Here is a 144,179-nt window from a genome sequence, read left to right as displayed (position 1 = left end):
TTGTATGTCTAGGTATATGTAGGTCTCTGGTGGCCTGAATTGGTTCCCAATCAGAGGCAGCTGTTTATCGTTGTCTCTGATTGGGGATCCTATTTAGGTTGCCATTTTCCATTTTGGTTTTGTGGGTTGTTATTCTATGTTTAATTGCCTGTTTTGCACTAGACATATTGCTTCACGGTTCGTTTTGTAAGTTTGTTAAGTATTCTTCGTTCATTAAAAGAGTTATGTAATCTTATCACGCTGCTCCTTACGACGACCTTGACACTCTGTTCCGAACGTATTAGACAACCAGTTCTTATAGCCTTTAGCCGTACCCTTATCCTACTCCTCCTCTGTTCCTTTGGTGATGTAGAGGTTAATCCAGGCCCTGCAGTGCCTAGCTCCACTCCCATTCCCCAGACGCTCTCATTTGTTGACTTCTGTAACCGTAAAGCCTTGGTTTCATGCATGTTAACATTTGTTTTATTCACTGTGTCTGAATCCTGTCTTAGGAAGGTCACCAAAACCCCTGAAATTTCCATCCCTAACTATAACATTTTCCGACAAGATAGAACTGCCAAAGGGGGTGGAGTTGCAATCTACTGCAGAGATAGCCTGCAGAGTTCTGTCATACTATCCATGTCTGTGCCCAAAGAATTTGAGCTTCTACTTTTAAAAATCCACCTTTCCAGAAACATGTCTCTCACCGTTTCTGCATGCTATAGACCACCTTCTGGCTTCCTATTTCGCAACAAAGCATCCTTCCCTCATGCTGCCAAACATACTCTCGTAAAACCGACTATCCTACCGATCCTTGACTTCGCCGATGTCATTTAGAAAATAGCCTCTAACACTCTACTCAGCAAATTGAATGCAGTCTATCACAGTGCCATCCGTTTTGTCACCAAAGCCCCTTATACTACCCACCACTGCGACCTGTCAGCTCTTGTTGGCTGGCCCTCGCTTCAAAGCCAAACCCACTGGCTCCAGGTCATCTTTAAGTCTTTGCTAGGTAAAGCCCCGCCTTATCTCAGTTCACTGGTCACCATAGCATCACCCACCCGTAGCACACGCTCCAGCAGGTATATTTCACTGGTCACCCCCAAAGCCAATTCCTCCTTTGGCCACCTTTCCTTCCAGTTCTCTGCTGCCAATGACTGGAACAAATTGCAAAAATCCCTGCAGCTGGAGACTCATATCTCCCTCTCTAACTTTATACAGCAGCTGTCAGAGCAGGTCTCAGATCACTTCACCTATACATAGCCCATCTGTAAATAGCCCATCCAATCTACCTCATCCCCACACTGTTGTTTATTTTTTTGCTCCTTTGCACCCCAGTATCTCTACTTGCACATTCATCTTCTGCACATCTATCACTCCAGTGTTTAATTGCTAAATGGTAATTAATTTGCCGCTATGGCCTATTTATTATCTTACCTCATTTGCACACACTGTACAGTATATATACTTTTCTATTTTGTTGTTGACTGTATGTTTGTTTATTCCATGTGTAACTCTGTGTTGTTGTTTGTGTCGCACTGCTTTGCTTTATCTTGGCCAGGTCGCAGTTGTAAATTAAAACTTGTTTTCAACTGGCCTACCTGGTTAAATAAAGGTGAAACGAAAACATTTAAAAAAAATACTCTGCAGCAGAGGTAACTCTGGGTCTTCCTTTCCTATGGCGGTCCTCATGAGAGACAGTTTCATCATCATGGACTGTCATTTCTCCCTGCTTATTTTAGCTGTTCTTCCAATAATATGGTCTTGGTCTTTTACCAAATAGGGCTATCTTCTGTATACCACCCCTACCTTGTCACAACACAACTGATTGGCTCAAACCCATTAAGATGAATGAAATTCAACAAATTAACTTTTAACAAGGCACACCTGTTAATTGAAATGCATTCCAGGTGACTACATCATGAAGCTGGTTGAGAGAATGCCAAGAGTCTGCAAAGCTGCCCTTTTTTGGTTACTACATGATTCCATATATGTTTATTTCATAGTTTTGATGTCTTCACTATTATTCTACAATGCAGACAATAGTTAAAATAAAGAAAAACCCTTGAATAAGTAGGTCTGTCCAAACTTTTGACTCGTACTGTACACCAGGCCTAACTGTCTCCTTCTCATATAATGATCACAAGGGCCATGTTCATATTTAGATCAAAACAGAATGGTCCATAGTGGTTGGTTGCTGTTGTTTACCCTGATGAAGACAGCTTGTCTGTCGAAACGTTGGAAATAAATATTTTTGCATCTGAGCTCCGAGAGTGTGCGGCTCTCCTTTATTTTTTTAAGTGTTCCATTCTGCTGGCCAGCACCTCGCCTAAATAGGTGTGCGTTTCTTTCGCCTCTAGATGGTTGTTGTTGTTTATCATGTTGACATATTTATAATTTCCACAACTCATCAATACCAGCAGAGTGTGTGTCAGGGATGCATCGATAATAATAAAGTGTTAATAATAGGATAACATCTCTGTCATTAGTGTACACTGCTTCACGTGCAGGTTGTCAGAGTTGGCATCCCGAATGGCGCCCTATTTCCTACAGTGCACTACTTTTGACCAAATGCTCCTTGTCAAAAGTAGTGCAGTATATAGAGAATTGGGTGCCAATTGGGACACAGAGAGTCCACCTTGTCAGTGACAGTGGTACCATCCACTCTCTGAATTGCGGACCCAATGGCACCCTAAATGTTCACTCCCTGTACTTGCTTCTCCTCTCCAGCGTCTGTCCTCACAGAAGCTCAAATTGAAAATCATTGAACAAAATAATGAGGATTTCTATCAGCCTAATCGAGGTGTAGATTACATCTCACATTCCAGTGTTCAAACTTGCAAACAAGATTGGATGGGATTTCTATTAAATCTGGATTCGCATGGCATCGGCGACCATATGCCTCCACATTTCTTGTGTAGTGTTTTCACTTTGAACAAAAACAAAGGGGTTTAGCCCTGAGTCACCTTGGGCTGGCCTTCTGGGCTGTGTGTGTCTTGCACTAATCCCGCCTACTCAAATGACCCTGCTGCCCTGGAGCTGGAGAGAAAGTGAAAGTCACTGGCAACCTAGTATTACAGACACAAGAAAAACAAAAAGAGCATACAGATGAAACAAACAAGCATCATTCTCTGTTGTTGGATATGAAACAACTCGACCCCAAAAGAGAAAAAGACTGCTGATGACCAATCCATAAACTGGATAAACATTGGAATATATATATACTAAAATATACTAAAAATATAAATACAACATGACACAATTTCAAATATTTTACTGAGTTACAGTTCATATAAGGAAATCTGTAAATTTTAATTAATTAATTTAGGCCCCAATCTATGGATTTCACGACTGGGAATACAGATATGCATCTGTTGGTCACAGATACCTTAAAACTTCTTGTCAATATGGGGGCGCTGTTTCCACTTTGTAAGAAATCGTGCCCAAATTAAACTGCCTCGTACTCTATTCTAGATCGTACAATATGCATATTATTATTACTATTGGATAGAAAACACTCTCAAGTTTCTAAAACTGTTTGAATTATATCTGTGAGTAAAACGGAACTCATTTTGCAGCAAACTTCCAGATAGGAAGTGAAAAATCTGAAAACGATGCTCTGTTCCAGGGCCTGCCTATTGAATTGCCTTATATTTATGGATTTGCATGCACTGCATACGCCTTCCACTAGATGTCAACAGGCAGTGGAAGGTGGAATGGGGTGTCTAGCTTGATCTGAGGTCGAACAAGAGCTCTTGGAATGACGTGTCCAGAATTTCCTTTCTCTACCTAGGCGCGGGAAGAACCTCCATGTTGTCTTATGATAAGCGTTCGGTATACACGGCTAATATCTCCGGCTATGATTTTATTTGATACATATTAGAAAAACATCATAAAGTAGGTTTTTTCAACCGAGTTTCATCAGTTTATTCAACGTTTAATGGGACTTTTGGAGTTTTCCGTTCTCTGCGTCGAGAGAAATTGGGAACGTTATCAACATTGGCTAGCCTTGTGGAGCGAATTCGACAGGAGAGAAGGACATTCTAAAACCAAACAACGATTTATTCTGGACAAAGGACTCCTTGTACAAGATTTTGATGGAAGCTCAGCAAAGGTAAGAACAATTTATGATGTTATTTCGTATTTCTGTGGAAAATGTTGAGTCCTATTATTCGCCCTTTTTGCGGGCGCTGTCTCGCTATAACGTAAGCTGTTTGTTATGGTAAAGTTATTTTTAAAAATCTAACACGGCGGTTGCATTAAGAACTAGTGTATCTTTCATTTGCTGTCCAACATGTATTTTTTAGTAAAGTTTATGATGAGTTCTTTGGTCAGATTAGGTTAGTGTCCAAAATATCTCCGGACAATTTGGTGAATCGATGCTACATATTCACAATGTATAACCACGGTTTGCAGCTCTAAATATGCACATTTTCGAACAAAACATAAGTGTATTGTATAACCTGATGTTATAAGACTGTCATCTGATGAAGTTGGTCAAGGTTAGTGATTAATTTTATATCTTTTGCTGGTTTTTGCGATCGCTACCTTTTGCTGCTAATAAATGCATTTGTGTGTTTGGCTATTGTGGTAAGCTAATATAATGCTATATTGTGTTTTCGCTGTAAAACACTTTAAAACACTTTCCCCCCTCTGATAACCAGGTGGTGAATCGCATCTCTGCATGTCTGGCAGACATATCAGTGTGGATGACGGATCACCACCTCAAGCTGAACCTCGGCAAGACGGAGCTGCTCTTCCTCCCGGGGAAGGACTGCCCGTTCCATGATCTCGCCATCACGGTTGACAACTCCATTGTGTCCTCCTCCCAGAGTGCTAAGAACCTTGGCGTGATCCTGGACAACACCCTGTCGTTCTCAACTAACATCAAGGCGGTGACCCGTTCCTGTAGGTTCATGCTCTACAACATTCGCAGAGTACGACCCTGCCTCACGCAGGAAGCGGCGCAGGTCCTAATCCAGGCACTTGTCATCTCCCGTCTGGATTACTGCAACTCGCTGTTGGCTGGGCTCCCTGCCTGTGCCATTAAACCCCTACAACTCATCCAGAACGCCGCAGCCCGTCTGGTGTTCAACTTTCCCAAGTTCTCTCACGTCACCCCGCTCCTCCGCTCTCTCCACTGGCTTCCAGTTGAAGCTCGCATCCGCTACAAGACCATGGTGCTTGCCTACGGAGCTGTGAGGGGAACGGCACCTCCGTACCTTCAGGCTCTGATCAGGCCCTACACCCAAACAAGGGCACTGCGTTCATCCACCTCTGGCCTGCTCGCCTCCCTACCTCTGAGGAAGTACAGTTCCCGCTCAGCCCAGTCAAAACTGTTCGCTGCTCTGGCACGCCAATGGTGGAACAAACTCCCTCACGACGCCAGGTCAGCGGAGTCAATCACCACCTTCCGGAGACACCTGAAACCCCACCTCTTTAACTTCTCACGAGTCAGCAACCCTGATCCGGTAGCACCCCCCAACTCACCCCACTGATTAGCACAGCTAGCATAGCGTCACAAGTAACTTGTAGCATCTAAATATCATTAAATCACAAGTCCAAGACACCAGATGAAAGATACAGGTCTTGTGAATAAAGCCACCATTTCAGATTTTTAAAATGTTTTACAGGGAAGACAGAATATGTAAATCTATTAGCTAACCACGTTAGCGGAGGACACGATATTTTTACCAGGCAGATTCGGCTAGGCGCCCACGTCCAGTTCACATGCACAACAGATATGATATAAAATCGTAAATTGGGTCTTACTATGGCTGATCTTTCATCAGAATGTTGATCAAAGTGTCCTTTGTCAAGATGAGTCGTTGGTTCCGTTCAGAAATGTTCCTTTCCCACTCCATTTAGCACAGGTACCGGTCGAGTGGCACGAATTTCTCAAACGTAAATACAATCCGACAACGGTACACCGAAAAACTCCCGGAAAAATTCAAATAATCTGATTAAACTATATTGAAAAAACATACATTACGATGATATGGTCACATGTATCAAACAAAATTCGACACGGAGATAGTTTGCATACATAACGCCAGCAAAACAGTACACCAACGCAGCTCAAATTGGAAAATTAAGATGTCCGGAAGTTGTCGGTCACGCCAAAGAAATGGGTCCTATTTCACGTCAGTCCCAGATAAACAAAGAATTTCTCCTCTGACGTCATCTTGACAACCAGAGGAAGGCGAATGTGGTGTGTTTCTGGTCATAGGGGGCACGACCATATATAGGCAGAGCTTTGAAGCCAGCATAACACATCTTGATTTTATGTTCTTGGTCATGGAAAGTGCTGTTGAATGACTTCTGTATCACTCAGAGACAAAATTGAAACGGATTTAGAAACTAGGGATTGTTTTCTTTCCAATGGTATGATTCATATGCATATAGTAAGAGCAATAATTGAATAAGAGGCAGTTTAATCTGTAGAGCAAATTATGCTAATGCGAAAATATTACCCCCTGTATTCTCAAGAGGTTCTCTTTAAGGAATACCTAGGATAGGATAAAGTAAGCCTTCTAACCCCCCCCCCTTAAAAGAGTTAGATGCACTATTGTAAAGTGGTTGTTCCACTGGATATCATAAGGTGAATGCACCAATTTGTAAGTCGCTCTGGATAAGAGCGTCTGCTAAATGACTTAAATGTAAATGTAAATGTAAAAAAATCGGAAATATTGGCTGGATTCACAAGATGTTTATCTTTCATTTGCTGTACACCATGTATTTTTCATAAATGTTTTATGATGAGTATTTAGGTATTTCACGTTGCTCTCTGTAATTATTCTGGCTGCTTTTGTGATATTTTTGATGGTAGCTGCAATGTAAAACTATGATTTATACCTCAAATATGCAAATTTTCGAACAAAACATAAATTTGTTGTATAACATGTTATTATAAGACTGTCATCAAGTTGTTTCTTGGTTAGTGACTAATTATATCTCTATTTGGTCGGTTTTGTGATAGCTACCTATGCGGTAGAAAAATTGTGAAAATATGCGGTTGAGTCTTTTGCTATTGTGGTTAGCTAATAGAAATACATATTGTGTTTGCTGTAAAACATTTTAAAAATCGGAAATGATGGCTGGATTCACAAGATGTTTATCTTTCATTTGCTGTATTGGACTTGTGATTTCATGAAAATTATATTATATGATATCCCTGTCGCGTTAGGCTAGGCTATGCTAGTCAGCTTTTTTGATGAGGAGGATCCCGGATCCGGGAGAGAGAAGCGGTAGAGGTAAAAAAAAAAAAGTAGGGGCATGGATCAGAAAACCAGTCAGTATCTGGTGTAACCACCATTTGCTTCCTGCAGCGCAACACATCTCCTTCACATAGAGTTGATCAGGCTGTTGATTGTGGCCTGTGGAATGTTGTCCCACTCCTCCTCCTCAGAAATGTTTTGGTTGTGCAAACCCACAGTTTCATCAGCTGTCCGGGTGGCTGGTCTCAGACAATACCACAGGTGAAGAAGCCAGATGTGGAGGTCCTGGGCGTGGTTGCACATGGTCTGTGGTTGTGAGGCCAGTTGGACGTACTGCCAAATTATCAAAAATGACGTTGGAGGCTGCTTATGATAGAGAAATTAACATTTAATTGTCTGGTGGACAGCTCTGGTGGACATTCCTGCAATAAGCATGCCAATTGTACACTCCCTCAAAACTTGAGACATCTGTGGAATTGTGCTGTGTGACAAAACTGCACATTTTAGACAGCATTATATTGTTTCCAGCACAAGGTGCACCTGTGTAATGATATCCCTTTGCGCATACTGCAGTTATTAATTACACTTAGGATAGTGTATCAATTCATCCAGTCACTACAAAGATACACGTGACCTTCCTAACTCAGTTGCCGGGAAGGAAGGAAACCGCTCAGTGATTTCACCATGAGACCAATTTTTCTGTATTCAGGGTAGCCCAATTGAGTCCAGGATCTCATTCCCAATGGAGATTTTAAAACAGTTACAGAGTTTAGTGGCTGTGATAGGAGATAACTGACGATGGATCAACAATATTGTAGTTACTCCACAGTACTAACAAATGACGAAGTGAAAAGAAGGACAAATATTGCAAAACATGCATTCTGTTTGCAAAAAGGCAGTAAAGTAACACTACAAAAAAAAACAGCAAAGAAATACTATTTTTGTACTGAAATCAAAGCGTTATGTTTGGGGCAGATCCAAACAAGTCACCTCCTCATATTTTCAAGCATGGGGGTGGCTGCGTGTTATGGGTATGCTTGTCATCGCCAAGGACTAGGAAGTTTTTGGGGATAAAAAGAAACAGAATAGTGCTAAGCACGGTCAAAATCCTAGAGGAAAACTTGGTTTCAGTCTGCTTTCCAACAGACAGTGGAAGACAAATTCTCCTTTCAACAGTGTCACGGTTGTTGTCATGGACGGACCAAGGCGCAGCGTGTGTAGAGTTCCACATCTTTATTACGGTGAAACTTCAAACAAAAAAACAATAAACCAACAGCGAAAGCGTGACATCAGTGGTGCAACAAGCACAAACACAATATCCCACAAAGCAGGTGGGAGAAAGGGCTTCCTAAATATGATCCCCAATTATAGGCAACAATTACCAGCTGCCTCTAATTGGGAACCATACAACCCAGCCACATAGAAAATCAATGACTAGAACACCCCCCTAGTCACGCTCTGACCTAAACACCATAGAGAACCGAGGGCTCTCTATGGTCAGGGCGTGACAAGCAGGATGATTATCCAAAACACAAGACCAAATATACACTGGAGTTGCTTACCAAGATGACATTGAATGTTCTTCAGTGGCCTAGTTCCAGTTTTGACTTAAATTGACTTGAAAATATTTGGCAAGACATGAAAATGGCTGTCTAGCAATGATCAACAACCAATGTATTGTATAATCCAGGTCTGCAAAGCTCGTATAGACTTACCCAGACAAACTCACAGCTGTTATCGCTGCCAAAGGGGATTCTAACATGTATTGACTCAGAGGGTTGATTACTTATCTAATCAAGACATAGTGTTTTATTTTCCACTTTGATATTAGAGTATTTCGTTGACAAAAAATGACAATTACATTCATTTTAATTTGAAACAAAATGTGGAAAAAGTCAAGGGGAGTGAATACTTTCTGAATATATTTATTTAACCAGGTAAATTGACTGAGAACACATTCTCATTTACTGCAACGACCTGGGGAATAGTTACAGGGGAAAGAATGAACCAATTGGAATTTGGGGATGGATTAGGTAGCCATAATGGTATGGGAATTTATATAGGACACCAGGGTTAACACCCCTACTCTTACAATAAGCACCATGGGAGCTTTAATGACCAGAGAGAGTCAGGACACTTGTTTAATGTCCCTCCAGAAGACAACACCCTACACAGGGCAATGTCCTCAATCACTGCCCTGAGACATTGGGATATATTTTTTTAGATCAGAGGAAAGAATGCATCCTATTGGCCTTCCAACACCACCTCTAGCAGCTTCTGGTCTCCCATCCAGGGACCAACGAGGACCAACCCTGCTAAGCTTCAGAGGCAAGCCAGCAGTGGGATGCAGGGTGGTATGCAGGGTGGTATGCTGCTGGCCCAAAAGATAGTATGAATTTGATAGTGCATACTTGATGTGGAAACATGGAGACCATAACATTCTTTGGCTAGAATATTGGTATTGGTGGAGCCAGAGAGCATTTTTCAAAGGGTAATGATTCTCCCATGTACCATATATCCACCATATATACAGCAAAATGTATTGTACACTGTACAGCTAAAATATACCATATATAAACATATCCCAAAGAACTGTCTGATGTGTCACCAGGAAGGGAATTAGCTCAGATAGTAAACAGCATTCGGGTGTGGTGGGGAATTATTATGTAAGCTTCCCAGTGTTAACATAATTGAAACATCCCTTGATTTTCTCCGTTTTTATTTTCATTCCTGTCAGCTGGGGTTGTTTGGTGGATTAGTTTGCATGCCAACACACACTCAAGTATGCACGCACACAGACACACACAGCAACTGTTTCCTTAATAGGGGATGCTTTTCAGCTAATGAGGAGGGAGAGAGAGAGAGGAGTGTTGCTTATAGCTGAAAGTAATACTGAAATTGACCAAAGTGCAAAACCCAGTCTGGCCAGTCAGGTGTCTGGGTAAGGCTATCAACACAAAGAAATGTGCAGCTGATAAATTTCATAGTGCCAGACTCTGACAGACTGACAGGGCTTTTAAATTGACCCCAGGGACGGACTGGGACCATAAATCGGCCCAGGCACTTGTATCTCACTGGCCGATTTGTTTCCTCAAGCCCAGACACAGACACACAAGGCCCAGGCACAGGTTAAGAAGCCACACAGACCTGTTTTTTTTTACTCAAAGACCCCATGATTAGCCAAATAATTATCCTTTTGCACAGAAAAAACACATTTTAGATAGGCCCACTGGGCTAAAGATGGCCCAGCCCATCTGGCAGAATTACCCTATGACCAGTCCATCCCTACTTTACCATTTAGATAGGACTGCAGCAAGCGGGTAGCTGAAGCTTTGCAGTCAAATGTTCAGTCAAATTTCAGGTTAAGAAGGCACATTCGTGCCAAGCTATGTAAATTGTCTGCTCCTGCCTGCCAGTGTCTGTCTGCTTGCAACTGCTTGCAAGTGATTGTGGGCTAATTCAAAAATGACGATATATAAAGGCAGTACAATCTTCAATGGAGACAGATCTGTTCTGTAACAAACAGTGAACAGCCCATTAGATGTTTTAAAATGTTTTACACATAATCGATAATGTTTACAAGAACATTTTGGGCGTAGTGCTCTGGCTCGGTTGTGCTCAGTGGAAATAATGAAATAAAGAATTATGATAGGAATAGGAACTGATACAGTATAGAATATAGGCCGACAGAATGGTTCCCCAAATATCCAGCTTCCTGTGAGTTAAGAATGTTTTCCTTGTTCTCTCCCCTGGGCTTCTGATCGGTCCATAGGGAGAACAGTATCTCTTCAGTTACATTCAGAGTGCTATGTTTTACAGTCAATACTTCATCTAGACATGAAACATTACATTACTCACAATGCCCGCTATCGTCCATGCCACAAATAGACCTTAGCTACAAAATGGCCCCCGTTTTCTCATTCTGAAAGTCATTCAACATATGGCTAGTTGCTTTAGCATCTATTCAGGTAGAGGAGCCAATCTGTTCCATATCCCACAACATAGGAGGTCTCAAGTGTGGAGACCAGTGATTATGGCTGAGAATCCAGATTCCATAACGTTGCCTGGTTCCAGACCGATGATTGATGGCTGTGATTCTAGATTCTATACAACATTCTAGAGCTATCCCTGGTTCCAGACCAGTGATTGAACAATCCCTGGTTGGTTCCATGCCCGCCATTGTCTCAGATCCACGCTGGCCCTGGGATAGAAGGTATCTAGGGAGTCTGAGCTGGCTAGCGACTAAAATCACCAATCCAATTACAATACTACCAACCTCCCTGCTTCCTTCATCCCCAATCTTGTTGTAATTAAGGTGTTTTGTCATCACAAGCCAAGCACAGGTGGTCTGGTCTGAAACGAAGGCACAGGACTGTCAGATTTATTCTTTCAATTCCAAGTTATTGTATGTTCATATACCAGCAATTACTGTAGCTGGATTGTTTTTACATCTGTGGGAAGGAAAATAATAGTTTTTCAATTATAAAAAAAGAAAACACAAGCTCATCATGACTGGACACTTTAATAAATGAAACAACTTACTTTAATAATGTTTACATATTTTGCATTACTCATCTCATATGTATATAATGTATTCTATTCAATTCTACTGTATCTTAGTCTATACCACTCTGATATTGCTCGTCCATATATTTATATATTCTTAATTCCATTCCTGTCACGCTCTGAACTTAGTTCCTTTTTTATGTCTCTATTTTTGTTTGGTCAGGGCGTGAGCTGGGGTGGGCATTCTGTCTGGTGTTCTATGTTGTCTATTTCTTTGTGTTTGGCCGTGTGTGGTTCTCAATCAGAGACAGCTGTCTATCGTTGTCACTGATTGAGAACCATACTTAGGTAGCCTGTTCCCACCTGTGTTTGTGGGTAGTTGTTTTCTGTGTTGTGTGTTTTCACCACACATAACTGTTTCGTTTGTTCGTTCGTGCTCTTTGTTATTTTGTTCAGTGTTCAGTTGATTTATTAAAATACATATTATGGACACTTACCACGCTGCGTATTGGTCCGATCCTTCCTCCTCATCTTCCCAGGACGAGAATCGTTACAATTCCTTTACTTAGATTTGTGTGTATTGGGTATATGTTGTGAAATTGTTAAATATTACTTGTTAGATATTACTGCACTGTCGGAGCGAGAAACACAAGCATTTTGCTACACCTGCAATAACATCTGCTAATAACGTGTACGTGGCCAATCACATTTTATTTTATTTTTGACATGCTTTGGACCAGCTCGGCTTTGGGAAGATGGTGAGGATCGTGATTGATTGACAGGAGGTTTCAGGTCAGGTTGAGAACTCCAGTATCTAAGTGCCAGGTTGGCATTAACCCTGCAGGATCTAAGTGTGCGTCTGAAATGGCACCCTATTCCCTTTTGATCAGGATCTTATGGGCCAATTGGCAGCCCTGCTTAGACAGCTAGACCAGGGGCAGGGCCAGGTGTGGGCTTGATACACCATTGACAGCCTTGCGCCGTCTAATTTGAGATTTGGCTAGCTTGCTAGGCGTAGTAATCTCTGCGAATCGAGGATCGGTAGGATAGTCAGTTTTACGAGGGTATGTTTGGCAACGTGAGTGAAGGAGGCTTTGTTACGAAATAGGAAGCCGATTCTAGAGTTAACACAGTGTCCAAAGAAGGGCAGGATGTATACAGAATGGTGTTGTCTGCATAGAGGTGGATTAAGGAATCACCCGCAGCAAGAGCGACATGATTGATATATACAGAGAAAAGAGTCAGCCCGAGAATTGAACCATGTGGTACCCCCATAGAGACTGCCAGAGATCCGGACAACAGGCCCTCCGATTTGACACACTGAACTCTGTCTGAGAAGAAGTTGGTGAACCAGGTGAGGCAGTCATTTTAGAAACCAAGGCTGTTGAGTCTGCCGATAAGAATACGGTGATTGACAGAGTCGAAAGCCTTGGCCAGGTCGATGAAGATGGCTGTACAGTACTGTCTTTTATCGATGGCGGTTATGATATCGTTTAGTACCTTGAGTGTGGCTGAGGTGCACCCGTGACCAGCTCAGAAACCGGATTGCACAGTGGAGAAGGTACGGTGGGATTCGAAATGGTCGGCGATCTGTTTGTTAACTTGGCTTACGAAGACTTTGGAAAGGCAGGGCTGGATGAATATAGGTCTGTAACAGTTTGGGTCTAGAGTTTCACCCCCTTCGAAGAGGGGAATGGCCGCGGCAGCTTTCCAATCTTTAGGAATCTCGGACGATACGGAAGAGAGATTGAACAGACTAGAAATAGGGGTTGCAACAATTGCGGCGGATCATTTTAGAAAGAGAGGGTCCAGATTGTCTAGCCCAGCTGATTTGTACGGGTCCAATTTTTGCAGCTCTTTCAGAACATCTGCTATCTGGATTTGGGTGAAGGAGAAGCTGGGGAGGCTTGGGCAAGTAGCTGCAGGGGGTGCGGAGCTGTTGGCCAGGGTTGGGGTAACCAGGAGGAAAGCATGGCCAGCCGTAGAGAAATGCTTATTGAAATTCTCGATTATCGTGGATTTATAGGTGGTGACAGTGTTTCCTAGCCTCAGTGCATTGGGAGGAGGTGCTCTTATTCACCATGGACTTTACAGTGTCCCAGAACTTTTTGGAGTTAGAGCTGCAGGATGCAAATTTATTTGAAAAAGCTAGCCTTTGCTTTTCTAACTGCCAGTGTGTATTGGTTCCTGACTTCCCTGAAAAGATGCATATCGCAGTGACTATTCAATGCTAGTGCAGTACGCCACAGGATGTTTTTGTGCTTGTTGAGGGCAGTCAGGTCTGGAGTGAACCAAGGGCTATATCTGTTCTTAGTTCTACATTTTGTGAATGGGGCATGCTTATTTAAGATGGTGAGGAAATTACTTTTAACCTGTTTGGGATAGGGGGCAGCATTTTCACTTTTGGATGAATTGGTGCCCATAGTGAACTGCCTCCTACTCTGTCCCAGAAGATAATATATGCATATTATTACTATTGGATAGAAAACACTCTGAAGTTTCTAAAACTGTTTGAATTGTGTCTGTGAGTATAACAGAACTCATATGGCAGGCAAACTTCCAAACAGGAAGTGAGAATTCTGAGAAGGGTCGATGTGAAAGTCATCGCCTATTCAATTCCCTGTAATATATGGATCTGTTTGCACTTCCTACGCCTTCCACTAGATGTCAATAGTCAGTAGAACGTGGAATGAAGCCTCTAGTGTGATGTGGGGCCGGATGGGAGCTATTTGAGTCAGTGGTCTGGCAGAATGCTAGTTCCTGGTCATGCGCGCTAGTCATGGAATGGCCATGTGTACCATTACTTATACAGACATGAAGAAATGCTCCGGTTGGAACGTTATTGAATATATATGATAACAACATCCTGAAGATTGATTCTCTACTAAGTTTGACCAGTTTATTCGACTTGTAATATAACTTTTTGAAGTTTTCGTCCGACGTTTGCCTGCATCTGCGCCAGCGTTTGGACACGTGTACCACACATGCTAGCAAAAGTTGCTAATTGGACATAAGTAATGGACATTATCGAACAAAACAACGATTTATTGTGGAACTAGGATTCCTGGCATTGCATTCTGATGAAGATAATCAAAGGTAAGGGAATATTTATGATGTAATTTCGTATTTCTGTTGACTCCAACATGGCGGAGAAATTTTGTTAAATCTGAGCGCCGTCTCAGATTATTGCATGGTGTGCTTTTTACTAAAGTTTTTTTAAAATCTGACAGACCGGTTGCATTAAAGAATAACCAGGCATCCTCTACTGACGGAATGAGGTCAATATCCTCCCAGGATACCCAGACCAGGTCGATTAGAAAGGCCTGTTCGCAGAAGTGTTTTAGGGAGCGTTTGACAGTGATGAGGGGTGGTCATTTGACCGCGGACCCATTACGGATGCAGGCAATAAGCCAGTGATCGCTGAGATCCTGATTGAAAACAGCAGAGGTGTATTTGGAGGGCAAGTTGGTCAGGATAATATCTATGAGGGTGCCCATGTTTACGTTAGAGAGAGAGAGAAACAGAGATAGATCATGAACGACGGCATTCAAACACGTAAATACATTAATTTCTTACTCCCAACGAGCGGTGGTTAGTGTGCAAAGTAAATGGTTACTGTGAGCGTAGTTTCCAAATGTACGATAAGTGTCTCTTTCCCTTTGTCTGTCTCTGCCTCTCTCCCCTCTAACGATATGTTGTAACAAGCCTTCATATCTTGTCAGTCCACTAGGGACTTTTGTCTCATGTAAGTGTGTATGTGTATTCTGTGTTATTATTTAGTTATTTAGTAAATAAATGATTAAACCAATTTGCGTAGTACTGAATAATCAGCAAGGCTGGGGTTCTTGCGAAACCAAGAAGGTTACGACTGTTCAGAATGAGACTGATATGAGGCAATGATTAATAAGTGACTGTTATGAATACTTTAACTTATAAATCTTCTAGAGTTTAATTCGGGAGATAAGTCGTTAAACAACTTCTTCTGTGGTGCCCCAAATTCCTATTGAGTTAATTGTTACATGATTAATTTAATCAGGTAACAATTAAACATTGTTATTTATTTTTTCCACTAACTGTCATCAGATTAATGAAAGTCAAGTCACAAGACACCAGTACCAAAAGTCTGTCTCACTGTTGTTAATGAAAATAAATATTGCCTTTTTTAACCAGTCTTAATAGGGATGTATTGAACTTTAACAAACTACTTTAATTGCTGTTGAACTTTAACTACGGTTATAAATTGATGACAAATCATCCACTCTCAATAAAGATGACACTATTTTGTGCTTAGACTTGTTTAGGTGCAGTGCTAGCCTCATACAAACTTTACATTGTCTTGAATAATGGCTAAACGCTGTGGGAAACTGGAGTCAATCATAGAAAATGTACTGAATGTTCAGCGTTTGTATTTCTTGATAAGAACAACAAAATCAGTCAGTGATTTCACACTTTTTTGAATCCAACCAAACAAAGATCATTATCAAATCAGACATAGGGATGCTCAAATACAGGTGGAATTCAAAGCTTAAAACGAGCATGACATTTAAATATCATCTTGTTCAGGAGGCCAAGTATTAAAGTATAAAACCAGACAAAACAACTCATTTACAGCATGAGGACACAGCCAGAGACATGCATGAAAGGTACAGTATCTAACTGTTGAGTTGGTTATGTGGATCAAAAAGTCAAATCGCCTATGGCAAGCCAGATATATGAGGGACAGTTGGGACAATCCATGTTAATCCTGTATGATCTGAAGTGCTTATGCTCCCACGATGGCAGACAGACAGACCAGACAGTAGCCAGCCTAGAGAGAGTTTTGGAAGGGTGAAGTGGAGCTAAGTTACTTTTCAGGGAAAAAGATGTTCATGTGGTGTTTCCATGGGTCGAAAGAGAGTGGTGTGTGTGTGTTTGTGCATGTGTGTGTAAGCATGTGTGTCTGTGTGTGAGAAATGGCGTGGAGAGGGTCAGCTGGCCAGCCGATGGGGGCTTTTGCATAGCTGTGCCATTGGTTAAGGACCCGACCTGTCCTGCTGTCTCTCCAGCCTCCCCCAAAATCCTAGCCTCCCCATTGGTTGAGGACATGGTCCTGTTCTCCTCTCCCCGTAAACCCCAGCCTCCCCCTTCACAGAATGAGCCTACCTATTGGTTAAGGACACACTCCCCCCAGCTTCCCCCATCTCCCCCAGCCTGATTGGTTAAGGACAGGTCTTGTCTCAGCCTCCCGGTAGTCCTCTGTGCTGTTTCAGCAGTGCTGCAAGGTTGAATATTCCAAAAGCACGGTGTACATTCCAAATTGCACCCTATATAGCACAATACAGGGAATAGGGTGCCATTTGGGACGCACAAATGATCTTTTCTGCGGGAAAGATCACAAATGATCTTTCCCGCAGCTTCCTTTCATTACCACCATCATAGCCCCTCTCAGTTCAGACTTGATTATACATTTCAGGCAAAAAGGATAAACAAGACAAAATTCTGAGGAATATATTAACACAATCACCTACAGCAATGTCCTGGTACTGATACAGAACTCCACTTAATACAGAAAAAGTTATTTCTAAAAATAGGAATTTCTAACAACATTTCTGTGAAAATTTCTGTTAAGAAAATAATTTTATTACCTTGTCATTGTCAGGTTGATTTGATTCAAAGTATGTTTTTCTAGATGTCACATACGTTAACAGGAAACAAACTGCATAGAATGTCAATGGCCATTTAATATTCACGATATGTTGGGCCACAATAAGTAAGATCAATAAGTTTAATTGTATTCATCATATTTTAATCCTTATACATCAATGTAATCAAGTTTGTATTCGAAGATCTAGAAAGCCCCAGTCATCATATCACAGTCTCTTTTTGTTCTTCCCGTGTTTTCTCTCCAAAAACAACATGACAACAGACACAATGGTCTTGTGGCATTCATTCGCACTCTGTTGTTCATAAATGTAGCTAATTTAGTTCTAGTCCACTGTTGTTTCCCTGCAACCCAAATGTGCAGTCTAATTGGTAGTCTGCCAAACAAAACTAGGAGCATAATGATACAACACTTACTGATGAGGCAGCACTCCATGCTGCTTTGAGAAACACTAAAGGTACGTCTCAACTGGCATCCTATTCCCTTTATAGTGCATTCATTTTGACCAGGGCCCATAGGGACCAGGTCCATCGGGTATTGGGTGCTATTTTGGACGAAGCCTAAGACACTATTGATCAGTTAGCCTGGTCTCATGTGGGCTATATGTCTCTCACTTATCTAACACTAAATCACTTATTATTATGCCTCCTAGGACCAAGACCGCCCATCATTTTGATCTACATTGAACCAGACCAGTATCTACTTATCTAGAATAGACCAGAGTAGACGCTGCATAGACTACACTGTACTCCCAGAAAACCAAAAATTGGTTTTCTGAACATTACCAGAACAATTAATTAGCTTGCCCCAAAAAGTATTTGTAAGACAGCACAACTGGACAGTTGTGCTAAGGATTATACAATGTTTGTTTACAACATGTGCCTGATGTTGCAAAAGAAGGTTCCCAGAACAAAAGTTTTTACATTACCTGGAAACTTAAGAACCTTAGGGGGATGTTATGTGGTGTTGCACATTTTAGTTAATGTTAGGATATATATATTTTTTATGAAAAACATGATTTGACTCTGTTTGGGATGTTATCATCCTAATGTTAGATAAAACCCTGACTAGAATTTAATGGGAATGTTTCCTGTTCGCTGTTTTCACACACATCAGATTACGCTACTGTGGGCTATGTAATTTAATTCATTTGATTGTAATATGCATTTTATAAGCCTACATTGTGTTTATAGGAAAAGGGAAGATATGAATGAGCAGCCAACTGAGAGAAAATAAATCATCCTACCAGCCTTTACGTAAGGCAATTTCAACCCACAACTCCCTGCAGAACTTTGATATTTTTACATCAAAAAGAATTGCAAAACAGAGATTGCGCAATAGCTGGCCTTTAGCCATGGACTGGGCTGGTTGGAGGTAAGGTTGTGCAGGTGTTGTAGGTGCTTCATCACTGTTGTTGTAGCAGGTGGAGGCCGGGAGTGATACGGAGGGGGACGAGAGGCGAGAGAGACAGAAAGGGTGGGGGGGTAAGAGGTAGAGTGGGGTCAGAGAGAGATAGGGAGGAGTGGGGAGCGAGACAGATGAAGAGAGTGTGAGAGGGAGAGAGCGCACACAGGTGTATGAAGTGGTGCAGATTCCCTTCTCAGAACTGTATAATATCCATTGAAGCTTTTCATATGAAACTAAATATTCATACCTTTGAATGTTGTTCTATAAATGATCACAGTGTCTTTGTGTTTGGTTGAGGAGAAGATGAGGGGCTGGCAGTATAGCTAAATCAGGTTTTTTCTTGCCCTAGTTTGTTGTACTTGGTACATGTGCCAATGTGACCTTCCTGGTCCCATCCCTCAAGTCAGTGAGTCAACACAGGAAGGAGTAATGGATGGATAGTTCATTTATTTCTGAGCTGCAATCATGGGAAACACAGTATGGATGAATGATGAGTAGTCGACGGGATATAAATAGCACTCCGAAAGCAATTCTCCATAGATCTGCTGTATAATATACTAACAAAAGAACAATTGAAATGTCTATCAAAGTCATTGTGATCGTATAGTGGATTAAACAACTTCTAATAATTCTTAATTCACTATAACACAAATATATTGTTTCCATGTGTCTCATATTCACAACATCAGAATAAACTATCATCCATTTTAGTACTCAAAATATATCAAATGAACCTGAAATTACTCAACATCACCCTCTTGTGGCGAAGAAATATAACACACCTAGAATGTAACATATTTTCCTAAGCTAACAAAACCATGCTAATACGCTGCTAGCTGGTGCTTCGAAATTTACAAAACATATACATCTGTCATAAATTACCTGCAATCATGGAACACACAGTATGGATGAATGATGAGTAGTTGACGGGATATAAATAACACTACTAAAGAAGATGCATTTCCAAGTTAGCTACCAACTTCAGAGGGAACTTCAGCTAGCATAAAACACAAATGGCAAACACATTCGGCAAATAACAATGAGTAGGGTGACCAGACGTCCCCGTTTTCCGGGGACAGTCCCCGTATTTAGTGGCGTGTCCCCGGCTGGAGCTGTCCCCGGAAATGTCCCCGTTTTTAACTGTGCGTTAAAAACAGACTGCAACGTGAAATAATATTTTACGTGGCAAGAAAGACCGGGCATCAGAGTCTACCGGTTGACGTCTCAATCTTGTTGTGCTTGTTTTGTCCAGCAGAGGGGGCCGCTCACTATTTCAGCTTCATTCACTCTTCTACTTCTGACTACTTGCTCGCGCTAGTTTTAGAGAAAACTGCTGTGGAAAACTCAGCCAGAAGCTAGCAAGTGTCAAATGAATCCATAACATCACCACAAACGTCTTTTCAAGCCAGGTAAGTTCAAGCCAGGTAAGTTACACTCGTTTGAGATACTAGCTAATGATGTTCTTTCACAACTTATTTTATAGTTAAATGCTCTGCGTTATATGGTTTTAAATAGGTTATGCTAGCTAACATTAGCTATGTCGACTAAGGTATCTAGCTAGGTTAGCCAGCTACTGTCATGGTAGCTAGGTTAAAAAACATTCACATGTAAACATGCAGTGGACGGGCTATTTTGAAAATATGATTATAATAAATGAATGCACAATTATGAGAATATTTATTTGTAGATTACAATTTTAATGGTTTGGCATTATAAGTAGTGTGAAAATATATTTTGAAATTTTCATGGATAACATTAGCATAAGGTTTTCTGTTAGAGAGTGGAGAGGAAGGAGAGGAGGAAGACTGAATAGGAAGAAGAGTGAGATAGGAGGAAAGGTAAAGATATGATTACAGAGCCTGCCAATTTATTATTCCAAACAATGTTTGAGATAAAATACAAAATGAGGCAAGCAATGGGAATTTGTTAACCAAAGTATTTGATCTAATAGTGTACTATTTATTATTAAAGATTGGAGAAGAAGGAAAAATTAAGGGAGTAAAAAGAGTGAAGCGAGGAGTGTGGAAGAGTGAGGTGGAAAGATTAGGAAGACGATTGTAGGAGAAGAAAAAGTTGAGTAAGAAGAGTGACACAAGGAGAGTGAAGAAGAGCAGACAGAGGAGGTACAATGGCTCTTTCCAAGAAACAGAAATGCCATTTTAATGACAACATGATGAGAGAATTTCCATTTATACGCTCAGGTCAAGACGATAGAATGGTTAACTGCACCCTTTGTAATTCCGCTTTTTCAAATGGCAGCGGGGGAAGAACGGCAGTGGTAGAACATCAACAGACAAAAAAGCATAAAGCCTCTGATTGCCCGTGTTGGTATGCCTTCTGTCACCACATTCTTCAAGAAGGTAGAGCCTTCCCAAGAAGAATATGGTTTAGCTGTGCAGGAGGGTGTCTTTGCATACCACACTATGCGACACAATCATAGTTACAGATCTATGGACTGCACAGCATAACTGACACGAAAGCTTTATGAGCCGAAGTTTACATGTGCTAGGACAAAATGTGATGCTACAGTGAGTAATGTGTTAGCACCATGGGCAACTACTTTGGTAACACAGGACCTAGACCAGGTTGAATTTGTGTCCCTGGCCATTGAGCCGTCCAATCATGGACATGTAAAGCTGCTGCCAATAGTAGTCAGATATATGGTGGCAACACATCTGTGGAAACAAAACTGCTTGATTTTGTTGAATTGAAAGGAGAAACAGCTGAGGTCCTGGTGGTCATCCAAAAATGTAACCTGCAAAACAAAGTCGTGGCATTCTCTGCCGACAACACAAATACCAACTTTGGAGGACTGAATAGGCTGGGGAGGGTCAATGTCCACACCAAAGTTAAAAATGCTCTGCAGCGGGAGGTGATTGGCTTAGGTTGTCCTGCCCACATCATTCATAACACGGCCAGAACAGCTTTGGATATGATTCCCCTTGATGTTGAGTACCTGCTCACAAAGATATTTTCATATTTTCACCGTCAGAGTAGAAAGGCTGACGAGCTTTTGTGAGTTTGTTGGCCAGGAGTACCATAACATTTTAGGACACAGCAATGTTCGCTGGCTGTCCATGCTCCCTGCTCTAGAACGAGTGCTGAAAAGGTATGTGCCATTGAAATCCTTTTTTCTTTCTGAAGACAAATGCCCTGTTGTCCTGCGAACAATGTTCGAAGATCCACTGACTGAACTTTGGCTGGACTTTGTCCATGGAAACTTAATTCAGTGACACGATCAAGATGCTTGAAGACCAGGACCGCTGTGCTGTGGAGTCAGCTGCTATTCTGAGAAACATTGAGGCAGAATTGATTGCAAGACGTGATGACAACTTCATTCCAGTTTTGGTCAGAGGACTTCTGAGAGAGCTAGAGGGAAATGGTGCAATGTCTAAAGAGAGCTTTCTCAAAACATCCCAATCATTCTTCACTACGGCTGCGAACTACTTGCAGGCATTGGGAAAGCACACAGATAATCTAAAAGATTTACATGGTCTCCTTTTATAAAGGCAACCTCAGCGTGAAGAGATCCAGAAGGTAGCAGCCACACTGCAGGAAAAATGCCCCCATGTGACCATCAATGAGGATGCATTGTTTGACGAGGTTACTGGCCTGCAAGAGTTCCTAAAGGGCGGGATCGCTTGAAGAATGGAAAACATCGGAGCACGGTGGTTACCCACTTCAAAGAGAACGACATCCCACACACTAACCTTGCTAGATTAGCGTCTATTGTCATGTGCTTACCTGGAAGTAATATACCAGTCGAGAGAGTGTTCTCCCAAATGAATGATATATGGACAGCAGCAAGAAATCGGTTCACTGTTCCTGCCATCAAGGCCATGCTTATTGTGAAGACAAACTTCAACCTCCCCTGCCAGGAGTTCATGGAGAAGCTGGCCAAAGACAGAGCAATCCTGAATAAGATACATTCTTCTGAGAAATATACAGATTAGGTTGGTATAAGTGGTAACTACATAATAAAATCTCATCACCGTCTTATTTCTTTATTATGTTGTTAAGTATAGGCTATTGTCTGTTTTTTCAATTTTTCTCATGTTCTCTAAAGCTCTTATTCTACCCAGACTACCAGGACCACTGAATGGCTGTTCAGATCGGACAGTTCTGTCTTGTCTGTAGTGTTTCTGTAATATAGTTGTTTTCTCTATCACAGGGTGCCCGTTAGACTAAATACATGAAACCAGAATGGTCCCCCTTTTTTTATTTCATAGATAATAACATTGGATATTTTAATGATATATTGACCGCCGAACTGGAAATGTCCCCAGGTTTAAATTTCAGAAATCTGGTCACCTTAATAAAGAGTGGCTTATTTGACGCCAAACCAACAACATTAGTTACTAATAACATAAAATGCTAATGTACAATGTAAAAGGTGGACTTCATGATGTAACGTCAACTTTATACACTTCTATCCCGAGTCCATTCCATTTTCAACTCACCCACAGCAACTCTCCATAAGATCTGCTGTGGATTACCCAGAATCCCATACCTTTATCGCTGAGTGTATTAGACAATGTAAACACACTAATCCACCAGGAGGTGGCATAATACCCATTTTAGGCAGGAATTTAACTTAATTAAATTCAAGCTGTCAGTTTGAACAAAAACAAAGGCAGCAACATGCATACTGAGTGGCATTTGCCAAGTACAACAAGTTTAAACTCCACGTGTATATTGTACTCCTTAATAAACTAAGAAAACTACTCTGTCTAATGGGGCTATGGTGACCCTTCTGTATTTCAAGTTCACAAATGCAAATTAGGGATTTGCTATGGATTTACAATGGTATGATTTAAAATTTCAGTAGGACTTTATTTTACGGCACAGAACTAAATCAGGAAAGTACTGCGATATTAACCTGATAAAATGGTAATTACACAGTAATAATCCAACCTCGTCTCATGAAACTGACAGTTTATGAAATAAAAATGTTGTTTCTGGAACTAGAATGGTTAGTTTGTGTTCTACTTACACCCTGCGTTGTTTGGCATTCTAAGGTCCATTGTGTGTTACTTATCCACCTCATTTTTGAACGCTCGAAAACTATGGACGCAACTTCCTCTAGCTCGGGCATTATCATAATTCATATACTCGCCACTAGAAATCCCTGCATTAGTACGTTTCTGTTAGCCGATACATCGGAAAAAATATACAATTTTAATGGCCTTCTAATATGTCTGAACCTTTTAGACAAAACTGGCAAGAGAAACCCCATAACTGATACAATTTTTTTTTGCCCAATCAGGCAGACTAGATGCAGTTATTTCTCAACGAAAGCCCAGACTACAAAAGCTTGTTGTACACTTACTTTCACCTATTTTCTTTAGCCTACTAATAGCCTACTGGACGAGAGAAACACACTTGCTCTTGCTTGCTGAATGTAAAATAAGCTGCCGCATTCGGAACGGGCGTGGAGTTGGAAAGGAGAAGCCACTATTTTCCTACTGTTGGCCAATCTTAACACTGAGCTATATACATCCTGACAAAATACAACAGTGGCATGCTAATGTACCTTTCTGGACATTCTAAACAGTCGAGAATAAACCCAAACTGATCCAAATGGTTGCATAATCAGGCCTAGGCTGTAGCCCTATGCAGTTATTTCAGCATGAAACAAAAAGAGTTTGAACGGTAATTCAAATTAGCCCATGTCACTGCGGTTTACAGCCTAGGGACAATAATTGTGTACTCACTTGTTAACAGTAAAAAAGTCCTCATTGCACTGTGTTGTAGCCCAGATATAATTTTCTTGTCTAAAAACGTAAGCCTAATCATTTGTGGAGCTTTGCGTGCCTGGGGGCCACAGACTGGAGGAAAGCACTACAGATCTGCCATTTCATAATCGTTTGACTAGTAAATATTTAGCCTATAGCCCTAATATGTTACTAATGAATGGCCTAATATCTAGCTCTGGCCTCTCCAACTCTCTTCCTGGAGAACTACCCTCCCGCAGGTTTTCAATCCAACCCCAGTTGTAACTAACCTGATTCAGCTGATCAACCAGCTAATTATTAGAATCAGGTGCACTAGATAGAACTGTAGACCGCCAGGAGCCGTGGAACACGGTTGCCTATCTCTGGACTATAGGCTACGCAAGCCTCTCCGCAATAGGCCATTCCTCTTCTTGTGAAATCCCAGTAGATGCTATAGGACATATTTTTATACTAGGCCTAATAGCCTATTCAGGGGAAAGAAGCAAGTTTGGTCTGTATGCTGATAAGCTGTAGATAGAATATATCAAGTCATAAGTGTTCATAAAAGAGAGAATTGTTCATAAGAAGGCCCTGAGATCAAATTCAATATTCAGACCACTAGGGGTCAATGTTTTTAGACAGGATATCCAGTAAGCCTCCCTTTGTAGTCGTAGGATCTCGATGTAACCTCCTCTCCTTGGTAGAGCAACATGCTCGATGCCTGTGTATTTGAGGGAGGAGATGGGATGGTTAGCTTCAACAAAGTGAGCTGCTACTGGATAGTCCATGTTCTTACAACTGATTGAGCTGCGGTGTTCAGCTATGCGTTGTTTTAATTGTCTTTTCGTTTGTCCTACGTAGGCTTTCCCACATGAACAGGTGATGAGATAGATTACTCCATTGGTCTTGCATGAGATGATACCCCAAACAGGGATCTTTCGACCTGTATGTGGGTGTCTGAAGAAGGATGTTTTTATAGTGATATTACACTGTGCACATGAGCCACATTTGTAGTTTAGATTTGGAATGAGTGTCTGAGTGAGCTCAGGGGGCATGTCTGATAAATTGCTGAATATAAAACAGGCTTACAGCATAGAAAATGCATGTCGGGGAATGTTGAGGAGATAAAGTGCATTGGTGTGACATGTTATAGTAACATTGTTGCACTGATGCATTGCAAATAGTTGCAGGACAGACAGAGAGATGAGCACAGTGAAAAAGAAGACCAAAAGGAATTTTCAACCATCAAAAAACGAAAATAACTTGCAAACCGCTTGAGCAACGAGGGAATGACATGCTGTAGGCTAATAGATGTCCGGGCTAAATGGCGTTTGTTGTTGAATTTAACTAGGCTACGAGTTACTATATTATTTTTCATTAAGCCTACATTGAAGTATTATTTGCAGTTGTCGCTATGTCAATGAACGCACCCTGAAAGCACTGAATGGTCTGAACCAGTAGGCCTATCTATGCATTAGAGACCTCATGAATGGTCTTGTGCTAACACCTTATTACAGTTTTTTCTGAATGCTTAAACACTAACAGTGATTCTTGAAGCACTATCTCTGAAACCATTAACACTTGTAGCCAATGCATTTACCAAGTGTGCCAAACTGAATGCATGTTCTCTGCTTTACACTCAGTTAGTAATTTTACAACACACTTTTTGCAAAACTGTAAACACAACTCACTGCTTTACACTCAGTTTGCAATTTAGTAACACACTTCTAGCAAAACTGCAAACATTGGTATCTACATTGCTACACTATTTTGACAATTGCCTTTCCACATTGACACGTGAAAACACTTTTAGATAATGAGTTCACTTACAAATCAGAGCTTGAGCAGAGCTTAGGCCACAGGTAAACATTTGGTTTGGACAATAATGGAGGCCAATATTGGACGAAGAGTAAGAGGGGTGAGAACTAGAGGAGGACGAGGAGGACGTGGAGGTAAAGAAATAATGGTAGGTGTAGGAAGTGGAGGAGGAGGAGGAGAAGGAAGAGGTGATATTTCGAAATGAGAACCGGTAAGTAACTGTGAGTGATGTAGTCTTACTGAAACATTAATATGTACTGTACTTTCATAATGAGAAGGATCTATCACTAAAACCATTCAAATGTTTTTACAGAACTGCAAAAAAAACAGTATCTGGTTGTGGTGGTGGCAACATAGCAATGTGTGTGGCTGTTAGTCAAAACGGTGTCCTTCACCATCATACAATCCTAGGCCCATATAACACTGCACACATTATCACATTTCTGGACACCTCCACAACAGACTAATCCCTAATGACCAGGGGCCAGAGCAGCGCAGGTACGTTATCATCTGGGACGATGTTAGTTTCCACCGAGCTGCTGTGGTCCGCAATTGGTTCACAGGTCACCCACTTTTCATCGCACGCAATCTCCCCCCATACTCTCCGTTCTTGAATCCTGTTGAAGAATTCTTCTCTGCATGGCGTCAGAAGGTGTATGATCGCCAGCCCCACCAATGCATACCCCTTCTACAGGCATTGGAGGAGGCTTGTGGAGACATGGATCAGGGGCCAGGCTCGGATACGGCACTCCAGGCACGCTGCTTAGCTCAAGACAACATCGCATGTGATGTGGATGAAGTCCTACGGTCAGACCAACAAAGTAGCCACATTTTTTTCTGTTCTTTTTTTTCTATCACAAATGTTTTTGTTTTCTTCTACTGCGCTTTTGTTTGGGAGTGTTAGAACTTTTTTTAGAACTTTTCCCCCTTATTTGTATTGATAGTGTGTTATGTTTGGAATACACATCCCTACTTTACACATTTGGATACCTGTGTGTATATGTGTTTTCTACATCTATGACAAAACTTTATTTCAAACTGCTATGCCCTGCACACAGAAAAAGCAAAAGCCACAAGTGTTTTTCATGTATACTATCTGTGCGTAGTTGGTGCTTCGTGTGCTTATTCAAATTATGGTTTGTGTGTACTGTTTTGATGCGAAACTATTTTTTTTTTTAAAGAGTTTGAAGAGTTTTGCAAGAATTGTTTGCTTTGCAAGAGATGTATAATGTTTCTCTGGTTTGGTGTAAGGTTTTGTGGTTAGTTTGTAGAGTTTTGCAAAAATAGCAGTGTCACATCTGCTCCTACTACGCCCTCTGGTGTCCATCCGATGTCTTCTTGACCTGCAGTTCTCCCCCTGTACTCTCTCTCCCCCTCTCTGTGATTGTGTGGTTGGAGACAGGTGTGCTGGAGTCAGAGCAGATCCCTACCAGCTGCAAATCGTTCCATAAATCAAGACCTCTACATATACTCATTCCTGCCACTTCCACTCTGCCAGATTGTAATCTCTGCTCAGTCAGTTGTTATCCTAGCCTTTTGTTAGTTCTCAAGATCCTATTGCTCTGCTGTGCCTGTTTCCCTGCCTTACACTGTTTTGCCCTCTCGTTGCAGTTACCGCTCTGGCTCCTGTCTCACCCAACCACCTTGCTCTGGACTTCTCACCACCACCACCACCTTGGATTCCCCTCAGGTTCTGTTCACCCTGTTCAACTCAGTCAACTCCAACCTCACTCTACACTTGTTTTTTTCTGCAACTCACCTGAGCTACCCCGGTTCTGCACTCCATATCTCTCTGTGCACAATAAACATTTTGGTTAATTCGTCCCTGCTTCCGCATCTGAGTCCGCTCTTGGGTTCCCCTGTGTTCGCTCCGTGCAACAGAGTGCCTAAGCAATCAGAAATCGGCAATCAGAAACTGTAATAGGCCGTGTGGAGTATGATGCATTGATCAGTTGCTTGACATGTGTAGGACTGTGAAATGATAACTTTCCTCTAGTGTGGATGCTCACCAACTTTTATAGTTAAGTAGAGTATAGGTTATTGTTATAGGCTTGGTGGATGGCTCTTAACTCTGATACACAACTAACATGATCACAACAGAACTAGCCTACAAGTAGGTCTAGCTAACATTAGTGAATTTGAATGATATATAAATACACTCCTTTACTTTACTTAGTCTATAAATTTACTCCTTCAAATAATTAACTCTGGCAAGTTTGCCAAGGTCATGGCTAGCACGAATCCAGCTTTTGTCAAATTAACGGCAGATCTGACGTTTCGTAGCAGGTCAGGAGAACAGTAGGTTATGAAATATAACAGCAGGTTAGGAGAATAATGTTAGGAAAAGATTAAGGGTTAGCTGAAATGCAAAGAAATCACATTTTTCCCTTAATTTGACTAAATCTGGATCCCTTCTAGCCATGACCGTTTGCTACTGGCGTGCTACAATAGGGAAGGTAAGTGGAATTCAAATTTATCACTTCTGTTTGGATGTGCCCATAGCAACATTAAAAAAAAATATATAAAACATCACAATACGGAGCAGATCGTTCGATTTGCCTGCAGTGGGGCAAGGAGACCTTCAACTCCACCAAAACCATTGACAACTGCGTGCCGTTTTCAAGGGATTGTTAAATTAATGTTAACTATTTGGTCGTAATATCATCATCTCTTGAAGAGCATAGTCAGAAATTCAAGTTTCCGATTATTCCAGGCAAACCAATTGTGCACATTTCGTTCTATCATCAGAGTTATACAGGAAGTAAATCATGATCAATTGATCATGTAATTTCAGATAGCCTCACGATATCTCTCAATAATGGCCACCATTAAATTGGATATTTGAGTGATAAAACATAAAACCGAACTATACCTGACAAGTATGAGTGGTTTATGTTCATTTCCCATCGTTTGTGGGCTCTGCCTGTCAAGCAGCAGAAAGGCTCATTTGCCGAGGTAGTGTTACCTTTTATGTTTACTTTGCAAGCTACCGGTATAAAACTTTGTACAATTGGCTAAACATAGTGGAAAGTAGACGTAATGTACTTTTTTCTCCAACATAAGCCTACCTAGAGAGGTTAGCTAACAATCCCTTTTCAACAGTGTTTAATCACGATTGCTGCTGACAGACATGATAGGCTACATTGATTGATGGACCACATCAAATTGACCATCTAACGTTAGCTAATAACAGATCACATCAATAGGGCTAGTTAACAAGCTAACTTTTAGGGGATAAACTAGATGGCTAAATCCAAATATTGTTTGATTTGCTTGCCATCTATTTTGATAATGACTGTAGTCCGACTGGCAACTTTACCAGGACATTCCGATGTCAAGCTCTTTCCAAAAGCCTAATCTCTGATGAAGCAAGCTAAATTACATGTTGTTTGCTTAGCTAGCTGGCTACATGCCAAATAGATAGGCTACCCTCACATATCTGAAAATACATGATCAATTGATGTTTACTGATCATGAAAAGCATTCAGTTACTTGCTGTATAACGCTAAATGTGGAATAATCGGAAATGTGTAGTTCTCTCTATGCTCTTTAGGAGGTGATGATATTAAAACCAAATAGTTATTTAACAATCCCTTAGAAACAGCACGTAGTTGTCAATGGTTTTAGCGGAGTTGGGGATCTCCTTGCCTCCCCAGCAGCCAAATTGAACACTCTGCACTGTATTGTAATGTTTTATTGATAACGACCTATTGCACCTCCACATCTGACATGGCTCTCTAAACCTGATGTAATATTAATTGTGTTCTGGGCCTAGCTGCCTTGTTGGCTGGCTGCCTCTGTGCCAGTATCAAAGAAGAAGATAACTATCTTCAGGTCACAGCCATAGACCTAGTCTGTGGCCCAAAAGGCACCATATTCCCTTCATAGTGAACTACTTTTGACCAGGGCCCTTAGAGCTTTGGTCAAAAGTAGTTCACTATGTAGGGAATAGGGTGCCATTTGGGATGCGGTCCTAACCAGCCAAATGGCTTGAATAATTAATTGACCAATCGGAATCAAGTTTATACATCGGAGCGTGTCCAAAAACGGTGAGACTTTTTAGAGTGACTTGGCTAAATTGTGACATACTGAATTAGGATAGTCAACTACAGTGTAAGCGTATATCTAGCTTTACCGGTATCACTTATAATGATGATATGGGCTGTCAAACTTAGACAACTTGTTATTGTGAGAGTCAGACTGACACAATACACTGAAATACAGCAATACAACTTAATCTAGCAAGATTTACTGCCAGGCTTACTTAAAACCTCTAACGAGTCACAAACCCGGATCCGGGATCCCCCCATCAAAAAAGCAGACTAGCATAGCCTAGCCTAAAGCTACAGGGATATCATATAATAAAATGTTCATGAAATCACAAGTCCAAGACACCAAATGAAAGATACAGATCTTGTGAATCCAGCCATCATTTCCGATTTTTTAAATGTTTTACAGGGAAGACACAATATGTATTTCTATTAGCTAACCACCATAGCAAAAGACACAACTTTTTTTTCCCACCATTTTTTTCCTGCATAGGTAGCCATCACTAATTTGACCAAATAAAGATATAAATAGTCACTAACCAAGAAATAACTTCATCAGATGACAGTCTGATAACATATTTATTGTATAGCATATGTTTTGTTAGAAACATTTGCATATTTAAGGTATAAATCACAGTTCTACATTGCAGCTGCAATCTGAAATAGCGCTGAAGCAGCCAGAATAATTACAGAGACCAACGTCAAATACCTAAATACTCATCATAAAACTTTTCTGAAAAATACACAGCGTACAGCAAATGAAAGCCCAACATCTTGTGAATCCAACCAATATTTCAGATTTTTTAAGTGTTTTACAGCGAAAACACAATATAGCATTATATTAGCTTACCACAATAGCCAGAAACACAAGCAATTTACCAGCAGCAAAGGTTAGCGATCGTAACAATCCAGCAAAAGATATATAATTTTTGACTAACCTTGATATACTTCATCAGATGACAGTCCTGTAACATCATATTACACAATGCATATAGGTTTTGTTCGAAAATGTGCATATTTAGCAGCACAAATCGTGGTTATACAATGTGATTAGTAACAACATTTCAGGCAATCTGGCCGGCGCCATCTTGGAGAGGCACCTAATCTAATCAATAAATAATCATAAACTTGACTAAAAAATACAGGTTGGACAGCAAATGAAAGATATATTAGTTCTTAATGCAACCGCTGTGTTAGATTTTTAAATTAACGTTACTGCGACATACAGGGTGCGTTATAGCGAGACCCCACCGAAATGAATGGAGGAATAATAATTTAAAATTTTTCCACAACAACGAATTAACATCATAAATAGTTCTTACTTTTTGATGAACTTCCATCAGAATCTTGGGCAAGTTGTCCTTTGTCCAAAAGAATCGTTGCTCGGTTGTAGATTGTCGCCTTCAACTTTGGAATTAGCTGTAAACATTAGCCATGTGGCGAAGACGTGCCCAACTCACTATTGCCCAGCACAAAGAAAATTTCGAAAATCGCAATATACTCACATAAACTGAAATAACTCGGTTTAAAATAACTACGTTATGATGTTTCTAACACCTATATCGAATAAAATCAGAGCCGGATATATCTAAGGGCTATAACGGGAGCTTTCTAGAACGCCATTCCTGAGGTCTGCCTTGCGTCATGGCGAACGAAGGAAAGAGAGGACATCACGTTCCGAGCCTATTTATAAGGCCTCAGATCTGCCTAGCAACTCCATTCCAATTCTCACTATTTGCTGACATCCAGGGGAAGGCGTATGCAGTGCATCTCAACCAATAGAAGAAGGGCAAATTAATAAACCGACCTCAGAACAGCCTGCATGATTTCAGACTTCTCACTTCCTCACAGGAAAATTGCTCCAACTCGAGTTCTGTTTAACTCACAGATATAATTCAAACGGGTTTAGAAACTAGAGAGTTTTCTATCCAATAGTAATAATAATATGCATATTGTACGAGCTAGAATAGAGTACGAGGCAGTTTAATTTGGGCACGATTTTTTACAAAGTGAAAACAGCGCCCCCCTATTGAGAAAAGGTTTTAACTCTGGTTGGGACTGGTGTATCTCCTAAACAAGATTTTGGGTCACATGTGCATGAACCCTTTGTTTCAAACAGGTTCGTGTTTCTGCAGAGTGGTAAAGCTTTAAAGCCGCTGGTGGAGATACCTTTGTCTGAAACTGGTTAGTGTGTTAGTACAAGGTGTGGAGATGGATTGCATGGAAGTTCCTTTGTGTAACGTGGAACTCAAGTCTGATCTTATTTCTGGATCCGTTGTTGTTGGAGTGTAACCTAGCCTACCGGTGAAGGGGGTCTCATTAATTTTTGGAATTGATTTGGCTGGACAGAAGGTCTTGCCAAATCCTGTCGTTTGTAAAAGAGCCCAGATAGAGGAACGTGATGGGTTATCAGAAAAGTACCATGGGATGAGAGACTGGGATGAAGGGTCCCTCGTGCTGTTTTGCAGTGCACAAGGTTGTTCAGGAATCTCTCGGTTTTAGTCCGAATTAACTTGTGTTGGTATACAGAACATAGCCCTATTTGGTAAACGACCAAGTCCATATTATGGCAAGAACAGCTCAAATAAGCAAAGAGAAACGACAGTCCATCATGACTTTAAGACATGAAGGTCAGTCAATCTGAACATTTTAAGAACTTTGAAAGTTGTTTCAAGTGCTATGCTGGAACTGTCTCTCATAAGGACCACCACAGGAAAGGAAGACACAGAGTTACCTCTGTAGCAGAGGATAAGTTCATCAGTGTTAACTTCTCTAGGATAGGGGGCAGCATTTTCACTTTTGGATGAATTTCGTGCCCATAGTGAACTGCCTCCTACTCCCACAGTCCCACATGCTAATATATGCATATTATTACTATTGGATAGAAAACACTCTGAAGTTTCTAAAACTTTTGAATGATGTCTGTGAGTATAACAGAACTCATATGGCAGGCAAAAACCTGAGAAAAAATCCAAACAGGAAGTGAAGATTCTGAGAGTGGTCGTTGTTAAAGTCATCGCCTATTCAATTCCCTGTAATATATGGATCTGTTTGCACTTTTATTTGTGATCCTTTTTGAAATCAGACATGTTGGCTTTTGCAACAGCTAATGGGGATCCTAATAAAATACCAAAATACCAAATAAAACATATTTGGTAATGCTGCACATAGAAGTTCCCTGTCTTCACCTATTTACCCAAGTATACTTAATTTGTGGAGATGGAGATTATTGTGTGTCTGATGTATGTTATATGCACAGACCAGACCACAGACTTCTAGGCACAGCATAGACTCCTCATATGATGCTACTAATGTATAGAATAAGCCAGATAGCGCATCTTTCTGCTGTCATATCACTTAAAGACCACTTGATGTCATGCTTGATCCCAGTCTTGGCTGGGGAGTGTTTCTGATTAAATCCACTAGATGGAAGTGATGATCCATACTCGGGCTCCTGCTGATGCTGTTTCTTCTGTAAAGCGATTCAAAAAGTTACAGGTAAGTTCCAGAAGGCTCAATATAATCATATCAGTAACAAAGTGAATATCTACATTTACAGGTGATTATCTTCAGGCATCCCTGTCTGATTAGCTGCTTGTGATCTGATAATTATTATCTACATGACACAATATACAGTATTTAATTTTTTTACATTAATTTATTTATCCTTTATTTAACTAGGCAAGTCAGTTAAGAACAAATTCTTATTTACAATGATGGCCTACCCTGGCCAAACCTGGAAGACGCTGGGCCAGTTGTGCGCCGCCCTATAGAACTCTCAACCACGGCCGGATGTGATACAGCCTGGATTCAAACCAGGGACTGTAGTGATGCCTCTTGCACTGAGATGCAGTGCCTTACACCACTGCACCAAGTATATACTGTATATATAAAATATATACCATTAGGCAGATGCTTTTATCCAAAGCGACTTAGTCATGCGTGCATGCATTTTCCATTTGAAAAGGTGCAGCGCTCGCTCACCATTTTAAACATATTTTATTTAACTATTAAAAGCTTGATGTTTCAGAACCATTGGGGTTAACTAACTTGCTGGACTGCTGTGGAGGTGGTAGAGATAAAAAAGACACGTAGATTTGAGTCCTCCATTAAAATGAGGGGTTTAGATGAAATGATTCCTGAAGCAAAAGTCTGTCAGGGGAAAGCCCAATGCCCCACTATAAATTAGGCTAGGGAGGTAAGTGGGTGACACAATCCCCCTGCCATTCACTGTCCATGCTCTTGGAGGTTCGGATAATGAGGGATGCTCTGCTGCACGGCCCCCTCTAGCGAGAGCAGGTCAATGTGTCATTAATCTGGGAATGCTGTGTGTTCCTAAGTCTTAAGTCTGTAGGCTGGCTAATAGAACATTTTTGGGAATGCTGTGTATTCTAGCAATAGGTCATTAGGAATTTTAGGGAATGCTGTGTGCTCTAGCAATAGGTTATTAGGAATTTTAGGGAATGCTGTGTGCTCTAGCAATAGGTTATTAGCAACATTTTGAGAATCCTCCCAGTGGGCGGTGTGTTCTAGCTATAAGCTATTAGGACTTTGGGAACAATTGACTCTTTTTACAAATGACTTGCTGCTAAACAGTACATTTCTATGAACACATTCTCTCTCAAAATGATTCTAGATACTTTTCTACTATTGCACACAATAATTTGCTTCGTCGTTGGGTTTCTTGACACAACACCCCGTGTGTTCTTTTTCTCTGAGACTGTCATATACAACAATATTATGACCGTACTGTTGAAATAATCACATAAGATATCTACAGAGCTTTAGTACCTTAACACATGAACACACTGCTGCCTAATTCAACCTAATCTGTAATTAACTAGGACTCTTCTTGTGTCTCTTCATGATTATATTTTCCTGAATGACCCAAGGGTCTTAGTTTATCGATGTCATTGGCTGGACCCTCAATGGGGGGTGAAAATGGAGTTAGTAATTGAGGTCCGTCCTTTGTGCGGGGTTCATTTCATTAGAAAGTAAATTTCATGACAATAGAGATGCAAATAGCTCCTTTAGATGTTAGACAATAGAGACCTGTATGAGGCTAATGGATCATTTAGACTCTGAATACCATTACTAATTAGTCCGCACAAATATTTGGTCTGCCAATTACACCAAGGCTTACACCAAGGGATCAGGAATTGGAAAAGGGTACTTTGAGCATAACTCATTGCTGGATATAAGTAGATCTTAAAAAACGGTATATTCTCAGTTTATCAGTATTCTCAGTATATCAGAGAAAGCTAGATTGATCACTAGTGCATAAGTAGTACCTATACTAATAAATTCGATAGCGATTGGGTCTGTATAGAGTCAGAGTTTTAGGTCTCCGAGTTTTGTCGGCGTATTGTGGAGCAGATGCCTAAACCACATGGGGATATAGAGAGAGACAAAAAGAGAGAGTGGCTTTAATGTCTTAGTGAGTCCAAGGCTTTGCTCAATGAGGCTGACAAATTATTTACCAACTCAACAGCAGCTAGAACAACTTACTGGTTAGAACAACTGGCTATATCAACTCAAACTGGCTTCTTTTTGCTGCAAATTGCCTCATATCCCCAAAATGTCAAGTCCCAGGACCTGCAAAGAAGATTCAGTCACTAAAACAACTCCAATGGTCTTGACATGAGTGCAGCAAATCCCTATGAATAATATCTGAAATAACAATTTGTTTTAGCTCATGGTTATTTAATTATGTGCTTAATGTTTAGCAAGTAAGTATATAACAGATAGTGTATAATGACTATGTATGTATGTATCAAAAAGTTTTAAATTAGTCAACCTTTGGCTCCACTTGTCCCATGCTATCCGCAGTGTAATACATTAGTTGGACAAGGTCTGTTAGCCTGCACATACTGTATGCCCTTCCACTTAACCAGGTAGTGTGTGGGCCCATAAGGCCGACATGATTTATGTTATTATTCTCCAGGCCAGGGGGACTAAAACATTTACCACAAAGTGGTTCAACACAGTCCAGTGTGCCTCAGTGAAGAGCTGCCTGTCATTGTCTGTGTAGACTAAAGCACATTCATTATGAGGAGCAGTCCTCTCTCATTATTTATAGACACACTAAACCAAGGGCCCCCAAACAATATAGAATAGATTCCTTTATGCAGACAAGTACCTCAAACTTCTACGACCACCGTGTGTCCCTCCGTCCCCCCTCTTCTTTTCAGATGCCTACACATAAAGTAATGAAATATGTGGAGAGAAAACAAAGAATATCCTCAACTTTCCCTTTTCTCCCTTGTGTGAAAACAGGCCCGTTTTGAAGCCTTTATTTGTGCAAAGCCTCTCATTAACTCTGCTCATGCTGTCTTCCCCAGCTTGCCATTGGTTTAAGTACCACGTTCCACAGCTTGCCATTGGCTTAAGTACGCAGTTGTGTAAAAAAGATACCAATTAGTCTCTCATCAGGTCCAATCAGAGGAGACAAAGCCTGTGTAAAGATAACTTGAGGGGAGGCACAACCCAGTGTAATCACTTAAAAACCATAAGGCATATTCAGAGCAGCTCGCTGCTGCGGGTCCATTCACTAACCCTCCTACTCCTTACTGGACCCCTTTGGACCTCAATCTCAGGGCCAGGTTTTGTTGTGCTGGGAAGATGGGACCACCAGGAGTCTCAGAAGGGGAGCTATTCACCACTTACTTGTTTACAGCACATAAAACCACTCAGGAGGACCCAGACAATCCCTTATTGTCCCCTCACTCAATGCTTCCTTAAACTTAGGCACCAACGAGCCCCAAGAGCTAGCTTACACATGTTTCTGGTAGACTAATTTTACGTTTAAAGGGGGTGGTTTTCGCCTCATTAGAAACAAGATTTGCACTGTCCTGTAATTATGTGGCGGCGGCAATGATGTCTTTTTTTTATCGTCCATCAATGCAGCAGGTTTTTTGGGGCATTTAATTTAGAGCTCACTGCTGGCCACAAAATATCTTAAATGCATTAATTAGTGGCTAAGCAGAGTAACCCCTTTTCCTCCATGGCTTCGCCTCTCTCTCTCTGCTCCCACTGTTTGGAACAAGGTTGGACAGACTGCAGTGCTAATAAAATTACATCAATAATGTATTTATTCCAGCACAGTATTCATTCTTATTCATTCTCTGCCATTAGCTGCCGAGTGATGGAGCAGTCTAAGGCACTGCGTCGCAGTGCAAGAGACGTTGTCACTACAATCCCTAGTTTGAATCCAGGCTGTATCACATCCGGCCGTGATTGGGAGTCCCATCGGGCGGTGCACAATTGGCCCAGCGTCGTCCGGGTTTGGCCTGGGTAGGCCGTCGTTGTAAATAAGACTGTGTATTTAACTGACTTGCCGAGTTAAATGAAATAAATAAATTAGGCATTCATTTAATTATGTAGGATAATGGGGGTGAGGAGCAGGGTATGAGGAAGGGAGGCACTGGTTCACTTTAACATTTTTGTCAGTGGGCAGTTTTAAACAATGATAGAGACTGGAGGAGAGTTATAATTAGGAACAAGGGGCACTTCAGCAAATATGTGAAATAATTTAAGGCTGGCCCTCGTACGTGCTTCGATTTATTACTTCCAGATGGGATTTGTTAGAAATATTCCTGCCAACTTTTTGCACTTCTCTTCATCTAAGCTTGTCAACTTCTTTGTGATTCCCCCCCTTCTCTCAATTTCTGCCTGAAGACATACCCAAATCTAACTGTCTGTAGCTCAGGCCCAGAAGCAAGGATATGCATATTCTTGGTATCATTTGAAAGGGAAACACTTTGAAATTTGTGGAAATGTGAATTGAATGTAGGAGAATATAACACCATAGATCTAGTAGAAGAAAATACAACGAAATAAACATAAGTTTTCTGTTTTTTATTGTTGTTGCATCATCTTAACTGAACAAGAACAGCCAAACATTCAGATATGATGCTGGGGATAATTTCGATGCAGAACAGAAGAGGGCAACAGTATTTGAAAAACGTTTCAGGAAGATATCTTCAGGAACGAGTGAGCTACATGACATTGAGCATGTAGTCACCCAGGTGTCCCACACAAGTTGCCCAAATAGGTACGGTGATACATTTTGAAGTAAATGACTATATACAAAATACTAAAATGCTATTCTAACACACACCCCAACAACAACAAAAAAGACCAAAAAAATATGACATTTTGAAAATGTTTTAAATAACAAGGGTAACTATTTATATATACAGTGGGGAGAACAAGTATTTGATACACTGACGATTTTGCAGGTTTTCCTACTTACAAAGCATGTAGAGGTCTGTAATTTTTATCATAGGTACACTTCAACTGTGAGAGAAGGAATCTAAAACAAAAATCCAGAAAATCACATTGTATGATTTTTAAGTAATTAATTTGCATTTTATTGCATGACATAAGTATTTGATACATCAGAAAAGCAGAACTTAATATTTGGTACAGAAACCTTAGTTTGTAATTACAGAGATCATACGTTTCCTGTAGTTCTTGACCAGGTTTGCACACACTGCAGCAGGGATTTTGGCCCACTCCTCCATACAGACCTTCTCCAGATCCTTCAGGTTTCGGGGCTGTCGCTGGGCAATACGGACTTTCGGCTCCCTCCAAAGATTTTCTATTGGGTTCAGGTCTGGAGACTGGCTAGGCCACTCCAGGACCTTGAGATGCTTCTTACGGAGCCACTCCTTAGTTGCCCTGGCTGTGTGTTTCGGGTCGTTGTCATGCTGGAAGACCCAGCCACGACCCATCTTCAATGCTCTTACTGAGGGAAGGAGGTTGTTGGTCAAGATCTCGCGATACATGGCCCCGTCCATCCTCCCCTCAATACGGTGCAGTCGTCCTGTCCCCTTTGCAGAAAAGCATCCCCAAAGAATGATGTTTCCACCTCCATGCTTCACGGTTGGGATGGTGTTCTTGGGGTTGTACTCATCCTTCTATTCCTCCAAACACGGCGAGTGGAGTTTAGAGCAAAAAGCTCTATTTTTGTCTCATCAGACCACATGACCTTCTCCCATTCCTCCTCTGGATCATCCAGATGGTCATTGGCAAACTTCAGACGGGCCTGGACATGCGCTGGCTTGAGCAGGGGGACCTTGCGTGCGCTGCAGGATTTTAATCCATGACGGCGTAGTGTGTTACTAATGGTTTTCTTTGAGACTGTGGTCCCAGCTCTCTTCAGGTCATTGACCAGGTCCTGCCGTGTAGTTCTGGGCTGATCCCTCACATTCCTCATGATCATTGATGCCCCACGAGGTGAGATCTTGCATGGAGCCCCAGACCGAGGGTGATTGACCGTCATCTTGAACTTCTTCCATTTTCTAATAATTGTGCCAACAGTTGTTGCCTTCTCTCCAAGCTGCTTGCCTATTGTCCTGTAGCCCATCCCAGCCTTGTACAGGTCTACAATTTTATCCCTGATGTCCTTACACAGCTCTCTGGTCTTGGCCATTGTGGAGAGGTTGGAGTCTGTTTGATTGAGTGTGTGGACAGGTGTCTTTTATACAGGTAACGAGTTCAAACAGGTGCAGTTAATACAGGTAATGAGTGGAGAACAGGAGGGCTTCTTAAAGAAAAACTAACAGGTCTGTGAGAGCCGGAATTCTTACTGGTTGGTAGGTGATCAAATACTTATGTCATGCAATAAAATGCAAATTAATTACTTAAAAATCATACAATGTGATTTTCTGGATTTTTGTTTTAGATTCCGTCTCTCACAGTTGAAGTGTACCTATGATAAAAATGACAGACCTCTACATGCTTTGTAAGTAGGAAAACCTGCAAAATCGTCAGTGTATCAAATACTTGTTCTCCCCACTGTATGTATATATATATATATATATAGGTACTGTAAATTGGACAGTTCAGTTAGATTAAAAATAATGTACGCTGTCTGCCAATATCAGATATGTCTATGTCCTGGGACATTTTCATGTTACGGTTGAGGGCGGTGCAGTTGCCGTACTAGTCACTACTGTTCTGTCGATGTGGATAGGGGGCTGCCCCCTTTGCTGTTTCCTGAAGTCCACGATCATCTCCTTTGTTTTGTTGATGTTGAGTGAGAGATTGTTTTCCTGACACCACACTCCGAGTGCCCTCACCTCCTCCCTGTAGGCTGTCTTGTCCTTGTTGGTAATCACGCCAACTACTTGATGATTGAGATGGAGGCATGCATCCACACAGTCATGGGTGAACAGGGGGCTGAGCACGCACCCTAATAGGGCCCCAGTGTTGAGGATCAGCGAAGTGGAGATGTTTCCTACCTTCACCACCTGGGGGCAGCCCATCAGAAAGTCCAGGAGCCAGTTGCACAGGGCCCAGGGCCTCAAGCTTAATGATGAGCTTGGAGGGTACTATGTTGTTGAATGCTGAGCTGTAGTCAATGAACAGCATTCTTACATAGGTATTCCTCTTGTCCAGATGGGATAGGGCAGTGTGCAGTGTGATGGCAATTGCATCGTCTGTGGACCTGTTGGGGCGGTAAGCAAACTGAAGTGGGTCTAGAGTGGCAGGTAAGGTGGAGGTGATATGATCCTTGACTAGTCTCTCAAAGCACTTCAAAATGACAGAAGTGAGTGCTACGGGGCGATAGTCAGTCAGTTCAGTTATCTTTGCCTTCTTGGGTACAGGAACAATGGTGGCAATCTTGACGCATGTGGGGACAACAGACTGGGATAGGGAGCGATTGAATATGTCCGTAAACACACCCGCGAGCTGTTCTGTGCATGCTCTGAGGACGCGGCTACGGATGCTGTCTGGGCCAGCAGCCTTGTGAGAGTTAACACGTTTAAATGAGTTACTCACGTTGGCCACGGAGATGGAGAGGGGGGCCAGCAGTCCTTGTCCTTGGTAGTGGACCGCGTCGGTGGCACTGTATTATCCTCACAACAGGCTAAGAAGGTGTTTAGTTTGTCTGGAAGCAAGACGTCGGTTATATCTATACTGACGTTTCTCTTGTTTGATTGACTTGTGGAGGGAATAACTACACTGTTTATTTTCGGCCATATTCCCAGACATCTTTCCATGGTTAAATGCGGTGGTTCGCGCTTTCAGTTTTGCGCGATTGTCACCATCTATCCACTGTTTCTGGTTAGGGTAGGTTTTAATAGTCACAGTGGGTACAACATCTCCAATGCACTTCCTTATAAACTCACTCACCGAGTCAGAGTACAAATTGATGTTATTCTCGGAGGGTTCCCAAAACATTTCCCAGTCCGCGTGATCAAAACAATGTTGAAGCGTGGATTCCGATTGGTCAGACCAGCATTGAATGGTTCTAGTCACAGGTACATCCTTTTTGAGTTTCTGCCTGTAGGACGGTAGGAGCAAAATGGAGTCGTGGTAGGATTTGCCGAAGGGAGGGCGGGTAGGGCCTTGTATGCATCGCGGAAGTTAGAGTAGCAGTGGTCCAGTGTCTTTCCCGCGCAAGTGCTGCAGTCAATGTGCTGAAAGAATTTAAGGAGACTTGTTCTCAAATTTGCTTTGTTAGAATCCCCAGCTACAATAAATGCAGCCTCAGCATATATGGTTTCCAGTTTACATAGAGTTCAGTGAAGTTCCTTGAGAGCCGTTGAGGTATTTGCTTGGGGGGTGTATACATGGCTGTGGCTATAATCGAAGAGAATTCTCTTGGGAGATAATGTGGAATTCTAGATCAGGTGAAAGAAGGACTTGAGTTCCTGGAAGTTGTTATGATTACACCATGAGTTGTTAATCTTGAAGCATACATCCACACCCTTCTTACCAGAGAGATGTTTGTCGGGACACCGATCCCGTAGAGATTAAGAATGATGGAGGCCACTGTGCTCTTCGGGACCTTCAATACTGCAGAAATGTTTTGGTACACTTCTCCAGATCTGTGCCTCGACACAGTCCTTTCTCGGAGCTCTATGGACAATTCCTTCGACCTCATGGCATGGTTTTTGCTCTGACATGCACTGTCAACTGTGGGACCTTAATAAGACAGGTGTGTGCCTTTCCAAATCATGTCCAATCAATTGCATTTACTACAGGTGGACTCCAATCAAGTTGTAGAAACATCAAGGATGATCAAAGGAAACAGGATGCACGTGAGCTCAATTTTGAGCCTCACAGCAAAGGGTCTGAATATTTATGTAAATGAGGTATTTGTTTTTTATTTTTAATACATTTGCAAAAATCTCCATACCTGTTTTCACTTTTTCATTATGGGGTATTGTGTGCAGATTGATAAGGAAAAATGTGTATTTAATTTTAGAATAAGGCTGTAAAGTAACAAAATGTGGAAAAATTTACGGGGTCAGAATACTTTCTGAATGAACTGTATGTATATGTGACTCGGTCTTCTGTAGCAACATTTGAAGTTCAGTTTTTTACATTGGATAAAAGTAGTGACTCAGAACTTCCGGTTTGGAGCGTGCAGTCGCAATTCCGCCTCGCTCCACAGGTAGTTTTACCATTTTCATTCATTTTCATTACAGTACAACGGTTTGATTTGTTTGATCTTAGCTAGCTACATAGCCGTCTTTGTATCAAAGATAATTGTGTAGTTATTGAGGTTATTGAGGTTCGCTAGCCAGCTATTTTCGTCCGAACGTAACAACGTAGTCAACACTGCTAGCTAGCCAGCTAGCCACCGAATAGCAGCACAGCAGCATAGCAGCACTGGAGAAACGATTACATTACAACGGAACGACTTGATTAGTGTAGTGTTAGCTGGCTACACAGTTCTCTTTGCTATCTTTGTATCTAAGATAATCGTGTAGCTTAGAGTTGGTTAGAGTAATTATTCGGTTAACTAGCCAGCTATTTTCGTAACGTAACGTAGTCAACACTGCTAGCTAGCCAGCTAGCCACCGAATAGCAGCATAGCAGCTCTGGAGAAACGATTACATTACAACGGAACGACTTGATTAGTGTAGTGTTAGCTGGCTACATAGTTGTCTTTGCTATCTTTGTATCTAAGATAATTGTGTAGCTTAGAGTTGGTTAGAGTAATTATTCGGTTAACTAGCCAGCTATTTTCGTCCACCGCGCTGCGCTGCCGTCTCCTACCTAGTCAACACTGCTAGCTAACACTGCTAGTTAGCCAACTTCTACCGAATAGCAGCACTGTAGAAACTCACACTACAACTTACATTACAACGGAACGACTTGATTAGCGTAGTGTTAGCTAGCTACATAGTTGTCTTTGCTGTCTTTGTATCCAAGATAATTGTGTAGTTTTTGAGTAATTGTCGAGGTTACCTAGCCAGCTACACGTTCAAACAAAGTCAACAACGCAGCCACTGCTAGCCAGCCTACTTCACCGCCAGCAGTACTATATCATTTTAGTCAATAAGATTTTATTTTATTTTTGCAACGTAAGCTTAACTTCCTGAACATTCGAGACGTGTAGTCCACTTGTCATTCTAATCTCCTTTGCATTAGCGTAGCCTCTTCTGTAGCCTGTCAACTATGTGTCTGTCTATCCCTCTTCTCTCCTCTCTGCACAGACCATACAAACGCTTCACACCGCGTGGCCGCCGCCATTCTAACCTGGTGGTTCCAGCGCGCACGACCCACGTGGAGTTCCAGGTCTCCGGCAGCCTCTGGAACTGCCGATCTGCGGCCAACAAGGCAGAGTTCATCTCAGCCTATGCGTCCCTCCAGTCCCTCGACTTCTTGGCACTGACGGAAACATGGATTACCACTGACAACACTGCTACTCCTACTGCTCTCGCCTCGTCTGCCCACGTGTTCTCGCACACCCCGAGAGCTTCTGGTCAGCGGGGCGGTGGCACTGGGATCCTCATCTCTCCCAAGTGGACATTCTCTCTTTCTCCCCTGACCCATCTGTCTATCGCCTCCTTTGAATTCCATGCTGTCACAGTTACCAGCCCTTTCAAGCTTAACATCCTTATCATTTATCGCCCTCCAGGTTCCCTTGGAGAGTTCATCAATGAGCTTGACGCCCTGATAAGTTCCTTTCCTGAGGATGGCTCACCTCTCACAGTTCTGGGTGACTTTAACCTCCCCACGTCTACCTTTGACTCATTCCTTTCTGCCTCCTTCTTTCCACTCCTCTCCTCTTTTGACCTCACCCTCTCACCTTCCCCCCCTACTCACAAGGCAGGCAATACGCTTGACCTCATCTTTACTAGATGCTGTTCTTCCACTAATCTCACTGCAACTCCCCTCCAAGTCTCCGACCACTACCTTGTATCCTTTTCCCTCTCGCTCTCATCTAACACTTCCCACACTGCCCCTACTCGGATGGTATCGCGCCGTCCCAACCTTCGCTCTCTCTCCCCCGCTACTCTCTCCTCTTCCATCCTATCATCTCTTCCCTCTGCTCAAACCTTCTCCAACCTATCTCCTGATTCTGCCTCCTCAACCCTCCTCTCCTCCCTTTCTGCATCCTTTGACTCTCTATGTCCCCTATCCTCCAGGCCGGCTCGGTCCTCCCCTCCTGCTCCGTGGCTCGACGACTCACTGCGAGCTCACAGAACAGGGCTCCGGGCAGCCGAGCGGAAATGGAGGAAAACTCGCCTCCCTGCGGACCTGGCATCCTTTCACTCCCTCCTCTCTACTTTCTCCTCTTCTGTCTCTGCTGCTAAAGCCACTTTCTACCACTCTAAATTCCAAGCATCTGCCTCTAACCCTAGGAAGCTCTTTGCCACCTTCTCCTCCCTCCTGAATCCTCCTCCCCCTCCTCCCCCCTCCTCCCTCTCTGCGGATGACTTCGTCAACCATTTTGAAAAGAAGGTCGACGACATCCGATCCTCGTTTGCTAAGTCAAACGACACCGCTGGTTCTGCTCACACTGCCCTACCCTGTGCTTTGACCTCTTTCTCCCCTCTCTCTCCAGATGAAATCTCGCGTCTTCTGACGGCCGGCCGCCCAACAACCTGCCCGCTTGACCCTATCCCCTCCTCTCTTCTCCAGACCATTTCCGGAGACCTTCTCCCTTACCTCACCTCGCTCATCAACTCATCCTTGACCGCTGGCTACGTCCCTTCCGTCTTCAAGAGAGCGAGAGTTGCACCCCTTCTGAAAAAACCTACACTCGATCCCTCCGATGTCAACAACTACAGACCAGTATCCCTTCTTTCTTTTCTCTCCAAAACTCTTGAACGTGCCGTCCTTGGCCAGCTCTCCCGCTATCTCTCTCAGAATGACCTTCTTGATCCAAATCAGTCAGGTTTCAAGACTAGTCATTCAACTGAGACTGCTCTTCTCTGTGTCACGGAGGCGCTCCGCACTGCTAAAGCTAACTCTCTCTCCTCTGCTCTCATCCTTCTAGACCTATCGGCTGCCTTTGATACTGTGAACCATCAGATCCTCCTCTCCACCCTCTCCGAGTTGGGCATCTCCGGCGCGGCCCACGCTTGGATTGCGTCCTACCTGACAGGTCGCTCCTACCAGGTGGCGTGGCGAGAATCTGTCTCCGCACCACGTGCTCTCACCACTGGTGTCCCCCAGGGCTCTGTTCTAGGCCCTCTCCTATTCTCGCTATACACCAAGTCACTTGGCTCTGTCATATCCTCACATGGCCTCTCCTATCATTGCTATGCAGACGACACACAATTAATCTTCTCCTTTCCCCCCTCTGATAACCAGGTGGCGAATCGCATCTCTGCATGTCTGGCAGACATATCAGTGTGGATGACGGATCACCACCTCAAGCTGAACCTCGGCAAGACGGAGCTTCTCTTCCTCCCGGGGAAGGACTGCCCGTTCCATGATCTCGCCATCACGGTTGACAACTCCATTGTGTCCTCCTCCCAGAGCGCTAAGAACCTTGGCGTGATCCTGGACAACACCCTGTCGTTCTCAACTCACATCAAGGCGGTGACCCGTTCCTGTAGGTTCATGCTCTACAACATTCGCAGAGTACGACCCTGCCTCACACAGGAAGCGGCGCAGGTCCTAATCCAGGCACTTGTCATCTCCCGTCTGGATTACTGCAACTCGCTGTTGGCTGGGCTCCCTGCCTGTGCCATTAAACCCCTACAACTCATCCAGAACGCCGCAGCCCGTCTGGTGTTCAACCTTCCCAAGTTCTCTCACGTCACCCCGCTCCTCCGCTCTCTCCACTGGCTTCCAGTTGAAGCTCGCATCCGCTACAAGACCATGGTGCTTGCCTACGGAGCTGTGAGGGGAACGGCACCTCCGTACCTTCAGGCTCTGATCAGGCCCTACACCCAAACAAGGGCACTGCGTTCATCCACCTCTGGCCTGCTCGCCTCCCTACCTCTGAGGAAGTACAGTTCCCGCTCAGCCCAGTCAAAACTGTTCGCTGCTCTGGCACCCCAATGGTGGAACAAACTCCCTCACGATGCCAGGTCAGCGGAGTCAATCACCACCTTCCGGAGACACCTGAAACCCCACCTCTTTAAGGAATACCTAGGATAGGATAAAGTATTCCTCCTACCCCCCCCCCCTCCCCCTTAAATGAGTTAGATGCACTATTGTAAAGTGGTTGTTCCACTGGATATCATAAGGTGAATGCACCAATTTGTAAGTCGCTCTGGATAAGAGCGTCTGCTAAATGACTTAAATGTAAATGTAAATGGTATATCATACACTGCATTTGAGGAAACAATGGGAAAGTAATTCTGCTTTGAAAGTTGATCAACTTGTAAACTCGCTTTTGAGAAACCGTCTTTCAATGTTTTGGTACAACTATTGGAGAGCCCCTCTTTGTCTACACCCATTCAATATTGTTCAAGCACTCTTAAGCCTTAGCCCCACCCATCTATTTAATGGTTAATCCAACCGTTCTGTTCTAACTTGCCAGCTACTTCCAGACATCTAAGAGAGAGAGAGAACAGCACATCGAGCGAGTAATGGTCAATCTGTGGTTTCGCGTTCAGAGCGCACACTGGACGCTCTGCCCAATAAGTAGGGTTGATTTGAAAGCTCTGACCTCACATCTACAGTCAAGCACCCAAGCTAACTGGCTAACATTGGCTAGCTACTTCCAGACACATAATGAGAGAACACCCCACTCTGACCATTTTACTCGCCCTAGCAGAGCTGGATAGGCTTTTTTCATGTTATCCAGAGCGTTGGTGACTGTAACTGTGCTGCTGGCAACAACTGAATTACGCTTTGTTGCCGACGTTTACTGACACCAGACATATTCAACTCGTGTTGAGCTTTCAAAAATGCATCAGTTATTTGGCACTCTGGCACACTAAGACGAGAGTCTTTTGTTAAATCACAACTCATGACGTTACTACACTGCATGAATCTGCAGGTAGCTAACCAACCAGGTTATATGGCTATAACTAGTCAAGCAAATGTGTCTGAGATACGAAGAATAAGATCATACACAACATTAGCTAGCGACCCAGCCAGCTAACGATAGCCAGCAAACAGTACACTTGAAATGAAACCACTATCAAAATTAGAAACGTGTAATATCTGAAAATCTTACCAGTATACATCATGGTTGAACGCGTCTCCTGTCTGATGCCATGCATGGTTACCTTAGTTTGACGATGTAATCCAGACTGGTGTTTTCTCCATCTCCTCCTTAGCTATCAAACTAGATTTCAAAACTCGGTCCTCCAGAAAGTGGAGAGCATACACATAACGTTAGCTAGCTAACAGTACACTTTAAAACTTGACATTAGGTTTATGCAGTTTTACTACCCGCAAAAAAAATCTAAGCCACGTTCGACACGATTACCTAAACATACTGACCAGCTCCAATAGACAGACACATGCTATATGGTAGACCAATCCAAACTTATCTCTCGGCATGTCCAGCCCACTCATTATCTCAGCCAATCATGGCTAGCAGGAAGATTGCTCACTTTTTCTGTGGCTAAACCAACTAGGCTCGTAATTTAACAATTTTATTCTTATTTACAGATGGCATACAAGTTTGATATGAAGGCACATGAACGTTCACGTGTTTGAGAAGGAATTTCTGCCAAAAAACACGTTTTGATAAAACACTTTTTTACGTTCAAACAGCTCTCCTGTGAAGTCGGGATTTGCGACATACGCCTAGTTTCCTGAATCGGGTCACATATAGGTACTGTAATGTTAGCTATGTCTAGACATGTTTATAACAACATTTGTCTCCTGGATATCAAAGCATTATCTAATTTAGCTGGCATAAAATGTGATTCACATTTTGAAACAGTACATTTATGTTTTCCAATTTGGCTATACATTTGGGTGAGGTTTTTTTTCTCGTCTGAGTAGCTTCGTTTAACTGCCAAAAATAAAATGAAACCAACACAATGTCAAATACAGGTAGTCTAGTCGAATAATTAACATCCAATTACAATAACCGTTACTCTCTCACGGGATAAACCTTCACTCTTGCGCAGACATTTAGAAACGAAACATGACAATTTGAAAAATAAGCCACGGGAGTTTTTGAGCGAGAATAAAGACAACTTTCGAGTAGTAAGACGTATAAAAGCAACAGATACCATTAATAAGAAGGGGCTAGAAGCATGTTATAGGGTGAGCTACCATATGGCTGGGACAATTCTAGGGGAAAAGGCCCAAAAAACTATGCAGACATCTTCATCAAACAACACTGTTTCACGACGCATCAGTGACATGGCAGGAGATGTTTTGAAACAATTACTGCTTCGCATACAAGCCAGTGAATTAAATGCGTTACAGCTTAATGAGTCAGCAGATGTGGCTGGCCTGGCACAACTCCTGGTATATGTCCGTATGTTTATGGGGTTCAATTAAGGAAGACATCCTCTTCTGCAAACCAGTGGAAACCAGGACAACATGAGAGGATATTTTTAAAGTACTGGATAGCTTTGTGACATCAAATGGACTTTGGTGGTCAAGATGTGTTGGTATCTGTACTGATGGCGCAAAAGCCATGACAGGGAGACATAGTGGAGTGGCAACGCGTGTGCAAGCAGTTGCTCCCGACGCCACTTGGGTACACTGCAGCATCCACGGTGAGGCTCTTGCTGCCAAGGGAATGCCTGACAGCTTGAAAGACATTGTGGCCACTACAGTGAAAATGGTTAACTTTGTTAAAGCAAGGCCCCTGAACTCTTGTGTATTTTCTGCATTATGCAATGATATGGGCAGCAACCATGTAACACTTTTACAACATACATAAGTGCGCTGGTTATCAAGGGGCAAAGTATTGACACGTTTCTTTTAATTGAGAGACGAGCTTAAAGTTTTCTTTACTGACCATATTTTTCACTTGTTTGTCCACTTGCATGATGACGAGTTTCTCACACGGCTGGCCTGTCTGGGTGATGTTTTTTCTCTCCTGAATGTAGGATTACAGGGACTCTCCGCAACTATATTCAATGTGCGGGACAAAATTGAGGCTATGATTAAGAAGTTGGATCTCTTTTCTGTCTGCATTAGAAAGGACAACACACAGGTCTTTCCATCATTGTATGATTTTTTTGTGTGCAAATGAACTCAAGCTTACAGACAATGTCAAATCTGAAATAGCGACGCACCTGAGTGAGCTGGGTGCGCATCTACGCAGGTACTGTCCCAAAATGGACGACACAAACAACTGGATTCGTTATCCCTTTCTTGCCCTGCCTCCAGTCCACTTACCGATATCTGAACAAGAGAGCCTCATCGAAATTGCAACAAGAAGTTCTGTGAAAATGTAATTTAATCAGAAGCCACTTCCAGATTTCTGTATAGGAAAATGTGGATAGGGCTGCGCTCTGAGTTTCTTGCCTTGGCAAATAGCGCTGTTGAGACACTGATGCCCTTTGCAACTACGTACCTATGTGAGAGTGGATTCTCAGCCCTCACTAGCATGAAAACTAAATACAGGCACAGACTGTGGCCGAGGCCCTTGCAGAGCAAGGGGAAACACTACTTCTAGGTTTCAGAGCAAGTGACGTAACTGATTGAAATGCTATTAGAGCGTACCCGCTAACTAGCTAGCCATTTCAAATCCGTTACATTTGGAAATTGATTTAAGACTGAGACTCTCTCCAATACAACCCAACATTGCAGAGTTATGTGCATCCCTTCAAGCACACCATTCTCATTAACCTGTGGTGAGTTATTCACAATTTTTGATGAACAAATAAGGTTTTATATGAAAGATGGCTAAATAAAGAGCAAAATTATTGATTATTATTATATTATTATTTGTACCCTGGTCCTATAAGAGCTCTTTGTCACGTCCCACGAGCCGGGTTCTGACAAAAACTCACACTCATGCTTGTGTTTAATAAATCTATCGCAGGTTTACAATGATGGCAAAAACAACATTTGAGAGTGCGATGCCCCTGCTGCCCACAGGGGGTACGCAGCGGGAGGTTGAACGTTTGAAGGGGTACGGACTATAAAAAGTTTTGGAACCACTCCTCTAGGGCAATTCAGAAAGCTGATTGAGGACCTTATTACTGATGAATGTGTTTGTTTTTTATGACCTAGTTTTTCTTTCTGCTTGAATTTTGTATTTATATTTTGATGTGTGTATTTTCTGTAATTTATGATTCACTAATAAAATAAAATGTAAATAAATTAAATAAATAAATACAAAATAGATATCACACTGGATGAAACCTGATCGTCTAAATAAGGCAACATTTCTTTTAAATACAAGTTTTTTAAAGGACTGGTTACATTGTAAAAACATCGCGAAACAGAATCGTTGTTTACATTGTGAAATAAATGCAGACACATACCAGGCTACAATGTATAATTTATCTAAGGATACAATGTAATTCAGTTGCTTTCTGTGAAGTACAAGCAAGCTGCAACCGTTCATATAATACCTCAGTGGCCGCAACTCGGCTGTGTCTAGGATTCAACCAATAAGAAAGCGCCCTGTTGGCTCAACAGGCATTCCCGTCATCCTCTCTGTTTCAATGCTACGTAAGCAGTGATACCAAAACATGGCGGTCTCCATAGGAAGGTGTCTGGCTGCTGATGCTTGTTTATTAATATTAACTTTAACATTTCACCACAGTAATGCCGATAATATCGTTGCCGGTGCATCGACTGAAGAAGCTCCACACCGTCGATTTGAATACAAGTACAGTTTCAAGGGACCACACCTGTCTCAAACCGACGGGATTATTCCTTTTTGGGTGCACAGTGGAAGTAAGTTTCAGTTTGACTGGCTAGGCAGTTGCTTACCGTTATCAATTATCATAACCTATAAATAGGTATAGCGGAAAATCAGCTGCGATAGCTATTTTGCCACTCTAGCCAGCGATTGTAGCTATTTTGCATGTAGGGGATACATTTGACACGTTTGTTGTAGCTATCCGGCTACTGCCTGCTGTAGAGAACTTCTGTAGGGGGATCCGTTCATTGTTGTGTAGAGAAGTTCTCGACTGTGCAGACTTGGCTTGCTACAGTTTCTAAACAGTGGCCTGATATCAAACTCGTTTCAACATGCCATGGCCGTTAAATAGCCAGCAGCTTTAGAATACTGTAGAGAAGCAGGAGAAGCGAAAGGTACATGCACCGTCAGGCAATATGCGACTCTTATCCAGAGTGACTTACAGTTTAGTGAATTCATCTTAAGATGGATAGCTAGGTGGGACAACCACATCACAGGCTTAGTAACTACACTTTCCCTCCATAAACTAGTTCTCAGTAAAGTCAGAGCTAGAAAGGGGGGAGGGGTATTTTAAAATACTCTTTGAAGAGGTAGGGTTTCAGGCGCTTGCCTGCCAGCTGGCTAAATCACCCGACCCCAAAGTATACCATCTGTATACCTGCCAGCCTACATTTCTTTGTAGTTGACACTTAATAGTTCAGTTGGTTCCTTTCAACGATACTGAGTTTTACAAACAAAGTAACATGGATGACTTGCACACAGAGATCAATCTGGAATGTTAACATTCCTCTGGTTAGTTTTGGATTTCTCCTCGCAACACACAACCACCCACATGCTACAGCAAGCAGGTTTCACACAATACCTAATATTTGAGAGCGCTTTTTGAAGTTGACGAGCGTTTAATTTCTTTCCTATTGAAGTGGCCTGCTTGTCCCCTAGTCTGGCATGGTTTTGTGTAATGTAACGGGTTAACAAATCAGTGTCTCTTAAAACTGCGCAAAGGTCCAGCTGATGACGCACCCAGATTTGAGTCCATTTTACATTGGTGCCCTTTTCTTATCAGTATAGGCTGTAGTGAGATGGCATGTGGCTCTACACATGTACAATTGTCATTTAGAATTTGGTCACACCAAAATAGGTGTAGGCAAAGGTCCACTCTCCACTCCACTCTCTGAGGTCATTAAAGATCCCATGGCACTTATCGTAAGAGTAGGGGTGTTAACCCCGGTGTCCTGGCTAAATTCCCAATCTGGCCCTCAACCATCACGGTCACCTAATAATCCCCAGTTTACAATTGGCTCATTCATCCCCCTCCTCTCCCCTGTAACTATTCCCCAGGTCGTTGCTGCAAATGAGAATGTGTTCTCAGTCAACTTACCTGGTAAAATAACGGTAAAATAAATAAAAAAATAAAATATGCCAAAGCCTGGTTGCACTAGGCTAGTTGCTATTACCCATATTTCTCCTTTCCAAGGCCATATCTGTCTTGCTTAGACAATAAAGCCTAACAAGAGCGAGGTAATTTGGATATAGCATGATCTTGTGTCTAGCCATAAGCCTGACAAGCATGGCTTAACATTGCACTGTTAATAATACTAGACCTATTATAATGTCTCTCTGTCCTTTACATAGGAAGTTTTCAGATATATTACTGTTACTGACAGAGGGCCTTGGACATAATCCCAGGAGCACACGTATTAAGGTGTACATGGGCTGAACACACATTTATGTTCCTAACCTCAAGCTTTGTAAGAAAATTAACCTCCTGGTCAATTGTTTGCCCTGGGCCAATAAGCTACTGTTTCTCCATATGTAGTTACACTATACAGTTAAACAAGTACTTCTGGATCTTCACAGAGTGAGTTTTCACAGTTTCTGTACAGTTTAAATTCAGGAACATTTTGAATGCATGAGAAGCTACATTTTGTTAGAGTTAGGATTTGCCAGTATGAATTAATTGAACATTAACTAGAATGTACCCCTCCCAACCCTTTAAACTATCAACCTTGTATTCCAGATGCCATCCCCAGTGCCGACCAGGTCCGTATCACCCCCTCTCTCAGGAGTCAGAAGGGCTCAGTCTGGACCAAAAACACGGTCAACTTTGACCACTGGGAGGCTGAGGTGACCTTTCGTGTATCTGGACGGGGGAGGATGGGAGCCGACGGCCTGGTAAGAACTGAATAACACCTCCTTCCTATGGCTTCTATTCACTTTGACTCTAGACCAGGGATGGGCAACTGATGGGGGTCGGGGACCACAACAAAAACTAAACTCATGAGAGGCCACAGTGGCTCGTGGGTCTGCGTACCCACATCCTTACCCCACCTTGCGAGCAAAACATTTAGCGGCCTCCCTCGTGACAGCGAAGAGAGAAAAACACTTGAGAAAGTTTTTGGAATATTTCTTTTTAATTTCCTGCAAATCTACACTTTGCCATGGGGTGGAGAGAAGATTTAGCAGTTTTACAGATAATTTCCTGCAATTCTACACATTTTTCAATAGGGTGGAGGCACATGTTTGCAGTTTTTAATATGGTAACTGATGATCAATGTGCCCCACACCGGTCGGTAGTTCGATCATGCTTACTACGAGTTTACATAGCTGGCCACTAGACCAACTTACCAATCTAAATGTTTTTTGCTGACATGGGCTAATTAAGTGACTGCTGATGCACAATGAAATGCACCTTGTGTATTCGATGATTCTAACGTTCAACAGTAAATTGAGAGTCAGTGCCCATCTCTGCTTTAGACCTTTTCACACTACATGCTGGAGCTGATCAAGCTGTACTTTACAGGCCTGGTTACGCATCCACCGTAGTTGCTGGAACAATGCTAGAAGGGACAATGTGAAAAGAGCCAGTTAAATATCAGGGCCGGCACTAGGGCTGGACAGTAATTGCGTAAATGACATTTATGGATGTAGACCATCATGAAAATTAAATAACTGTTCTAAATGTTTTAATAATAAATACACTGCTCAAAAAAATAAAGGGAACACTTAAACAACACAATGTAACTCCAAGTCAGTCACACTTCTGTGAAATCAAACTGTCCACTTAGGAAGCAACACTGATTGACAATAAATTTCACATGCTGTTGTGCAAATGGAATAGACAACAGGTGGAAATTATAGGCAATTAGCAAGACACCCCCAATAAAGGAGTGGTTCTGCAGGTGGTGACCACAGACCACTTCTCAGTTCCTATGCTTCCTGGCTGATGTTTTGGTCACTTTTGAATGCTGGTGGTGCTTTCACTCTAGTGGTAGCATGAGACGGAGTCTACAACCCACACAAGTGGCTCAGGTAGTGCAGCTCATCTAGGATGGCACATCAATGCGAGCTGTGGGAAGAAGGTTTGCTGTGTCTGTCAGCGTGGTGTCCAGAGCATGGAGGCGCTACCAGGAGACAGGCCAGTACATCAGGAGATGTGGAGAAGGCCGTAGGAGGGCAACAACCCAGCAGCAGGACCGCTACCTCCGCCTTTGTGCAAGGAGGAGCACTGCCAGAGCCCTGCAAAATGACCTCCAGCAGGCCACAAATGTGCATGTGTCTGCTCAAACGGTCAGAAACAGACTCCATGAGGGTGGTATGAGGGCCCGACGTCCATAGGTGGGGGTTGTGCTTACAGCCCAACACCGTGCAGGACGTTTGGCATTTGCCAGAGAACACCAAGATTGGCAAATTCGCCACTGGCGCCCTGTGCTCTTCACAGATGAAAGCAGGTTCACACTGAGCACATGTGACAGACGTGACAGAGTCTGGAGACGCCGTGGAGAACATTCTGCTGCCTGCAACATCCTCCAGCATGACCGGTTTGGCGGTGGGTCAGTCATGGTGTGGGGTGGCATTTCTTTGGGGGGCCGCACAGCCCTCCATGTGCTCGCCAGAGGTAGCCTGACTGCCATTAGGTACCGAGATGAGATCCTCAGACCCCTTGTGAGACCATATGCTGGTCCTGTGTGAGACCAGGTTGGCCCTGGGTTCCTCCTAATGCAAGACAATGCTAGACCTCATGTGGCTGGAGTGTGTCAGCAGTTCCTGCAAGAGGAAGGCATTGATGCTATGGACTGGCCCGCCCGTTCCCCAGACCTGAATCCAATTGAGCACATCTGGGACATCATGTCTCGCTCCATCCACCAACGCCACGTTGCACCACAGACTGTCCAGGAGTTGGCGGATGTTTTAGTCCAGGTCTGGGAGGAGATCCCTCAGGAGACCATCCGCCACCTCATCAGGAGCATGCACAGGTGTTGTAGGGAGGTCATACAGGCACGTGGAGGCCACACACACTACTGAGCCTCATTTTGACTTGTTTTAAGGACATTACATCAAAGTTGGATCAGCCTGTAGTGTGGTTTTCCACTTTAATTTTGAGTGTGACTCCAAATCCAGACCTCCATGGGTTGATAAATTTGATTTCCATTGATAATTTTTGTGTGATTTTGTTGTCAGCACATTCAACTATGTAAAGAAAAAAATATTTAATAAGAATATTTCATTCATTCAGATCTAGGATGTGTTATTTTAGTGTTCCCCTTTATTTTTTTGAGCAGTGTATATCAACTTAATTTAAGTCGATAAACTTTACCCAAAAGCAGTAAAGTAAACGTAAGCCTGGTTAATTAAACAGCCTCTCTTAGGAAAGAGGAGACTACTAGCCAGTTTTAGAATTATGTTTTGTGGAACAAACAGCTGACTGAAGACGGGACAGCCAGGTATTCAAAAATACGAGACTTGCAGTTGAGTGGTCTGGTTTCAAATATAGTGGTATGGTTTCTACCCTCTGCCACAGTTAATTATTTCTAGACTGATAAAGGATGGTGTGAAAAGGTTATTTCTGTCCGTTGAGACATAGGCCTATATTATGGTGGCTGTTGTGCTAGTGGAGGATGTGGAGTTGTGCTAGTAGAGGATGTGGAGTTGTGCTGACCTACGGGCTCAGACTTCAGGTTAATAACCGTGTTTATCTCTGTCGGCCCTGTTCCTGTGTGGCTCAGTTGGTGAGAGTGTGGCGCTAGTAACTCCAAGGTCGTGGGTTCGATTCCTACATTATGCTTTGACTGTACTTTACATCGTACTGTATCTATTGTCCCCATGTTTATCCGTCTGACCCTTTGCTGCTCTACTGTTCCATATAGTTATTTAGACAGTTAAACAAGTATTTTTGGACCTTCCAGTCTCTCCGTGTCTTAATTTCTGTCTGTCCCTCTAACAGGCGATATGGTTCACCACTGCACAAGGCCTAGATGGTCCTGTCTATGGAGCCGCTGACAACTGGATCGGCATCGGTGTCTTCTTCGATTCCTTTGACAACGATGGGAAGGTTTGGTGGCCATATTAATTATATATTCATAAAATACAAAATATACTGCATTCATTGACTTAATCATAGGTAAAGTCAAGTGTATATAATATACCTTTTAATATTCAATTACTACAATGCAAATTATAGGAATAATAGATTGATACTATACACACTCGGAAACAAAAACTGTTTTCATACTTTCAAGTGGTATGCCTAGGTCTGATGAGGACGTATGCTGGGATTGGATAAAGTAAACCCAAATGACCTTCAAAACATAGATTAGGTATATTAATGTTTAACTGTTTGTTTTAGAAAAATAACCCTGCTGTGCTGGTGGTGGGAAACAATGGCAAACTTGTTTATGATCACCCAAAGTAAGTCAACATTTCCTTGCCTCACTGACATCACAAAAGGAAAATGTAAACAATTTAAATATATATATATTTTTTTACAGTATATTTGTGGTTGGAGATTATAGTCCTGTCTCTTCCTAATCTCCCTTGACAGTGAAAGCTTTAAATCACTTCTCTGTGACAGTTGATCTAGGCCCATGTCTTAGAGTTCACACTGTTTTCTGTTTTGTCACTGCTGAAAATGCAGTTTACAATAATAGGCGTAAAATACATTTGAAATGTTTTCCTTAATTTCTCAATTCTCCAAACCATTTACTTTTGGAAATGTTATTTGTTTGACCACACTGTATATGGAGCATTTTATCCTCTGCACTTGCTTTTCGTGCTGCTATCATGCATGTGTATTTCATACTTTATATGGATCGACGTTGGCCTTCGTTCTTTTGTCTTATTGTCGATGCTTGTGGGGATCAATTAATTTATCTTGAAATATACTGTATGAAGTACTACTACTATAATAATATAGTGTTCAGTTTTAGTGTCTAAACAGGATGTTTTTTTTGCAGTGATGGCACGACTCAAGCCCTGGGAACATGCTTAAGAGACTTTCGTAACAAACCCTATCCTGTCAGAGCCAAAATAACATACTACAAGAAGACACTAACGGTAGGCCAATATTCAATCAACGTTCTCAAATAATCACTCTCCCTTGTACTCATCGATACCACTGTCTATACTCTGATCTCTGCCCTTTTACTCTGTTTTTCTCCACATCAACAGAGACATGGATGCTGAACAGTTTTGCATTATGCACAAAAAAAATTGCCTAGTCTTTTTATATTGGGAATTTATTTCAATTGATTGCCTTAATTGACGTGCTATCGTCTGTCCCCTCAGGTGCTGATTAACAATGGTTTCACGCCAGATAAGGATGACTATGAGTTCTGTACCAAGGTGGACAACATGATCATTCCTCAGGAGGGCTACTTTGGCATCTCAGCTGCCACGGGTGGTCTAGCAGGTGGTACTTGGTAACAATTTACTTATTAAGGCCTGCAGGTGTAATGCATTATGTGGTTGTAATGCATTATTAAACTTGCCAAAAGCAAGTTTGTCTGTCATTCCTGTCTAATTAGATTTGACTCTTCTGTAAACATTGATTTAACAGCTTAATGTCACGTTAGGATTATTATTGTCAGGCTAAATGTCAGCTAAACCTAGGTTATGGAAAAGTGACAAGGAATTTTTATAAAGTTCATTTACTGCATTTCTTCACTATTAAAAAAAATGTCATGCAATTTAAAGAACAGCCAAACAAAAGCATAAATTGGCTCCAGCCTTTATCACCTTGGTTTGTATAGTTTCATGTCAAGACAAACGGCATCTACAGCCATCTTTTGAGAGAAGTTTTGCTGTTCACTGCAGAGCTGTGTCGATGTCCTTTTCATAGTCCTCAAGCCACCCAGCCGGGAAAACATCCTTCCTCCCTGTTCAGGGGTTGGTGTTGAACTTGGATATGGCGACTGCCATACCCAATTGACGCCCTTGCTTAACGTTACATCATGATACTTCATGTTTAATGCATTTTTTCCCCCGTCTTCCAGATGACCATGATGTCCTGTCCTTCTTGACGTTCAGACTAACAGAACCTGGCCAAGAACTGGTAACTAGATTTTCTTAGTTATACCTCTCAGAGCTGGTAACTCGTTTTATTTTCTACCACTCCCAGTCCTTAGTTATACCAATCTCCAGTAATATTTAATTGGAAGAAGATCTGAGTGAAATTGTGTGGGTATTTCAATAGGGGTATGATAAAGCGTGATGTAAGTAAGGGGCCTCAGTCTCTACGGTGCGGGTTCAGAGTGGTTGTTTTCTGTCCCATTGAAGCCTGCACCTGAAGCAGAGATCCCCAAGGAGGAGCAGGACAAGTACCAGGAGGAATTTGAGGACTTTCAGCAGGAGCTGGACAAAAAGAAAGAGGACTATCAGAAGGAGCATCCGGAAGTCCAGAGAGAACCCAGTTAGTTCCACTAAATAAAATGTTCTGCTTTTTTTTTTTTATACTTTTTATATTTAGACTAATATACTTTATTATTTAATATTGATGTTATTATTCAATAGTTTGGTCAATTAAATGTAACTAAAGAGAGACACACACTATATAAGCTCCCCGTAATTTATTGGTTAAAACACCACATTTTCGGCATCAGTGCCTCCTTCAGGGTGAAGAACACACTGATGCCGAAATGTGGTTTACCCAATAAATTACTGGGAGCATATATATATATATATATATATATATATAGATACACACACAGTTGAAGTCGGAAGTTTACATGCACCTTAGCTAAATGCATTTAAACTCAGTTTCACAATTCCTGACATTTAATCCTAGTAAAAATTCCCTGTCTTAGGTCAGTTAGGATCACCACTTTATTTTAAGAATGTGAAATGTCAATAATAGTACAGAGTGATTTATTTCAGCTTTAGTTTTTTTCATCACATTCCCAGTGGGTCAGAAGTTTACATACTCAATTCATATTTGGTAGCATTGCCTTTAAATTGTTTAATTTGGGTCAAACGTTTCGGGTAGCCTTCCACAAGCTTCCCACAATAAGTTGGGTGAATTTTGGCCCATTCCTCCTTACAGAGCTGGTGTAACTGAGTCAGGTTTGTAGGCCTCCTTGCTCGCAAAAGCTTTTTCAGTTCTGCCCACAAATGTTCTATAGGATTGAAGTCAGGGCTTTGTGATGGCCAATCCAATACCTTTGTTGTCTTTGTTGTCCTTAAGCCATTTTGCCACAACTTTGGAAGTTTGCTTGGGAACATTGTCCATTTGGAAGACCCATTTGCGACCAAGCTTTAACTTCCTGACTGATTTCTTGAGATGTTGCTTCAATATATACACATAGTTTTCTTCCCTCATGATGCCATCTGTTTTGTGAAGTGCACCAGTCCCTCCTGCAGCAAAGCACCCCCACAACATGATGCTGCCAACCCGTACTTCACGGTTGAGATGGTGTCTTCGGCTTGCAAGCATCCCCCCCTTCCTCTGTTTGTCATTATGGACAAACAGTTCTATTTTTGTTTCATCAGACCAGACTATCTTTGTCCCCATGTGCAGTTGCAAACCGTAGTCTGCCTTTTTTATGGCGGTTTTGGAGCAGTGGCTTCTTCCTTGCTGAACTGCCTTTCAGGTTATGTCGATATAGGACTCATTTTACTGTGGATATAGATACGTTTGTACCGGTTTCCTCCAGCATCTTCACAAGGTCCTTTACTGTTGTTTTGGGATTGATTTGCACTTTTCGCACTAAAGTACGTTCATCTCTAGGAGACAGAACGTGTCTCCTTCCTGAGCGGAAAGACGGCTGCGTGGACCCATGGTGTTTGTACTTGCATACTATTGTTTGTACAGATGAACGTGGTACCTTCAGGCGCTTTGAAACTGCTCCCAAGGATGAACCAGACTTGTGGAGGTCTACAATTATTTTTCTGAGGTCTTGGCTGATTTCTTTTGATTTTCCAATTATGCCAAGCAAAGAGGCACTGAGTTTTAAGGTAGGCCTTGAAATACATCCACAGGTACACCTCCAATTGACTCAAATTATGTCAATTTGCCTATCAGAAGCTTCTACAGCCATGACATCATTTTCTGGAATTTCCCGACCTGTTTAAAGGCACGGTCAATTTAGTGTATGTAAACTTCTGACCCACTGGATTTGTGATACCATGAATTATAAGTGAAATAATCTGTCTGTAAACAATTGTTGGAAAAATTACTTGTGTCATGCACAAAGTAGATGTCTTAACTGACTTGCCAAAACTTTAGTTTGTTAACAAGAAATGTGTGGAGTGGTTGAAAACGATTAATGACTCCGACCTAGGTGTATGTAAACTTCCGACTTCAACTGCGTGTGTGTGACTCTATGGCCTATAGTTTACGCAGTTGGTCAGCACAATTTAAATATCAATAACAGAAAACAAATTAAGTCTAATGCAGGTTATTGGCTACTTTGTACATACTAGATGCTACCAATGGATGCTATGCTGTCTAGATGCTAGAACTTGATGCAACAGGTGTGTCCTGTTCTGTGTTAAGTCGAGGACATGTACGAGAGTGTCAACGACAGGGATATCCGCCAGGTGTTTGAGGGTCAGAGCCAGATCCACCTGGAGATCAAACAGCTTCACCGTCAGATGGCCATGATCCTCGACGAACAGAACCGCTATGTTTCTGTGGTTACAGACGAGATATCCAAACGCCAAGGGGAGTTGGTGGGACAGGTAGGAAGTTTAAGTGTACACGTACACTCGCGCGCACAAACATTTACATTACGCACACAATTACAACTACCTACTGCTCTGATTGAGGCCTTGCATCAAGGAGGGAAGGTTTCATTCATTAATACCACTGCAGACTATGCCACTAACCTCAGATGTTTACTCTGTTTTGTTGACCTCAATATAGCCATTAACTTTGCTAGACTTGAACTGAAATAGGTGCTGGTAATAATGTTGTGTGCCGGTCCTGTTTATTTAGGTGCAGGTACTCTGCAGGAAATACTATTGTGCTAATTTTCTATAAAAGGTGCAGGAACTCAAGCAGTAAAAATCTTGAGGTGCTGGTACTCTGCTCCAGTTAGCTCCTGCCCAAGTCAAGCACGGGCCATGGACATACAGTGCCTTCAGAAACTATTCATAACCCTCGACTTCTTCCAAATTTTGTTACAAAGTGGGATTAAAAATTATTTTCTGTTAACGATCTACACAAAATACTCTAATGTAAAAGTGGAGGGAAAATTCTAGCATTTAAAATAATGTATACACGAATAAAATAATAAACACGAATATATGTTTTTTGATTATATAAGTATTGAACCCCTGAGTCAATACATGTTAGAATCACTTTTGACAGTGATTACATGTGACTCTCTTTGGGTAAGTATCTAAGCGCTTTACACACCTGGATTGTACAACATTTAGTTGTTGATCATCGCAACCATTTTCAGGTCTTAGATTTTCAAGCAGATTTAAGGCAAAACTAATTCAGGAACATGCACTGTCTTGTTGGTAAGCAACTCCTGTACAAGGTGTTCCTCTAGGATTTTACCTGTTCTTAGATCATGATGCAGCCACCACTAAGCTTGAAAATATGGAGAGTGATACTCAGTAATGTGTTGTATTGGATGTGCCCCAAAGAAAGCACTTTGTATTCAGGAAAAAAAAAGTGCTACTCATTTTCTGCATTTTTTGCAGTATTACTTTAGTGCCTTGTGCAGATAGTCTGGGTAGCCATTTGAAGAGGAGTCTTATGGCTTGGGGGTAGAAGCTGTTTAGAAGCCTCTTGGACCTAGACTTTGTCGTGACTTGGTGTATTGATACGCCATCCAAAGTGTAATTAACTTCTTCACCATGCCCAAAGGGAAATATATATATATATACAGTATATCACAAAAGTGAGTACACCCCTCACATTTTTGTAAATATTTGAGTATATCTTTTCATGTGACAACACTGAAAAAATGACACTTTGCTACAATGTAAAGTAGTGAGTGTACAGCTTGTATAACAGTGTAAATTTGCTGTGCCCTCAAAATAACTCAACACACAGCCATTAATGTCTAAACCGCTGGCAACAAAAGTGAGTACACCCCTAAGTGAAAATGTCCAAATTGGGCCCAAAGTGTCAATATTTTGTGTGGCCACCATCATTTTCCAGCACTGCCTTAACCCTCTTGGGCATGGAGTTCACCAGAGCTTCACAGGTTGCCACTGGAGTCCTCTTCCACTCCTCCATGACGACATCACGGAGCTGGTGGATGTTAGAGACCTTGCACTCCTCCACCTTCTGTTTGAGGATGCCCCACAGATGCTCAATAGGGTTTAGGTCTGGAGACATGCTTGGCCAGTCCATCACCTTTACCCTCAGCTTCTTTAGCAAGGCAGTGGTTGTCTTGGAGGTGTGTTTGGGGTCGTTATCATGTTGGAATACTACCCTGCGGCCCAGTCTCCGAAGGAAGGGGATCATGCTCTGCTTCAGTATGTCACAGTACATGTTGGCATTCATGGTTCCCTCAATGAACTGTAGCTCTCCAGTGCTGGCAACACTCATGCAGCCCCAGACCATGACACTCCCACCACCATGCTTGACTGTAGGCAAGACACACTTGTCTTTGTACTCCTCACCTGGTTGCCGCCACACACGCTTGACACCATCTGAACCAAAATAAGTTTATCTTGGTCTCATCAGACCACAGGACATGGTTCCAGTAATCCATGTCCTTAGTCTGCTTGTCTTCAGCAAACTGTTTGCGGGCTTTCTTGTGCATCATCTTTAGAAGAGGCTTCCTCCTGGGACGACAGACATGCAGACCAATTTGATGCAGTGTACGGCGTATGGTCTGAGCACTGACAGGCTGACCCCCACCCCTTCAACCTCTGCAGCAATGCTGGCAGCACTCATACGTCTATTTCCCAAAGACAACCTCTGGATATGACGCTGAGCACGTGCACTCAACTTCTTTGGTCGACCATGGCGAGGCCTGTTCTGAGTGGAACCTGTCCAGTTAAACCGCTGTATGGTTTGTCCTCTGGGTTTTGCCTGCCATATCAGTTCTGTTATACTCACAGACATACTTTTAACAGTTTTAGAAACTTTAGTGTTTTCTATCCAAATCTACCAATTATATGCATATCCTAGCTTCTGGGCCTGAGTAACAGGCAGTTTACTTTGGGCACGCTTTTCATCCGGATGTGAAAATACTGCCCCCTACCCAAGAGGTTAAGCACATTTTTACTCCTGAACTTATTTAGGCTAAGGGTCAAAATAGGGTTGTTTTCTAAGATGGCGCTGCAGTAGAACGTGTATCGGTCTTTGTCTTTGGTCTTTTCCTGTGTAAATAGCCAGTCTTCTTCGTATACATCTTAATCTCACTTTCTATCTACAAACTAAATATACTTTCCTGCAACCCGCCTCACCCAATGTGGTACGGATTTTGGATTTTTCTTCCTTATAACTGGAACTTCCATCAGGAGCTAGCCAGCTACTAGTCTTTGTTAACCACGGCTAGCGGTCCTCGCCTTTTTTCCCCGTCATCAGCTAGCCTTAGCTCGGACAACACCTGCCAATCTGCACAGCGCGATATCAACCCAGAGCATATCGGACTGCTTCTCTCTACCATATCACCGGATTCCTGCCGCTCTGGATCATTACTCCGGATCATCGCAGTTAGCTAGCTGCAAACGAGTGGCTACTGTTAGCTAACACTTCTGTCCCAAAGCATGCACCAGCTGGTCTTGAGCTAGCCTCGAGCTAGGCCCATATACCAGCTAATTCTAGGGCTACTATACCTTCTTTGCCAATTGGCCTGGACCCTTTATTGTCGACACAGAGCCCCGCCGATCCATCATGAATGGACTGCCGACGTGATCGCCCGATGTGGTCTCAACCGGCTATTCTGTTATGATGTTGCCGTAGAACCAGCTACTAGCCCCGGCCCACTAGCTTTTCTGAACGCTGTGTCCCCTGCTCGCCTAGCGTAATAGTGACTACCGAACAGCACCATGACTCGCCTATTGCTGCTCTTTTGACCCTATGTGCACTCGGCTACACAGCTGATGCCCCCTGGACTGTTTCAATAACACGGTACCTCATTTTGTTTACCTGTCGGTCCCAGCCCAGAATTCACTCCAGGTCATCTATAAGTGTCTGCTAGGTTTAAGCCCCGCCTTATCTCAGCTCACTGGTCACCATAGCAGCACCCACCAGTAGAACGCTCTCCAGCAGGTATATTTGCCTTGTCATCCCCAAAGCCAACACCCCTTTTTAGCTGCCTTCCTGTTCTCTGCTGCCAATGACTAGAACGAATTGCAAAAATCACTGAAGCTGGAGACTCATATCTCCCTCACTAACTTTAAGCATCAGCTGTCAGAGCAGCTTACCGATCATTGCACCTGTACATAACCCATCTGTAAATAGCCCATCCAACTACCTCATCCCCATATTGTTATTTATTTTTTTGCTCCCTTGCACCCCGGTATCTCTACTTGCACGTTCATCTTCTGCACATCTATCACTCCAGTGTTTAGTTGCTAAATTGTAATTATTTCGCCACTATAGCATGTTTATTGCCTTACCTCCCTAATCTTATATTTGCACACACTGTATAGGTCGCAGTTGTAAATGAGAACTTGTTCTCAACTGGCCTACCTGGTTAAATAAAGGTCAAAAAATGTTTCCTGACCTTTTGTGCCATGGGTTTAGGTAAGAAGCTAACGAGCTTCAGACTATATAATCTCACTTTCAATCATATGCTGCTTCCACATTTTAGCATTTCCTTTTTTATTCATTTGTAAAAACATAATTCTACTTTGACATTATGGGGTGGTGGGTATGTTTGGTCACTGGCCTACACACCTCAATTTAATTAATTGATACATTTTAATACATTTTAAAACAAAATGTGAAAAGTCAAGGGGTATGAATACTCTCTGAATGCACTGTATGTATGCCAGTTTTATTACTAAAAAGTAAAGATGCCTTTACTCAAACATCTTTCAGTAATTTATCCTTAGGTATAAAACATTAATTAATTTAATTTATCTTTAGGCTCCTAGTCAAGAAATGGGTGCAGTGGTCGCAACACAACAGGAGATACTGAGAAACCTGAACGAGTTGAAGTAAGTGCAGTAGCAATAACCATTGTTTTGTTTTCTTTCTCTGTATTTGTTTATCACCTTCAATGTGGCAGAAATGTTTTGGTACCTTTCCCCAGATCTGTGCCTCGACACAATCCTGTCTCGGAACTCTAGGACAATTCCTTTGACCTCGTTGCTTGGTTTTTGCTCTGTAGTGCACTGTCAAATGTGGGACCTTATATAGACTGGTGTGTGAATTTACCACAGACTCCAATCAAGGTGTATAAACATCAAGGATCATCAATGGAAACAGGATGCGTCTGAGCTCGATTTCGAGTCTCATAACAATGGGTCTGAATACATATGTAAAAAAAAAAATTTTTTTTTTTTATTTGTAATAAATTAGCAATTTTCTACGAACCTGTTTTCATTGTTTTCACATTATCGGGCATTGTGTGTAGATTGAGGGGGGGAAATTATGTAATCCATTTTAGAATAAGGCTGTAACGTAACAAATTGTGGAAAAGGTCAAGGGATCTGAATACTTTCTGAATGCACCCCTGGACTTTTTCCACATTTTGTTGTGTAAAAGGTGTAATTAAAATGGATTTAATTGTAATCTACACAACATACTGTGGAAGAGCATTTTTTTGGGGGGGTTAATGAAACATAAGACACTAATATATCTTAATTAGATAAGTATTCACTACGGTTTAATATTTCCCTGGTATTTTACAAATTCTCCATCCCAAGAACAATCTATTTTCTTCCGGGTAACCGGGTATTTCTCGCCCCCAAAAAACGTGAAATACATTCTGAAGCATATAAAATCACCGGACAGAAGCATGTGCTATTCTAAGGTGAATTATACATAAAATTTTAATGTTCTTATTGCATTCATTATTCTCCAAATGTATAGTAATTCTAAAGCAATTAATAACAAAGTCGTATGTCATCTGTAATTCTAAATAATTGTTAAATTACGAGCCTAGTCGGTTTAGCCACGAAAAAAGTCAGCAACCTTCCCACTAGCCATGATTGGCTAAGATAATGAGTGGGCTGGACATGCCGAGATGAGTTTGGATTGGTCTGCCAAGTAGCTGCTTCTGTCTATAACATGAGCTGGTCAGTATGTGTAGAAAGGATTACCTAACACAGCTTTTTTTTAAAGATATCACGTAGTAGAACTGCATAAGTGTTGCTCTCCACTTTCTGGAGGACCGAGTTTTGAAATCAGTGGAATTAGAGTATGATAGCTAAGGAGATGGAGAAAATGCTGGCGTGTTGATTGCAAATATGCAGAGGGAGATGTATAAAACACCTGTCTCCGAATTACATCTTCGAACTAACATGCTGACCAGACCGCCTGTCGCGTGCTTTGCAAAAAAAAAAAAAAGTAAATATACATGTTATTCAATTATTACACTGCTCGCGAGCGTCTGCGTTGCCAGGGACTAAAATAGAAGTCGGTTCTATTTGTGACGCTGATCGCGGTTCAAGTCCTGCCTCTCCCATCTCCTCATTGGTTTATAGAAGCAGATACCCAAGTGCCATCTCCTCATTGGTTATACCCACGTGGGTGGTTGAAAGATGAACTGAGTTCGGTCGGTCGTCGTGGTAACTGAGATGCCAATCGCCATATAAAGTCCAAAGAAGAAAAAGCCTGGAAGGAGAGATGACTAGAAACGATTCGTTTGACCGTTTTATGTGTGGATTAATTGTCGGAGTAGAGGACCTTGTGCATTTCAGGTAAAATAACAACTCAACGTTTATATCCCAGACAAATTAGCGAGCAACAGCAAGCTAGCTAAATAGGACAAATTAGCTAGCAACTGCAAGCTAGCTAGCTAAATTACCATAAATGTTTAAGGCTTTTCGACCAGTCCCTAATACAATTAGTTAAGTCTGTTTTGGTATTTTAACCTGCGTATCGGGATCGCGCTTGGTGTTGGGGGACAAAATCTATTTGCGCAAAACCGTTACGGTGTTGAGGGAAACCAACCATGGCAGAGAGGGAGAAGTGTCCATCCATATATACGGTTAAGATATTCTAGCGAGATACATGTTTCTAATTATGCCAGTCGTTTTCATTTCAGGTTAAAGTGTACTGTTAGCTAGATACCTAACGTTAGCTGGCTGACTAGTTAACGTTACGTGTATGATCTGTGTGGTAATATTATTTGAATCTCAGCCACTTGCATTGCTAGTTATAGCCTAATGTTAGCTAGCTAACATTAAACCTGGTTGGTTCGCTACCTGCAGATTCATGCAGGGTAGTAACGTTATGAGTTGGGATTATGGCTCATTGTTTAGCTATCTACATGTCTAAACAAAATAATCCACTATGCAAGTAACCATTTCAATAGAATGTTAATGATGTCACTGCGACAACTGTCTAGACGTATCTGGTAAATTCCCTCTGGCTATCTACTCTGATTTCGGAGGATTACGTAACAGCCTAACCAGCTCTGCTAGGCCAAGTAAAATGGTCAGTGAGCTTTTCTCAAATTTGTCTGAAGTAGCTGGCAAGCTAGTCATCCTTAGCTTGGGTGCTTGACTGCTGTTGTGCGGTCAGAACACTCAAAAATCAACCCTACTCCTAGGCCAGAGCGTCCAGTGTGCGCTCTGAACTCCCTGCATTTACGAACGGACAATCTGACAAGGTTCTGAGTTTACGAATGCCCAGAGCACACATTAAATTTACGAGCACACCCGTAGTATAAACCAGCCTTTAGTCTTGAAATCTTTGGTTGTTTAGTACATGGGCTCAAATGTGAATCCTTAGAGATGGGTGGGGCTAAAGCTTAAGAGGGTGTGAACAATGCTGAATGGGTGCTGACAAAGAAGATATCTCCCATAGGTGTACCAAAATATTCAAGAGCCATTTTCTCAAAAGTGAGGTTACAAGGTTATTAACTTTCAAAGCAAAATTACTTCCCCGTTGTTCCTCAACTATAGTATATGATATACCATTTTCTAGCTTTGAGTACACAATTTCAAATTGAATCGAGCTGGTCGGTCACAAATAGTATTTTCACAAAATAAGATGTTGGTAAAATCATAGGCTAGCCTACATCGTATCCAAATATAGCCACCGCATAAAATAAATAAAGTGAGCCATCTGGCTACACAAACTTGGTGTTGATGGGGAGTGCGAAGAAACAGACAACCAGTAGTAGTTGAGGGGAGCTGCGCAGCACAGTGGAGAAAGATTGCGAGTCACTTTCGCAAGTTAGGGGTCCGTGATGATAAGCTACAGGGGTAGGCTACGTAAAGGAAGAGTTTGGTAAATAACTCCAGATAAAATTGGACTGCAGTACACTGGAATGTCTGGCATATATGGTAGATGTTGTGTGTAGCACAATGCTGTTTGCATTGGCATGGCAGGAGAATCCGTCACTTGCAGCCATTTCTGCTTGAATTTCTTGTCAGCTTCAGGTAAGACTGCATAGTTCTAAGACGTTTTGCTACTAAAGCGCCCATGCTCTTGCTGAAGCCCCTTCTCTGTACTTACCTCCCAAGTGTTTGGAGTGTAGGCCAGCCTGCATGTTGGATCAATCAACTTGTCAAACTGCCTGTAGTCTAAATTTTATTTTGCGCTTGCAGATTTAGCATTCTGCCTTGTGGCATTACTTTTAGTGAAGCTCTACTACACAGTCAACATTTTTTTTTAAATTAATAAAAGTAGGTTGGCCTACTTAACCTGTAGCTCAAAAGCTGGAGCCAATTTTATTACCATAGACCTACTAATTGCATTTCAAGGTCATGTGTACAGTTTAAGCACAAACAATATAGTAAATACGATGGGCTCTTACAACAGTGCGCACACTCAGCCACACTGAGCGTTGGATCATTGATCATGCAGGTAGTAGAGTAGAGAAGGCCATGAGAAAGCAGATTTAGACATTGCATATAAATTAAGTTCCATTTCATGTCATGTGGTTTATATAAATAAATTTACTGGTTTCTCAGTTATTTATCCCGGGAAACCGGAGTTGGTTTGGCCAGACAATCTCTAAATCTCAGTAATCCGGTTCCCACTTTAAACCCTATTATTCACCCCCCTGAGTAAATGCATGTTAACACCTTTTGCAGCATTTACAGCTGTGAGTTTTTTGGGGTAAGTCTCTAAGAGCTTTGAACACCTGGATTGTGCAATATTTGCCTATTCTTTAAAAAATGATTTCAAGCTGTATCAAGTTGGTTGTTGATCATTGCTAGACTGCCATTTTCATGTCTTGCCATAGATTTTCAATCAGATTTAAGTCTGAATTAACTATATCTAGACCATTTAGGAACATTCAATGTCGTCTTGATAAGCAACTCCAGTGTAGATTTGGACTTGTGTTTTAGGTTATTGTCCTGCCGAAAAGTGAATTAATCTCCCACTGTCTGTTGAAAAGCAGACTGAATCAGGTTTCCCTCTAGGATTTTGCCTGTGCTTAGCTCCATTCTGTTTTATTTTTTTTACCCTGAATAAACTCTATACAGTCCTTGCTGATGACGAGCAAACCCATATGATGCAGCCACCACCATGCTTCAAAATAAGAAGTGGTACTCAGTCATGTGTTGTGTTGGATTTGGCCCAAACATAACACTTTGTATTCAGGACAAAAAGTACATTTCTTTGTCACATTTTGTGCAGTACTACTTTATTGTTGTTGCAAACAGGATGCATGTTTTTGAATATTTTATTCGGTAAAGGTTTCCTTTTTACTCATTTAGGTTAGTATTGTTGAGTAACTACAATGTTGTTGATCCATGCATAGTTTTCACATATCACAGCCATTAATTGTTGTAACTGTTTTAAATTCACAGTTGCCCTCATGGTGAAATCCCTGAGTGGTTCCCTTCCTCGGTCAGTTGACAATCTTTTTAGTGACTGAGTGTGTTGGTACACCATCCAAAGCCTAATTAATCACTTTAACATGCTCAAACAGATATTCATTGTCTGCTTTTGTTTATTTTCACCCATCTACCAATCGGTGCCCTTCTTTTCAAAGCATTGGGAAACCTCCCAGGTTTTTTTTTTGTTGTTTGAATCTGTGCTTGATATTCACTACTTGACTGAGGGACCTTACAATTATCTGAATGTGTTTGGTACAATCATACAGCAGTCATTCAAAAATCATGTTAACCACTAATATTGCACACACTGAGTCCATACAACTTATGTGATCTGCTAAGCAAATTTCTACTCCTGAACTTATTTAGGCTTGCCATAAAAGCGTTTGAATATGTATTGACTCAATATATTTCATTTTTTCATTTTTAATTAATTAAAACACCCCCCCCCCCCAAAAAAAAATAGACTTAGACATTATAGGGTATTTTGTGTGAATCAGTGAACACTTAGCTCCATACTCTACATTTGGGAGTGTTACTGCTTACTTGAAACTGTCCCTATTCTTTAGCTACCTCTGTTATTTGGAGGGGTACATCCTTTTTACGCAATTTAAGATGATTATAAAGCCAAAAAGACTGACAAATGAAAGCAATTGGAAGGCTATAAGTATCAAGCTCTCGAGGGAACTGCAACATCAAAAAAGCAATCAGAAGGAGCCCGTGTTTTATATCTGTGTATGACGGATGTATTTAAAAGACTGACGTCTAATACTTTGAGGACAAATGGTGCTAAGATGTGGCCTTTTCTTGCAGCCATCCCAGGGCCACATGGCACAGAGCTGAGGGACAGTCATACAGTATAAGACGTTTGTATAAACAAAATCTAATTTGTTTCTCAAAATTACAAACGAAGGAAAATCTCCCTTGAGAAAGTAAGTGAACATTTATTAAACCATGCATGTAATCTTTATCTCATCCAAGTGACCCATTTATGAAAAAGCCCTTCTCAGATCAGAGAACATAATTTAACAGACTACAGTAAGACAAAGTCATATTATTGTCTATAGAAAGGGGTCACAAATTTAAAGAGGTTATATTCAGGTAGATTATGATCTAAAACAGCTCAATCACCTGTTACTGCATTATAGATTATAGGCCAGATGTGCATCTATACTATATTTGTAAACATTTATGTCAATCAGTTTCTGTAGCATAATTTATCACGATGAGCCCTTACAAGTATTTTCACGTCCGGATGAAAAGTGTGCCCAAAGTAAAATGCCTGCTACTCAGGCCCAGAAGCTAGGATATGCATATAAATAGTAGATTTGGATAGAAAACACTCTGAAGTTTCTAAAACTGTTAGAATAATGTCTGTGAGTATAACAGAACTGATTTGGCAGGCAGTTTTTCTATGGGAGACCTGATTTATTAGGGCCCAGATTGCAGTTCCTATGGCTTCCACTAGATATCAAGTCTTTAGAAATTGTTTGATGTTTTTCTTTTGAGAAATGAAGAAGTAGGGCTGTTCTTTGTAGGTGTCACTCTGAAGGGCTTTAGTTGCGTGTGAACTGGAGCGCGCTTCATGTTTTTATCTGGTATTAGAAACAGTTTATTCAGTCTTAAATTGTGTTGTTTATTTACATTTTAGGATACCTGAGGTTGGATTAGGAACGTTGTTTGAAATGTTTGGACCAAGTTTACAGGTAACTTATTAGATACTTTGTAGTCATGTTGGAATCGGTGTATTTCTGAATCAAACGTGCCAAATAAATGGACATTTTGGGGATATAAAGAAGGAATTTATCAAACAAAACAACCATTCATTGTGTCGCTGAGACATTTGAGATTGCAAAAATAAGGCATTTATTATATGGCTATTTCTGACTTTTGTGTCGCACCTGCCTGGTTGAAATATGTTTTTCATGTGTTTGTATGCGGGGCGCTGTCCTCAGATAATTGCATGGTTTGCTTTCGCTGTAAAGCCTTTTTGAAATCTGACAGCGGCTGGATTAACAAGAAGTTAAGCTTTATTTTGATGTATTACACTTATATTTTTGAAGGTTGAATATTGATATTTCTGTAGTTTGTATTTGGCGCGCTACAATTTCACTGGATGTTGTCAAATCAATCCCGTTAAGCGCGAATCCCGTTAAGGGATACATAAGAGGTTATAAGCCAGATGTGCATCTATACTGTATTTGGAAACATTTATGTCAATCAAATTATGCTACAGAGACTAAGTAAAAATCCTATATCCCCTGATTCAATCAAGCAATTATTGTCACGTTTATGTATTACCACATTATAGTTTATAAGCCAGATATTTATTTTAGACAAAACTGTCTGGACACCCCTTAAAAATGAGTGGATTCGGCTATTTCTGCCCTGCTAGACCTGCCCCGGTCAACTAAGGGCTATTATTGTGAAGTGGTACTGTCTAGGAGCCACAACGGCTCAGCCACGAAGTGGTAGGCCATACAAGCTCATAAAACAGGACCGCAGAGTTCTGTAGGGTGTAACAACAATCGTTTTTCTCAGTATGGAAAATTTTGATTGCACATTTACAGATGCCACAGACTAATTACAACTATTATTGTTTCAATAGACAATGCCAAATTATGCATTAACCTTTAACAAGCTTAATTCCTAACCAGCAAACTGACAAATCCCACTTGAGAGATTCCAAGTCAAACTTGCCCTGGGCAAAAATGTATAGTTGTAGTATTATTTATAAATAGTTTACAGAAATGTTTCTGTTTTTAAACTTTCTAGGTTGCATGTGATGGATACTTAAGTATTTCTGATTAAGATACTGTATGTCTGGGTTAAAAATATGGAGTGATTCCATATGAAACCAGGACAAAAAAATACCATGATTTGGAGGGTTTTTCACAAAATTTAAACCATTTGTCATTTGGAGGATATACATCCATGCATGCATTTGAAGTTGGAAGTTTACATTAACTAGTTTTAATGACTCCAACTAAAGTGTTTCAACCACTCCACAAATTTCTTGTTAACAAACTATAGTTTGGGCAAGTCGTTTAGGACATCTACTTTGTGCATGACACAAGTCATTTTTCCAACAATTGTTTCCAGATTATTTCACTTATAAATCACTGTATCACAATTCCAGTGGGTCAGAAGTTTACATACGCTAAGTTGACTGTGCCTTTTAAACAGCTTGGAAAATTCCAGAAAATTAGGTCATGGCTTTAGAAGCTTCTGATAGGCAAATTGACATCGTTTGAGTCAATTGGAGGTGTACCTGTGGATGTATTTCAAGGCCTACCTTCAAACCCAGTGCCTCTTTGCTTGACATCATGGGAAAATCAAAAGAAATCAGCCAAGACTTCAGAAAATAAATTGTAGACCACAAGTCTGGTTCATCCTTGGGAGCAATTTCCAAACGCCTGAAGGTACCACGTTCATCTGTACAAACAATAGAACTCAAGTATAAACACCATGGGACCACGCAGCCGTCATACCGCTCAGGAAGGAGACGCGTTCTGTCTCCTAGAGTTGAACGTACTTTGGTGCGAAAAGTGCAAATCAATCCCAGAACAACAGCAAAGGACCTTGTGAAGATTCTAGAGGAAACCGGTACAAAAGTATCTATATCCATAGTAAAACAAGTCCTATATCGACATAACCTGAAAAGCCGCTCAGCAAGGAAGAGGCCACTGCTCTAAAACCACCATAAAAAAGCCAGACTACAGTTTGCAACTGCACATGGGGACAAAGATCGTACTTTTTGGAGAAATGCTTTCTGGTCTGATGAAACAAAAATAGAACCGTTTGGCCATAATGACCATCGTTATGTTAGGAGGAAAAGGGGGGAGGAGTGCAAGCCGAAGAACACCATCCTAACCGTGAAGCATGGAGGTGGCAGCATCATGTTGTGGGGTGCTTTGCTGCAGGAGGGACTGGTGCACTTCACAAAATAGATGGAATATGATGTGGATATATTGAAGCAACATCTCAAGACATCAGTCTGGAAGTTAAAGCTTGGTCGCAAATGGGTCTTTCAAATGGACAATGACCGCAAGCATACTTCCAAAGTTGTGGCAAAATGGCTTAAGGACAACAAAGTCAAGGTATTGGAGTGGCCAGCACAAAGCCCTGACCTCAATCCAATAGAATGTGTGGGCAGAACTGAAAAAGCGTGTGCGAGCAAGGAGGCCTACAAACCTGACTCAGTTACACCAGCTCTGTCAGGAGGAATTGGCCAAAATTCACCCAACTTATTGTGTGAAGCTTGTGAAAGGCTACCTGAAACGTTTGACCCAAGTTAAACAATTTAAAGGCAATGCTACCAAATACTAATTGAGTGTATGTAAACTTCTGACCCACTGGGAATGTGATGAAAGAAATGAAAGCGGAAATATATCATTCTCTGTACTATTATTCTGACAATTCACATTCTTAAAATAAAGTGGTGATCCTAACTGACCTAAAACGGGGAATTTTTACTGGGATTAAATGTCAGTAATTGTGAAACTGAGTTTAAATGTATTTGGCTAAGGTGTATGTAAACTTCCGACTTCAACTGTACATCATACATGCATACACTACCGTTAAAAATGTTGGGGTCCTTGTTTTTGACACTGTCCATTTTGAAATAACATCAAATTGATCGGAACTACAGTGTAGACATTATTAATGTTGTAAATTACTATTGTAGCTGTATTTCTGATAAATTTGATGTTATTTTAAATGGACCAAAAAATTGCTTTTCTTTCAAAAACCAGGACATTTTCTAAGTGACCCCAAACGTTTGAGCCGGTTGTGTACATGCACACACTACATGACCAAATGGGCATTTATATGGAGTTGGTCCCCCCTTTTCTGCTATAACAGCCTCCACTCTTCTGGGAAGGCTTTCCACTACATGTTGGAACATTGCTGTTGGGTCTTGCTTCCATTCAGCCGCAAGCATTAGTGAGGTCAGGCACTGCCAATGTTTGTCCATAGAGATTGCATGGCTGTGTGCTCGGTTTTATACACCTGTCAGCAACAGGTGTGACTGAAATAGCCGAATCCACTAATTTGAAGGGGTGTCACCATACTTTTGTGTGTTTGGCAGTTGTATCTAAAAGCAGAATTGAGAATTGTTTTTTGTTTTTTTAAGTTGGCATATTTGACATTTTTGTCTTACTCAGGCCTAATTTTTTGACTCCATAATGTTTCATCTGTAGGTGCTACAAAGCAGCAATTATTGTCATGACGCTTTACCGCTTGTACTGTAATATGAGTATTTTGATTTCAAGAGAAACATTTTTACTTTTGAATACTGACAAATCAACATGAATATTGAAAAAACACCATTTTGGATTTGTAATTTTTTTTCTGTACAGTCGTGGCCAAAAGTTGAGAGAAATATTAATTTCCAAAGTCTGCCTCATGATAGCAATTTGCATATACTCTAGAATGTTATGAAGAGTGCAATAAATTGCAATTCATCTGATCTAAGTCCCTCTTTGCCATGCAAATTAACTGAATCCCCAAAAAACATTTCCACTGCTTTTCAGCCCTGCCACAAAAGGACCAGCCGACATGTCAGTGATTCTCTCTCTAACACAGGTGTGAGTGTTGACGAGGACAAGGCTGGAGATCGCTCTGTCATGCTGATTGAGTACAAATAAGACTGGAAGCTTCAAAAGGAAGGTGGTGCTTAGAATCATTGTTCTTCCTCTGTCAGCCATGGTTACCTGCAAGGAAACACGTGCCATCATCATTGCTTTGCACAAAAAGGGCTTCACAGGCAAGGATATTGCTGCCAGTAAGATTGCACCTAAATCAACCATTTATCGGATCATCAAGAACTTCAAGGAGAGCGGTTCAATTGTTGTGAAGAAGGCTTCAGGGCGCCCAAGAAAGTCCAGCAAGCGCCAGGACCGTCTCCTAAAGTTGATTCAGCTGCGAGATCGGGGCACCACCAGTACAGAGCTTGCTCAGGAATGGCAGCAGGCAGGTATGAGTGCATCTGCACGCACAGTGAGGTGAAGACTTTTGGAGGATGGCCTGTTGTCAAGAAGGGCAGCAAAGAAGCCACTTCTCTCCAGGAAAAACATCAGGGACAGACTGATATTCTGCAAAAGGTACAGGGATTGGACTGCTGAGGACTGGGGTAAAGTCACTTTCTCTGATGAATCCCCTTTATGATTGTTTGGGGCATCTGGAAAAAAGCTTGTCCGGAGAAGACAAGGTGAGCGCTACCATCAGTCCTGTGTCATGCCAACAGTAAAGCATCCTGAGACCAGTCATGTGTGGGGTTGCTTCTCAGCCAAGGGAGTGGGCTCACTCACAATTTTGCCTAAGAACACATCCATGAATAAAGAATAGTACCAACACATCCTCCGAGAGCAACTTCTCCCAACCATCCAGGAACAGTTTGGTGACGAACAACGTCTTTTCCAGCATGATGGAACACCTTTCCATAAGGCAAAAGTGATAACTAAGTGGCTCGGGGAACGAAACATCAATATTTTGGGTTCGTGGCCAAGAAACTCCCCAGGCCTAAATCTCATTGAGAACTTGTGGTCAGTCCTCAAGAGGCGGGTGGACAAAAACCCCACAAATTCTGACAAACTCCAAGCATTGATTATGCAAGAATTGGCTGCCATCAGTCAGGATGTGGCCCAGAAGTTAATTGACAGCATGCCAGGGCGGATTGCAGAGGTCTTGGAAAAAGGGTCAACACTGCAAATATTGAGTCTCTGCATCAACTTCATGTAATTGTCAATGAAATACTTGTTACTATGGAATACTGAAGTATAATTACATCTGACAAATATCTAAAGACACTGAGGCAGCAGACTTTGAAAATTAATATTTGTGTCATGCTCAACTTTTGGCCACGACTGTATATTGTTGAACATAATATACTGTACAAGCATATAAAAGTTCCTGAGTGGAATCTCTGTTAATTTAAGAGTTTTCGACCATTTTGAATCCAAATTGGATCATATCTGCTGGTGATTTGCAGGATGTGCAATGATACAAGTAAAATGAGGGCTGTAGTTTGTTACATTTGCCTTCTATGCTAATTTCTCTGTATAAAATCGTCTAACTTTAAACTAGCAGAGATCCCACTCTCGAACTGTGACTTGCCCATTAGAATATATTATGTTCAACAATATATGGAAACATTTGACAAATCAATTTTTTTTATACAGTCGTGGCCAAAAGTTTTGAATGACACACATTCATTTTCACAGTTTGCTGCTTCAGTGTCTTTAGATATTTTGGGCAGATGTTACAATTCTTCAAAAGAACCATTCTATATATTCAATTTTGTGAAAATCTCCTAAATCAGTCTTTTTTGACCTGGTTTTGTATGGAATCACTCCATGGGATTAATTTAGCAATCATGCCCTTTTTTATTGGATGGTAGATTTTGTATCAAAACTTTAAGGATAAATTGCCCTTTGTTAGCTAAATAGAAGATCCGAAAGATGAATTTGGACAATTCCCTGTAATATTAAGATTATAAATTGTTCATTACAGTACATTTGCAGTCATTTCTTAGCTCTGGAGGGGACTTTTGGCTGGTCTTAATAAAACAAACTGCAGGAAGCCCACACTATCATTTAAAATAATTTCCGGGTTGCCTAGTGTGACACCGATTTGTGCCACTGCCTTCAGAGCTCATATGCCGGTATTGGCGATGGTTAGAATCCAGACCTCTTGCCCTTCTATCTCTCCTACCAACTTTCCTGTCACCCTCTCGCTGTCTAAAATAGTTTGTTAAATCTGTACAGATGTCTCATTTGTGAGTGAGCAAGGATGTATGAAATAGGTCTGTGTGTGCTGTACATTAATCGGGAATGTGTGTTGTCACCTGCTGGCCCAGCGTCTCTGCCTCATCTTCCTATTTTTAACCCGGGTAAGTGGTCTGGGCATTGTTCCCGGACAACGGTCCAATATCTTTGTCATGTCATCATGGATAAACCTGTCTTTCTGTCTGGGTCACACATTCACGTCTTCACACACTATCATAATGTAGGGAAAAACCAAACATTTCTTACATTATAGGAAAGATTGAATCATTTCCAAGCTTTCATTTAATCATGGCAGAATATATTTTTTTTGACTCAATACACATACTTCATTTGGGATAATATACGTATACAAAGATATAAAAATATTCAATTATCTTCATTCTGTATCAAACTGGAATCCTATCGATTCCATTTCTGGTTTAATGTTGTCACATACTTCAGATGTTATTTTACCCTGGGCTATGGTTTTCTTCGCTACCCTTTCTGGTGTGCTGATGTGAGATGAGATGTAGAAAATGGCTAAATCTTTTTTTTATTTTTTTTATTCTATGCAATCTTCTACTGCAGCATCAGCTGTGTTCAACAGATATACCTGACACTGTTTTTTTTTCTCCTCAGAAACTCTTTCCATGAGTCTCTGAAGCAGATCGGCGCCACTCAGCACCAAGCCAACCCAGTGAGCATGGGGACATATGAGACGGTGCAACACTTCAGCGAAATCCAGGAACATCTACACGTGGTCAAGAGGAACATCGAACACCTTATCACACGCAATGGGGTCTGTTTAATAACTTATCTTACAGTAAACCACTGTAAAAACCACATCAACAGTCTCAACAAATGAATTTGGAAAGAGCATTGGATTTGTGTTTTTATTCTTTGTTTTGTAATGCATGTAGAGCCCCAGTGAAAATCAGGGAGAGAAATGCCCTGACCCTCCTAAAATGCCTTCCTGTCTGGGTACTACTCACTTCTTGGTCTTTGTGGTCATCCAATCAGTCCTGTTCTTCAGCTACATCATGTACAAGTAAGAATGAGATCTCGTTTTCACTTTATTAGCTTTGATAATTCAAAAGTGTAGTTGAATTTTTGTTTCTCACAATTCACTCTCCTCAATTTATTTTCTTGTTTCTTCTCCCCCTACAGAAGTCAACAAGAAGCAGCAGCAAAGAAATTCTTTTGAGGAAACATTATCATCGATATCATGATATGTAAATGAGGGACTGTTCATTTAGCTGTTTTTGAAGTTGTAAATTATTGTACTTAAATTAGATTTTGTTTGAGAAGTTTCTTTTTTTAAATGTCTTAGTTTGAATTTGATCTGATATTTTTAACATGGTATGTGAATGAATGCGCGTGTGGGAAATGTTAAGATTCCAAATATGTAATATGTTCTATACAGTATTTTGCCAAGTCATTGGATGATATTTGATCTTTCAAATGTTTTTTTGACAGGTGCCCACCCCTAGAAGACAAACAAAACCACTATCTGCCAATTCACATAGTTTGGAAAACTGAATTTAATAAATGCGCAATTTTGTATTAATGCTGAACTATGTTGAATTAAACCCAGTGGTTGTTTTCTTGAGTGGTTGTAACATGCCAAAAGTCTGACTTTGCCTTTCTTCTCGAGCAATTTACATAAACAAAAAATAAACTGACATTTTGCAGCTTTTCTCTTTCTTGTCATCTTGTTTACATATTGGTGCTCATCTATTAAAAAGCAGCCGAATAGCACCATTTTTACCTGAAAGTTTAGTCTTGGTAGCATGGTCAGAGATCTGTTTTGGCTGTCTTATCACTTGCGAAATGTGACATTGAGTTACAAGGTGCAAGATGGCACAAACACATCTGGGACCAGGTTATCATCCTGGCTCTTTTGATCAGGATCTCTGAGACATTAGCTAAATGCTTGACTTAGTGCTTAGTCTGGTCAAGGATTGGTCTGAGAAAGGGACTACAGATTGGTCTGAGAAAGGGACTACAGTGTGAGGCACGGTAGGCTGGTGTCCAGCTATAATACTCTGACAGGACAGATAACATGCTGGACATGTGCTCGACCTTAGTTATAAGAGTACAACACTTGTATGTCGTCTAGGTATTGGATATTGGGGCCCTTATTATTTATCCAGGAAGTCCAATTGATGTCAGAATACAAGGGATGTCTTTTAAAAGGGAGACTTGGAAATGTCATTGATTTTCGCTTGGATCTGAGACCAGGGGTTTGTCACGAAGCAGGGTCAATGATTCCACTCGCTAACTTATTCAAAAAAAAAAGTGACTTTAAATTTACATGGTGTAATTGACTCGACGACCAATATCTCTAATTACTGTTGTAATGCACTCCTGAAAGCAAATGTTGTCCTTCAGCTGTAACGATACCACTTGGCAATGTATCAACATAGATTGGATAGTGATGTCCCTTTATGTAAATAATTGCCAAAATTGTATTTGAGTCAACACTGATCGGTAGGCATACAGATGATTGCATATCAGTGATAACAGCAGTAGGCATATTTCAACAAATTCACCCTTGTGTAGTCTTAAAATTCTGTATACTCCCCTTGTCCTAAGGGTAAAAAATGACCTGCCTTCACTAAACCCCTAACCATACCGGTTAAAATGGCGCCGGAAGAAATGGCAGCACTTTTACGGGCGCCCAACCAATTGCGCTATTTGTTGTTCCGCATTATTTGTAACTTATTTTGTACATAATGTTTCTGCAACCATATCTTACGGCAAAAAAGAGCTTCTGGATATCAGGACAGCAATCACTCACCTCGGATTAGACAAATACTTTTTCTTCAACAAGCAGGACATACAGAATATACTCTAATCCGAGGTGAGTGATCGCTGTCCTGATATCCAGAAGCTCGTTTTTGCCGTAAGATACGGTGGCAGAAACATGTTATATTATATAACTTGAAAAAAACACATAATAGTGGTTAGGCACCCGTAAAACTGCTGCCATTTCTTCCGGCGCCATTTTAGGACTTTGTCTGAAATGTTTATTTTTTCTGAAATTGTTTTCATTTTGTCTGTGAACTTGAGTCATGTGTGGGGTCGTGGAGGGGTCATGGATGGGAGATGCTGCACATGCACAAAAACGTTTTAGTTTTGTCTGAGTTCAATCGGTAGCACACATAATCTCAATTTCTCATTGTGTGTGTGTGTGTGTCTTTGTCGTTTTTGTGTTGTGTAAGTGATTTTATAACTGCCGGGTCAAAAATGACCTTACGACAATCTTTGTACCCTGGTGCTGTACAGCTTTCATGGAAATATGAACAAAAGCGATGTTTCTCTTTTTCTAATGTTGGGATCAAGTCATCTAATTTCAAGTATTTTCAAGTTTTCTCTGCTGTTTAACACAGTGGTGGGTCATTTTTGACCCTTAAGACATCACAAGGGTTAATGGCACTGTGACCTAAATAAAATGTCTGTTTATATTTGTAAAAAAGTATTTATTTAGGCATGTCATGCATTTAGCATGAGTGCTGACTGGAAAATTGGTATTTGATGTCATGTCTTCCAGAGCTACCTTGTTATGGTTCAGCTATTTGTAGCTTTGACTTTAACCCTTATACTTCCAGGTCAGATCCCACCACCATGGCCTTCCTCTCTTCCTAATCCTGATGGCATGTATACAAATACTGGCTTCATTTTTTCTGTGCCTCTGGGATGGAATATATGAAAATATTGTGCGTGAAAATTAATATTGTACATAACGCGTTTCTGTTTTAATGGATGCAACTAGTGAATGTCTCGCACCAAATACACATTTCCTTGTCAACTCAAAGTTCTGCTGTGTTTCTGAGCTATTAATCCACTTCCTCTCTCACGCTCACCCTCACTCTCTCACCTTCTGTCTCTTGCTCACCCTCTCTCTCTTTTCCTCTTTCTCTTTCTCTACCTCATTGAGCCTCCCTCATCTCTCTCCCTCCTCACCCCCTGTCTCTCTTTCTCTCGCTCTCTCGCTCACCCTCTTTTCCTCACTCACCCCCTCTTTTCTTCCATCTCTCTCTCACTCACCCTCTCTTTTCCTCTCTCTATGAGCCCCCCGGCTCTCTCCTTTCCCCCTCTCTTTCGCTCTCTCTATGTCTCTCCCTCTATCTTTCTGTGCCAATACCATCACCCGTATTCTATTCTAACGAGGGGATTAGAGCGATGCCTGTGAAACTCCAGCAGCACATCTGTCGTGCCATCCTGATTCCTCCACAAGCAATTGAATAGAGGGACAATGTCATCATTGCCATGTAGTTTTAACGCATCACACAATACACAGGAGATCAATTTATCATATACTGCGTGCCTGTTTCACTGTATATATTACATTAAAATAAAACATAGTGTAAAACATTATGCTTATAAGGGTGTTGTCAACACGAAGGAAATGATGACCTAGTAAATGTGAAGGTCACAGGGTGCAATTCAAAAGTTTAAAGGTTTAAAGAGATGGTGCCGACAGATGGTCGCCTCGCTTCGCGTTCTTAGGAAACTATTTAGTATTTTTGTTTTGTTTATGTATTATTTCTTACATTGTTACCCCAGGAAATCTTAAGTGTTATTACATACAGCCGGGAAGAACTATTGGATGTAAGAGCAACGTCAACTTACCAACATTACGACCAGGAATATGACTTTCCCGAAGCAGATCCTCTCTTCGGACCACCACCCAGGACAATGGATTTAATCCCAGCAGCTGACCGAAAACAACGGCGACGCAGAAGGAGCAGATGGAGCGGTCTTCTGGTCAGGCTTCGTAAACAGGCACACATCACTTACTGCTCCCGAGTATACTACTCGCGAATGGTAGACGAAAGGTAGACGAAATTCGAGCAAGGTTTGCCTTCCAGAGAGACATTAGAGATTGTAACGTTCTCTGTTTCACGGAAACATGGCTCTCTCGGGATATGTTGTTGTAATCGGTCCAGCCACCGAGCTTCTCCATGCATCACGCCGACAGAGATAAACACCTCTCTGGGAAGAGGAAGGGCGGGCGTGTGTGCTTTATGATTAACAACTCATGGTGTGATCATAACAACACACAGGAACTCAAGTCCTTCTGCTCACCCGACCTAGAATTCTTTACAATCAAATGCAGGCCATTCCTCCTACCAAGAGAATTTTCGTCAGTTATAGTCACAGCTGTGTACGCCCCCCCCCCCCCCTCAAACGAACACCAAGATGGCCCTCAAGAAACTTCACTGGAATCTATGTAAACTGGAAACCATATACCCGGAGGCTGACATTTCTAAGTGACCCCAAACTTTTGAACGGTAGTGTATGTGGCAGGGTCTACAGGAAATCATGGACTACAAAAACAAAAACAGTCACGTCATGGATACCGACGTCACGCTTCCAGGCAAATTAAACACCTTCTTTGCCCGCTTTGAGGATAATACAGTGCCACCGTCGCGGCTCGCTAACAATGACCGCACCCCCTCTCCTCAGTGGCTGACGTGAGTAAAACATTTAAACATGTTAACCCTCGCAAGGCTGCTGGCCCAGACGGCATCCCTAGCCGCATCCTCAGAGCATGCGCAGACCAGCTGGCTGGTGTGTTTACAGACATATTTAATCGCTCCCTATCCCAGTCTGTTGTCCCCATATGCTTCAAGATGGCTACCATTGTTCCTGTACCCAAGAAGGCAAAGATAACTGAACTAAATGACTACCACCCCGGGGCACTCACTTCTGTTATCATGAAGTGCTTTGAGAGTATAGTCAAGGATCATATCACCACCACCTTATTGGCCACCTTGACCCACTTCAGTTTGCATACCGCCCCAACAGGTCCACAGATGACGCAATCGCCATCGCACTGCACACTGCCCTATCCCATCTGGACAAAAGGAATACATATGTAAGAATGCTGTTCATTGACTACAGCTCAGCATTCAACACCATAGTACCCTCCAAGCTCATCATCAAGCTGGAGGCCCTGGGTCTCAGCCCCTCCCTGTGCAGCTGGGTCCTAGACTTTCTGACGGGCCGCCCCCATCTCCACTTCATTGACTCAACATTGGTGCCCCACAAGGGTGTGTGCTTAGCCCTCTCCTGTACTTCCTGTTCACCAACGACTGCGTGGCCATGCACGCCTCCAACTCAATCATCAAGTTTGCAGACGACACAACAGTAGTGCCAGGAAAACAACCTCTCACTCAACGTCAACATAACAAAGGAGATGATTGTGGACTTCAGGAAACAGCAGAGGGAGCACCCCACTATCCACATTGAAGGGACAGCAGTGGAGAAGGTGGAACGTTTTAAGTTCCTGGGTGTACACATCACAGACAAACTGAAATGGTCCACCCACACAGACAGTGTGGTGAAGAACGCGCAACAGCGCCTCTTCAACCTCAGGAGGCTGAAGAAATTTGGCTTGTCTCCCAAAACCCTGATAAACTTTTACAGATGCAGAAACAAGAGCATCCTGTCGGGCTGTATCACTGCCTGGTACGGCAACTGCACCGCCCTCAACCGCAAGGCTCTCCAGAGGGTGGTGTGGTCTGCACAACGCATCACCGGGGGCAAACTACCTGCTCTCCATGACACCTACAGCACCCGATATCACAGGAAGGCCAAAAAGATCATCAATGACAACAGCCCCCCGAGCCACTGCCTGTTCACACCGCTATCATCCAGAAGGCGAGGTTAGTACAGGTGCATCAAAACTGGGACCGAGAGATTGAGAAACAGCTTCTATCTCAAGGCCATCAATCAGACTGCTAAATAGCAATCACTAGTTCAGAGTGGCTGCTGCCTGCATTGAGATCACTGGACACTTTAATAAATGCATCACTAGTCACTTTAAACAATTCCACTTTAAATAATGCCACTTTAATAATGTCTACATATTACTCATATCACATGTATATACTGTATTTTATACCATCTACTGCAACTTGCCTATGCCGCTCGGCCATCGCTCATCCATATACTTATATGTAGATATTCTCATTCACCCCTTTAGATTTGTGTGTATTAGGTAGTTGTTGGGAATTGTTAGATTACTTGTTAGATATTACTGCACTGTTGGAACTAGAAGCACAAGCATTTAGCTACACTCGCATTAACATCTGCTAACCATGTGTACAGTCGTGGCCAAAAGTTGTGAGAATGACACAAATATTCATTTTCAAAATCTGCTGCCTCAGTTTGTATGATGGCAATTTGCATATACTCCAGAATGTTATGAAGAGTGATCAGATGAATTGCAATTAATTGCAAAGTCCCTGTAAATTAACTGAATCCCCCCCCAAAAAATGCCACTGCATTTCAGCCCTGTCACAAAAGGACCAGCTGACAGTCAGTGATTCTTTCGTTAACACAGGTGTGAGTGTTGATGAGGACAAGGCTGGAGCTCACTCTGTCATGCTAATTGAGTTCGAATAATCGACTGGAAGCTTCAAAAGGAGGGTGGTGCTTAGAATCATTGTTCTTCCTCTGTCAACCATGGTTACCTGCAAGGAAACACGTGCCATTATCATTGCTTTGCACTAAAAGGGCTTCACAGGCAAGGATATTGCTGCCAGTAAGATTGCACCTAAATCAACCATTTATCGGATCATCAAGAACTTCAAGGAGAGTGGTTCAATTGTTGTGAAGAAGGCTTCAGGGCGCCCAAGAAAGTCCAGTAAGCGCCAGGACCGTCTCCTAAAGTTGATTCAGCTGCGGGATTGGGGCACCACCATGACAGAGCTTGCTCAGGAATGGCAGCAGGCAGGTGTGAGTGCATCTGCATGCACAGTGAGGCGAAGACTTTTGGAGGATGGTCTGGTGTCAAGAAGGGCAGCAAAGAAGCCACTTCTCTCCAGGAAAAACATCAGGGACAGACTGATATTCTACAAAAGGTACAGGGATTGGACTGCTGAGGACTGGGGTAAAGTCACTTTCTCTGATGAATCCCCTTTACAATTGTTTGGGGCATCCGGAAAAAAGCTTGTCCGGAGAAGACAAGGTGAGCTCTACCACCAGTCCTGTGTCATGCCAACAGTCAAACAGCCTAAGACCAGTCATGTGTGGGGTTGCTTCTCAGCCAAGGGAGTGGGCTCACTCACAATTTTGCCTAAGAACACAGCCATGAATAAAGAATAGTACCAACACATCCTCTGAGAGCAACTTCTCCCAACCATCCAGGAACAGTTTGGTGACAAACAATGCCTTTTCCAGCATGATGGAGCACCTTGCCATAAGGCAAAGGTGATAACTAAGTGGCTCGGGGAACAAAACATCAATATTTTTGGTCCATGTCCAGGAAACTCCCCAGACCTAAATCTCATTGAGAACTTGTGGTCAGTCCTCAAGAGGCAGGTGGACAAACAAAAACCCACAAATTCTGTCAAACTCCAAGCATTGATTATGCAAGAATGGGCTGCCATCAGTTAGGATGTGGCCCAGAAGTTAATTGACAGCATGCCAGGGCGGATTGCAGAGGTCTTGAAAAAGAAGGGTCAACACTGCAAATATTGACTCTTTGCATCAACTTCATGTAATTGTCAATAAAAGCCTTTCACACTTATGAATTACTTGTAATTATACTTCAGTATTCCATAGTAACATCTGACAAAAATATCTAAAGACACTGAAGCAGCAAACTTTGTGGAAATTAATATTTGTGTCATTCTCAAAACTTTTGGCCATGACTGTATGTGAACAATTTGATTTGATTTGATTTGAAAAGGACTCAAGTACATTGTTTAATTTCATTTAAAAAAAGGTTAACCAAACAAACAGTCCAGAAGTCAGTTTAGTACAGCAGTAAGGATATCTAATTCATTTTACTCTAGGGTTGTGTTATACAATCACTTCTTTCCAGAAGAACATTTTGACCATATTGGAGCCTATATAATTTTGTAACATGCAACCTCCTAGGCAACTTAATTGTGAACGACTGAATACTAGTTTTATTTGGGATGCCGTTGAGGACACAAGAAATAGCATGACGCTTGTTAACAGAATGTACTGCGCTATGGCCTTCCACTCTTGTTCATGTCCATTCTTTAGTTCTTAATGCCACCTCTGCTTACCCACAATAATGGCAGAAAAATTGGAATGTGAAAAGCACAATTAATTCCATTGTGTCTCAAATGGCACCCTATTCCATGTATAGTGCACTGCCATTTGGGAGCTAATGATCTCTCATCAGACCATATTGTCACGTCATAAAAAAGACAATTCAATTTCTTTCACACCCAGGAAAGCTAAGTTAGCTGCCTCCCCTGGCTCCCCTGCCACAGCACAATCAACGGCCAACACAACAGCGGAGCTATAGAAAAAGGCAAATGTTATACAATTATCTTTATCCCTATATAATTACCTACCAATTGTAAATATCATAATTTGATAATGGGAATATGACCATATACAGCCCCGCTTTCAGCACATTTGGTACACTGTTTTGTTCTGTGCACAGTTATGTTTATGATCTGTATGCAGTTATGTATTTTCTGTTATCTAAAATGTGTATTCATGTTTGCATATAAAGGATGTTTTCTTTTCTGTTTGCATATCATCTCTTTCCAGCCACTCCAAAGGCAATCTAAGAAGCATGGGGTTAATCTGAATCTATCAAAGGTCATTGGTGATTGCATAGTCATAACGTGCAGGGGGGGATTGGTGTCTCTTGGATTGGTGTAAGCATTAGTCTCCAGCATTGGTTTTGACATCAGTTCACTTCCTTTAAATAGATAAAGGGAAGTGAACAAGTGCACACTTAAGGCAGAAGGGTTGAGGAATGGGAAGTATACAAGTGCACACTTAGGGCAGAAGACTTGAGGAATGGGGTGCCTTTCAAATCAGCCTTTCAAATACTTTGAGTGTTTGAATGAGCATGTATGTAGTGCTAGATGAGCGGGTTTGCACTTTTGGGACTATGCAATTGGGTTCCATCGTGCCAGGCTTTCTCAATCAAGCACAGCTGAGTATTACATTTTGTTTAAATACTACTTGAGTCCCAGGTCTGCTAGATAAACAAGCTGATCATCTGTCTCCTCTTCCCCCTCCAGCCATCAGCCCTCAGCTCAGGCAGGGTATAAATGTAACTCTCTGGTAGATATGCCACATGGGAGGGGCCAACCTTTCTTAAGTAATGGGATTACTAGCAATGGGCGGGTGGAAGCAACACACAGTATGTGACGTCTGCACCAACCAGACAGAAGAACAAGAATGTTTTGGGATCTTGAAATCTCAAAATGTTACCGTGACCTCTGCATGGTGCTGTACACCAATACTGCCATTGATTGAACATGTCTCATAATCAATATGAATCCACAAAGTTGTGTGTTATAAAAATAGAATGCGGACAACCAGGTCATCTGCCTCTTAGTATGGTGGGGCTGTAGTGAGGTTTAATCCAGATTACGGCCGGGCGTAAAAAAAATAAATGTTGGTGTCTGTTTCCAAGCCGTCATTGCGTCCTTCACTACAAATCCAAGCAGCAGGACAGGTTAGCTAGACATACAGGATCCTATTGGAATTAACCAACCGCTAAGAATCCCAACCCATCAGTAGTGACCATAGGGAATAACTAGTCTTATTTACAATAATATAATATCTATATCTCCAAGTCTAGGGCAGCAAGATGTTCCTAATCAAGGCAATGATGCCTAACCCACTGGCTGGTTTGAATCCTATGGGTGGAGGGGAGGAGGAAGTGGAGGCGGCACCTGCCGACCCAGCCAAAGCAGCAGGGATGACACGCGAGGAGTATGAGGAGTACCAAAAACAGTTGGTGGAGGAGAAGTAAGTAAACTGCCCTGTCGCTGAAACTCCATTTTGTTTTGCTGTTGTTGTTGGATCATGGAAAGCAGAGAACATGGCTGGCTAATCCTACATAATGACACCATCACCACCACTATTCCATCTGACCTTGACTAGCACCATGCAGGAATTCTGCACCTTCCTACATACCAGTCAAAAGTTGGACACACCTACTCATTCCATGTTTTTTACTTTATTTTTTAAAAGATTTTCTGACATTGTAGAATAATAGTGAAGACATCAAAACTGTGAAATAACACATATGGAATCATGTAGTAACCAAAAAAGTGACAAATCTAAATATATTTGAAATTCTTCAATGTAGCCACCCTTTGCCTTGATAACAGCTTTGCTTAACCTCTCTTGGGTACGTGAGACGTTAGCGTCCCACCTCTTCAACAGCCAGTGAAACTGCTGGGCGCCCAAAAAAAATACAGAAATTCTCATTATAAAAATTCAGAAAACAAAACATATTTTACATAGGTTTAAAGATGAACTTCTTGTGAATCCAACCACGGTGTCAGATTTTAAAAATGCTTTACGCGAAAGCATACCTTACGATTATTTGAGAACATAGCCTACCAGACAAATCATTACCAACAGTAACCAGCCAAGTAGAAGAGTTACAAAAGTCAGAAATAGAGATAAAATTAATCCCTTACCTTTGATGATCTTCATATGGTTGCACTCAGCAGACATTCATTTACTCAATAAATGTTCCTTTTGTTCGATAAAGTCTCTTTATATCCAAAAACCTCCATTTTGTTCATAGAAAAAAGTTCATAGAAACATGTCAAACGATGTTTATATTCAAACCTCAGGTTGTTTTGAGCCTAAATAATCGATAATATTTCAACCGGACAATAACGTCGTCAATATAAAAGGTAAACAAGAAAGGCACTCTCGGTCGTGCGCATGAAAAAGCTCTGTGACACTTTAGGGTCCACTCATTCAGACTGCTCTTACTTCCTCATTTTTCAGAATACAAGCCTGAAACAATTTCTAAAGACTTTTGACATCTTGTGGAAGGCATAGGAACTGCAATTTGAGTCCTAAGTCAATGGATACTGTAATGGCATTGAATAGAAAACTACAAAACCAACAAAAAAACCTACTTCCCGAATGGATTTTTCTCAGGTTTTTGCCTGCCAAATCAGTTCTGTTATACTCACAGACAGTGTTTTAACAGTTTTGGAAACGTTAGAGTGTTTTCTATCAAAATCTACCAGTTATATGCATATCATATATTCTGGGCCCGAGAAGCAGGCAGTTTAATTTGGGCATGCTTTTCATCCAAAATTCCGAATGCTGCCCCCTACCCTAGAGAAGTTAACTTCTTTGGGGTAGGGGTCAGTATTTTCACGTCCGGAAGAAAAGCGTGTCCAGAGTAAACTGCCTGCTACTCAGGCACAGATCCTAGGATATGCATATTATTAGTGGATTTGGATAGAAAACACTCTGAAGTTTCAAAAACTGTTTGAATGATGTCTGTGAGTATAACAGAACTCATATGGCAGGCAAAAACCTGAGAAAAAATCCAACCAGGAAGTGGGAAATCTGAGGTTTGTAGGTTTTCAACTCTTTGTTTATCCAAGATACAGTGGAAATGGGGTCATGTTGCACTTCCTAAGGCTTCCACTAGATGTCAACAGTCTATAGAACCTTGTTTGATTCTTCTACTGTGAGGTGGGGCCGAATGAGAAGGGAATGAGTCAGAGGTCTGGCAGAATGCTTTGAGCTCGTGACGCTCGTTCACGTGAGGGCGAACTCTGTTCCATTTGCTTTTCTGAAGACAAAGGACTTCTCCAGTTGGAACATTATTGATGATTTATGTTAACCTCTTATGGCTGAAGGGGCAGTATTGAGTAGCTTGGATGAAAGGTGCACAGAGGTGCCCAGAGTAAACGGCCTGCTCCTATGTCATAGTTGCTAATATATGCATATTATTATTAGTATTGGATGGAAAACACTCTAAAGTTTCTAAAACTGATTGAATTATGTCTGTGAGATTAACAGAACTCATATGGCAGGCAAAAACCTGAGAAGTTCCACTTCCTGTTTGGATTTTTTCTGGGTGTGCCATATTTTCAACCAAGCTCTCATTGAAAATACAGAGAGATATGGATGGGTTTTCACTTCCTACGGCTTCCACTAGATGTCAACAGTCAATAGAACTAAGTCTGATGACTCTAATGTGAAGGGGGGTCGAAGGAGATAGAAATTAGTAATCACTGCCATGAGGTGCCCACGCATTGAACTGGCGCGTTCATGTGAGAGTGAGCTCCGTTCCATCTCTCAATTGAAGTTGATGTAATTCTCCGGTTGGAACGTTATTCAAGATGTATGTTAAACTTCTTGTCAATAGGGGGGGGCGCTGTTTACACTTTGGAAAAAATCGTGCCCAAATGAAACAGCCTCGTACTCTTTTCTAGATCATACAATATGCATATTATTATTACTATTGGATAGAAAACACTCAGAAGTTTCTAAAACTGTTTGAATTATGTCTGTGAGTAAAACAGAACTCATTTTGCAGCAAACTTCCATACAGGAAGTGAAAAATCTGAAAACGAGGCTCTGTTTCAGGGCCTGCCTATTCAATTGCCTTATATTTATCGATATGCACTTCATACGCCTTCCACTAGATGTCAACAGGCAGTGGAAGGTGGAATGGGGTGTCTAGCTTGATCTGAGGTCGAACAAGAGCTTTTGGAGTGGCAGGTCAGGAATTTCCTTTGTCTACCAAGGCGCACGAAGTACCTCGATATTGTCTTCTGATAAGCGTTCGGTTTACATGCCGAATATCTCCGTCTCTGATTTTATTTGATACATGTGATAATAACATCGTAAAGTAGGTTTTTTCAACCGAGTTTTATCAGATTAGTCAACGTTTATTGGGACTTTTAGAGTTTTCCGTTCTTTGCGTCGAGAGAAGATGGGAACGTTATCAACATTGGCTAGCATTGTGGCGCGAATTCGACAGAAGAAATGGACATTCTAAAACCAAACAACGATTTATTCTGGACCAAGGACTCCTTGTACAACATTCTGATGGAAGGTCAGCAAAAGTAAGAACAATTTATGATGTTATTTCGTATTTCTGTGGAAAATGTTGATTCCTATTCTCCGCCGTTTTGAGGAGCGCTGTCTCGCAATAACGCAAGCTGTTTGTTATGGTAAAGTTATTTTTTAAAATCTAACACGGCGGTTGCATTAAGAACCAGTGTATCTTTCATTTGCCATACTGTAACGGCAGTCTAGCTCTTCCTCCTCCTCAGACGAGGAGAGGCGAGAAGGATCGGAGGACCAATGTACAGCGTGGTAAGTTTCCATAATTTAATGACATGAAAACTAGACAAGAATACAAAACAACAAACGTACTAACCGTCACAGTCCCGTGTGGCACAAACACTGACACAGGAGACAACCACCCACAAAATCCCAACACAAAACAAGCCACCTATATATGATTCTCAATCAGGGACAACGATTGACAGCTGCCTCTGATTGAGAACCATATTAGGCTGAACACAGAAACAGACAAACTAGGCACACAACATAGAATGCCCACCCAGCTCACGTCCTGACCAACACTAAAACAAGCACAACACATAAGAACTCTGGTCAGGACGTTACACATACAACAAGTATTTTTATGTAAAGTTTATGATGAGTTCTTTGGTGAGATTAGGTGAGTGTCCAAAATAGCTCCGTACATTCTGGGGAAATGTTGCTACATATTCACAATGTATAACCACGGTTTGCAGCTCTAAATATGCACATTTTCGAACAAAACATAAGTGTATTGTATAACCTGATGTTATAAGACTGTCATCTGATGAAGTTTTTCAAGGTTAGTGATTAATTTTATATCTTTTGCTGGTTTTTGCGATAGCTACCTTTTGCGGTGAATAAATGCATTTGTGTGTTTGGCTATTGTGGTAAGCTAATAAAATTCTATATTGTGTTTTCGCTGTAAAACACTTAAAAAATCGTAAATATTGGCTGGATTCACAAGATGTTTATCTTTCATTTGCTGTACACCATGTATTTTTCATAAATGTTTTATGATGAGTATTTATTTATTTCACGTTGCTCTCTGTAATTATTCTGGCTGCTTCGGTGCTATTTGTGATGGTAGCTGCAATGTAAAACTATGATTTATACCTCAAATATGCACATTTTTCGAACAAAACATAAATGTATTGTATAACATGTTATAAGACTGTCATCTGATGAAGTTGTTTCTTGGTTAGTGACTAATTATATCTCTATTTGGTCGGTTTTGTGATAGCTACCTATGCGGTAGAAACATGGTGAAAATATGCGGTTGAGTCTGTTGTCATATCTATCCCGTTAACGGGACTGCAGCCATAAAAGGTTAAAAACATTCTAAAGATTGATTCTATACATCGTTTGACATGTTACTACGGACTGTAACGGAACTTTTTGGACTTTTCGTCCGTACTTTCCGCTGGACTTGTACGCACGTCGTGAGTTTAGATTGTGTACTGATGGCGCGAACAAAAAGGAGGAATTTGGACATAAATGATGGACATTATCGAACAAAACAAACATTTATTGTGGAACTGGGAATCCTGGGAGTGCATTCTGATGAAGATCATCAAAGGTAAGTGAATGTTTATAATGTTATTTCTGACTTCTGTTGACTGCACAACATGGCGGATATCTCTTTGGGTTGATTTGTCGTCTGAACGCCGTAGATTATTGCATGGTTTGCTTTTTCCGACACAGCGTTTGCATTAAGGAGAAGTGGATCTAAAATTCCATGCATAACAGTTATATCTTTTAGCAATGTTTATTATGAGTATTTCTGTAAATTGATGTGGCTCTCTGCAAGATCACCGGATGGTTTGGAACTACTGAACATAACGCGCCAATGTAAACTCAGATTTTTGGATATAAATATGAACTTTACCGAACAAAACATACATGTAATGTGTAACATGAAGTCCTATGAGTGTCATCTGATGAAGATCATCAAAGGTTAGTGATTAATTTTATCTCTATTTCTGCTTTTTGTTACTCCTCTCTTTGGCTGGAAAAATGGCTGTGTTTTTCTGTGACTTGGCTCTGACCTAACATAATCGTTTGGTGTGCTTTCGTCATAAAGCCTATTTGAATTCTGACATGTTGGCTGGATTCACAACAAGTGTAGCTTTAATTTGGTATCTTTCATGTGTGATTTCATGAAAGTTTGATTTTTATAGTAATTTATTTTAATTTGGCGCTCTGCATTTTTACTGGCTTTTGGCCAAGTGGGACGTTAGCGTCCCACATATCCCAGAGATGTTAAACAATGCCACTTTTATATGTTTACATACCCTACAATAGATATGTCTCAGGTAAGTTAGGATCACCACTTTATTTTAAGAATGTGAAATGTCAGAATAATAGTTGAGAGAATGATTTATTTCAGTTTTTATTTATTTCATCACATTCCCAGTGGGTCAGAAGTTTACATACAATCAATTAGAGTTTGGTAGCATTGCCTTTAAATTGTTTAACTTGGGTCAAACATTTTGGGTAGCCTTCCACAAGCTTCCCACAATAAGTTGGGTGAATTTTGGCCCATTTCTCCTGACAGAGCTGGTGTAACTGAGTTAGGTTGGTAGGCCTCCTTGCTCGCACACGCTTTTTCAGTTCTGCACACACATTTTCTATAGGATGAGGTCAGGGCTTTGTGATGGCCACTCCAATACATTGACTTTGTTGTCCTTAAGCCATTTTACACAACTTTGGAAGTATGCTTGCTGTCATTGTCCATTTGGAAAACCCATTTGTGACCAAGCTTTAACTTCCTGACTGATGTTTTGAGATGTTGCTTCAACCAGTCCCTCCTGCAGCAAAGCCCCCCATAACATGATGCTGCCAACCCCGTGCTTCACAGTTGGGATGGTATTCTTCGGCTTGCACTCCTCCCCCTTTTTCCTCCAAACATAACGATGGTTATTATGGCCAAACAGTTCTATTTTTGTTTCATCAGGCCAGAGGACATTTCTCCATAAGTTGCAAACCGTAGTCTGGCTTTTTTATGGCGGTTTTGGAGCAGTGGCTTCTTCCTTGCTGAGCGGCCTTTCAGGTTATGTTGATATATGACTCATTTTACTGTGGATATAGATACTTTTGTACCTGTTTCCTCCAGCGTCTTCACAAGGTCCTTTGCTGTTGTTCTGGGATTGATTTGCACTTTTCGCACCGAAGTAAGTTCATCTTTAGGAGACAGAACGCGTCTCCTTCCTGAGCTGTATGACTGCTGTGTGGTCCCATGGTGTTTATACTTGTGTACTATTGTTTGTACAGATGAACGTGGTACCTTCAGGTGTTTGGAAATTGCTCCCAAGAATGAACTAGTCTTGGCTGATTTCTTTTGATTTTCCCATGATGTCAAGCAAAGAGGCACTGAGTTTGAAGGTAGGCCTTGAAATACATCCGCTAGTACACCTCCAATTGACTCAAACGATGTCAATTAGCCTATCAGAAGCTTCTAAGGCTATGACATAATTTTCTGGAATTTTCCAAACTCTTTAAAGGCACAGTCAACTTAGTGAACGTAAACTTCTGACCCCACTGGAATTGTGATACAGTGAATTATAAGTGAAATAATTCGTCTGTAAACAATTGTTGGAAAAATTACTTGTGTCATGCGCAAAGTATTTTTCCTAACCGACTTGCCAAAACTATAGTTTGTTAACAACTATTTTGTGGAGTGGTTGAAAAACTAGTTTTAATGCGTCCAACCGTAGTATATACAACTGTAGTATATACATGCATACTGTACATACATACAGTTATCCATGACCTGATCATGCTAGATATCAAGTAATTAATCAATCAATCATTCATTCATTTTCTCTGTTATTCAGGATGGAGAGAGACGCAGACTTCTTACACAAGAAGGCTGAGCGGGCAACTCTGAGGGTGTGCCTAAGAGACAAGTACAGGCTCCCAAAGGTGAGAACCTATTCCCGGCCGCCATACAACCTTAGTTACATCCCTGGTCACTCTGTAGAGTCTCAGAAATCCAAGACCTTGGAGCAACATAAGCTAGGCAATGGCAAGGTCTGGGGAGGATGTTGGATTCTCTTGGACATAAAGCCGCAATATGTAACTTTTTGGGCAACCTGACCAAATTCACAAAAAAATGGGAGTTATAGATCTGCATTCTCATTCAAAACAAGTCTAGAAAGCTGTAAAACTGTTCTCTGTGTGTTATTTCTATGCATCCCGTTCTTAAGTGTAGTTTTTTTATCTTTTACTTTCGATTTGGTAAAGTACACCAATATCAAATGAAAATGCTATATTTTTGTTTATAGGTCATATATTTCACAGGGGGTTGGATGGTACAATGATTCTCTGCACTATACTTGCTTGTTTTGTCACATAAACTGAAATTAACCAAAGAATTCAAATTTTAGTAAACAAGAAATGGCGGAGCGATTTCTGCACAGTGCACCATTAAAAGTAACAACAACAACAAAAAATCCAGGGAGGGTTCTCTTCAGACAGACAAGTCGGATGTGTGACGCACATCCGGTTTCCAACTCGTCCACTCTGTCCCAACTGACGCCAGAACCTCTACAGACATGTAAGACCATAGGAACATTGAGGGAGGCAATTTATCTGTCCAAACAGAATAAGTTTGGGTCAATTCCATTTCCATTCAGTTCTGGAAGTAAACCCGAATTCCGCATTGTTTTATGTTTACATAAGGAAATAAGTCAAAAAGCAAACAAGTGACAGTTAAATGCTCAGGTGCAGAGATCTTGGGATAGAGATTATGTTGTATGTAAATTGAAATTTTGAATGAATTTAAATGGATTTGACACCAACCCTATTCCATGGTGAACACCTCAATGGTTAAACGTGACCTGCAGTAGCTGTTGATGCTAGAGGCTGTTTTAATCCTCTGGCCTAGTACTTGCCGTTTTTTTAGGCCATGTAGCGAGAGGTGATCTGCCAGCAGATTAGGGTGTAGGCAAGATGTTCCATAAATGACCAGGAGACTTCACGCAGTGCCCCATATTGTACCACATAGATACTGAAGAAGAATCTATTGGATCTGTTTGGATCTATTGGGATCTATTGAAAGCTGCATGATAAGGAAGTGATTTTTAAATCAGGCGTTATGGCGAGTGGAAATAAGGTACAGTTGGATTCCTGATTTTATATATGTCATCACTGAAAGAAAAGGTGATTGTCTTATGTTATAATGATTTTGATTTGTGTAGCTATATTATCACTACCATTTCTTTGTGCTTACAGAAGCAAAGAGCAGAATACATTGACATTATTAAAGTATAAAATAGCATTCTTCCTGATTGAGGCGAACGTATAATGGCTTTTGTGTTTGCTGCTTGCAGCATTCAATCTTCCTGTTAATTATGTTAATGCTATATGTGCAACGACACTTCAAAACAATAAACAACATATGAATATGTATATCATTAATAAGGTAAGGTTCAGTTGTTGTCTTTGCATATCAGTAAAAGTACATGTTTATGACAAAGGCTATACAACCTATAGAATAACTATAGAGTCCAGCATGTATAGTTTCACCATGACAACCCAACATAAAGGTCCTATTAAATTCTATTAAAGGTATTGTACAAGACAATCAGCCCATCTGATGAACACAATGAATGGTGAAATTATGTGATTGTACATTTCCTTTCTTGAGAGAAAAAGTATATTTAATGACATGCAAATGTTTATAAGAATCTGGCATGCCAAACTATTGGAATTAGTCTGTTGTGTAAGACTGTGGCGGATATCTTTAGAATCGTCACACCATGCAGGCATCATGGTTTCCAATGGGAAGGCTAACGCAGGTTTCAGATAATCCTTCCTGGAGTCTAGAATGTAGGTTCCTATCGGTTCTAGAATGAAGGTTTGATGTTACAGGAGTTTCACTCTCCAAAGATAAATCATCTCTTCTTCTTCTTCTTCTATTTGATTTGGATATAAAATGGTACCGGACGGGATGGCTGCCATTTCATAGGCTCTTAACCAACCGTGCCCTTTGTTTTTCGCATCATTTTGTACATAATATTGCTGTTGCTGTCATGACCGAAAAGAGTTCCTGGAAATCAGAATAGCGATTACTCACCTTGAACTGGACGAAGAATTTCTCTTTAATGAGTCGGACAAGAGGGGTTTACTCCAGACACCCGAACAGGCCCTTATCCCCGTCATTCGCAAAAGAAAAAGACGGAAGAGGTATCGTGGAAAGAGATTGGGGTGCCTTGTGAGGATCCGCCAACGAGTGGCTAATCTGCTTTTGCCATCCATACTATTGACCAATGTACAATCGCTAGCTAATAAATTGGACGAACTAAAAGCACGTATATCTTCCCAATGGGACATTAAAAAATATTTTGTTTCACCGAGTCATGGCTGAACGACGACATCAATAACATACAGCTGGCGGGTTATACACTGTATCAGCAGGATAGAACAGCAGCCTCTGGTAAGACAAGGGGTGGGGGTCTATGTATATTTGCAAACAACAGCTGGTGCACAATATCTAAGGAAGTCGCAAGGTTTTACTCGCCTGAGGTAGAGTATCTCAAGATCACACCATCTACCTAGAGAGTTTTCATCTGTATTTTTCATAGCTGTCTACATACCACCACAGACCGATGCTGGCACTAAGACGGCACTCAATGAGCTGTATACCGCCATAAGCAAATAGGAAAACGCTCATCCCGAGGCGGTGCTCCAAGTGGCCGGGGACTTTAATGCAGGGAAACTTAAATCTGTTTTTAAATGTGCAACCAGAGCGCCCTCCATTTGGCAAATCTGACCATAATTCTATCCTCCTGATTCCTGCTTACAAGCAAAAATTAAAGCGGTCAATAAACAAGTGGTCAGATGAAGCAGATGCTAAGCTACAGAACTGCTATGCTAGCACAGACTGGAATATTTTCTGGGATTCTTCAGATGGCATTGAGGAGAACACCACATCAGTCACTGGCTTCATCAATAAGTGCATCGAGGACGTTGTCCTCACAGTGACTGTACGTACATAACCCAACCAGAAGCAATGGATTACAGGCAACATCCGCACTGAGCTAAAGGGTAGAGCTGCCACTTTCAAGGACCAGGACACTAATCAGGACGCCTATAAGAAGTCCCGCTATGCCCTCAGACGAACCATCAAACAAGCAAAGCGTCAATACAGGATTAAGATTGAATCCTACTACACCGGCTCTGATGCTCGTCGGATGTGGCAGAGCTTGAAAACTATTACGTACTACAAAGGGAAACCCAGACGCGAGCTGCCCAGTGACGTGAGCCTACCAGAAGAGCTAAATGCCTTTTATGCTCTCTTCGAGGCAAGCAATATTGAAGCATGCATGAGAGCACCAGCTGTTCTGGATGACTGTGTGATCACGCTCTCAGTAGCCGATGTGAGCAAGACCTTTAACTTCTCTGGGATATGTGGGACGCTAACGTCCCACTTGGCCAAAATCCAGTAAAAATGCAGAGCGCCAAATTCAAATAAATTACTATAAAAATCAAACTTTCATGAAATCACACATGAAAGATACCAAATTAAAGCTACACTTGTTGTGAATCCAGCCAACATGTCAGAATTTCAAATAGGCTTTTCGGCAAAAGCAAACGATGCTATTATGAGGTTAGCAACAGAGTAAACAAAGCGAGAAGCATATTTCAACCCTGCAGGCGCGACACAAAACGCAGAAATAAAAATATAATTCATGCCTTACCTTTGACGAGCTTCGGTTGTTGGCACTCCAATATGTCCCATAAACATCACAAATGGTCCTTTTGTTTGATTAATTCCGTCGATATATATCCAGAATGTGCATTTATTTGGCGCGTTTGATCCAGAAAAACACCGGTTCCAACTTGTACAACGTTACTACAAAATATCTCAAAAGTTACCTGTAAACTTTGACAAAACATTTCAAACTACTTTTGTAATACAACTTTAGGTATTTTTTAATGTAAATAATCGATAAAATTGAAGACGGGATGATCTGTGTTCAATACAGGATTAAAACAAACTGTAGCTAGCTTTCTGGTCACGCGCCTCTAACAAACTTTAAGTGACCCTCCTCGTTCTGGATGGTCGTACTTCTTCATTACACAAAGGAAAAAACCTCAACCAATTTCTAAAGACTGTTGACATCCAGTGGAAGCGGTAGGAACTGCAAGAAGGTCAATTAGAAATCTGGATTCCCAATGAAAATCCATTGAAAAGAGAGTAACCAAAAAAAAAGAATCTTAATGGTTTGTCCTCGGGGTTTCGCCTGCTAAATAAGTTCTGTTATACTCACAGACATGATTTAGAAACGTCAGAGTGTTTTCTATCCAAATCTACTAATAATATGCATATCTTTCTAGGTTAGCTAGCCAGCTATTGTCGTTCTTTTAACGCAACGTAACGTAATCAACACTGCTAGCTAGCCAGCTAGCCCCCGAATAGCAGCACTGTAGATACTATTACACTCAACGGAACGACTTGATTAGTGTAGTGTCAACAACGCAGCCACTGCCAGCTAGCCTACAAAGTCAACAACTGCCAGCTAGCCTACAAAGTCAACAACGCAGCCACTGCCAGCTAGCCTACTTCAGCAGTACTGTATCATCTTAATCATTTTAGTCAATAAGATTCTTGCTACGTAAGCTTAACTTTCTGAACATTCGAGACGCGTAGTCCACTTGCCACTCCAATCTCCTTTGCATTAGCGTAGTCTCTTCTGTAGCCTGTCAACTATGTGTCTGTCTATCCCTGTTCTCTCCTCTCTGCACAGACCATACAAACGCTCCACACCGCGTGGCATCGGCCACCCTAATCTGGTGGTCCCAGCGCGCACGACCCACGTGGAGTTCCAGGTCTCCGGTAGCCTCTGGAACTGCCGATCTGCGGCCAACAAGGCAGAGTTCATCTCAGCCTATGCCTCCCTCCAGTCCCTCGACTTCTTGGCACTGACGGAAACATGGATCACCACAGATAACACTGCTACTCCTACTGCTCTCTCTTCGTCCGCCCACGTGTTCTCGCACACCCCGAGAGCTTCTGGTCAGCGGGGTGGTGGCACCGGGATCCTCATCTCTCCCAAGTGGTCATTCTCTCTTTCTCCCCTTACCCATCTGTCTATCGCCTCCTTTGAATTCCATGCTGTCACAGTTACCAGCCCTTTCAAGCTTAACATCCTTATCATTTATCGCCCTCCAGGTTCCCTCGGAGAGTTCATCAATGAGCTCGATGCCTTGATTAGCTCCTTTCCTGAGGACGGCTCACCTCTCACAGTTCTGGGCGACTTTAACCTCCCCACGTCTACCTTTGACTCATTCCTCTCTGCCTCCTTCTTTCCACTCCTCTCCTCTTTTGACCTCACCCTCTCACCTTCCCCCCCTACTCACAAGGCAGGCAATACGCTCGACCTCATCTTTACTAGATGCTGTTCTTCCACTAACCTCATTGCAACTCCCCTCCAAGTCTCCGACCACTACCTTGTATCCTTTTCCCTCTCGCTCTCATCCAACACTTCCCACACTGCCCCTACTCGGATGGTATCGCGCCGTCCCAACCTTCGCTCTCTCTCCCCCGCTACCCTCTCCTCTTCCATCCTATCATCTCTTCCCTCTGCTCAAACCTTCTCCAACCTATCTCCTGATTCTGCCTCCTCAACCCTCCTCTCCTCCCTTTCTGCATCCTTTGACTCTCTATGTCCCCTATCCTCCAGGCCGGCTCGGTCCTCCCCTCCCACTCCGTGGCTCGACGACTCATTGCGAGCTCACAGAACAGGGCTCCGGGCAGCCGAGCGGAAATGGAGGAAAACTCGCCTCCCTGCGGACCTGGCATCCTTTCACTCCCTCCTCTCTACATTTTCCTCTTCTGTCTCTGCTGCTAAAGCCACTTTCTACCACTCTAAATTCCAAGCATCTGCCTCTAACCCTAGGAAGCTCTTTGCCACCTTCTCCTCCCTCCTGAATCCTCCTCCCCCTCCCCCCCCCTCCTCCCTCTCTGCAGATGACTTCGTCAACCATTTTGAAAAGAAGGTCGACGACATCCGATCCTCGTTTGCTAAGTCAAACGACACCGCTGGTTCTGCTCACACTGCCCTACCCTGTGCTCTGACCTCTTTCTCCCCTCTCTCCAGATGAAATCTCGCGTCTTGTGACGGCCGGCCGCCCAACAACCTGCCCGCTTGACCCTATCCCCTCCTCTCTTCTCCAGACCATTTCCGGAGACCTTCTCCCTTACCTCACCTCGCTCATCAACTCATCCCTGACCGCTGGCTACGTCCCTTCCGTCTTCAAGAGAGCGAGAGTTGCACCCCTTCTGAAAAAACCTACACTCGATCCCTCCGATGTCAACAACTACAGACCAGTATCCCTTCTTTCTTTTCTCTCCAAAACTCTTGAACGTGCCGTCCTTGGCCAGCTCTCCCGCTATCTCTCTCAGAATGACCTTCTTGATCCAAATCAGTCAGGTTTCAAGACTAGTCATTCAACTGAGACTGCTCTTCTCTGTATCACGGAGGTGCTCCGCACTGCTAAAGCTAACTCTCTCTCCTCTGCTCTCATCCTTCTAGACCTATCGGCTGCCTTCGATACTGTGAACCATCAGATCCTCCTCTCCACCCTCTCCGAGTTGGGCATCTCCGGCGCGGCCCACGCTTGGATTGCGTCCTACCTGACAGGTCGCTCCTACCAGGTGGCGTGGCGAGAATCTGTCTCCTCACCACGTGCTCTCACCACTGGTGTCCCCCAGGGCTCTGTTCTAGGCCCTCTCCTATTCTCGCTATACACCAAGTCACTTGGCTCTGTCATAACCTCACATGGTCTCTCCTATCATTGCTATGCAGACGACACACAACTAATCTTCTCCTTTCCCCCTTCTGATGACCAGGTGGCGAATCGCATCTCTGCATGTCTGGCAGACATATCAGTGTGGATGACGGATCACCACCTCAAGCTGAACCTCGGCAAGACGGAGCTGCTCTTCCTCCCGGGGAAGGACTGCCCGTTCCATGATCTCGCCATCACGGTTGACAACTCCATTGTGTCCTCCTCCCAGAGCGCTAAGAACCTTGGCGTGATCCTGGACAACACCCTGTCGTTCTCAACTAACATCAAGGCGGTGGCCTGTTCCTGTAGGTTCATGCTCTACAACATCCGCAGAGTACGACCCTGCCTCACACAGGAAGCGGCGCAGGTCCTAATCCAGGCACTTGTCATCTCCCGTCTGGATTACTGCAACTCGCTGTTGGCTGGGCTCCCTGCCTGTGCCATTAAACCCCTACAACTCATCCAGAACGCCGCAGCCCGTCTGGTGTTCAACCTTCCCAAGTTCTCTCACGTCACCCCGCTCCTCCGCTCTCTCCACTGGCTTCCAGTTGAAGCTCGCATCCGCTACAAGACCATGGTGCTTGCCTACGGAGCTGTGAGGGGAACGGCACCTCAGTACCTCCAGGCTCTGATCAGGCCCTACACCCAAACAAGGGCACTGCGTTCATCCACCTCTGGCCTGCTCGCCTCCCTACCACTGAGGAAGTACAGTTCCCGCTCAGCCCAGTCAAAACTGTTCGCTGCTCTGGCCCCCCAATGGTGGAACAAACTCCCTCACGACGCCAGGACAGCGGAGTCAATCACCACCTTCCGGAGACACCTGAAACCCCACCTCTTTAAGGAATACCTAGGATAGGATAAAGTAATCCTTCTCACCCCCCCCCCCCCTTAAAAGATTTAGATGCACTATTGTAAAGTGGCTGTTCCACTGGATGTCATAAGGTGAATGCACCAATTTGTAAGTCGCTCTGGATAAGAGCGTCTGCTAAATGACTTAAATGTAAAATGTAAAATCTATCTTCTGGGGGTGAGTAGCTGGCAGTTGAATTTGGGTATGCTTTTCATCCAAACGTGAAAATGCTGCCCCCTATCCTAGAGAAGTTAAACAGGTCAACATTCACAAAGCTGCGGGGTCAGATGGATTACCAGGACGTGTACGCAAAGCATGCGCAGATCAACTGGCAAGTGTCTTCACTGACAATTTCAACCTCTCCCTGACTGTCTGTAATACCTACACGTTTCAAGCAGACCACCATAGTCCCTGTGCCCAAGGAAGTGAAGGTAGTCTGCCTAAATGATTACCGCCCCGTAGCATTCACGTCGATAGCCATGAATTGCTTTGAAAGGCTGGTCATGGCTCCCATAAACAGCATCCTCACTGATACCCTAGACCAACTCCAATTTGCATACCGCCCCAACACTGCCCTTTCCCACCTGGACAAAAGGAACACCTATGTGAGAATGCTGTTCATTGATACACCATCCAAAGTGTAATTAATAACTACACCATGGTCAAATGGATATGCAATGTCTGCTTCTTTTTTTCTCTTTTTTTCTACCAATAGGACCCCTTCTTTGTGAGGTATTGGAAAACATCCCTGGTCTTTGTGGTTGAATATGTGTTTGAAAGTCACTGCTCGACTGAGGTACCTTACAGATATTTGTATGTGTTGGGTACACAAAAGAAATATATGTTAGGTGGCCCTAAAAAAAAAATTATGTTAAACATTATTATTGCACACAAAGTGATTCCATGTAACTTTTACTCCTGAACTAATTAGGCTTGCAATAACAAATGGGTTGAATACTTTTCAGCTTTTCATTTTTAATTAATACACAACAAAAAATTCTAACATATTTAACCTTTGGCAATATGGGGTATTGTGTGTAATCCAGTGACAAACATCTCAATTGAATTCATTTTAAATTCAGGCTGTAACGCAACAACATTTGGAAAAAGTCAAGGGGTGTAAATACTTTCTGAATGCACTGTTACAGTAGTTGTAGTAAGATGCCTGTTACTCGCTAGCTAATCTGATGCCTGCGTTGGCCTCTAAATAGACAGGATTGTATTTAGAAGTTTACAACTGTTTTCGTCCCTGTCTCTCTCTCTACAGAGCAAACAGGAAACAGGAAAGTAGTAGGTTCAGATTGTCTGTATGTCTGTCTGTCTCACTTGCTTATCTAATGTCTGCATTGGTCTTTTAGTGGGAGCAGGAGTCTCACTAGATAACGATGTCTGACTCGTTAATGTAACATGTCTATTGTTTCTCCAACAGAGCGAGTCGGACAAGAACATGATTTTAATATCTGTATTGGTCTATACAAGGGCTCTCCAACCCTGTTCCTGGAGAGCTACCATCCGCTATGTTTTCACTCCAACCCTAATCTAGCTCACATGACTCTAATAGCTATCTGGTTCATAAGATTAATCAGGTTAGATACAAATGGGATTGGAGCAAAAACCTAAAGGAGTGTAGATCTTGTCATGACTTTCCTTCCTGGGTGAGGATCAAAGAGAGCCCCCCCTCTCTCCCACCAGAGAAGAAGAGGGGCAGTGGAGCCGGTTCTAGGACTTTAACGAACAATCGTAAACTTTCTCTCTCTTGCATTTGCAATATTGAGACTGGAATTTCTGAGTGTTACAACAGAGAATCTATCCTGTGTGTGTGTTTATGTAATTATGTGTGATTATTTAGTTAGTTAGTAAATAAATAATTAAGCCAATTTGTGTATAGTTGAATCATCATTTAGACTAGGGTTTGCGCAGATTTGAAGTCAACGACGTTCAGAATGAGACTGATATGAGGTATTAATAATAAATAATGGATGACTGGTATGATAACGATATATTCTAGAGTTAATTAGGGAAACAGTAACTCATTAAATAAACTTTTTCCGTGGTGCCTCAAGATTGCTAATGAGTTAATTGTTACATGATTAATTTAATCACGTAATAATTAAACATAGTTAATTGATTTGATAAAATAACCATCATCACGTCACAACACTCTCAAGGAGCAGTTTTAGAGAGCCTTGGGTCCGGTTTCCCGATAACGATGGAACTAGGGCTGATGAGTGTTTTAACACTATATCTTATCTACACCGGCCGAAGATGTAACATGCGTTTCCTAAAACACCAAGCAGAGAGAACATTTGCTAAGTGTGTCCTTGAGGCATGTGTCAATAATGATAGGATCAAAAGAAAGGCACCACTGCTCTCGAGTCAGCTTTCTCTATTCAAATCTTACCGTATCGTTATAATTATTCCACAATACTGATGACGGATCAGCAGCTAGAGAGATATTATCACCTATGGCTGTAAATATTGAGGCGGCTTATTCTAATACTTACCGTATAATAATGCACTGAATCAAGATTTGTACATGTTAGGCTACACATCATGAAATATATTGAGGAAAAACATTTGACAGTAGCCAAATATCTAAATACATGAAACTCACTTGATTGAACATGAAATTGATTTCAATATCATTTAAATATCAAACTTGATCTCATAGTTTCACTTTGGGATTTTCCAAACATTAGGAAGATCTTCCTAATATTGAGTTGCACTGATGAAACTAAGATTGAATTATTTGGCCTGAATGCGAAGCTTCACATCTGGAGGAAACCTGGCACCATCCCTACGGTGAAACATGGTGGTGGCAGCATCTTGCTTTGGAGATGTTTCTCAGTGGCAGGTACTGGGAGACTAGTCAGGATCGAGAAATAGATGAACGGACAATGTACAGAGAGATCCTTGATGAAATCTGCTCCAGAGTTCTCAGGACCACAGACTGGGGCTAAGGTTCACCTTCCAACAGGACAATGACCCTAAGCACAGAGCTAAGACAATGCAGGAGTGGCTTCGGGACAAGTCTCTGAATGTCCTTCAGTGGCCAAGCAAGAACCCGGACTTGAACCCGATCGAACATCTCTGAATGTCTGAAAACATTTGGGGAGTCAATTCTATTCGATTAGATAGATTGAAATTGTGTTAAACACAGCATAGCTGAAAGATATACAGATGTGCTCAAATTTGTTGGTACCATTACAGCTCAATGAAATAATGCTTAATTCCTCCTGAAAAGTGATGAAATTAAAAGATTTTTTATCATGTATACTTGCATGCCATTGGTATGTCATGGAATAAAGCAAAGAAGCAGTGAAAAGAGATTAATTATTGTTTATTCTACGAATATATTCTAAAATGTCCTGGACACATTTGTTGGTACCCCTTAGAAAATATAATAAATAATTGGATTATAGTGATATATCAAACTATTTAGTTTCTTTAATTAGTATCACACATGCCTCCAATCTTGTAACTAGTCAGTCAGTCTATTTAAATGGAGAAAAGTTGTCAATGTGCTGTTTGGTATCATTGTGTGCACCACACTGAACACGGACCAGAGAAAGCAAAGGAGATATTTGTCTGAGGAGATCAGAAAGAAAATAATAGACAAGCATGGTAAAGGTAAAGGCTACAAGACCATCTCCAAGCAGCTTGATGTTCCTGTGACAACAGTTGCACATATTATTAAGAAGTTTAAGGTCCATGGAACTGTAGCCAACCTCCCTAGGCGCGGCCTCAAGAGGAAAATCGACCCCAGAATGAACAGAAGGATAGTGCGAATGGTAGAAAAAGAACCAGGGATAACTGCCAAAGAGATACAAGCTGAAGTCCAAGGTGAAGGTACGTCAGTTTCTGATCGCACCATCCGTCGCTTTTTGAGCGAAAGTGGGCTCCATGGAAGAAGACCCAGGAGGACTTTTTTTCCACATAAAATCTACAGACTTTGAATTTTATACAATGCATATTGACAATCCACAATCCTTCTGGGAGAATGCCCTTTGGACAGATGAATCAAAACTGGAGCTTTTGGGCAAGTCACATCAGCTCTACGTTCACAGATGAAAAAATGAAGCCTTCAAAGAAAAGAACACCATACCTACAGTGAAACATGGAGGAGGCTGGGTTATGTTTTGGGGCTGCTTTTCTACGCCTGTCACAGGGTGCCTTGAATCTGTGCAGGGCACAATGAAATCCCAAGACTATCAAGGCATTCTGGAGTGAAACGTACTGCCCAGTGTCAGAAAGCACTGTCTCAGTCGCAGGTCATGGGTCCTCATAACAGGATAATGACCCAAAGCACACAGCTAAAAGCACCCAAGAATGGATAAGAACAAAACATTGGACGATTATGAAGTGGCCTTCTATGAGTCCTGATCTGAATCCTATCGAACATCTATGGAAAGAGATGAAACTTGCAGTCTGGAGAAGGCACCCATCAAACCTGAATTCAAAAGGCACTCACACATCTGAGCAATCTTATTTGCAGGTGCATGGCAACAATTGAACAAGATAAGGGAAAAAGGAAACCGCACACTGCTCTTGATAGTATCACTGATATTTAATAAGCTTACGTATCGGCCTCACGGCCATCATCAGAGCTTTTGTGATTTTTTTAAAATTTGCACCCTTATGTAGACCTCGCCCCACCCACATCCGTTCCACACATCGAAGGGGGTTGGAGGCAAAGGAAAAACAAATAAGTGCTACCAAATATAACAATATGCATTTCATAAATATTGAATAAAAAAGTGAATAAATAAGATGTATTAAACACGTCTGTAAAACCACAATGAGGACATAGCAAGTTTTCATTAGTCATTGTCGCTCTGGATAAGAGCGTCTGCTAAATGACTTAAATGTAAATGTAAATGTCATTGGGTACATCGTACAAAAAACATCAGATTAATCTTAAATAGGCACATAATTCATGTTCAAATTTACAACATAACATACATAGGCATTTCATCATTAAGTCCTTTAGGAAATAATGTCTGGAGGGTGAATATCCAAAAAGATTCTCTTTTACTCAGAGTGTTATTAATATCACCTCCCCTGTCTGATATCTTAACTTTCTCTATGCCACAAAATAGAAATGTCATGCTTCAGGACATTGAAATGTACTGCGACTGGATAATCCCTGTCGTTTCTCCTGATTTAACTTTGATGTTCACTAATTCTCTGTTTGAGAGCGCGGGAGGTCAAACCTGAGACAGCTGAAGCAGTTAGCTCAGGAAGAGTGGGCCAAACTACCTGCTAACAGGCGCAGAAGCCTCATTGAGAGCTACAGAAAACGTTTGTTTGCAGTGACAGCTAATGCTGGTTTGCCTGAGGCTGATGCCGTGCAGGTGTTTGTACACATGCATATACACACACTCTCATTCAAATGCACAAATGTGCACATACATGGACACACACAGGTAAATAGTGCCATACATGCACTCAAACATATTCAGTTGGCCTTGCTGTTATGATTTTTGTTGTCCTTGATGTCTTTGTTTGTTTTCTGCATTGTTGTTTACTGTTTTCCTGTCTTTCTCTTTCTCTTTTTGTCTTTTGTTCATTTTGTTGTTTGTTGGTGTGTTGGGGGGGACGGAATGACTGTGGGGCGGTCTCGGATGGTTGAGGGGCAGCTCTTGGGGAACTGTGGGGGTGATCTTGGAGGGTTGTCGGTTGGGAGCTTGGGCCGGTGGCTGATGGATCGCCGGTTCGGGTCCCTGTTTTTGACCTTGTGGGCAATCTGTCGAAGTGCCCTTGAGCAGGGCGTTGACCCTGGTTGCTTCTGTGTGTCGCTCTGGATGGGAGTCTGTTAGATGACTAAAGTGATGTAGTTGTTTAGCGACTTCACTGCAAGTATATTGTATGTTTTAAACATTCAATAAAAAAAGAAGAAAAATACCTTGGCAACTTCGTATTTATAGTCAACTTCGTTGTGAAGTTATCGGTGGTCATGGAGAGACAGGTAAATAATGATTTAATGTTTAGTGGAGATCTTCAAAGTGATGTTGGGAGGGCAAAAAAGCATCTGACGATGCACTTAGCTGTTCTACGAGTGGTCTGAGGCAGGAGTTAGATTACGAGCATTTTCAGGTGCAACGTTAATAACGAAGGTTTTGGGAAACAGCTCAGAGATGTAACGATGCTCTGGAGGTTCTAACAATGAACTTAGCCTTAAGATGCTTTTGGTAAACTGGGCCCTGGTCTATACAGAGGAATGTAGCTAGTAGGATGTCTCACTAGCTAATCTAACATTTAGCAAGCATCTATTTTAATCTTTATATTGGTCTCTTCCTCTACAGAGCGAGTGTAGCACATGGGGATCTGTGAAACTTACTTCTCAGCCTGAATTGTCCCCACTTGTGCCACTGAATAGCTAGCTTTTTGTGTCAAGCGAGTCACTTTGGGAGGGTGGTAACGTGTACTAATAAGGCAGAGGTCCTGGGTTCAAGCCTCGGTGAGACCCAAATAAGGAGAAAGCGGTACTTTCTAAGCAAGCAGCGTGACGTCCGTTACACAAGCAGGACGAGAACATGATCTCTGTGTCTTACTTGCTAATGTCCTGACTCATAATAATATTATAAGTTATAAAATAATGTACTATATGGATTGGTCTGTACTCTTTCTAGAGCGAGCAGGACGATAACATGCTCGCAATGGCCGGAGACGATGTGGACGTACCCGAGGAGCTGCTCAAGATGGTGGACGAGGATGCCACGGAGGAAGAAGACAAAGACTCCATCTTGGGTGGCATTCAGAACCTCCAGAACATGGACATGGATCAGCTCAAGGAGAAGGCCTCGGCCACCGTGACGGAGATGAAAGCCAAGGCAGAGGAGAAATGCTCTGTCATGTAAATGAAATAAAATGCCATATTTCAGTTCACTGATCAGGGGTGAAACTTAACTTCCACTTCAGTAAAAAAAAATTGTCATTTAGACTTGGCTTATGTGGAAGTTAGGATTCGCTCCTAACAGTCCAAGAGTTTCTAGTCGTCACCATGCAGCAGACCTGGGTTTAAAATTAGTATCTGAGATCTTTCAAAGTCTCCTTTGAGTGTTTTGATTAAGCCTGTCTGGGGATTGCCAGATGGATGGCCCGGGTTGGTTTGGGACTATTGCGCCATGAATTGTTCAATCAAGCACAGCTAAAAGAAAACAAATACAATTTGAACCCAGGCCCTTCTCTCATTCTCGCCAACCCCCAAGCTGTGAAAGCTCCCTGGAGATGTATGTCCAATGGCAGAGGGTCTTGTTGGAAACTCACTTCCCGAACAACCTCTTGTGTGAATGGTCTGTTTTGATGTGTTCCCTTAATTTGCCAGATAGGTCATTTGTTGTATGAATAAATTGTTTTAGATTGTTGCTCCCCCTCTATCCTTCTCGTGTTATTCTTTTTATTTAATCTGGGATAATTACTTAATTAACTAATACATTTTCCCATGAATTAATGGAGAAATAACAGTGAAGTTGGCCACTTTTCTTACACTCAAATGCGACTGACAATATGCATTCTGTTGCAAATCCTCATCCACACAGACGATTGTGCAACTTTCAAAATCCCCTCCATCAATGTTCATCTCAAACAACAAGCATAAACCAAGCCTGAAAGAGACAAATATTTGCAGTTTTGCACAAATTCTCAGTTGAATACAATATGTAGTCTTCATTCCATACTCAAACATGAACTTTGCTTGACACTAACACTGAAGTACTAATGTTGAGGATTCTGGATTATTATAGCATATATAAAGTATATTAAATGTAAATATATGTTGTACAGTTAGAATGACACATGTTCACGTTAGTCCATTGACTAATAAAACGACTGACTTGTAAAAAAACAACCAACCGACTATTTACCATTATTGCTCAACGTTTATATTTGTTTACAGATCCAAAGCCTTCTACAAATAATTGTATTCCTAAATGCGTGATATAATAGACAAAGTTGGATGAAAACTCCTTCTGGAACACAGTCAATCAAGCACACAGATTATGGAACTCCGGCAGTATATGCCCAGCAAGCCAGTAAAGGATGGCATCAAGATATGGGTGGCCTGTAACGCACAATCCAGCTACGCTTGGAAGATGCAAGTCTACACAGGTGTCATGGCGCTAGCCCTTTCAGTGAATTGGCTAGAAGAGATGTGAACAACTCCCCCCTTTCCTGTTAGGAGGTGAGAGGGGGGGCAGTTTTACGACTTTACAACCACGTCGTAAATTCCTTGCGGAGACTCTTGTCTCCCTGACTATGCAGTATGGGAGAGAGAGGGTCACAGTAGAACAAAGGAACTGTTCCGTCAAATTCTACTACATCCCAGAATTTGAGAATTGAACAATATTCCTATTCTGGAGAATGTGGAAACGGTCGGTGGAGAAGCCAGCTACGACCCGGTCCGTTTTGTTTCATGTTTGTGACCTGACAGGGAAATTGCAAGATTATGTTATAATGCTTGTATTGCATTATAATGGTTGTTTTATTCGACAAAATAGAGTATTCTGTTAACTTCTGTCAGCTAGGGGGCAGAATTTTTATGTTTGGAAAAATAACGTTCCCAAGGTAAACTGACTATTTCTCAGGCCCAGATCGTAGAATATGCATATAATTTACAGATTATGTGTAACGGTCTTCTACTTCTTCCTCCTCCTCGGATGAGGAGAGGCGAGATGGATCGGATGACCAATACGCAGCGTGGTTAAATGACATTATATTTATTTAAACAAGACAAAAAACGAACTATACTTGATACTAAACAAAATAACAAAACGATGTAGACAGACCTGGACGTAAGAACTTACATGTAACGAAGAACGCACAAACAGGAAAAATGACTACACAAAACGAACGAACGGACAAACAAACCGAAACAGTCCCGTGTGGCGCAACATAGACACAGACACAGGAGACATCACCCACAAACAAACAATGTGAAACCACCTACCTTAATATGGTTCTCAATCAGAGGAGATGAAAACCACCTGCCTCTAATTGAGAACCATATCAGGTCACCCATTTACCAACATAGAAACACATAACATAGAAATGCCCACCCACACTCACGCCCTGACCGACTAACACATACAAAACAACAGAAAACAGGTCAGGAACGTGACATAACCCCCCCCTCAAGGTGCGTACTCCGGACGCACTACCAAAAGTCTAGGGGAGGGTCTGGGTGGGCATCTGACCACGGTGGTGGCTCAGGCTCTGGACGAGGTCCCCACCCCACCATAGTCAATCCCAGCTTCCGTAGCCTCCTCAAGGTGGCGACCCTCGCCACCGACCTTGGACTGGGAACCCTAGACCTGGGTCCCGCTGGACTTAGGGGCAGCCCCGGACTGAGGGACCGCTCCGGACTGGCTGGCGGATCCGGGCTGGCTGGCTCTGGCGGTTCCTGGCTGGCTGGCTCTGGCGGATCCTGGCTGGCTGGCTCTGGCGGATCCTGGCTGGCGGAAGGCTCTGGCGGATCCTGGCTGGCGGAAGGCTCTGGCGGATCCTGGCTGGCGGAAGGCTCTGGCGGATCCTGGCTGGCGGAAGGCTCTAGCGGATCCTGGCTGGCGGAAGGCTCTGGCGGATCCTGGCTGGCGGAAGGCTCTGGCGGATCCTGGCTGGCGGAAGGCTCTGGCGGATCCTGGCTGGCGGAAGGCTCTGGCGGATCCTGGCTGGCGGAAGGCTCTGGCTGCTCCTGTCTGGCGGAAGGCTCTGGCTGCTCCTGTCTGGCGGAAAGCTCTGGCTGGTCCTGGCTGGACGGCTCTGGCTGGTCCTGGCTGGACGGCTCTGGCTGGTCCTGGCTGGACGGCTCTGGCTGGTCCTGGCTGGACGGCTCTGGCTGGTCCTGGCTGGACGGCTCTGGCTGGTCCTGGCTGGACGGCTCTGGCTGGTCCTGGCTGGACGGCTCTGAAGGCTGGTCCTGGCTGGACGGCTCTGAAGGCTGGTCCTGGCTGGACGGCTCTGAAGGCTGGTCCTGGCTGGACGGCTCTGAAGGCTGGTCCTGGCTGGACGGCTCTGGCTGGTCCTGGCTGGACGGCTCAGGACAGACGGACAGCGCTGGGCAGGCAGGCAGCTCAGACTGCGCTGGGAAGGCAGGCAGTTCAGACTGAGGCTGCGCTGGAGAGGAGGAAGGCTCTGACAGCGCTGGACAGGTGGGAGCAGCTGGAGAGAGAACCCGGAGAGACAGCCTGGTGCGGGGGGCTGCCACCGGAGGACTGGTACGTGGAGGTGGCACCGGGTACACCGGACCGTGAAGGAGGACACGCGCTCTTGAGCACCGAGCCTCCCCAACCCTACCAGGTTGAATGGTCCCGGTAGCCCTGCCAGTGCGGCGAGGTGGAATAGCCCGCACTGGGCTATGCAGGCGAACCGGGGACACCACCTGTAAGGCTGGTGCCATGTACGCCGGCCCGAGGAGACGTACTGGAGGCCAGATATATTGGGCCGGCTTCATGGCACCCGGCTCGATGCCCAACCTAGCCCTCCCAGTGCGGCAAGGTGGAATAGCCCGCACTGGGCTTAGCACGCGTACTGGGGACACCGTGCGCTCCACCGCATAACACGGTGTCTGACCAGTACGACGCCCTCTCACTCCACGGTAAGCACGGGGAGTTGGCTCAGGTATCCTACCCGGCTTTGCCACTCCCCTCATGTGCCTCCCCCCAAGAAATTTTTGGGTCTGACTCTCGGGCTCCCAACCGCGTCGCCGCGCTGCCTCCTCATACCAGCGCCTCTCTGCCTTCGCTGCCTCCAGCTCCGCCTTGGGACGGCGATATTCCCCTGGCTGAGTCCAGGGTCCTTTGCCGTCCAGGATCTCCTCCCAAGTCCAGGAGTCCTGGGATTTCTGCTGCAGCTGTCGCTGTGCTCCTCCCCGCTGCTTGATCCTTTGTTGGTGGGTGATTCTGTAACGACAGTCATATTCGTTCTCCTCCTCGGACGAGGAGAGGCGAGATGGATCGGATGACCAATACGCAGCGTGGTTAAATGACATTATATTTATTTAAACAAGACAAAAAACGAACTATACTTGATACTAAACAAAATAACAAAACGATGTAGACAGACCTGGACGTAAGAACTTACATGTAACGAAGAACGCACAAACAGGAAAAATGAATACACAAAACGAACGAACGGACAAACAAACCGAAACAGTCCCGTGTGGCGCAACATAGACACAGACACAGGAGACATCACCCACAAACAAACAATGTGAAACCACCTACCTTAATATGGTTCTCAATCAGAGGAGATGAAAACCACCTGCCTCTAATTGAGAACCATATCAGGTCACCCATTTACCAACATAGAAACACATAACATAGAAATGCCCACCCACACTCACGCCCTGACCGACTAACACATACAAAACAACAGAAAACAGGTCAGGAACGTGACATTATGATAGAAAACACTCCAACGTTTCCAAAACTGACAAAATATTGTCTGTGAGTATAACAGAACTGATTTTGCAGGTGAAAACCTGAGGAAATCCAACCCGGAAGTGCCTTTTATTTGGAAGAATCCCTGTTTCATTGCCTGCCCCTCCTCCATTTAAAGGGGTATCAACCAGATTCCTTTCCCAATGACTTCCTCAGGCTGTGACCAGGCTTTAGACATAGTTTCAGGCTTTTATTTTGAAAAAATGAGCGAGATTTATCAAAACGCATCAGGTGTCCTTTGATTAGTTCATGCACGGGAGAGTTGTAGCTCGACATTTTCTTTCTCTGTAGTATAGTTTTCCGTCCGTTTGAAATATTATCGATTATGTATGTTAAAAACAACCTGAGGATTGATTATAAAAAACGTTGACATGTTTATCACCCAAAGACATCGTAAATCTCCTCTGTCAGTGTTATCTCATTGAGGCCCATCCTCAGTAGAACACACACACAATAGTTAAAGATGTAGTTTAAGTATAACTCTGACTTGTGTGATAAGTTTATCTCTCCTAATTTGATAATAAGAAATAAACCACCACAGACCTCATGAAAGACAATACAGCCACATGACCCTCTCTGTTTATACAGGTTCCTCAGTTATGAGGCTTGCATCTAATTCTTGTAGAAAATGAATGAGTAAAATGAAACTACATGCGAAATGATGTAATGTGATATTTAGTCTCCTAAATGAGAGAATTGTTTTCATAAGTAAACTGATGCGGCCACGCCCAAGTGAATAGACATTGGTTGGAAATGATGAACCAACCCCTTTTCTAAATTTCTATGAAAGCCCCCATGACAAAAATGTACCTCAGTTCCAAATAAAGGGGTGGAATGGTCCTCCACGTTAAAAAGGGCTTTAGGCCAGGAAATGAGAGAACTTGCTCCACACGTGAAATGATATGAACTCTGAACTATTGATCACCTAAAGAAGAAGTGCATACTAAAAGAGCATATGTCAAACTGCAGCTGAACAAATGCGCAGATCTAGTACGAGAACACTGATTGACGTGGACGAATCTCCAGAGTGAGATGAACCTTTCAGACCACGTGAACCTCTCACATGACAACCCGGAAGATTCCACAAAGGACGAGGGCGACATCGACTGGGCAAACCAGAGCCTCACATCACCAGCTCAACTATTGAAGCCAGCTTCACGTAAATACAATCCATAACTTTTCCAAATGAGCGATCGTTAGTGGCATATGTATTTATGTGAGAATAGCTTCCCAGGTCCGATAAAGCCATGTCCCGTAGTCTTCCTTCCAAAACCCCTTTCTCTTCTCTCTGAGTCTATCGTGTTAAAACCAAACTGTTTTTGTTTAGTCCACTAGGGACAGTATTTACTGTATAATGTTATTATGTATTGTATATTCTGTAATTGTTTAATTAGTTAGCAAATAAATAATTGAGCAATTGGTGTATGGATGATTAATAGTAAAGGCTGTGTTCGTGCAGATAGCCAAGAATTTTAAGACGTTTAGAATGAGAACTGATAATTAATTAATAGAAGACTGTATTCGATAAGACAGGAACATTTCTTTCTTTCTATAAACATTTTCCCGTGGTGCACCGACTTCCTAGTTAATTAAAGTTGACATGATTAGTTTAATCACGTAATAATAATTACATATTGCGGTAACCTGGTATATTTATGTTTACCAATAGATGGCAATATTGACTCAAGACAGGGGTTTGCTTTCCGCTATCCGTAGCCATTTCATATGTCTGCCGTGATTTAACCGTGATTTAAGAAAGCTTCAGGTAGCTAAAGCCAGGTGCATTAGAGAATATTGTTCTAAGTTACAATTAAATACTAAACCGTACTTACGTGTCATGAGTCATCAATCTAAGAAGCCGCTAAAGATACTACACATATAGAGCATAAGAATTGATAAAATAACAGTCTTCACAAATAATGAAAAGCCAGAGACATGACACAGGGAAGTCGACCAGTGGAGGCCCGGAGACGAACCAGATGATGCGGGTTGTGCTTGATGTGACAGATGGACTGATGGGGCATAGTGTCACGTGTGACAATTTCTTCACCTCTTATGAACTCAGCCAGCAGCTCCTGAAGAGGAAGATCACCATGGTTGACACAGTTAGAAAGAACAAGCCTGAGCTCCCCCCTGCACTCCTCACAACAAGGGGGAGAGAGGCCTTCTCATCAAAGTTTTCCTTCACCCCCACCACCACTCTAGTTTCTTACCTCCCAAAGAGGAACAAGAATGTGGTCCACCTGACCACACTGCACAAAACGGCTGAGATCAGTGATCGTGAGGACAGGAAGCCAGCCATCATCCTGGACTACAACCACAACAAAGGAGGCATGGACAACCTGGACAAGGTGATTGGAAATTACAATTGCAGAAGAATGACTGCCCGCTGGCTCCTGGTCATCTTCCATAACATCATTGATGTGTCCTCATACAATGCCTTCGTGATATGGAACAAGATCAATCCTACCTGGATGCCTGATAAGCGGAACAAGAGGAGGGTGTTCCTGGAGCAGCTGGGAAAGGCACTTGTAACCCCACACATTCAAAGAAGGGAGCACCTCCCCCACACAGCAGCCTCTGCAGCGCTTGTGAAAGCTGTACAGGGAACTGAATCTTGTCCTGATCCACCTGAGGCTGCAGCTGTGGCAGGCAAGAGGACTGTAAAACAAATACTATGTGCTGCACATGTGAGAAATACGTCTGCAAAGTCCATGCACACACACTTGCATAATGTCCTACATGTGCTAATTAGAGTTGATTGATTTATGTTCTTCACATTTTTGTTTTGTATCTATTATCTTATTTTATTCTTATTTATTGTTGTTGTTTATAGACCTTGTGGGTGGGTTTAACAAATGGGAGAAGACTAGTATTTTGTAGTTGAATTCCTCATTGTACAGAATATATTAATATATCACTATGTTGCCAAAAAAGACTGTTATTGTTTCCCTTCAATAAAATGCATTCAAAACGACATTCTGCACATTTCTATTACTTTCTTAGGCTATACAAGTGCTATCTCTTGCTAAAAAATGTATGTTTACACCTATGCAGTACCTTTAGCGATAATAATAATAAACCTCTACTTTAGTAAAGAAAACAATTATGACATGTGTGTTGTAATAAAAATGAGTGGTATCCACTGATTAAATGCACTCTTTCTGCATTGTGAAGAGCCGATTTTCCCAGCCAAAGAGAGGAGTCACAAAAAGCAGAAATATAGATAAAATGAATCACTAACCTTTGATGATCTTCATCAGATGACACTCATAGGACTTCATGTTACACGATACATATAGGTTTTGTTCGGTAAAGTTCATATTTATATCCAAAAATCTCAGTTTACATTGACGCGTTATGTTCAGTAGTTCCAAAACATCCGGGGATTTTGCAGAGAACCACATCAATTTACAGAAATAGTCATCATAAATGTTGATGAAAATACAAGTGTTACACTTTGAATTTTAGAGCCACTTCTCCTTAATGCAACCGCTGTGTCAGATTTCCCAAAACATTTACGGAAAAAGCAAACCATGCAATAATCTGAGTACGGCGCTAAGACGACAAATCAACCCAAAGAGATATCCGCCATGTTGTGCAGTCAACAGAAGTCAGAAATAGCAATATAAATATTCACTTACCTTTGATGATCTTCATCAGAATGCACTCCCAGGAATCCTAATTGCACAATAAATGTTTGTTTATTGTCCATCATTATGTCCATCATTTATGTCCAAATTCCTCCTTGTTGTTAGCGCATTCAGTACACAATCTAAACTCACGACGCGCGTGCAAGTCCAGCGGAAAGTACGGACGAAAAGTCCAAAAAGTTCTGTTACAGTCTGTAGAAACATGTCAAACGATGTATAGAATCAATCTTTATGATGTTTATAACATAAATCTTCAATAATGTTCAAACCGGAGAATTCCTTTGTCTTCAGAAATGCGATGGAACGCAGCTAACTCTCACATGAACGCGCATGATCAGTGCATAGTCAGCTCGTGGCACTCTGGGAGAGACCTTACTCAATCTCCTCTCATTCTCCCCCACTTCACAGTAGAAGCCTCAAACAAGGTTATATAAACTGTTGACATCTATTGGAAGCCTTAGGAAGTGCAACATGACCCCATTTCCACTGTATCTTGGATAAGCAAAGAGTTGAAAACCTACAAACCTCAGATTTCCCACTTTCTGGTTGGATTTTTTCTCAGGTTTTTGCCTGCCATATGAGTTATGTTATACTCACAGACATTTAAACAGTTTTAGAAACATCAGAGTGTTTTCTATCCAAATATACTAATAATATGCATATCCTAGGATATGGGCCTGAGTAGCAGGCCGTTTACTCTGGGCATGCTTTTCATGAAAATACGTGAAAATACTGCCCCCTACCCCAAAGAAGTTAAACTGTCGCTTCTTTGAATAACTTTTGCTTTGCTACTGTATTTTTTTCTATTATCTCATGTCTGTTTTCATCAGACAGAGCAATGTCAAAAGTAAAGGCACACCAATGTACCCATCTCCTAAACTGAGAACAATAGACTCATTGATGATCTTTCTTTCAGTTCTTGAATTCAATTCAAATGCATGACATGAATTGACTAAATGGAGTTGAATGAAGTTGCACCCAGCCCTGGATAATGTAATTAATATTGTGAACTACAAATATGCTAATGAGTCAAGAGCCAAAGAACCATTTTTATATCCAATATCCATCCCCTAAATTAAAAAGATACAAAATCTAAAAGGATAGAAACTAAAAGATAGATTTGTGTTATAACCTTTGTATTAGAAATTACAAGCTTCATTGTGATTACAGGTGTAGGATCTTAATTTGATCACCCTGTTGCAATAGAACTTTCCTGCAATGCAGGATATTAAAAACGTGTAGCGTATTTGAGGTTTAAAAAAGGCTTCTGAAGTTTGTAACTTCCATTTTCAAAATTCAGACTTGATTTCCCTTTGTGAAAAACATATCAACATCTACAAAAATGTCGACGACTTATAATCCACATTTCCTGTTGCTGCAGGATAATTTTCCTGCTGTAGCAAACTGGCTCAATTGAGGATCCTATAGCTGTGCTATAGCTCTCAACATACCACATCCAGCTCTGCTTCCTTGTGCAGTGCCTATTGGACCAATGGCCAACAGAGGATAATGTCACCTTCAGCAATTGGGAAATGCTAAATCGTTTTAAGGATTTGACCTCTTTTGAGTAAAAAGAAAGTAATCCCCTTAAGCAGCATGTGGGCCAGGGATTACCAACCTGCTGTCAATCTTTGTTTAGTGTTAATTACACATATCCTCCACAATATTGAGGAAGTTAAGAAATGTTTCCGATTATTTGATTATAACAATGACCATTGCCATACTTATGAAACAGACGTTTTGGTTAAGTACATACTGGACAGCAGCAACTGATCTGAGGCCTATTGACTTACTTGACTATCCTGTCAGAGCTTGATTATCATGGGCTCTGGTGTCATAACACAATGGCTGGCCCACTGGGCCTCTGTGCTCCACTCGGGTCTGTATGGTTAACCTCTCACCTAATAAGGTTGTGTACTGTATAGGCCTAAAATGTAACGATGTAACTAGATGTGAACTATGACATTTAAAATGGTTACTTCATGGAGCATAAGCCATAGTAGCTTTGTTTGCTTACAGATAATAGGATACAACAGGCTTATAGGCCAACTCAACTCATTCGACACATTCAACCCAACTTGAAGTAGGTCCAATTATCGAGACTGGATTAGGCCTTAAATGGGGAACAGCTAGGCCTATAGATGTTTATAGCTGTTACTAATCACATATTATAATAACTTGTGTTTTCATTGTTTAGTTTAACTCATTTTGTAAAATAGTTTTTGAATGTTTGTAGACTGTAGAGTCAAAGACAATTATGGGAAATGGGTTTTATTTGCTCATTATTTATTTATTTGGCCTTCACAGAACAAGTGGGCATAGTTCAGATTTTATTTTTTAAATGACTACATTTAATGACAACTAAAGAGTTTTTAATTAAATATTTAATCATTAATGTGTAAACTTCCTCTGTGAGAAAGTTTGTAATATGCCAAAAGGCCTATCAATAATTATTTAACAATTTTATATGTACAGTTGAAGTCTGAAGTTTACATACACCTTAGCCAAATACCAAAACTAGCCAAAACTCAGTTTTTCAAAATTCCTGACATTTAATCCTAGTATAAATTCCCTGTCTTAGGTCAGTTTGGATCACCACTTCATTTAAGAATGTGAAATGTCAGAATAATAGTAGAGAGAATGATTTATTTCAGCTTTTATTTCTTTCATCACATTCCCAGTGGGTCGGAAGTTTACATACACTCAATTCGTATTTGGTAGCATTGCCTTTAAATTGTTTAACTTGGGTCAAAAGTTTTGGGTAGCCTTCCACAAGCTTCCCACAATAATTTGGGTGAATTTTGGCCCATTCCTCCTGACAGAGCTGGTGTAACTGAGTCAGGTTTGTTGGCCTCCTTGCTTGCACACGCTTTTTCAGTTCTGCCCACAAATGTTCTATAGGATTGAGGTCAGGGCTTTGTGATGGCCACTCCAATACCTTGACTTTGTTGTCCTTAAGCCATTTTGCCACAACTTTGGAAGTATGCTTGGGGTCATTGTCCATTTGGAAGACCCATTTGCGACCAAACTTTCATTTTACTGACTGATGTCTTGAGATGTTGCTTCAATATATTCACATAACTTTCCTGCCTCATGATGCCATCTATTTTGTGAAGTGCACCAGTCCCTCCTGCAGCAAAGCACCCCCACAACATGATGCTGCCACCCCCGTGCTTCACGGTTGGGATGGTGTTCTTCGGCTTGCAAGCCTCCCCCTTTTTCCTACAAACATAACGATGGTCATTATGGCCAAACAGTTATTTTATGTTTCATCAGACCAGAGGACATTTCTCCAAAAAGTCCAATCTTTATTCCCATGTTTGGCTTTTTTATGGCGGTTTTGGAGCAGTGGCTTCTTCTTGGCTGAACCTTTCAGGTTATGTTGATATATGACTCATTTTACTGTGGATATATATACTTCGGTACCTGTTTCCTCCAGCATCTTCACAAGGTCCTTTGCTGATGTTCTTGAATTGATTTGCACTTTTCGCACCAAAGTATGTTAATCTCTAGAAGACAGAATGCGTCTCCTTCCTGAGCGGTATAACGACTGCGTGGTCCCATGGTGTTAATACTTGCGTACTATTGTTTGTACAGATGAACGTGGCACTTCAGGCGTTTGGACATTGATCCCAAGGATGAACCAGACTTGTGGAGGTCTACAATTTTTTTTCCTGAGGTCTTGGCTGATTTCTTTTGATTTTCCCATGATGTCAAGCAAAGAGGCACGGCATTTGAAGGTAGGCCTTGAAATACATCCACAGGTACACCTCCAATTGACTCAAATTATGTCAATTAGCCTATCAGAAGCTTCTAAAACCATGACATCATTAGATGGAATTTTCCAAGCTTAGTGTATGTAAACTTCTGACCCACTGGAATTGTGATACAGTGATTTATAAGTGAAATAATCTGTCCGTAAACAATTTTTGGAAAAATGACTTGTGTCATGCACAAAGTAGATGCCCTAACCGACTTGCCAAAACTATAGTTTGTTAACAAGAAATGTGTGGAGTGGTTGAAAAGCGAGTTTTAATGACTCCTACCTAAGTGTATATAAACTTCCGACTTCAACTGTAGGTCCCAGGCCTATGAATCAAACAAAAGAGCACATGACACCTGTTTATTGTGTAATAATATCATTCATTACTAAATATGTGATTTGGACACATGTTTTGAAAGTAGAGGTCGGCCGATTAATCGGAATGGCCGATTAATTAGGGCCGATTTCAAGTTTTCATAGCAATCGGTATTCGGCATTTTTGGACACCGATTTTGGCTGATTACATTGCACTCCACGAGGAGACTGCGTGGCAGGCTGACTACCTGTTATGCGAGTGCAGCATGGAGCCAAGGTAAGGTGCTAGCTAGCATTAAAATTATCTTATAAAAAACAATCAATCTTAACATAATCACTAGTTAACTACATATGGTTGATGACCTAAGGCTCGTATTTCTGTGTGTTATTATATTATAATTAAGTCTATGATATGATAGAGCAGTCTGACTGAGCGGTGGTAGGCAGCAGCAGGCTCGTAAGCATTCATTCAAACAGCACTTTCCTGCATTTGCCAGCAGTCTTCGCTGTGCTTCAAGCATTGCACTGTTTATGACTTCAAGCCTATCAACTCCCGAGATTAGGCTGGCAATATTAAAGTACTTATAAGAACATCCAATAGTCAAATAGTCCAATAGTGAAATACAAATGGTATAGAGATAAATAATCCTATAATAACTACAACCGAAAACTTCTTACCTGGGAATATTGAAGACACATGTTAAAAGGAACCACCAGCTTTCATATGTTCTCATGTTCTGAGTAAGGAACTTAAACGTTAATCTTTTTTACATGGCACATATTGCACTTTTACTTTCTTCGCCAACACTTTGTTTTTGCATTATTTAAACCAAATTGAACATGTTTCATTATTTATTTGAGACTACATTGATTTTATTGATGTATTATATTAAGTTAAAATAAGTGTTTATTCAGTATTGTTGTAATTGTCATTATTACAGATATATATGTAAAAATCGGCTGATTAATCGGTATCGGCTTTTTTTGGCCCTCCAATAATCGGTATCGGTATCGGCGTTGAAAAATCATAATCGGTCGACCTCTTTTTGAAAGTACTGTATTCACCGTTTGATTAAGACACTAGTCAAACATTAATCTGACATCTTGCAATCTGTGTCCTGGCTGAACATCTTGTAATTATGATTTTGTTCTGACACCTTAAACCATACTCTCCTACCCCACCAGCTAATTTTACAGGCCACCATAAGCATTTTGCATCCCAAATGACACCCTATCCCCAACATGGAGCACTACTTTTGACCAGAATGCTATGGCCCCATGGTCAAAAGCACTGTATAGGGAATAGGGAATAGTATGCCATTTGGGATGCAGCACATGACATCTGGAGATGGAGGGAAAGATGGATTTAAGATTTATGTAAGGCGGTTTATAAAACAACACTGACTGACTGACAAGCACAACAGAAGACTTGTCTTGGGGAGGAGTTAGTGTAGCCTAGCTCTGCATTGGTGCATTGGTTCAATGAGGACAATGTAGTTACCCCTAAACCGCAGGGCTGGGTCAAATCAAACGTGACATTCTTCTTTTGACGTGTCTAGTGGAGAGGTGGGAGCTGTCACATGGACTGAGGGACACGGGGGTCTTACCGAGGGGACTACTTTATAAACCCCAGAAGATACAGCGTCCTCTATATGACAAGACCTCTAGTAGAGTGTCAGCTAGGTGGCCTCTATACTCAGTTGCGATGCATGCCTTACACAGATCTGTTAGTCAACAGTCTGTGTTTCATTCTATTTCAACATTTTGTTATGCATTCTGAAGACTAAAATATAACTTTCTCGGGAGTTTACATTTATTTTTCAGTGTCATTTCAATTTAGTTTGAGAACATTTTATACATCAAATGTGGCTTCTTGGTTCAACTCCCGAAGTCATGGAAGAGCGCCTGTCACCTTCTGCACGTTTAGTCCGAAGCCCCTGGAATAACCATAATCAAGCCGCAACGAGGGTTCACAGTATTGAAGCAATATTGGGATTTAAAGACGAAAATATGTTTCATCAATCTGTGTTCTACAATGGATCAGGAAAACCAGCTGAGCCAAGAGGAAACGGAATTATGTCATCCCCGAAGAAAGAACTCAACCCAAAAGGTTTTGACAGTAAGTGACAGTGGCAATATTTTTTAAATTGATTTAAAATTGATTCAAAATGTTATCTTTCATACCATTAGGCTATTTATTGTTATTTATTCCATGTTTAGGCCTACATATGTGTGCCAGTAGCCATTTGAGTCAGAGTAAAAGGTTGGCAAATATAACTCAGAAGTTCATAAATTGATCCAGCCTATAATGTATTTTTCAGGTGTCTGCTGCAGCAGTTCGGGGGCCTCTGTCAGTCCTGACTTACCTGAAGGGGAGGATACATTGTACGTTGATGAGAACCCAAAGAAGAAACACCGGCGCAATAGGACCACGTTCACCACCTTTCAGCTGCACGAGCTGGAGAGAGCGTTCGAAAAGTCGCACTATCCTGACGTCTACAGCAGAGAGGAGATCGCGCTGAAAGTTGATCTTCCCGAGGTCCGAGTACAGGTACATTGTGAGCAAGCAACTGAGTCCGTTGTTGAAAATGTGTATGAAGTTCGACTCTGTGTAAAATACGTAAAACATCGAGGTCTATCAATGAATGTTTCTTGCATGGGCTCAACATAAGTTCTTGTCTTATCCTATTTGTGACACATTTAACAAAAGTTGTGTGTCTGAGTCTTATCAATAAAGTTTAAATAAAATGTGGTTCGTGAAATAATCATCCTTTTTATTTGAATATTAATATTTTTAATTTACAATCTTAGGCTAATGTCAGGACTACTAAAATATGTTATTGCAATTTATATTAGGCCTAACTTCTTCACTATTAAGTAAATTGTCACAAACGGTATTTGATGATAATATCCCTTTTTTTCACATAAATGTTGACACTAAGTCAATGCTGAGACCAAGGTCTCTTTTCTAGATGAGCCATGTATAGCACTACACACCAAAATACAATACACACAATCAAATACACGGTATTATACACAACAATACACCAAAAGCAAAACACAATCATAGTAAAACAGATACATTCTTCAGTAAAAAGGTCCCTTATTAACAATCTTTTGAAATGCTCTAGAGACACCAATTCCTCCAATTTTGAAGTGTACTGTCTATCATTCCACACATAAGATGCAAGGAAATTAAAGGCTGATTCTCCCTAACTCTCTAGACTCCGAATGAGTTTCCAGAGTTAACCAACCATGTGAATGGGTTTGATAACTTGGCATTTTAAATCTTAACAGTGATGTTAGTCAAGTCGAGAGTTTGTGGAGCAGGGCTTTATATAATAATTGTTGTCTATAAGTTTAAACCGTTTCAAGTCTTTGAAATGATCATCAATAAGATTCTATACTCAAACTATACACTGAGTCTACTAAGCCATTAATGATGTTAAGTAAATAATCATGTATTTTATCTGCAAGATCTCATTGAGTTCAAGACCTGTTCTGTATACTTACATTATATAGATATTATTTAGATAACTAAAGTTATTCCAATGATGTACCATTATGTTTAAGACATTTCATTTGTAACAGTATCATAGTGCATCATGTATTACACAAAGGTTGACAGTTATCATTCATATATTCAAATAGTAGATATCTTGCCATTAAAGATATGACATATTTTCAAATTGCCTACCAAGCAAAATTTTACAATATACTGTTGTTGTGCTAATATTTGGAGAGATAGGCAATTGAGTTTCTTTGACACAGCAAAGTATTATTAAGTTGACATACAGTACGTTTTGGCAAAGAGGTCAAACTAAGTAGAGAAGTTTTCTGATGAAGCTTTCTTTCATCTGCCTTTCAGCAGTGTTATCATTGTTAGGGTTAAATCATGTGCAGATGTAGGATCTTCATTTCATCACCATGTTGCAGGAGAAGGTTCCTGCACTGCAGAAAATGTAAAACTTGTAATGTATATTTGAAGTTTAAAAAGCCTTCTGAAGTTTGTAATTTCCACTTTGAAATTTCAGACTTGATTTTCCCTTAAGAAAAATTTATCAACCCTACATAAATGACAGTTAATTCTAATCCATATAATAATTCATTCTTCCTGTTGCTACAGGATACATTTCCTGCTGTAGCAAACTGGCTCAAATTAAGATCCTACATCTGTATGGTATTTCAATATTTTACTGATATGGTCAAAGTGCCCCTGAATCTTGTTTCTGTCTATAATCGCCCCAGTTCTCATAATGTTGGATTCCAGAATGTATTAAAAGAATGTTGTGATGATTCCAGGTGTGGTTCCAGAACCGTCGGGCCAAGTGGCGTCGCCAGGAGAAGCTGGAGGTGAGCTCCATCAAGCTCCAGGACACTTCCTCCTTCCTGTCCTTCAGCCGCTCCTCCCAGTCTCTGGGCTCCGGGCTACAGGTGGAGCCATGGCTCAGCACTCCCACCACCACTGCCACCCCCCTGCAGTCCCTTTCCGGGTTCATCACCAGCCCATCTCAGGGTCTCCAAAGAACCTCCAGCTACACTCCTCCACCCTTTCTCAACTCCCCCAGTTTCGGGCATATTGGTTCTCTGTGTCCTCCTCCGCCGCCCCCGTACCAGTGCTCAGCGTCTGGGTACGTGGACAAGTTAACTATGGAGGAGTTGGATCCTCGTAATTCTAGTATTGTGTCTCTGAGGATGAAGGCTAAGGAGCATATTCAGTCTATTGGAAAACATGGTGAGGATGGATGCTGGCTTGCATCCCTCTGAGGCAATGCAAAGACGAAAGACTTCTACTGAATGTATTGTTGCTGCGTTATAGACATTAAAGTCCAATGTGCTGGAGGACTCTTCTCCACAAGATGATGAACAAAGTTTTTTTGTCTTCTTCAATGGTTTATAGTATCATCCCAGTCAGTGTTTTTTGTGCATTCTCAGTATATTAAAGTTATATAATGTACTTTCCTCATCAATGTAATGCTTGCATTCACCAAGATACATCTGGTTTACTCTGGTCTACTTTTAGGTTCTGACTTAGGAAATGTACACTTTTCCTACTTACCTTGTGCAGGTGCGTAAAGGTATCCAAACAAGCTGCGTAGGTTCGGTTGGCTAGGTGAAGTGAACATCTGTGCTTGCATACTCCCTTAAAGGGATACTTTGGGATTTTGTCAATAAAGCCTTTTATCTACTTCCCCAGAATCAGATGAACTCATGGATACCAGTTTTATGTCTCTGCACCCTGTTTGAAGGAAGTTAGAGGTAGTCTATGGTATCTACTAGCATGCTAGCAATATTAATGTTTGTTCCTCTTGAGACGCCATATCCAGTACACTTCCTCAAAATAGTCCAAATTAAGATTATGATAACTCAAGAAATCTGTAATTAGTTTTGACGTTTTTGCCAAGGAGGTTTTAGTCGCAAAATTTTACATCTAAGATTTTGGTGCAGTATTTCTCAAGTGAAAAACTTTGCATGAAGACTAGTCTTCTGTTGTTGAATGCCAACAAACACTTAATTGAAGAATCCCTAATGTTGACCAATCACCAACGAAAGGCATACTTCGGCTTGCCTCAATTAAAAGTGTGCTCGAACAGGCTAGGAAAAAAACTGACGAACACTGCCAAACACCAAAACAAACAAAAACCTCACAAAATGTTGTCATAATATATGCAGTAACTGTTTAGACTGGGAAGCATAAAATAATCTTAACAGGCTTTGCAGATGTGGTTACCTTGAATAAATGTAATTCAACTGCTGAAAACCCTCCCACTTGCTGGCCAACAGATTTGCTCGTGAAATGTTTATTCAATAGCCATCCCTTTAAATTTGGTGTACCTTTAATTAGAATTTTCTCAACAGACTCACTAGAACATATAGATGGGTTGGTTGTTTAGCAACAAAACCGACCCATGTGCAACTATGGGGCAAAACAGACGGGGACTTAGATTGTTGACAACATGTAAACTATATTTAGTCTCCAATGTTTATTGAAAACATGAATAAAGTTGCACAATTTATTTTTTGACATGTTAGCATAGCATAGTATAGACGTGACAGTCAAAACACCTCATAACAACACATGGTTTTCGGGAAGTTCTCAGCTAACCCGTCTATGAAGAGAATGGTTCAGAATGTTAGGGACCAGTGAAAGAAAGCCTTGTAAATACATGCCTTTTTCTTTCCTTTTCAGCACCAATTGGTAGATAAAAAAATACTCTGATCTTGTATATTATTTAGGGTTAGGAAAGTACTTATAATTTTTTTTGTACTGTTTTTTTAACCTACCAACTAGGTAGGTTCTGCTCTACTATCAGTGCACACATGTTTCCATAGGCTACAGCCTCAGCTTGGATCTCCAAATTTCACTCCTGCAAATGATGAAGCCATAGGCCTACAATTCTGAATAATGACACAGCTATTTATACTTCACTGTGGAAAAGAGGCCGAAACACCTGTCATGTTGACATGCTTTTCAGTTTGCTGAAATATGACTGGTTTCACATTTGTCTCCAACGATCATAAAATAAAATAGATTTAAAACAACTGTCATTTATATTTACAATCCCCTTGTCCTAACCAATTACTAATTTACCTAGGTCTTATTAATAGCTCTTATCAATTTATAAATTACAGTGCATGGAGATTTGGTGTTATTTCTATTGGAAAATAATTATGTAGATCCTGTTCCACTTGGAACTGACAGGTTGCTCGACCTTATTCGTCGTTTTTTAAAAGTGGTGGAATTATGAGGGATTTAAGTCAAGGTCTGAATATGGAATATCTGCAGACACACCTCTGCTTCGCCTCCACTTCTGTGAATAGCATTGAATAGGTTGTGAATAGCATGATATTCTCATCCGCAAGGTCAAGGTCAGAATACGCTTAAAAAGAAAAGTGTATAAAAAGGGGAATTCGGGTATGAATTCCCCCCCCCCTTATTGAATGAAGGATGACATTGAAGAGAAAGTGGAAATGTTCAAATGTAAAATTGCCTGCGACCTGGTTTCTATGTTAACATTTTGCATCCCTATTTGAACAATTATCTTCTGTTATGTACAGTGGGGAGAACAAGTATTTGATACACTGCCGATTTTGCAGGTTTTCCTACTTACAACGCATGTAGAGGTCTGTAATTTTTATCATAGGTACACTTCAACTGTGAGAGACGGAATCTAAAACAAAAATCCAGAAAATCACATTGTATAATTTTTAAGTAATTAATTTGCATTTTATTGCATGACATAAGTATTTGATACATCAGAAAAGCAGATCTTAATATTTGGTACAGAAACCTCTGTTTGCAAATACACAGATCAAACGTTTCCTGTAGTTCTTGACCAGGTTTGCACACACTGCAGCAGGGATTTTGGCCCACTCCTCCATACAGACCTTCTCCAGATCCTTCAGGTTTCGGTGCTGGCGCTGGGCAATACGGACTTTCAGCTCCCTCCAAAGATTTTCTATTGGGTTCAGGTCTGGAGACTGGCTAGGCCACTCCAGGACCTTGAGATGCTTCTTACGGAGCCACTCCTTAGTTTCCCTGGCTGTGTGTTTCGGGTCGTTGTCATGCTGGAAGACCCAGCCACGACCCATCTTCAATGCTCTTACTGAGGGAAGGAGGTTGTTGGCCAAGATCTCGCGATACATGGCCCCATCCATCCTCCCCTCAATACGGTGCAGTCGTCCTGTCCCCTTTGCAGAAAAGCATCCCCAAAGAATGATGTTTCCACCTCCACGCTTCACGGTTGGGATGGTGTTCTTGGGGTTGTACTCATCCTTCTTCTTCCTCCAAACACGTCGAGTGGAGTTTAGACCAAAAAGCTCAATTTTTGTCTCATCAGACCACATGACCTTCTCCCATTCTTCCTCTGGATCATCCAGATGGTCATTGGCAAACTTCAGACGGGCCTGGACATGCCCTGGCTTGAGCAGGGGGACCTTGCGTGCGCTGCAGTATTTTAATCCATGACGGCATAGTGTGTTACTAATGGTTTTCTTTGAGACTGTGGTCCCAGCTCTCTTCAGGTCATTGACCAGGTCCTGCCGTGTAGTTCTGGGCTGATCCCTCACCTTCCTCATGATCATTGATGCCCCACGAGGTGAGATCTTGCATGGAGCCCCAGACCGAGGATGATTGACCGTCATCTTGAACTTCTTCCATTTTCTAATAATTGCGCCAACAGTTGTTGCCTTCTCACCAAGCTGCTTGCCTATTGTCCTGTAGCCCATCCCAGCCTTGTGCAGGTCTACAATTTTATCCCTGATGTCCTTACACAGCTCTCTGGTCTTGGCCATTGTGGAGAGGTTGGAGTCTGTTTGATTGAGTGTGTGGACAGGTGTCTTTTATACAGGTAACGAGTTCAAACAGGTGCAGTTAATACAGGTAATGAGTGGAGAACAGGAGGGCTTCTTAAAGAAAAACTAACAGGTCTGTGAGAGCCGGAATTCTTACTGGTTGGTAGGTGATCAAATACTTATGTCATGCAATAAAATGCAAATTAATTACTTAAAAATTATACAATGTGATTTTCTGGATTTTTGTTTTAGATTCCGTCTCTCACAGTTGAAGTGTACCTATGATAAAAATTACAGACCTCTACATGCTTTGTAAGTAGGAAAACTTGCAAAATCGGCAGTGTATCAAATACTTGTTCTCCCCACTGTATATGTACTTCTGCTAAGACAATCACATCCCAGGATTAATGTATTTATTATTGTTTCCAAGCCCTTGTCTAGATAACTTTCTTTCAGTGTTCTTCCAGTTTGTGCAGCTGACTTTACAAATGTTCATGACCAATTGTCCAGGTGCTGTTTATCTCCATACGTGAATGATTTTATGGAAATAAAACTGCATAGTTACATCAACACGTATCCCTTATTTGCACACTTATCCCTTATTTCATTAATTGTCATACGTCCTATGATATACACATGCATTGTGTTGTTGTGTACACGACATGTGTCATAGCTTCACCATGCACAATGGGCATTTCTTATTCATTTGGAAGACTCAGTCAACATTTGGTTTGGAGAGAAAAAGAGAGACATATATTTTTTTTTACAATAGAACTCTATTCTTTTTTTGAAGAGGATTGCTTTTGCAGAATGCTTTCAACTTTTTAGAAAACAAGTGGTTTTATTTTCACGCTTATTGCTCATTTAAATCTCAAGTCACAGAGCAGAGCGGAACAAGTGAACATGGTGTCCGGTTCCCTCTAGTGGACATTAGTGTTAGGAAGAAGGAGAAACGTATCGATCAACCTTTTGAGTCCCAGCTTTATTTTGTTCAGAAAGCTGTCTACTACTCCTTTCTTCCTATTAAACAATGTATTATTTGTTTGGGGGGGTCCTCAATTTCATTGGGAATAAGAGATTTGAAAGTCTAGGTTTCAGATCAAATATGTCATCAATTACTGTTTCAAAAGGAATAATAATAATAATAATGAAAAATATCTTAGATCTTTTACTCTAAACATGTGTTTATTCCCATTGGAAAACAGCCATTTTAAAAGTGCAGGGCTTATGCAACGTGCCATATCTTTATTTTCTGTCTTACGGGAATGATATAACTATGAGAAGAAGAAAGCTGAAGTCTCTATCTATCCACTGATGTACATATATCCTCTGTCTGATTCCAAGTTCGTCCACTAGATAGTAGTAGGAGATCACGATGTCTCTTGGCCACTTGAAACCAATTGCGTCTGGTTTGAGTAGTGAGCCACGGTGCCAAAATGGCTGAACATATTTTCAGGCCTGACATCGTAAAATGACCTTAACAAACAGAGCTTTCAAGTTATGGAGTTTTTTTGTTGTTGAAATAAGACACAGACAGGCGAAGAAACTTCAAACTTCTTTTCCCATTCACTTTTCCTATTGTAAACGATGAGCTAGCTAAACCTGCACATATGGAGGATGCGTACAAGCTAATGTGAATGGAGAAGGAAATATATTGCTTTACAATGGCCATCAGGGTGTACCCTTTCCATGCATACTAAATGTTTGTACTGTTGGCGACTTGACCTATATTGCAAATTCATATTAGTTATAGGATGACGTCTCTCAAAGTGGCTTGTACTTCTGTTATCTACATTTTTAGCCACACCAGCACACATCACCGCACCTGCACCACACAACACTCACTCTGTCTGTCTGTGCTTCTCCTTCTCTGTTGTCACTGTCTGTCTGTGCTTCTCCTTCTCTGTTGTCACTGTCTATCTGTGCTTCATCTTGTTCTCCTCTGTTGTCACTGTCTGTCTGTGCTTCTCCTTGTCCTCCTCTGTTGTCACTGTCTGTCTGTGCTTCTCCTTGTCCTCCTCTGTTGTCACTGTCTGTCTGTGCCTCTCCTTGTCCTCCTCTGATGTCACTGTCTGTCTGTGCTTCTCCTTGTTCTCCTCTGTTGTCACTGTCTGTCTTCTTCATCTTGTTCTCCTCTGTTGTCACTGTCTGTCTGTGCTTCTCCTTGTCCTCCTCTGTTGTCACTGTCTGTCTGTGCTTCATCTTGTCCTCTGTTGTCACTGTCTGTCTGTGCTTCATCGTGTTCTCCTCTGTTGTCACTGTCTGTTTTTGCTTCTCCTTGTCCTCATCTGTTGTCACTGTCTGTCTGTGCTTCTCCTTGTCCTCCTCTGTTGTCACTGTCTGTCTGTGCTTCATCGTGTTCTCCTCTGTTGTCACTGTCTGTCTGTGCTTCATCTTGTTCTCCTCAGTTGTCTGTCCGACACTATGTCTCTCTGTGCTTCTTCTTGTTTTCCTCAGCTTTCACTCTGTCTGTGCTGAGCCCAGAAGCATCTTAGTTGTGAATGAATAAAACACTTTTTTGAGAAAAGAAGAAAATCACGGAGTAAATGCCTAATAGCTTATCCTTAGCCTTTAATCATTTATAACATTATAACAGCCTAACTACTTATATTGCAAATGAGTGCCTGTCATATGTGCCCCCCCACTACCCTAAGGATGAACTGTATATATAATATAGAGCCAAAATATTAAGAAACTGGCAGTACATGTGTGTGTGTCTGTTTTCTTCCTACCTCCACTTGACTCTGCTGCAGAAGCAGCTAAACTGTCTGTGCTAAGCATCACTGGGTTTCCAGGGAACCACACGGACTGTGATGAGCCCAGCAACATCCTAGTTGTGAATGAATAAACAAATATACTGTATTAGGCAAAGAAGAAAGTCTCAGAATAACTGCCTTATAGATTACCATTTGCTTTTAATAGGCTACTTTGTAAAATACTTGTCACGACTTCCACCGAAGTCGTTTCCTCTCCTTGTTCTGGCGGTGTTCGGCGGTCGGCGGCACTGGTCTTCTAGCCATCTTCGATCCATTTTTCGTTTTCCATTTGTTTTGTCTTGTTTTCCTACACACCTGGTTTCAATTTCCCTCATTTATTGTTGTCTATTTAACCCTCTGTTCCACCCAGGTCTTTGTGTGGAATTGTTTATTGTAAGTGCTTGTGCACATGTTACTGGTGCACGTCGGGTTTTGTACCCATGTTTGTTTATTTCGTTATGCCGTTGGTTTTACAATTAAACTGCTCCGGCTATTACCTAGTTCTGCTCTCCTGCGTCTGACTTCCCTGCCACCAGTCACGCACCCCTAACAATACTAACAACTTATATAGCAAATTAGTGCCTGTCATGTGTTCCCCACACCCACTTAGCTAAGTGTTTATTCATATTCAGCTACATGTACAGCCAAAACTTTAAGGAACTGCCAGTTTGTGGCAGTCTCTCTCTCTCTCTGTTTTGAATTCAATATACTGTAAACCATCTCTGCTTGTCATAGAACGAGGGGACTAGTTTCTGTGGATGCGGACAGATTTCCAGCGTTGTGCTTCGTTTGACAGTGATGCGTATGCGTAAACTCCATGAACTAATTACATTTTAGGTGGGACTTTGCGGCCTCCAATGGCTGTGTATATGTATTGTAATCTGACACCAGAGTCACTAGTCATTTAGTGATGGGAAGTTTGGCTCATTTGACTTAATTAGACCTTTTCAACTCGTTCAGTCAAAAGAATGAATCATTCGACTCATTTAGTTGATTTGATTCAGTAATGCCCAGTGCACGTAGGACCCCCCCTACCGAACGATGAACTAAAACCTCAAAAGAATCATGATTCAACAAGCCTCTCATTCAACATAGGGGGCTTATTGGAGCTGCCATTTGTAACTGAGACTTACAAAAGTGTGCTTCAAACAGTCTACATTGGTGATTTCTAGGCATACAAATAAGATTACTTGTTGATAACTTTGAAACGAGGTCAAGTTACGGCTGTAACCTGACTAGATTGTGAGCAACACTTGGTGGAAGGCAAATCTGTCAGTGAACAGCATGCAGACAAAACAGGCCTTTTGCAATATCCTATTACAATCGCGGGAAAACACAGGTTGGAAAGCATATTGATCCTGCTGAAAAATTAAGACTAATCTAATCTGTCTCCTGTCGTCTACCAAAATATTTTAGCAACTTGAAAAAGTTAAAACAATGGCACGAGCACATAGCGGCCATCACCAGTGAGTGAGCTGCACATCATTGGGTGAGTCAGTGAAACTGGAAAGATTCTTTAGGACTATAATTCCCTCCTCATATTGTACAATATGTGTCTCCACACACCTAGTCCATGGCTATTATTGCTGAGCGATTAGTGCTTTTTGAGGTCGGTTCGGTTTTGGTTTGATTATTAAAAATAATAATAATAAATGCACTATGTATTATGTGGGGTGAATGCTGTAACTCAGCATAAAAAGTGAATACAGTTCCCATAATGGTAGTGACTGCCCATCAACATGTTGGATCAGTGAGTGTGTTGTTGCAGAAACAAATAGGCCCACAAGTATGCTAAACAATCTTAAAATTAATTATCGAGATATGAATTATGAAAGCCCGTTTTTCATTTTGGGCACCTGCCACCTGAAAGGTATGCGCACAGCCCGAACACATTCAATAATACATGTATTGCATTCGAATAAGGCGGTTTTTCAATTCCAGCTTTTTTACTTGACTTTACTTCAACATCCCACGTGTGTTAGCTGACATGCGATCAATAATCACTTCTAAATATGTATTTTTCTTCTCTATGGTGCCTGCAGCATGATATTGTTCCCTGTGCGCACATGATAGACATTTGCTGTTGGTCGGAGCTCGTCTCTGGCCATGTCTAGACTTGACAGTTCATGCAGCTTTTGTATTCGGATCATATAGTTCTGATCATGCAATGCCGAACGTGTCATGTGTCTACACCTATATTGAAATATGTCTACCATGTCCACAGTGTGTCCAGATTCCCTTTCACCGCGCTATATTCAAATGCCAGTATGAGTTCTACAAACGGTGGAATAGGCAAAATATAATAATAACACAACAACAACTGATGACAGTAGCTAACTAATGTCGCTAATTAGTCAGCTAACCCTGTAGCTAGCCAGCAAGCTAGCAAGCAACGGTAAAGAGATTGCAAACGGTTTGCATATCTCTAGCCAAACAAATCGTTTTTCTAAATATTAGCTAGTTGGCTTGCATTTATGAGGCCAACAAAAATGTTCCTCACACTCCCATTTCATAGGAACGTTGCAAGAACATTAATGTGTCAAAATGTGTCAAAATATAATACATGAATGTTCTAGATACGTTTCATGAGAACGATGCATGAATGTTCACGTGTCCAGTTTTCTGTGGGTTAGGAGAATATTCCATTAATGTCCCACCAAACATACACAGAACACGGTTGCCATGTTCTCAGAATATAAGATAGTAATGTTCTAGACACGTTTCGCGGAAACGTTGCAAGAACATTCCTGTGTATCATTCATCAGGACGTTGCCTAATGATCCCAAAGTAACATTTTGAAAGTTGTATCTTTACACCCTTTGTTACTGTGGCAGAGCCCATCAACGCTCTGATTAGTGCTGTGCGTCTCCTAAGTCCTGTACACACTGTCACTTCTCCCCGTACTAGTCCTGAGGTGCCACCAGTGCCGGTACCACGCACCAGGTATAGAGTACGCTTTGAGAGTTCAGTGTGCCCTGTCCCTGCTCCCCGCACTAGTATGAAGGTGCGTGTCCTTAGCCCCGTGCCTCCAGTTCCGGCACCACGCACCAGGTCTACAGTGCGCCTTATCCGGCCAGAGCCATCCGTCTCCCCAGCGCTATCTGAGCCATCCGTCTCCCCAGCGCCATCTGAGCCATCCGTCTCCCCAGCACCATCTGAGCCATCCGTCTCCCCAGCGCCATCTGAGCCATCCGTCTCCCCAGCGCCGTCTGAGCCGCCCGTCTGCAATGAGCCTGCAAAGCCGCCCGTCTGCCATGAGCCTGCAAAGCCGCCCGTCTGCCATGAGCCTACAGAGCCGTCCGCCAGACAGGAGCCGCTAGAGCCGCCCGCCAGACAGGAGCCGCTAGAGCCGTCCGTCAGACAGGGTCTGCCAGAGCCGCCAACCAGACAGGATCTGCCAGAGCCGCCAGCCAGACAGGATCTGCCAGAGCCGCCAGCCAGACAGGATCTGCCAGAGCCGCCAGCCAGACAGGATCTGCCAGAGCCGCCAGCCAGACAGGATCTGCCAGAGCCGCCAGCCAGACAGGATCTGCCAGAGCCGTCAGCGAGCCATGAGCAGCCAGAGCCGTCAGCGAGCCATGAGCAGCCAGAGCCGTCAGCGAGCCATGAGCAGCCAGAGCCGTCAACCTGCCATGAGCGTCCAGAGCCGTCAGCGAGCCATGAGCAGCCAGAGCCGTCAGAGAGCCATGAGCAGCCAGAGCCGTCAGAGAGCCATGAGCAGCCAGAGCCGTCAGAGAGCCATGAGCAGCCAGAGCCGTCAGCCAGCCATGAGCGTCCAGAGCCGTCAGCCAGCCATGAGCGTCCAGAGCCGTCAGCCAGCCATGAGCGTCCAGAGCCGTCAGCCTGCCATGAGCGTCCAGAGCCGTCAGCCTGCCATGAGCGTCCAGAGCCGTCAGCCTGCCATGAGCGTCCAGAGCCGTCAGCCTGCCATGAGCGTCCAGAGCCGTCAGCCTGCCATGAGCGTCCAGAGCCGTCAGTCAGCCATGAGCTGTCCCTCAGCCAGAAGCGGCTAGTAATTCAGAACTGCCCCTCAGTCCAGAGCTGTCTCTCTGTCCGGAGCTGCCCTTCAGTCCGGAGTTGCCCCTCTATCCTGATCTCCCTCTCTATCTTTATCTACCTCTATAGTCTTATCTATCCCTCTGTCTTGGTTTATCTCTCTGTCCCGGTATTGTCATTATTAGATTTGTTATTAGGAGGATTTTGTGGGGGAAGTAAGAGGGTGGACATTCTTGAAGGGAGGGGGCTAGGATGGATTATGGTGGGGTGGGAACCGCGCCCGGAGCCTGAGCCACCACCGTGGTTAGATGCCCACCCAGACCCTCCCCTAGACTTTGTGCTGGTGCGTCCGGAGTTCGCACCTTGTGGGGGGGGTACTGTCACGTTCCTGACCTATTTCTGTTAGTTTTTGTGTGTTAGTTGGTCAGGACGTGAGATTGGGTGGGCATTCTATGTTTTCTGTTTCTGTGTTGGTTTTGGGTTACCTGGTATGGCTCTTAATTAGAGGCAGGTGTTTGGCGTTCCTCTAATTAAGAGTCATATTTAGGTAGGCGTTGTCACAGTGTTCGTTGTGGGTGATTGTCTCCTATGTCTGTATGTATGTTCGTACCACATGGGACTGTAGCGTTTGTTTGTTTCGTTTCGTTTCGATGTCGTCCGTTTCCTGTACGTAAGTTTATGTTTAGTTATGTAAGTTTATGTTCAGGTTTCGTTCAACGTCGTTTTGTTATTTTGTAGTTTTGTTTCGTGGCTGTCAAATATATAATAAAGATGGCATATTTCCCTGAACCCGCATTTTGGTCAGAAGATCCTTCTCTCCTCACCTCATCCGAGGATGAGGAAAGCAACAGCTATTACATTAGTGAACCACTGATCCATTCACAGCTCTTTTTTTTGGCAAGATTACACTCCACAATGCTTTTACCATACAGTGCTTTCAACTTACATATTTGACATAACAACATGTCCTCCACTGGGATTTGAAACCACAAGCCCTTGGTTCACGGCATTCCGATCTTCCTGCTACGCCATCAAGTCTGGCCGTGTCTACAATCATGGCTTGCCTACTACTTACTTAAACTTACTTAAACTGCATACTGTGTGCTAATCATACTATGTATTATTTTGCACATACTGTTTAGTAAAAAAGTATGCAGTATATCACGTTCGAAACGTATTACTTTTGGTGTGATCAAGACAACTGGGAACTCGAAAACAAAACGAGCTCAGACTGAGAAAAATCGTGAAGTCGAGAAGTCTGAGCTCTAGGATGATGACCGAGTTTCTGACTTGTAATTCCGAGTTGGATTACTGTTCAAAACTACTTTTCCTAGTCGGAGCACGTTGTTTCCTGAGTTCCCAGTTGTCTTGAACGCAACATCAGTTACGGCTTCACATCCCTGGATTCTCTGGCTGAACTGATGCATGGTTGGGGGAAAAATTAAATGGTCCTTCTGGGCGATTTAAACGGGGATTGGTCTCCAAACTCTGAGGCCATAAGAGGATTGTGCAATACATTACATTTTCCTCAAATTATAAATGTTGTTACAAGACTCAATCCCAAAGACATCTCTTAGTCAACACTTATTGATGAACAAACAATCCGCATAAATACTCGGCCGTTGGGATTTCCCTAATGATTTAAGTGATCATTGTGCAGTTGCTTGCATTAGAGACACCAAAATCCCCATAGTGCCCTCTCGGTTCATAGTCAAACAAAATTTTACGCAGTTCTGTGAGCAGGCATTCCTGCATGAACTTTATGCATACAACTGTGATAGGATTGCACTTATTCCAGATATCGAAGAGGCATTCTCCTATTTTCATTCTATGTTTTCTGCTATCTGTGATAAACACGCCCCTCTTAAAAAGTACCGGGTAAGAGGTAGAGACAATCCCTGGTTTACAGGGGAATTATCAGATTTGAACCATAAACGAAATACACAATGGGCCAAAGCCAGAAAGGATAATTCCCAGACTGAATGGCAGTTAGGGAACTGATTAATAAGTGCACCTTGTTAATACGGAAATGCAAATCTAGCTTCTATTATGAATCTACCAAGACAAACCTCAATAACCCGACGAAATTATGGAAAACCATTAAATCCATGAATGCTAACACAAACTCCTTTGGTCTTCTGCTGAAATTGACCTCGAATTCAATGGATGTGACTGACAAGAATAAACTGCTTGACATGTTTAATGAGCATTTTGCTAAAGCTGGCCATTTATTTGATAATGAACTCCTTCCTATCATCTCAAATGAGGCTGTGAATGAAACTGCCGTATGCCGGCCTACGGTTAATTTATTTCATTTTACCGAGATTGAGCTTTCAAAAGTTGTAAAGGTACTCAAATCTATTGATATTAAAATAGATTTATTGCTGCCTCTCTCACTCATATATTAAATATTTAATTGGTGAGTAATAGCATTCCAAAAGCAGCCTATGTCACGCCTGTATAAAGGTAGTGATCCGTAACCAGTTATATAACTATCGTCCCATATCTAAACTGTCTGCACTGGCAAAAGTTTTGGAAAACCTGGTGAACTCACAGTTCAAAGACTTTCTTTATAATAACTCAGTTGTATCTCAATTCCAGCCGGGTTTTAGAGTCAAGCATAGTACAATTACTGCTGTAGGTAAGGATGTAGGTGATATTCGAGATGCTCAGGACATGCTCACTTTTTATTGACTTATCAAAGGCCTTCGACACTGTTGACCATGCCCTGCTGTTGTATAGACGTTAGCTAAGAAGCTATAATTTGTAACCACATATTTGGAGTAAACTTGAGGGTACCTACACATGTATCAATTAAAGAGTCACCTGAAGCGTGATAGAATTTGGGAGACGCAGTAGAGGAATGCAGTGCTGAGGCAGAGGGCTCGTAATGAGTACAACTGGCTACTACTCTGAACTATGTGTGGTGAACTTTCTGGTGGCCTGAGCTGCTGAGGCATCACCCAAGTGAGTGCCATACATTGTGAGGTAGAAGTCCAGTGGCTATATGACTCAGGCTGGTTCCCAGAGTAGCCATCTACAAGATCATCACCAGACTCCATCTTCATCAATCTCCCAGACCACCTTCCTCTGATCAAGCCATGAACTGCCCCTCTCCATCTTTGGAGGTTTCATGCACTCAAAGACTTGTCCTCTATTTTGAGATCTTACCAATGCCTTGCACAGCTCCTCGAGATAGAGCCGTCTCCTCTGGAGCTTCCCTCTGTTCCAGTCTGGGTTCAACGGCATCCAGATGACAAACGCATTGTACGCAAAGATGTCCAAGATGTTAAAGAATATCACAAGTGTCCAGCGTAGTGTTCTTCTTTGCAGCTGTAGCCAGTCACCAGCTCATCTAAACTGTCCACCCCTCCTTTGTGTCATTGTAATCCATTCTGATTTCTGTTTTTTGATGTTCCTGGCCACAGATTCTCCATATAGCGTACTCATGAGTACCAGATTTTCGTCTTTCTTTAGCACGTAGGACAGTAGGGACGTGTCGGCCATGAACACAAACTTAGAGGAATTGATAGGCCTGTTCCATGTATTCAACAGCTGAGGTGGGAGCTCTCGCTTGTTTTTTTGTACTGTTCCTACCATCGTCAGCTTCCTCTTGAGGAGCTCCTGTCCCAGCTTGTGTGAAGCGAAAAAGTTATCACATGTGATGTTGTGGCCATGGAGTCCCTGTGTCACGTCCAGGACAACCCACATCTTTTGGTTCTTCTCTGGCTTCCCTGTATACACGTGTAAGTTCCATACATATGATGAAGCAGCATCACAGGCAGCCCAGATCTTGATTCCATATTGAGATCTGGAATCAGGGGGAGGCGGTCCACCCACTTGTCCCACTATGACCTGTTTGCAGCTAGCTTGTCTCTCTGCCGCCAAGCTGGTCTGGTGTCTCGGTTATCGAAGCGCATAATCCTGGAAATAATGTGGAAGTTTTCCAGAGACATTGTTGCAAGGAAAAGTTCTCTGCCAGTTTCTGCATCCCACAGGGATTCCACATTGGATCTGAAAACACCAGCAAGGATAAGAACCTCAAAGTATGCATGTAAATACGTTTAGTCCATCTCCTTCCATCTCTATCCAAAAACACGCCTTCCCTGCAAATGAGTGCAGTCCAGAATGATTTTCACCAGATGGTGTCTGGAATCAACAGTTCAAAATAAGAATTTATGTCCTGCACGTGAGTAACCGCCATCCACGTCGGCCCTGGATGCATCCTTATCACAATGGCAGCCATGCGGGGTGGCTCATTCCTTGTGCAAGAAGACCATTCAATTTCAAAAACTTTTGATATCCATATTTCCTCTCCTACAGGCAGCTGATAAGCTGATTGCTGACGGGCTGGTCCTGGGGCTGGCTACTGGCTGGCTGAGGGTCAATCTCATCCTCTTCTTCCAACTCACGGTCAGACTCCGAATTGACAGAGTCAGGATCCTCATATTCTGAAAATTCTTCATCATCCACAGCGGAAGAACCTCCTAGCTTCTCTCTCTGCAAAAATAATTTGTAAGGCACTCTGAGCAGAGATTATTTTTGCCATACTGATTGATTGTGGTAAGGAGCCATACATGCAAAGTTTTTTATTTGTTGTGTCTCTCCCCAAAATTGCACCTGGCTGTGGTAGAGTGTGGAAAGATACTGCATTTTTAAGAATGTATTGAAATAATGTATTGTAATAACATTGTGCAGGTTCCCGCAAGACATTGTGTAGTTTCACATACTACAAAGGTTAAGAGTGTGAAAAAAAATTGGGAGACAGGCAGACAGGCAGGGAGACAGACAGGTTATTGGTGCTATAGTTGAAGTCGGGAAGTTTACATTTACACCGGAGCCAAATATATTTAAACTCAGTTTTTCACAATTCCTGACATTTAATCCTATTAAAAATTCACTGTCTTAGGTCAGATAGGATCACCACATTATTTTAAGACTGTGAAATGTCAGCATAATAGTAGGGAGAATTATTTATTTCAGCTTTTATTTCTTTCATCACATTCCCAGTGGGTTAGAAGTTTACATACACTCAATTAGTATTTGGTAGCATTGATTTTAAATTGTTTTATTTGGGTCAAACGTTTCGGGTAGCCTTCCACAAGCTTCCCACAATAAGTTGGGTGAATTTTGGTTCATTCCTCCTGACAGAGCTGGTGTAGCTGAGTCAGGTTTGTAGGCCTCTTTGCTCGCACATGCTTTTTCAGTTCTGCCCACACATTTTTCATAGGATTGATGTCAGGGCTTTGTGATGGCCACTCCAATACCATGACTCTGTTGTCCTTAAGCCATTTTACACAACTTTGGAAGTATGCTTGGGGTCATTGTCCATTTGGAAGACCCATTTGCGACCAAGCTTTAACTTCCTGACTGATGTCTTGAGATGTTGCTTCAATATATCCACATAGTATTCATACCTCATAATGCCATCTATTTTGTGAAGTGAAGGGTTGAAAAACAAGTTTTAATGACTCCAACCTAAGTGTATGTAAACTTCTCACTTCAACTGTATATGAAATGACGTACCCTTTAATATAGACCACATGGAGAAGTCAATAAATCTGATTCTCAATATGAATAAAGACTTGATAAAGTGACTTCTAGGAATATTTTAACCCAGTAACCCCCCAAAATACTCCAAGTTTTTAACATCATTGTAAAGCGCTAGTCATTTCATCACTTTGACAAAGTTATTTCTGAAGATTATAATTTATTTCATGTGATTAGTCATTTCTTTTCGTCAGTCCCTTATTTTAAGGTAAAAAAATGACCTGAACTGGACTCTCATTATAATATGGTGAAACTATTCTTTTAAATATTTATTCTATTATAAATAAATAATCCTATTATAAAAGCAGGTGAGCTGGTTGTACTCTTTTTGGCCATTGTCTGGTGTTTTGTGGTGAAAAAATGAGCGGGTCAAACATTACATGTCAACTCTGTTACCCAGAGATTGACAGGCTAGAAATATTTTAACAATAAATAACAAAAAATGTATTCTTGCTTTCAGTTGCCCCTTCCTGTTGCACAAAACTAGCTTCCATTCCCCCTGTCACAAGGGGATTCATGGCTGATTTAACTAGTAATTAACACTGCAAACCGTCCACTGTAGAGACGTATAAAATTGGAAGCACAAGTCCTAGACCTACACTTTGACATATTGTGGAGCATTGCACAAAGTATAGTTTTTGTTTAAACATATACAATACAAAAAAATTAACAGTCTACTGCTCCTCTTG

At 41.9% G+C, this 144,179-nt stretch overlaps 3 protein-coding genes across 5 annotated transcripts; all 3 read left to right on the top strand.

Moving 5' to 3' along the window:
- The first annotated feature begins 51,105 nt into the window (after positions 1-51,105).
- On the top strand, positions 51,106-79,935 carry LOC139543485 (protein ERGIC-53-like). Of its 3 annotated transcripts, none has more exons than XM_071349589.1 (13): positions 51,106-51,364; positions 53,347-53,501; positions 56,551-56,658; positions 56,953-57,014; positions 57,560-57,659; positions 57,891-58,017; positions 58,598-58,656; positions 58,881-59,013; positions 61,096-61,280; positions 65,605-65,675; positions 78,884-79,043; positions 79,165-79,292; positions 79,412-79,935. In XM_071349589.1, exons 1-13 carry the CDS (start codon positions 51,157-51,159, stop codon positions 79,446-79,448), a joined length of 1,533 nt encoding a protein of 510 aa, XP_071205690.1. In that variant the 5' UTR covers positions 51,106-51,156; the 3' UTR covers positions 79,449-79,935. The 3 variants fall into 3 exon arrangements, with proteins under 3 accessions (XP_071205690.1, XP_071205691.1, XP_071205692.1); XM_071349590.1 differs by having other exon boundaries at positions 51,124-51,364; positions 57,891-58,014; XM_071349591.1 differs by lacking the exons at positions 78,884-79,043; positions 79,165-79,292; positions 79,412-79,935 and adding an exon at positions 65,771-65,983 and having other exon boundaries at positions 51,124-51,364.
- An 8,691-nt stretch (positions 79,936-88,626) lies between these two features.
- Positions 88,627-111,445, top strand: LOC139544468 (complexin-4-like). The gene is made up of 3 exons (XM_071351594.1): positions 88,627-89,008; positions 95,914-96,001; positions 110,357-111,445. The coding sequence occupies exons 1-3, from the start codon at positions 88,848-88,850 to the stop codon at positions 110,582-110,584; spliced, it is 477 nt and encodes a 158-aa protein (XP_071207695.1). The 5' UTR covers positions 88,627-88,847; the 3' UTR covers positions 110,585-111,445.
- Positions 111,446-124,556: 13,111 nt separating this feature from the next.
- On the top strand, positions 124,557-129,943 carry LOC139543484 (retinal homeobox protein Rx3-like). Its single transcript, XM_071349588.1, has 3 exons — positions 124,557-125,012; positions 125,215-125,444; positions 127,196-129,943. The coding sequence occupies exons 1-3, from the start codon at positions 124,757-124,759 to the stop codon at positions 127,658-127,660; spliced, it is 951 nt and encodes a 316-aa protein (XP_071205689.1). The 5' UTR covers positions 124,557-124,756; the 3' UTR covers positions 127,661-129,943.
- Positions 129,944-144,179: the final 14,236 nt, after the last annotated feature.

This window comes from Salvelinus alpinus, chromosome 18 (genome assembly GCF_045679555.1).
Source record: "Salvelinus alpinus chromosome 18, SLU_Salpinus.1, whole genome shotgun sequence".
NCBI classification, from domain to species: Eukaryota; Metazoa; Chordata; class Actinopteri; order Salmoniformes; family Salmonidae; genus Salvelinus; species Salvelinus alpinus.
The sequence above is the reverse complement of the archived record's forward strand: the minus strand, read 5'-3'. Positions and strand labels throughout refer to the sequence as shown.

What these genes read in the sequence shown, in the direction of transcription:
- LOC139543485 (XM_071349589.1), top strand. Translation starts at nt 51,157, where the DNA reads ATGGCGGTCTCCATAGGAAGGTGTCTGGCTGCTGATGCTTGTTTATTA. An exon ending in TTTTTGGGTGCACAGTGGAA is followed by an intron (nt 51,365 to 53,346) that starts GTAAGTTTCAGT and finishes CTTGTATTCCAG; the next exon opens with ATGCCATCCCCAGTGCCGAC. An exon ending in CTTGTTTATGATCACCCAAA is followed by an intron (nt 57,015 to 57,559) that starts GTAAGTCAACAT and finishes TTTTTTTTGCAG; the next exon opens with TGATGGCACGACTCAAGCCC.
- LOC139544468 (XM_071351594.1), top strand. Translation starts at nt 88,848, where the DNA reads ATGTTCCTAATCAAGGCAATGATGCCTAACCCACTGGCTGGTTTGAAT. An exon ending in AAACAGTTGGTGGAGGAGAA is followed by an intron (nt 89,009 to 95,913) that starts GTAAGTAAACTG and finishes TCTGTTATTCAG; the next exon opens with GATGGAGAGAGACGCAGACT. An exon ending in ACAAGTACAGGCTCCCAAAG is followed by an intron (nt 96,002 to 110,356) that starts GTGAGAACCTAT and finishes TACTCTTTCTAG; the next exon opens with AGCGAGCAGGACGATAACAT.
- LOC139543484 (XM_071349588.1), top strand. Translation starts at nt 124,757, where the DNA reads ATGTGGCTTCTTGGTTCAACTCCCGAAGTCATGGAAGAGCGCCTGTCA. An exon ending in CAACCCAAAAGGTTTTGACA is followed by an intron (nt 125,013 to 125,214) that starts GTAAGTGACAGT and finishes TGTATTTTTCAG; the next exon opens with GTGTCTGCTGCAGCAGTTCG. An exon ending in TTCCCGAGGTCCGAGTACAG is followed by an intron (nt 125,445 to 127,195) that starts GTACATTGTGAG and finishes TGATGATTCCAG; the next exon opens with GTGTGGTTCCAGAACCGTCG.